Source organism: Sorex fumeus, unplaced genomic scaffold (genome assembly GCF_029834395.1).
Source record: "Sorex fumeus unplaced genomic scaffold, SorFum_2.1 ptg000034l, whole genome shotgun sequence".
In the NCBI taxonomy this organism is placed as follows: domain Eukaryota; kingdom Metazoa; phylum Chordata; class Mammalia; order Eulipotyphla; family Soricidae; genus Sorex; species Sorex fumeus.
The window spans coordinates 33,831,186-33,946,751 of record NW_026606091.1 but is presented as its reverse complement, the minus strand read 5'-3'; the positions used below and the strand labels follow the sequence as shown (position 1 = coordinate 33,946,751).

The 115,566-nt window shown below is 54.5% G+C and overlaps 1 protein-coding gene and 1 pseudogene across 1 annotated transcript; one reads left to right on the top strand and one right to left on the bottom strand.

The window, feature by feature from the left end:
• Nucleotides 1-43,759: 43,759 nt before the first annotated feature.
• Nucleotides 43,760-114,788, bottom strand: LOC130026637 (polypeptide N-acetylgalactosaminyltransferase 12-like). The gene is made up of 17 exons (XM_056117468.1): nt 114,734-114,788; nt 114,578-114,606; nt 112,031-112,051; nt 111,871-111,976; nt 108,064-108,234; nt 107,889-107,965; nt 95,148-95,194; nt 76,771-76,940; nt 75,526-75,715; nt 73,766-73,951; nt 70,849-70,966; nt 68,503-68,679; nt 67,217-67,348; nt 65,541-65,654; nt 63,865-64,004; nt 63,290-63,305; nt 43,760-43,813 (listed from the first exon to the last, which is right to left on the bottom strand). Exons 1-17 carry the CDS (start codon nt 114,786-114,788, stop codon nt 43,760-43,762), a joined length of 1,803 nt encoding a protein of 600 aa, XP_055973443.1.
• Nucleotides 101,888-101,968, top strand: LOC130026663 (uncharacterized; annotated as a pseudogene).
• Nucleotides 114,789-115,566: the final 778 nt, after the last annotated feature.

The window sequence follows — 115,566 nt, the reverse complement described above, 5'->3', positions numbered from 1 at the left end:
AATGTTAGTTTTTCTCTCCTTGATGGCCTTGGTATGCTCTTGGGCTCCTGGCAAAGAGACCCTTGCACAGACACTGCTTGATGCTTGATGCAGGAGTCACAGGTGGGTCCTGATCTCATCCTGGACATTCATCTTACTAAAGCTTCAGTTTCCCAGTGATTGTCCATGATTCAAATATTCTCAAATGTGCATCGCGTGGAGGGCCTTGGATGGACCTCGGACAGGCGCCAGGTGACCCTTATTTGGACAAGGGAAGGCCGAAGTTTCAACATGTGATATGGTCCAGAGTACAGCATGGGACAGTCTCTGGCCAAAAGAATGGTCAAGGACCCCTTGGGTCTGGGATAGGCAAAATAAAACTGGCCCCAGGACTGGAGTCTGGGGAGTAGGAGCAGATGACATGGGCCAGGAAAAGCCAACAGATCTGACCTTTCATGCCTGACTTTACGTTGAGCTAAATTTGAAGCGACAGATTAAAGGAATCTGTAATTCTCTTACTGAGCTTACGCAAGATGACAGGCAACATTGATGAGAAGCAAATTTCACCATTGCTGTAAACGTTTAACTTAAAGAGGTGAGGAAACAGAAACATCTGCATCGGCAACTTGTTACCGTGTCCAACTGTTGAACCGTGGGTCTTCTGGCAGGGAGAGCTGGAGGCATGCTGGGTGTGAGCAGGGCAGGAAACGCTCGGGCACTGAGGGTCTGCCCCAACGGCACTGCTGCCAGTACCTAGACTAGCCCTGGTCTCTTTGGTCACAAATACTAACAATAATAGAAATGGGGAGTTGTGCTGAGCCCGCAGGGTCGACTCTCTGGTGCACTGAGCAAACACCATGGATTGCCTGAGGCTGCCAAAGCAGATGCAAACTCTGCAGGTGCCCACAGAGACCAGGCAGGGGAAGGAGATAGAGTCTGGGTGGGTGGCGGGATGCAGGGCAGGAATCCTGACAAAGGTGATCAGGAAGTGCTGACCTGGGCGCTAGTTTCATCTTGATTGACAGTGACCCTTGATGAGTATGGTGTCATTGAGAATATACCCTGGATGGTGGGATCCTGATGAGGGTGGGGGGGGGGGGCAGGGGGGATATACCTGCTAACTGTGCTTTGCTCATTTACCTGAGCAGCCCAGAGGTGAAAACACATCACCCCACCCCCACGGCTGATTCTGGTCTCCTCACTACTCTGTGTGCGCCAGAGGCCAGATGGGGGCTGTGGTGACTGGGAACAGGCAGAGGGTCTCTAACTCAAGTAGCAACCCAGGTGGAAAAACTCCTTAAGGTCCAGAATGCCATGGGCAGTAAGGGTCCAGAACGAAACTGACTCCCTGGCTGCAGTTGTCTTTTCAATCAATGGGCCCTGGGCCTGCTCAGTGTCCAGTAGGGAGGAAAAGGTGTTTTCTTCAATGACTGAACACTGCTCTACTCAAACCAGTCAGGAGGGGGAGGGGGCTTTGAGCCAGTTGAAAGAATGAACTCGAGAAGGGCCAGTGAGCTGGAGGCTGGTCAGGCCAAGCCGTGGTCAGGTTTGGCCACTCCTGAGGGCCTCACTGTAGAATGGACATCTCTCAGAGTCAGGAGAGAAATGGGAAACAATCCCAGACAAACTCATCACTGAGCATCGCCAGAAGATTAACCTGCAGGTGATAGTTTGTCAGGATCAGCCGCAGCGGGGTGAGCTAAGGGGGGCTCGCAAATGATTCTGTCTGCCAAGCCTAAGGGGAGGGAACCAAGGAGGCAACAAGAGGCAGAAGCGAAAAACTAGGCAGGACCTCTGAGAGACCCGCTCTAGGAGGTGGACAAGATGGATGGGTCAGGAATCACCAAATTTGACAAGAATCAAATGTGAGGTTTGCTCTGACAAAATGGTGACCAGAACCAAATGGCAACCGGCTGAGTGGACAGCAACATTCCTGGAGTCATAGATCACCTTGTCCCAGGTGAGGAAGACAAGACTTAATGCCCACTTGGTGACAGGAAGCCACCAGGCTTCATTCCATGTTCCTTAACATTGACCCACGAACAGATGACTAGGACCAGACCAAGACAACTTCATAGCCCCCTTAGTCTAACCCAGGGCGCGGGTGTACCATTGCCTCACCTGAGGTTCGGAGAGTCCGCCCGGGAGCGCCCCCAGTAAGCTACTCCTATTTCCTTAACTTTATTTATATATCTCTGTCCTTCTGTCTGACCCGGATGGGGTTCCCAAATCTCTCACCGAGCAAGAGACTAAGGGGAAGCAGGTTACCCGAGCAGGGATGGAAGGGGCTCACAGGAACGCTCGAACACTGAGCGTAGAAACGGGAATCACCACTGTGGGAGCACCTGAGAGCACTAGGCACCACTGCATGTTAGATGAAAGTTGTTACCGCAGAATCAAGGTAGCCTGTAAACAACCTACATAATCAGGCTGTGACCTGCTACTGCCCGTTTGGGGGATAGCTGGGTAGAGCCTGCACACATGGAATACACTAGGATGCTTCCAGCAAATTCTTGGGTGCCACCTGTCTTGGTGATACTCTGTATGATCCTAAAAGGAAAAACTCCAAAGACAGTCGTTCAATGGGAGAACAGCTCTCACCACTGGCAAGGGGTGAGAGGGCTCAAGCCCCTGATCCCCACAGTCTCCCAGCTCCCCAAACCTCTAGGAAAACCTGGACTTGGTGTTTCCAGAGCCCAGGGGCCCAGAGGCAGGACACAGAGAACTAAGCCCAGAGCCCCAGTAGAAGCTTCGAGAGGGTGTGCAGGATATGTGTGAGGTGTGAAGATCCATGAGAGTGAACGGGCGGCCCCAGGCCCATGGTGCAGTTAGAGGGGAAGGGCTATGAACTGGGCACCAAGGGGTAAACCGGGACCAGCCTGTGCCTGCCCTGAACAGCCCTACCAGGCTGATCCCTGGTGTCTCCCCGAACCCTGGTTCCAATCCAAGTAGGAATGTGACAGGCAGGAAGGGGCATGGCTGACCAAATTCCTGGAAATGACTGGAACAGGATGGCTCTGCCTTCTGAGGCTTTGTCATCTGGTCTGATACATGAATCTGGACACACTTCTTGTCACCAGTAGAGTGTCACTCAGCCAAGGCTGTCCCAACAGGTCCAGGTGTGCAGGAGCAAAGAGGAGTCGGGGCCTGGTTCTCTATTACATGGGGTCTGACCGTGCTGTGATGGTGGCAGTGGGACTTGTATTAGGGAATCTGATGGTCCACAAAGAAGTGGGGCGCTATTATCAGGGATCAGCTCCGTACAGACTCGGGGACACTAGAAACAAGTTCCATCCACGGCCCCATCCTGCTCCACTGAAAACACACTGTCTTCCTGCTAGGGTGGGTGCCATCCAGGGGGAGCCTGGCTGAGGGGACAGCACCTTGGACCCACCTGCTGCAGGAGCACTTTCAAGTGCTCATCCTGAGAAACCTGATGTGGCCACTAGGGGGCAAAGTGGGGTCTGTCCCTGGTGCACTGCAGAGGGGAATGGGGAAACAGGCTCCAGGGGCAGGGGAGGCCATGGAGGTGCTGCAGTGGAAGGCAGGGCTCTGGGTGCTGCATCCTGCCCTCCCTCCTGGGGACGCATCCGTGATTGAGACCTTCAACCCTTGGGGTGGACTCTCCTGGGGTCATTGACAGGCTTCACACAGGGGCAGGCAGGTGACGCGTCTTGGCATGGTGACATGGCCGAGGCTTCCCACAATCTAGAAGCAATTGTCAACTACTGGCCAGACCTGCCCCGCCCAGTGACACACACACCCACACAGGCCTGGGATAGATCCATTTATTGCAACAATCGTGAAAATCAGACAGTGGCGGTCAGGGAGAAAGCCCGCCTTCCTCCTTCCCTCTTCTCAGCCAGCAATACAAAGTCCCCAAACAGCCCCAAAGAGTGTGTAGAATCCGGTGACTGGATGGTACCAGCGGCCGAGCTTCAGGGCTGTCATGCGCAGAAACAGGACCCCACAATGGGGAGGGGAGAGCTGAGTTGTAACTTCTGACCTCCAAATCATTGTTTGCTAGTGCTGGGGGGATATATCTGCCATCCTGATCCCTTGGACCTTGTGGAGGGGGATATCTCGGCCCTTCTGATCCCTCGGACCTTGCGGAGGGGGACATTTCGGCACCCCGATCCCTGGCGTCTAGTGGTGGTGGGGGCATCTCTGGCTTCCCCGATCAATCCGGTCAAGTGGTGGGGGGGGCATTTCTGGCCCCCCCATCCCTGGCGTCTAGTAATTGGGGGGCATCTCTGGCCCCCCCAATCCATGGCTTCTATTGGTGGGGGGGCATCTCTGGCCGCCCCCGATCCCTGGCGTCTAGTGGTTGGGGGGTATCTCTGGCCAACCCAATAACTGGCGTCTAGTGGTTGGGGGGGCATCTCTGGCCCCCCCATCCCTGGCGTCTAGTGGGGGGGCATATATGGCCCCCCCATCCCTGGCGTCTAGTGGTGGGGGGGCATCTATGCCCCCCCGTTAATCCTTGCCATCTAGTGTGGGGGAATCTCTGGCCCCCCCCAATCCCTGGCGTCTAGTGGGGGGGCATCTCTGGCCCCCCCTTGATCCTTGCCCTCTAGTGGGGGGGAATCTCTGCCCACCCCGATCCCTGGCGTGTAGTGGGGGGGGCATGTCTGCCCCTCTGTTAATCCTTGCCATCTAGTGGGGGGGGAATCTCTGGCCCCCCCCAATCCCTGCCGTCTAGTGGTGGGGGGGCATGTCTGGGCCCCCCTTGATCCTTGCCCTCTAGTGGGGTGGAATCTCTGGCTCTCCCGATCCCTGGCGTGTAGTGGTGGGGAAGCATCTCTGCCCCCCGTTAACCCTTGCCATCTAGAGGGGGGGGAATCTCTGGCCCCCCCTTGATCCTTGCCCTCTACTGGGGGGGGAATCTCTGGCCCCCCCCCGATCCCTGGCGTTTAGTGGTGGGGGGGCATCTCTGTCCCCCCGTTAATCCTTGCCATCTAGTGGGGGGGAATCTCTGGCCCCCCCTTGATCCTTGCCCTCTAGTGGGGGGGGAATCTCTGGCCCCCCCTTGATCCTTCCCATCTAGAGGGGGGGTAATCTCTGGCCCCCCCTTGATCCTTCCCATCTAGTGGGGGGGGGAATCTCTGGCCCCCCCTTGATCCTTGCCCTCTAGTGGGGGGGGAATCTCTGGCCCCCCCTGATCCCTGGAGTCTAGTGGGGGGGGCATCTCTGCCCCCCCTTAATACTTGCCCTCTAGTGGGGGGGGAATCTCTGGCCCCCCCCGATCCCTGGCGTCTAGTGGGGGGAGCATCTCTGCCCCCCCTTAATCCTTGCCCTCTAGTGGGGGGGAATCTCTGCCCCCCCCGATCCCTGGCGTATAGAGGTGGGGAGGCATCTCTGCCCCCCCCGAATCATGGCGTCTAGTGGGGGGGCATCTCTGGCACCCCCATTTCCTGGGGTCTATTGGAGGGGGAAACTGTGCCCCCTGATCCCTGGGGTGTCTAGGGGTGGGGACATTTCTTACCCCACATCTCGGGGTCTAGTGGATGGAGACTTTACTGTCCCCCTGATTTCCCGTTTCTAGAGATGGAGAATAGTTGTGGTTTTGCCCTGATCCCTGGTCTTGCAGTAAGGGATATCCCTGGTTCTAGTGGAGGGAGAAGAGCAAAGGGCAGAGGAAGAAGGCAGAACTCGGGTGGCGTGGGGAGGACGGGGCTGGGCTAGATCAATTGGGTGAGAGCGGCAGGGTGCGTCGGTGCAGTAAAATCGAGGTGGCAGCTGGGTGTCAGGCTGCCAGTGGAGCTCTTGCTGACCAGCTGCGTTTTCTGGATTTTCGGCGGGTCATTACAGGACCTGGGTCCGATGACGGTGGACTCCTCTTCCTTAAGGACAGCAACAGGAGCGTCTCTGGATCTCACACAGGCCATGGTCCCTGCCCCCTGGGACTTGACTGACTCCTCCAGCTCCTGGACTCTGGCACTCCTCCTGCCTGGCCCCCTGTGCCTCCTCCTTCTCTGTGGCCTCCAGCTCCTCACGTTTTGTGTCCAGGAGCACCTGTGTGTTGTTCGTCTCCACGCCAATCCCTTTGGAGTGGATGGGATGTGGGGCAGCATAAGGGTCTCAACCAAGGAAGGGAGGTGGGGGGCTGGGGGTGGGGCCGCCTGGCTCCCCTCCCCAGTAGCCCCGCCCTCTGACCCACAGGGGCTTCTCCCTGTCACTCACCCTTTTCCGGGACTCCTCTTCACTTTACCAGGTTCTGCAGCTGCTGTTTCTGCTGCTGAGTCCCACAGAAGAGCACCTGGGGTGAAGGCACTAGCTGAGGAGGCAGGTCTAGGGCCTTCCTGCCCCAGAGCCCGTGGCCCCTCTCTCACCTGGTCTCCCTCAGCTCCCTGATGGCGGCCTCCAGCAGGGCCTGCTGCCTTGGTGGCACCTGCAGCAGCTGGTCTATGGGCTGCTTCTGCCGCAGCATCTGCTGGTTCAGCGGCTCCTCCTTGGAGCTCAGGTGACAGCGGGCATCCAGGTGCTCTTGTCGGCAGCTATGTGCATTTCCAGGTACCAGCAGAATCGGCCCCAGGGAGGCCACTGGCACTGCACCTATTCGTCCTGCCCTGGCATCTGTGGGAGGTAGGACAGTGTCTGTGAGGACAGGCAGGAGGGCCGAATACATCCCAGCCAGGAGATGCAGGGCTCAGACCCTCAGCCACAGGCCCCCATGGCGTCTTTGTCCCAGAGCCTAGGAGTTGGGTCTCCCTCTGCCTCGGACCCTGACTCCTACCTGGCAACTGCCAACTCCAGACCCCTCTGTGTAGTGTGGGCCAGTCAGTGCCACCACAGCCCTCAGCGCATTCTGACCTGTCCTTCCTGCCATCACCCAAGGCAGGCTCTTGGCCTCACAGGGGGTCTCACCAGCCCATTTCACAGAGCAGGAAAGTCACAGCCCAGAAGACTGAATGGTTATGCCCCAAGAATACCCCAGGGTGGAGGGAAGCTGATGGCCAGCAAACCCCTGCACCCTCTCTCAAAACTCTTCGAGTACGGCAACTTTTCGTGGGCTCGCAGTGAAGACATGTTGGAATGATAGGTGATAATTGGAGATGGTAGGAGACTCGCTCAGCTCCAAGACTGCGGAATGTTACCCAGACCCCTTCCACTGTTACAGAGACACAACTGGAGCCTGGCCGGGCTCCCGGCCGGCCACCCCACAGCCCTCAGACTCCAGGCGGCGCTGCGCCCGCTTCTCTCACCCCAGCTCAGTCCCCTCGGCCCCCACTCTCATCCGCAGTTGTTCTCCGGGTTCACCCGTTGTTCCTGGAACCTCCTGCCTCCACCTGTCCTTCGAAATGTTTTCAACGATGTGGCTGTTTCGGGGGCACCCAGAGGCCGGTAAACCTGAGAGGAAGCAGACAGTCAAGGACCCCAGACCTTCAACCCCACCCAAACTTCATGGTCCACAGCCCCGACTCTTGGTTCCTCCTGCTCATCTCGGGGGCTGCTCATTTCTCACCGCCATCTGTTGCTCTGGGCCCCTTACAAATTGGATTCTTTCCTGGTTTGGACCCACTGGAGCCCTCCTGGCAGTGCTGGCAGGGACACGAGGGACAACTAGAAACAAGCGTTCTATGTCCCGGCCCTAGACCTCTCTGCATTTTCATGGTCGTAACTTTCTGGGGAGTGGACAGCTGACCCCATTTCCTCTGGCTGCCCGCAGAGCAGGACACAGGTGCGGAGGGACAGGGAGACTCGCCCAGCTCCTGCTCCCAGCCTGTCTCCCCTGTCACAGTGCCCCATTCACAGGGCCCCTCCCTGGAAACTCGAAGTCGCTCCTCCCCGCCTTGCCCTCCTCAGACATCACAGGCTTCAAGCTCCTGGTGCTGTGCACCAGCCCATATCACTCTCCCCTAAAGGATGACGCTCTGCCAAGCAATCTCCCGCCTTTATAAGATACACTTGATGTTTTAAAATTCTGTTCTTTCAGCTCTTTCTGTCCCAAACAAGAGGGGAGGGGTGTTTTCGCACAGTTAGACCCACTGCCAGGAGGGTCTGTGGTGAGGTTTCTGGGAGTCGGGGACCCTGCTTTGACTCCCCAGCTCCTCAGTGCTGCCCTGAGCTCCCACCCCCATTGTTTCCTGAGTTGGGTGGGCCAGTGTCCAGCCACCCAGGTCTTTGGTCAGCGGGAGCCCAGGAGATCCTATTCTGGTGGCAGGAGGAAACAGGGCTGGGAGAGAGGGCCTCTGGGGACTCCCATCCCAGAGTCCCGGGAGACCCTGGCGAGGACAGAAGTTGCTGGAGGACAAGACTGCCTGAAAACGTGGCTTTCAATGGGCGGATTTTTTATCCTGGGCCTCCTGGCCACACACTGACCAGTGCAGAGCCAGCGCATGGCCCAGTGTTGGCGGGTTAGCACCGACCTAGCACTTTTTCTTCCCATCTTTTCATGCTCTGCCAATTTCCAATGATCCCCTAGGGAAAGGGTCAACATGCAGAAGGTGCATTGGGGCCACTTCTCCCTTAAGCCTCCTTGAGAGAGGGTGTCCCGAGGGGCGGGGCCACGAGCATTTCTATAGGCAGGGATGTGGCCGTGGCCTCAGGACACTCTGGGTGATTCCTCCCTGCCTTGCCCTCCTCAGACATCACAGGCTTCAAACTCCTGGTGCCAAGCACCAGCCCAAATCATTCACCCCTAACGGATGAGGCGCTGCCATGTGACTCTCCGCCTTTACAAGATATATCTGATGTTTTAAAATTCTGTTCTTCCATCTCTTTCTGTCCTAAATTAGACGGGAAAGGTGTGGTCGCACGGTAAGAGGTTTTTGGCAGGAGGATTTGTGGTGAGGGGTCTGCGCACCCGGCGACCCTGCTTTGACTCCCCAGCGCCACTGAGGCAGCTCCTCAGCATTTCCCTGAGCTCCCACCCCCATTGTTTCCTGAGCTGGGGAGCCAGTGTCCAGCCACCCAGGTCTTTGGACAGCAGGAGCCCAGGAGGTCCTATTCTCGGGACAGGAACGGACAGGTCCTGGAGAGGGGCTCTCTGGGGACTCCCATCCCAGAGTCCCGGGAGACCCGGACGAGGACAGAGGCTGCTGGGGACAAAACTGCCGGAAGACTTGCTGGAAATGGGCCCGGACTTGATCCTGTGGCCTCGGGGCCATACACTGACCAGTGCAGGGCCAACGCAGGGCCTTTTCTTACCGTTCGTTGCGCTCTGGGAATTTCCAACGATCTCCTAGAGATGACACCTAGAGGTGACCCGTAGATGACCCGTGGAAGGGTCACCATCTGGAGGTGACCCCTAGATGACCCCTCGAAGGGTCAACAGGGGGAAGGTGTGATGGGGCCACTTCTCCCTCAAGCATCCTTGAGAGAGGGTCCCCGAGGGGCGGGGCCACGAGCTTTTTTTATAGGCAGGGAAGGGGGCGTGGCCTCGGGGCTGCAACCCCATTGGCCAGGGAGAAATCTAGAGCTCCCAGGGGTAACCTCACAATGAAGGCTGCACCAGCCTCTGCCCTGGTGGGCCTGACGGGCCTCCCCACCCCCACCCGGACCCTCGGGCACTGCCCCCTACCGACGATGGTGGCTTGGAACTCTGTGGGCCTCACGGTGGGCCAGGAGCACTGACGCTTTCGGTCTCCCGTAGCTCAGTCCACGACTTTCTCATTCCCAGAGATCACGTCCCCCCATGCCCAGGCTGGGGTGCAGCTGCCAGGATTCGCCCCTGAGCACCCCTAGGTCTGGCATGGCGGCTGCTGTGGGAGCCCAGCGAGCCTGGCAGAGGGGCTGTCCTGGTCGCTGTCCCAACTGCCCCTCACTCCAGTCCCTCTCCTTTATCTTCTTGGAGCCCCTGCCCCCTGCCCTGCCCCTCTCCTCTCCTGAAGCCCGCAGAGTTCTTGCTCCCACCTTATCCTGTGTCCACGTTCTCTCTGTCCTCTCACTGCTTCCTCCCAGATGGGCAGCAGCCAGTTTGTGGGGCCACGAGCCTCCAGACCCAGTCAGTCCCTGACCAATTCCCCCTGTTGCTCAGAGACTTCCCTTTCTGAGTCCTGGAGGGCTCGTAATGACCCCATAGAACCTCCCCACCCCAGCTCTGCCCCTTTCTCTGAGACTCAGTCTATGCTACTGGGAGCTGGACACCAGACTTGGCCTTGGGGAACCTTGATGCTTCTCTGGTGTTGATCCCGGCCTGCTCTGGAAATCCCTCTCAATACACACACTCCCAACTAGGGCCACTAAGCCTGGCCACACTGCCCTCACGAGTCCTGCAGCCTGAAAGCAACCCCAACTCCCCCATATCGCCCGTGCCCACTATGGCATCCACGAATGCACCTGTCCTCCCTGCCCTGAGCACATTCAGGCCCCAGTGGTCTCCGGCTGTCTCCTGTAGCTCTGACATCTCCCCCTCTCACTTTCGCTGGGCTGAGAATCAAATTTATCTCTGATGGTGGGGCACAGGGTCACTGTGGGCTTGTGCTGTCTGGGGAGCCTGTGGGCAGTGAAGGGTTCCACACTGGGGTGAGGCTCTGGGCAGAGAAATTCCATCCAGTCCTTGAGAGGTTTGGGAAATACCTGGAGGTTTGCAGGTCCTTTACCTGAGACATGATCTGGCCACTAGGGGGCCTGGCACCCACGAAGCATTGGGGGCAAGGTGGGGGCTCTTCCCGGTGGGCACTACAGAGGAGGTGTAGACGGAACAGGCACCATGGGCATGGGCATGTCATGTCAGGTTCTGATCCATGGGGAGACCCCCACAGGACAGCTCATGCTTCATCAAGAAGCATGAGCCGTTCCCTGGCAGGACCCACCCACCCAATGCCACACACCCACACAGGCTGGGATGCATCCATTTGTAGAAACAATCTTGGAAACAGGACAGTGGCTGTCAGGGAGACTGATTCAGCCCTCTCCCCTCTCTCTCCTCTGCCACCAATTCATGATCCCCTAAACTGTCCCAGGTAGTGCCTAGAACTCAGTTGCTGACTGTTCCAGCCTCCATCCTTTTCAGGACTTCCTTTCCCAGAATAGAAACAGTGTACTGGAGGAGGGGAAGCTCTCGGCTCAGACTTTTGCTTGGCCTGTAGCCCATGAACCGAATGTTTGAGTGTTGCCTCATTTTCCCTCGGCCAAGGAAGGGGAGATGGTTGTAGCCAAGTGCCGTTTTGAAAATCGGATGCTCTGAATTAGTGTTTCCTCTAAGCACTGAGATCCTTCCAAGTACTGCTTCATTGACCCTCATGCCCTGTGTACATACCTGAGAGGTTTGGGGTTTGTGGGGATCTCTATTTGCTCCAGCCTTTGTGATCAGGTGACCCTGTGGTGCCAGGGAACGTTCTTGACCTCATGCATCCCAAGCCTGTACTGAGTCTCCTGAGACTTCTCTCTGGCCTTCTGGACAGAATTTTTACTCAAAAAGTGGAAAATGCCCTGGACCATGCAAGGAAAACCCACAAACCGGAAATATCTCAACATTTAGGTCGGAAAGCAGGGGTGAGGAGTCATTCTCCACTCCTGTCTCCTGGGATATAGTCTAAGGTTGGGGGGTGGGGAGGTGGTCATTTATTATTGCTACTCTTTGAACTATTTCTATGGGGGTGAGTATTTCTCCTCCTGGGACTCCTTATTGTGTAGTGTTGGAGGACATGTCTCCTATCTGAGCTCTGTTCTCTGTTGTGGGATATTTCCTACCCCAGAGCTCTTGTGTCTAGTTTGGAAAACAATTTTCCCCAACATCCCTGGTGTGTTTTTTTTGGAGGAAATTTCAGCTTTGCTCATACCTGCTGCCAAGTTATTGTGAACATTTCTGTTCCCGGAACCCTGCTGTCTATTGTTACGGGAAACCTCTGCACCCCATGTCACTGGTGCCTACTGCTTGGGGCCTGTTTTTGCCTCCCAGACCACTAGTGTCTATTACTAGGGGACATTTCTGCCCCCCACATCCCCATTGCCCAGTGTTGGGGGACATTTCTGCCTCCAGATGCACAGTCTTCCCCACACCGCCAGCTTGTCCTTCTTGACTGTTACCACCTCCAGCTCCTCAGGCTTTATGATCTCCACTGTGTTCGCCTCCACTTCAGTGCCCTTGGATTGACTGAAACTCGATAGACTGCGGGACAGCCCCAGGCTCTCAGCCAACCAAGGGAGGTGGAGGGCTCGGGAGCAGGGTCCGCCTGGTTCTGCCCCCCCGGGTGTCCTGCCTCTTGACCCCCACTGTGGGCTTCTTCCTCCTGAGGACTCTGACACACATTTTCAGGACACTTTTCTGTCAAAGCAGCAGCCAAGTCCTGCCCTGAGTCAGGCCACTATGGACTGTCCAAGTGGACTGTCACTGCTCAGGCAGAGTCACGACTGGAGACCCAGTGCTGTCACCTCCTTCCCCTCCCGCACCCCTACCACCTAACAGGGAAATCCCTCTTATGGCCTCTAAGAATTTGAGCAGTCCTTCCTTAGGGCACTGGGAAAAGGCCGGCTCTGTCTGCTTGCAGCACTTTTCTTTGGGTGTTAGCACCACACCCAGACATGCTCAGGCTTTACCCCTGACTTAGCTCAGGGACCATACCTAGTGGAACTAGGGGGGCCCATTGATCCAACGTCAGCAGTGTGCAAGACGATCACTTTATCTGCTGGACTAATGCCCTGCTCCAAGCGGTATTTTTTTTTCAGCTGCTTCCCACCTAAATCTCCTTCCTGTAGAGTTGGGCTCCCTTAAAGATGCCTCACTCCCCCTTCTGTACGGCACCGTGCCCAGGGAGACAGCCCCGTGGAACCCGAGGCTTCCACTCCCGAGCACTTTCAGACTTTTCAAGAATGGGCCCCAGGGATATTGCAGGGTTTAAGGTGCTTGCCTTGATGCGGCCCAGCCCTGTTCAAGTCCTGATACTAGGATCATCTGAGCCCTGCTGTAGAGGAGAGTGCACCTCTACCCACATTTCTTGCAGGCTAATTTCAGACAGGCTACCCTGGGGAGCAGGATCTGCAATGAGGCACAGGGTCTGGGAGAGACGAGACAGGCACTGAAATCACCCGGGATGGCCCAGAGGTGGTCTGTCACACTGTTCAACATAGAAACCTGGGAAAATCCCCCGAATTTTCCTACGTTATTGATATGCTCCAGATCCTTCTCTGCACCAAGAAAGCTTGGTCATTTCTTGTTCCATACTCTCCTGTCAGCTGCTTGCTAATACCCCGTCGCCCATCAGATCTGCTGTAAAACTGATCTCTCGCCTTGTGCGGTGTTCAGACTTTGGAGCTGTTCATTCCATTAGCACTATTATCTCATCATGTTCTCCCACATTCCAAAATGTGCTTTTTTTCCCTTTACGGGTCACACCCAGCGATGCACAGGGGTTACTCCTGGCTCATGCACTCAGGAATTACTCCTGGTGGTACTCAGGGAACCATATAGGATTCTGGGAATCAAATCCAGGTCAGCCGTGTGCAAGGCAAACACCCTACTCACTGTGCTATCACTCCAGTCCCTGCTGCTTGGTTTTTAGTTAGCTTCAGGCAGAAATTTTGGCAAAGTTCGTATGAGTTCATAGTCGTTGAAAATTCAAAGTTATATTAGTGCTACAATTCTCATTTGTGAAACAACAAAACTCACTACCAAGCAGGGGAGAAAGCAAGACAAGACCAAAAGGAAAAAGAGCAACACCCAAGCAGTGGCACCTGGTGCCCAGGAGGAGTTGGCAGAGATCAGGGCAGCTGGGTGGCACTGCCACTCGTCCAGTGGAGACAGCACTACCCCAGTGAAGTGCTTAAGGCCAGACCCCAGCACCTCCAGTGTGCCCTTGGTCTAGAGGAGGTGAGAACTGGCAGGGCAGACAAGGGGCAGGGAGAAAGAGGGGAGCCAGAGCAGGAGCAGGAGTCAGGGGTGGAGGATGCGGAGGGGCAGAAGGCAGGCCCCAGATCATTGCCCCAGAGGGCCATGACATGCTGCAGGAGAGAACAAAGTGCCAATATGACACCAGACAAGCTGTGACCCTCTGTGAATGGGAGTGGCAGACATTAAATGTTGGGTAGCTTCCAGAAATGTCTACTGACACCAGGACCACTAGGACAGTCTGACAGAGTCACAGGGAGTCCCCAGGCAGGCAGGGAAGGCAGGGTAACTTGGTACCTACACTCCCAAAAAGAGCCTCGTGGAAATGGTCGCCCCATGACCTCAAGACAGGGCAACATAGGAAGCAGAGCTCGATGAAGGTATCGGAGGTGCAGCCCTTCCCGGCTTTTGCTGGGCCTGAGAATCCATGGTCTCAGCAGATGCTGGGGGTTCCATATGGAAAACAAGGCTCTCCCTGTTCCCCACTTTAGTATCTTATTGGCTTTCGATCTCCCGACAGAGCTAGAAGAGCAAATAAATGTCCACCTTGACACTGTGGATTCCCCCTTTGGAAAATACCCTCTCCAGGCGCTCTCTGATGGCAGTATCATGCCCCTCTGCTGGTAAACTCATGCTAGGAGTGAGCCTCCAAAGACAGCCGCAATATCTGGTAGCCCATGAGGTGTGGCTAGGGATAGGGAAAGATACTGCGCAGGTCTGGGAGGCAGGGATAGTGGTGGGATGCAGCTCAACTGGGAGCAACCCATTGGCCTCAGTTGAGAAGTCATGACCAGCGCCGAGTCAGTGTGGTCGCTCCTGCTGGTCACCTTGTGGTACCCAGCCCTTCCACTCTCTTGAGTCTGTTTTCCTCTAGTGCCCAATGATTGACCGGCCTGAACCTCAACAGATGTGTTTCCCCCTTTGCAAATTGTTCCAGGAAGCAGACCCCTGTTTGCGTTTGGGCCAAAGGATCCAGAGACAGGAGGAAACCTCAGTTACTGTGGACCCATTGCCCAAGGATTCAAAAACTCGACCACCTTCTTCAGGAAGACCCTGGCTCTGGACTTAAGAAAATCCTCGTTGGGGCCCTGGAATGGACCATCCTGCACTCTGTAGATGATAAGGTCTTAGTGTCAGAAGCCCAAGAGGACTGAAAGAGAGCCTCAGAGGCTCTGCTCCAGCTCTTGGTTGAGGCTGGGCACCAGACCTCCTGGAAGAATGAGCATTTAGAAGTGAAAAAAAGAAAAATAACCCCAAAAAACCCTTTCTAATCAGCAGTAGGGCCCAGAGGCAAAGAGGTTGATCCTCTTAGTGCCTGAGAAAGGGCACCAGGTTCTAGGTGCCCTGACCCAGGCTAGGGCCATTGGCAGAGGTCTGGGCATACCTGTCTCTGAGGCAGGGGGCTCTGATCTCTCGCTGTGCCACAGAGGTAAACAAACTATCTACCTCCAGGTCCCCATTCAGGGGTGACACTCATGACTAACAAAGGGCCCCAGTGGCTACCAATTGCCCAGATGGCACAGTCCCTGTGATTATGATGTGAAAACCCACATCTAACTTTTGCAACTCTAGATTAATTCCCTAGCCTTTCTGCCTATCGGATGGGACCCCATCCTCTTACTTGCAAGAAGCAGAGGACTAAATCTATAGCTCAGAACCACTGAACAGTTCAGGAACAGTTTCCAACCTGAGTGGCATCTGGGTAAAGACCATAATAAAGAAGCCCTGAATCCCTCTGGAAAGGCTGGGGGGGAGGGGTGCGCTCGGGGAGGGATAGGGACAAGTGCGAAACATGGTGAGACCCCATGATCTCTTAATTTTCATATTAAAAATTGAAATTTATTTCTTTGGATTTTTTACTGGTTCTTTATTTTATGTTTGAGTTTGTTCCTGCACATATGGATGTGTTGGAGGCTGTGTATCTATTTTTTTATTCAAGAATTTTTTTATTAGTGAAACACCATGAGGTACAGTTGTAGACTTATAAATTTTTTGCTTGGGTTTCAGTCACACAATGATCAAGTACCCATCCTCCACCAGCGCCCATCCTCCACCACCACGGGTCCCAGCATCCCTACCACCTCCCTTCCCCCTCCTTTCCCACCCTACCTCTGTGGCAGGGGATTCCCCCTTGTTCTCTTTCTCCTTTTTGGTGCTGTGGTTTGCAAGAGAGGCACTGAGTGGTAGTTATGTTTGGTCTATAGTCTACTTTCAGCATGCTTCTCCCACCCTGGGAGGATCCTCCCAGCACCCTTGATTTGGTGCCCTCTTCTCTAGCTGAGCTTCCTTGGAGACTGTGTAACTTCTTTACTTGCAGGGTACGAGTCTCAATGTTGTTCTGTTTGGGTCATCTCGCCACTCCTAGTACGCAGCATCCCTGCCATGGGGGCACGTCTGAAATTGCTTTGTGTAGCCCCATAGCCTCATAGCCCCATAGTCCCATTCCTCAATGGGAAGGGGCAGAGGAGGGGCGAAGGTAGGGGGCAGGAAGGAGGAGGGGGGAAGAGGGGAAGGGCGGGAAGGAAAAGGGAAGAAAGACAAGGTTGTGTTAGAGGAATATGATTTTGACAGCGTAGGTAAAAGACGGAATTACAGGTGAGTAAGAATTCTGTTTAACCATTTCTGACTCTTAGGGGGAACACATCACTTTCAGGCAGGTCACTTTGTGCCCTGGGCTGGGTGTCTGCAGCCTCTTTACCTCACGGGCATCACAGTCTGTCTGATCTTCTGCCAACACAATTTGTCTTTGACGGGTTGTTGGCTCAGGTCTGTCTTGGATCTGGGTGTGATTTCCACCTCTAGGTGAAAGGGAGGATGGGGTGTGCATGGGGTGTCTTTAGGAAGGACACTGCCTTCTGGTTCACACAGAACACTTGGGGTTCCAAGGCGGGTGTAGCCCGTAGGATGGCGGGGATCAAACCCAGATCAGCCACGTGCAAAGCAACAACCTACCACTGTACTATCGCTCCAGCCCTTGAATTTCTTCTTGGAGGAAGTTTCTGTTCATTATTCCTCTCTGCATTTGTTTGATGGGGTTGGGAGATATTTTTTTTGTAAACTTCTACCAATGTGCTATATAACTTTGATATTAGCCTTTTCTCAGCTAGGTATTGGGTAAATAATTTTTCCCATTTGTGAGCTATCTTTGGAGCTTAGACGGCATTGCCTTTTTTAAAAAAAAAAAAGCATTAGATAGGTGTATCTTTGATTTTTCTGTTCTCTTTTCATGCTTGAGGTTTTGCTGACTTTTTTGAAAATTTTTATTTTGTTTTTATAAAGTTCTTTACAATAATTTATTACATTTAATATTCAAATACCAATTACACCACCATCGTACCTTCCCACCACCATATTTTGAATGTTACCACTCCAAATCTCAGAGGTACTCTCCTGGGGTCATTGACATCGTACTCAGGGGCATGCAGATGACAGGCTCTAGACATGGTGAATCCCATGGCAAGGGCCACCCACAATCTAGAAGCAACTGCCAAATGCTGGCAGGGCACACCTCGCCCAAGACACATACCCACATGGCCTGGGATGGATCCATTTATTGAAACAAGCTTGGAAATAGGACAGTGACTGTCAGAGAGTGACCCAGCATGCCTCCTTCCTCTCTCTTCTCCTCAATTCATTAGTGCCCAACCAGCCCCCAAAGAGTGTCTAGAACTGGTTGCTCTGATGTTTCCAGGTCCCATTAGCTTCAGGGCTGCCATATGGAGAAACGGGACTGTGTACTGGGGAGGGAGAGCTCCCACCTCAAGCCCTTGTTTGGCTTTTGGAGCTATCATGACTGAGGTTGGAGTGTGGCCCAGTTAAAATTTCTGCTCCCAACATGCCTGGTGCCTAGAGGTAGGAGACATTTTTGTCCCACTGATCCCCGCGGTCTAGTGTTGGGGGACCTTTCTGTCCCCTTGATCCCTAGGGTCTAGTGCTGAGGGAAAGTGGAAGAGCGCGGAGGAGGGAGGAAGGAGGAGGGTGGGAAGAACTGGATCAGGGCTAGATTAGTTGGAATTGAAGAACACAGAGTACATCATCAGGGTAGAAAAGGTGGATTAATGGTGAACAAGCTTGCCAGCTGAACTCAAGCGGACGAGCTGGATTCTGGTTATTTGGGGGCAGGTCATTACAGGATCCGGATCTGAGGTCTGCGGCCTCCTGTTCCTCACAGACAGTAACAGGAGGGTCCCTCTGGGTTCTTCACACATTCCATCATCCCGCCCCCCAGGTCTGGACACCAGACCTTAGTCTCAGACCTTAGTCATCCAGATCCTTAGTCTTCTCACACGCCAACAGCCTGTCCTTCATGACCATCATCTCGAGTTCCATAGAGGTCATGGTCTCACAAACCTCCACTATGTTCACCTCCAACTCCGTGTTCTTCGACACTGGATTGACTATGGGGCAAGCCAGGGTCTCAGCCAAGCAAGGAAGGTGGAGGCATCTCAGGGGTCCCGCCTGGCTCCCCCTTCCATAGAGCCCCACCTCCACATCCCCATCAGGAACTTCTCCCTCCGCACCACTCACCTTCTTCAGGGTACCCTTGGAATTCCAGCAAGGCCTGGGGCTCAGTTGCTCCTGATTTCAGGACTGAGGATCCCCTAAAGATGAAGGCACCAGGTGAGTAGGCAGGTCTAGTGCCTGATGCGCCTTCCTGTCCCTGAGCCCCTGCCCACCCCCTCACCTGGGTTTCCCTCAGCTCCCTGAAGTTGGCCTCCAGCAGGGCCTGTTGCTTGGTTAACACCTGCTGCAGCTGGTCCATGAGCTCCTTGTGCCTCAGAACCTGCTCGACCTTGGAGCCCAAGTGAGTGGGACATCCAGGTGTGGGGTTGCAGCTGAGTGCTGCTTTTGATACCAGGAGAAGCATTGCAGGCTGCAGGCACTACACCTTCTGGTCTTGCATGCACATCTCTGTCATGAGACAGGGCCGAAGGCTCTCCAGATCCCACCACAACATTCAGTGCCCAGACACTCACACACAGGCACAAGGAAAACAGCACATTTTGTAACCTGTCCCCTGCACATTCCCTGGGGGTCTTTCTCCAAAGGCCTAAGAGATGGGGCCTACCCCTACCTCGACCCAGCAGCCTCCCCGGTACTAGGACCCTCTCTGTGCAGTGAGGGCCAATTCGCACCCCCAAAACCCCTCTAGCCTCTTCTAGATTTTGATACATTATAGTGGGTGGCTTCCTGGCCTGTCCTTCCTCCCACCACCCCTGGCGGGCTCCTACCCTCACAGTGGGTCTCCCCCGGCACCTTCTGTCATTTCTCCATATCCACCTTGTCCTGATTCACTCCCCTTGCAGCCGATCTGGGGCTGGCTCTGCAGTAGCACCTGCTCCTCCTCCTGCTCATTCTCAGAGACCGATGCTGGTCAGAGGCCACGTCCTACTGCGGGAGGCCGAGAACCTACACCTCTTGCTGCCGCAGACACTCACCTGTTTGTCCTGCAGTCCCACCTGTGGGCGCAAGGCTGGGAGTGAGGACAGGCAGCCAGGGCATCCTGCTCTGGGTCCAGGGATGTGGAGGTCAAGCACCGACTCCCAGGCCCAAGGCTGGCAGCGCCTGGGCAATCTGTCCCCTGCACAGGCCCCCATGGTCTTGCTCCAGGGGCCTAAGAGATGAGACCTCCCTTGACTGGGGTCCCTGTCTCCTGTCCTGTGCTCAGGGATCACCCCTAATGGTGCTCAAGGATCCATACGAGGTGCCAGGAATCAGCCCAGGATAGAAGAATGCAAAGCAGACACCTTACCAGCTGTTCTAGCTTTTGATATATTACATTTCCTTGTTTGTTTGCTTATTTGGTTTTGGAACCACAGCAGGGATTAGTCCCAGCCATGCTCAAGGGACTCTATGGGACGCCAGAGATTGAAGTCAGAAAACCCAAGTGCCCTCCCTGCTCTACTATCTCCCGGCCTCTTTTATCTTTTTCAAAATAAAAATTTTAACTTTCCGTTGATTTTTCTACACTGCATCCCGAAAGGAATACCAGTTTACAATGGTGCGTGTGAAATTCCCAAATGCTCCAGTGAGTCCCACTGCAATCAGAACCACCCCTCTAACTCTCCCCCGCTCTCTTTTTGCTATACTTGGACACATTTGGAGGGACATACCCAGTGTTGCTCAGTCCTTACTCCTGGCTCTGTACTCAGGGACGACTCCTGGTGGGGTTTCAGGGATCATATGCGGTGCCCGGGGTCACATCTGAATTGGCTGGTCCACAAGGCAAATGCCCTTCCCTCTAGACCACCCCTCCAATCCTGCAAGATAGTTTTCTTGAAAAAAACTTACTCAGTAAGATGTGAAGGGAGGACGTGTTCAAAAGAGCATGTGGGCTGAAAGAGCTGACCACTCCCCCTAACTTCTAAAGGCCAGTAACTCCCTGTACCTGTCAATCACAAACTGCCACTCGGGAAGGTCCCTTGGGCCTGTCCCCCACCCCCATCTCTGTACCCCGAGAGGCCTCTGCAGGTCCCCTGCAGCATTTTCCCACTTCCATATCTAATGCAAATGAAATTTGTTTGCCATTTATAAATGCCCATACAGAGTTTCCCCTTAAAGTCAATGAAATAATCATTTGTAAAAAAGAGATTAAGTAATGACATGTTGAATGGTGCTCAAAGCAGGACACATTTGAACCACTGATCTACTCATCATGCACTGTCTCCAAACTCAAGTCCAGCATCACATTTCCACAATTCTATAGAGATCCCAGTGCCTCAGCTGAGCTCTGGATTTCACCTCAGAAATTCATCTCATCTAATCTATAAATCCAAATATAAGCCATTCTCCTATTAAACTTTTTTTTCATTGAATGGATGTGAGATAGACCCTTACAAAGCTGTTCATGATTAGGCTTCAGTCATCATTGTTCACCCATCCCTCCACCAGTGTACATTTCCCACCTCCAATGTTTCCAGTTTCCCTCCCATCACCCGCCCACCCACCTCTCCACCCAGGCCAGCATTTTTTTAAAAATTTTTATTAGTGAAACACCATAAGGTACAGTTATAGACTTACAAATTTTTGTGTTTGGATTTCAGTTATACAATGATCGAGACCCATCCCTCCACCAGTGTCCATTCTCCACCACCACGGATCCCAATATCCCTCCCACCCCCCACTCCCCCCATCCCACTCTGGCTCTGTGGCAGGGCATTCCCTTTTGTTCTCTCTCTCCTTTTGGGTGCTGTGGTTTGCAAAAGAGGCATTGAGTGGCATTCATGTTTGGTCTATAGTCTACTTTCAGCATGCTTCTCCCATCCAGGCAGGACCCTCCCAACATCCTTTACTTGGTGCTCCCTTCCCTATCTGAGCTGCCTTTTCCTCCAGCATGTGTGGCTGACCTCCTAGCCATGGAGCAAACCTCCTGGTACTTATCGAGACTATTCTTGGGTGTTAGTCTCCTATTTTGTTACTTTATATTCTACAGATGAATGCAGTCTTTCTATGTCTGTCCCTCTCTTTCCGACTCATTTCACTTAGCATGGTACTTTCCATGTAGTACCACTTGTATGTAAATTTCATGAATTCATCCTTTCTAACAGCTGCTTAGTATTCCATTGTGTAGATGTACCAAAGTTTCTTTAACTGTTGCCTACTGACCAAGTAAAAGAATGCTTGATTTTTCATTCCCCCTTTGTCCTGCTCAAAGCTGGGCAACTACCCAGGTTTCTGGGCTTTCAGGGATTCCCCACAAAAACCCAAGCAAGGCTGCTATCAATGTGGACAGCCAGGCCATTTCAAAAAGGAATGTCCCAACAACCCCTTGAGGAAGAAGGGGGGATCACCCGGGCTATGTCCCAGATGCAAGAGAGGCAATCACTGGGCAGCTGAGTGTCGCTCCCGACCAAATAACTTAGGCAATCCACTGCCGCAGGGAAACGGCGGGAGGGGCCTGCCTCGGGCCCTGCAAGCCTTCAGGCAGGAGGCCTATCAGACATCCGGTCAAAGTATCAGCCTGCTCCAGATAGCTTCCCTCCCTCTGTCAGGGGCTCCTCAATTCCCAGCTCAGGTCTGGACCTTTATGCCTCTGTCCGGGCGGTACTAACACCATCTATGGGAATTGAAAGTTTGGAGACGGGGGTCTATGGCCCCCTACCGCCCGGAACCACTGGCCTCATTCTAGGGTCAGAAAAGGCTCTCCTGCAAGGATTGCAGATATACCCAGGATCTATCACAGAGAGCTACATAGGACAAATTCATGTCTTGGCAGATTCCCCCCGTGGCATTGTGACGATAGAAAAGGGACAGCTGATTGCACGCCTGCTCCTCCTCCCGACGTGGCAAGGCCCCACCTCGACGCTCTCGGTCCAGGGTCAGACAAACGGAGACTGCTCAGATAATCCAGCCCAAATATTTTGGATTGCCCATATGGCTTCCAGACCACGCTATGCGCTAAGAATCAACTCAAAGGAATTCTCTGGGCTATTAGATACTGGGGCGGATGTCTCAGTCATATCCAGTAAATATTGGCCTGCCAACTGGCCTGCCACAATGGCTACAGCCGTTTTGCAAGGACTTGGCCAAGTCCGACCCAGCCGTAGCGCCCAAGTATTGACCTGGGAGGACGCCGAGGGCCATAAGGGCCAGTTCCAGCCTTATATTGTCCCAGACCTCCCCACCAATCTTTGGGGACAAGATATACTCTCAGCTATGGACACGGTTCTGGTTACATCACCCAGTCGCTCGCAGATATCGCCAGTCTCCTTTAAGACCATAGCCCATATCACTAGTGACTGCCCATCCTCCGGGCAAGAAAATCCCGTGACTTTAATGCCCATTGAGGAACTGGAAGAAACTAGCCCTTTTTAATCGGGGCCACTGTCGAGCGGCCTCCCACCCCAATTACCTGGAAATCAGATGATCCAGTCTGGGTGGAGCAGTGGCCCGTACCTAAAGAGAAATTACAGGCCGCACATGCCCTAGTGCCCGAGCAATTAGAAAAGGGGCACATTACCCCATCCACATCTCCCTGGAATACCCCAATCTTTGTTATAAGGAAAAGGACAGGCGGGTGGAGATTATTGCAAGATCTCAGAGCAGTCAATGCCACCATGCATCCAATGGGGGCCCTGCAGCCAGGGCTCCCCCATCCCTCCACTATACCAAAGTCCTGGCAATTGTTAGTGATAGATCTTAAAGATTGTTTTTACAATATTCCATTAGCTCCTAAAGATTGTCAAAGATTTGCCTTCTCTCTACCTTCCCCCAATTTTCAGGAGCCCTATCAGTGCTAGCAATGGGTAGTCCTTCCCCAGGGCATGACTAATAGTCCCACTATGTGTCAGATATATGTTTCAGCGGTTTTAGCGCCAGTCCGGGCTCGTTTCCCCAGTGCACTTTTGATTCATTATATGGATGGCAGCTTAGCCGCCTGCCCCACCAAAGACCTGTTACTTCAACTCTATGATCATGTCCGGGTCGCCCTGGAATCAGCAGGCCTTGTAATCTCCCCGGACAAGGTACAGCTCTCCCACCCATACAGATATTTAGGATACACCATAAACAAGGTGGGAATAGTGCGTCAAAAAATACAGTTTGCCACCTCTCATTTAAAGACTCTACACCAGTGGCAACAGTTTTTGGGAGAACTCCAATGGCTCCGACCATCCTTCTCCCTGCCCACGGGAGAGCTCAAACCTCTTTTTGAACTATTGAAGGGGGATTCTGACCCCTCCTCACCTTGTCAATTGACCCCAGAGGCACAATTGGCTCTTAGAAAAGCAGAGCATGCCTTAGAAGAAATGCAAATACACCATATTGATTACAATCTACCACTACAATTTATAGTGCTTGCTTCAGAGTTTGCCCCAACTGGAGTTTTCTGGCAGATTGGGTCCACCTCTCAGCTTCCCCCACCCGAACGGTGATTCCCTATCCCACCTTAGTTTCTCAATTACTCTGGAAGGCCAGAACCATAGGGTGTGCACTCTTTGCTAAGGATATGGACATATTGGTCGTTCCCTATTCCAAAGACATGACTAATAATCTGATGCAATATGATGATTCCTGGTGCCTTTTTGTCTGCTCCTTTAAAGGCCAAATTACACAGGCATATCCCAAACATAAACTCCTGCAAAGCTTCAGGATTTGCCCTATTATCTTCCCTCGAATCATAAAGACCACCCCCCTTCCGGGTGCACGGACCCTCTTTACTGATGGCTCTAAGAGCGGTCGAGCCTTAGTGGTTGATGGGCAGGATCTTCACGCCATACAGCTTGCTGAGACCTCGGCACAATTTGCAGAAGTATCTGCTGTATTATTGGCCTTGCAGACATTCCCTAATGAGCCCCTGAATATTTACACTGATAGTGTGTATGTTGCTAATATCTTCCCCCGATTAGAAACAGCACCCCACATAGGTGAGGGCTCGAAAATTTTATCTCAATTACAAACATTGCAACTGTTGATTTGGGCCAGAAAGGACCCCCTCTTTGTGGATCATATTACAGGACACTCTGGCCTCCCGGGACCCCTTGCAGAAGGCAATGTACGAGCAGGTAAAGCTACCCGCTTAATAATGACATCCCTAGAATGTGATAAGGCCATGCAGCTACATAAAAAATTCCACCTTAATGCCCAGTCTCTTCGTTTTCATACGGGTTTTTCCAAAGCTGAGGCTCTCTCCATAACCACTGTCTGTCCCGCTTGCGCTCCTTATATACATTCCCCATCCCTGGGAGTCAATCCTAGAGGACTGAGAGCAAATGATATTTGGCAAATGGATGTGACCCACACTAACTCATTGGGTAACCGGCATTTTCTCCATGTCTCGATAGACACACACTCGGGCATGATTTTTGCCTCACTACATGCCGGGGAAAAAACGAAACATGTTATAGATCACCTTACTGCTGCTTTGTCATATATGGGAAATCCCAGGCAAATTAAAACTGACAATGGACTGGCCTATACAAGCCGCGCTTTTCATTCCTTTTGTGAAACCTGGGATATTACACATACAACAGGCATTCCCTATAACCCCCAAGGACAGGCTATCATAGAGCGAGCGCACTGACATCTCAAAACTTACATTTCTAAAACAAAAGAGGGTGAGATCTACCAAGGCTGTCAAGGGCCACAAGCGCTCCTATCTGCAACCTTATTCATTTTAAATTTTTTGCTCCTCGATGATTCAGGCCGCAGTGCAGCCCAACGTCACTTTGCTACTCCGGCTCCCCTTAAAGCAATGGTGAAATGGAAGGATCTGTCCTCAGGAACCTGGCAACCAACGGCAGCAATCCTTGCCAGAGTCAGAGGCGCAGTCTGTGTATATCCAACTAATACAGAAAAACCCATTTGGGTGCTGGAATGCCTGGTCAGGCCAATACACGAGCCCCCCGATCATTTGTCCCCCACAGCTGGGAAAAATAATGAAACTCACCTCCAGGGTACTTAGCCCTGAGACGAATTTCCTTCTCTTTTTTCCACAGGAACAAAATGACCACAACGACGCTTGTGGCCTGGACCCTCGCTATATTATTAATGAAGGACCCTACCGAAACTCATGCCAATCGACACCAACCATTCAAGCAGACCTGGGTCATAAGGAGTGGAGAGGACTATGAGGTTTGGAGTACCACAAGTGCCCCTCTTTTCTGAGCCATGCTCCATTCTGGTCAAGCCACACTGGGTCCTGCCTGGTTTGGCAGCACCCCTTAATCAGTGCTTCCCTGACTTATATTTTTCCCTGGAAGACGCCTACCCCTTTCAGGATGGTTTTGAAAGGCCCCCGGCCAGAGCCTCTATGAGACGCAATGGCTTTTTCACCTGCCCCGGGTTCCGGACAGGCCAATGGAGGAGAACTTGCGGTGGCCCTGAATCTTACTATTGTGCCAGCTGGTCTTGCGTAGATTCTAATGATGGCTATTGGAAGTGGTCGGTTGACCACGACCTGGTTAATATTTCTTATGCTGTGCCACTGAGATATGGCTCATATTCTGTACAATACCACCCCCAAATGCTTCTGGTCAAAATCTCCTTCACTGATAAGGGAAGGTCGGAGACCCGATGGGTCAACCGCCTGAATTGGGGACTTACGTGGTATAGCAGGCCATGGCATGGGGTTATCCTGCAGATCCTCTTAAAAATCGAACCCGTGCAGCAGGTTCTGCTAGGCCCTAACCAGGCACTTGAGGCTCCAAAACCTCCTCTTAAGCCCACCATTACTACCATGGCTGGCCCTAAGACGACACCACCTCCTGTTACAGCCGGCCTATCCATCCCAAAACCCAGTTTTGGCCCAATCATTAACCCCCTCAGGAGTCTTATCGAAGCCACATATCAGACTCTGAATGCTACTGCCCCAAACCTGACTGAAGCCCCACGCCACCGTTTTATGAGGCTATGGGTATTAACGTCTCATACAATGTTAATTACAGAGCCCCTGGAGAGTGGAAGGCCCACCCCCAGGGACTAACCATGACCCAAATTAGCGGTCAAGGGACATGTGTAGGTACAGTCCCTCAAAACAAGAAGGAGTTGTGTGAAGAGAATGTGGAGTCCCCGGGATGGAGTAACTCCGCCTGGATCTCACCAAAAATGGGAGCTTGGTGGGCCTGTTCACGTTCAGGATTAACTCCCCACTTGGCAGGCACAGTATTTAATGCCTCCCAAGAATTTTGTCTTATGGTTATTGTTGTCCCCAAAATTATATACCACCCTGCTGAGGTACTCCTTGACTATTGGTCCAATTACCCTGATGTCCTGCGTAGGAACCGCAGGGAACCCATATCCGCACTAACCATCGCCACTCTGTTTGGCATAGGCCTGGCAGGTGCCGGCACTGGCATTGCTGCTCTGGTAACCCAACATTCTGGTCTATCTTCTCTAAGAGCAGCTATTGATGAGGACCTGGACCGAATAGAAAAATCTATTAGCAATCTTGAAAACTCCTTGACCTCCCTGTCGGAAGTAGTCTTGCAAAATAGGAGGGGGCTCGACTTGCTCTTCCTTAAAAATGGAGGGCTGTGTGCAGCACTAGGAGAAGAGTGCTGCTTTTACGCCGACCACACGGGGGTAGTCGAGATTCCATGGCTAAGCTGAGAGAAGACCTGGAAAGGCGTAAGAAGGAGAGAGAGGCTCAGGAAGGGTGGTTTGAGTCATGGTTTAATCAATCCCCCTGGTTCACCACCCTGATATTTACTATAGCAGGCCCTCTGATCATACTATTACTGATGCTTACATTTGGGCCCTGCATCCTGAGTCGACTTGTCTCATTTGTCAGAGACCAGATTGGCAGGGTTGATCGGCAAATCACTCAAATTCACTTTATGCAACTGAGAGAAACTAGCAAAGAGCAGCCCTATTCAGAAAGGTATTTCTAATGGGCCTGGGAAGCCTCTTCCTTTATCTGTTGCAGTGACCTGATCCCGTGGCCGGTACCGGAAAACGCAGGAGGAGAAGGAGTGCGGACCGGACCTGTACAGAACCCCCCCCCCCCCCCGATCACTGAACGAAGAGATCCCCATCACCCCTCTACCCTACCCCTGCCCCTCTTTTCTGAGCCATGCTCCATTCTGGTCAAGCCACACTGGGTCCTGCCTGGTTTGGTAGAAATGTCATCAATCCTCCCCTGTGCCTCCTCGTGGTTAAGGAAGTATGCCCTTGCCCAGGATACCCAATGACGGGCAACTTCTGTCACAGCCGCGCACACCTAAGACAGGGGCTAAAGCATTCTCCCCAATGACGGGTACCACGGCGGGGCGATGGACGACCTAAGACAGGGGTCCTGGCGTGCCATAATTGGAAAAAGGGGTGAGATGTTGCCTACTGACCAAGTAAAAGAATGCTTGATTTTTCATTCCCCCTTTGTCCTGCTCAAAGCTGGGCAACTTCCCAGTATAGGAGGTTTCAGTTTGGGGGACAAAGCTGGGCAGCTTCCCAGTACATGACGTTTCAGTTTGGGGAAAATGCACCCTCGTAAATGATTTGTAAATGATGTACGAGGAACAGCAGTCTCTATGGATATGTCAAAACTGCAACAAAGCAGGCCGCTCCGACCGGTAGCGTTAGGTCGAAAGGGTCACCAGGTGGCTGACCAACGGTGCATGGCTCTGCCCACTGTGACTGACCAACGGTGCATGGCTCTATTCATCGTCCCATCCACTTTCCCACATCCCATCCCCTTTCCTTTCTTTTGGGTGGGTTGTGGAAACATACTTAAGTCTGTGCCTGTGCTCTGAATAAACGCACGCATTCATGCCATCTCCTGAAAGACGGAACCCTGTGTGACTCGAGTGCTGATTTCACCCTGACGGCCCACCCTGGCTCGGCCCCCCAGCGCCGGACGTGACATTTAACCAGTCATCCGTTCTCAGGCACTTGGGTTTTTTCCAGATATTCAGGTCAGCCTTTTTGGAAGATGTTTTTATTATCTATCTTTCTCTCTGTTTGTTTCTGTCTCTGTCTGTCCCTGTCTCTGCCTTTTCTCCCTCTCTCTCTTTTTCTCTGTCTCTGTCTCTCTCTCTTTGTCTCCCATTTTGTGGTTTACAATATAGATACTGAAAGGGTATCAGGAATATCCCTTTACCTACTTTTAACACTCAAGGATTTCAAATTTGGACAAAAAATAGAATTGTTGTTTCAGGCACGTTGGCCAAAGGGAGAACTGGAAATGGTCTCTGCTATGGATAACCAGGGAACTGCAGATCTGTAATGACTGACCACAGCCTGGGCCCTGCTCTCAGGGTCCAGACAAGTCCTGAAGACCAGGAGGTCTCCCAACCTCAGATAGGGATGGGATGGACACATGCCTGCCAGGACACTCCTACAGAAGATGAAGGTCCGAGGCCAACTGGGAACACTAAGCTGGCCTGGTTTCTCATCTTCACAATGGCCAGGCCTGGGTAACCATTACATGACATGACAGGTAAAATACTCATAGTATTATATGTGTGTCTCCTTGGTGGCTCACCACAGTCTTAGAAGAACAGAGTGGGGGTCTGGTGTTCTTTGGGAGGTCAGGAACTGTGCTCAAGGGCCGCTACTTTTTCTAAGCTGCCGAGGTCAGAGCTGGCACATATCCAGCACTCCCCTCACCCAGCCACCTTTATGCCCTAAGAGGAGACTTCCACTTACCCCGTGACTTTCAGGAAGTGCAAGATGACATATATTTCCTAGCCCATGGGGAAGTACCTTGTGACCCTGTGGGCTCAGGCACCAAATTTCCAACTGTGGGCTAGTGTTGGGTGAGGACTGGAAGGAGGAAGCCCTCCAAGTGCCCCCTCCCCGCCCCAGGAACGGACCCTTTTGCAAGGTCCCTGAACCCCACGGCTCTCACAGCGGCAGGTATCATGCCCTAGACTCACCACACTCAGGAAGACACAGGGGTCCCAGAGAGTGTTGTCAGAAGAGGGGACCTGCTTGGTATCACACTGAGCAGTCAGCCTTGCCCTGGCCGTGTCCCAGGAGCTGCCTGTCAATGCAGTGCGGAGTATGAGGATCCCATGCGGGCCTCATCGGGTCTCTGCTGTTTCCTAGCCTGTGACTATTTCTCTCTTGCATCTACAATGTGGGGTCCCCGCCAAACTGACTCTGGAATTTTTATGTGGGGTTGAGGGCATTGATTGGTCTAGGATGTTGACTCCCAAGTTCCAGGTAAAGCCCATATGTTTCCTTTGGTATTTGGCATGTGATTCAGTGAGGATGTTGGGAATTTTCTACTGTGAAACTATGTAGACAAAAGAGCATCATTTCCCAGACCAGAATACCAGTGAAATGTTAGTTTTTCTCTCCTAGATGGCCTTGGTATTCTCTTGGGCTCCTGGCAAAGAGACCCCCACACAGACACTGCTTGATGCTTGATGCAGTCACAGGTGGGTCCTGATCTCATCCTGGACATTCATCTTACTAAAGCTTCAGTTTCCCAGTGATTGTCCTTGATTCAAACATTCTCAAATGTGCATCACGTGGAGGGCCTTGGATGGACCTCGGACAGGCGCCAGGTGATCCTGATTTGGACAAGGGAAGGCCTAAGTTCCCACATGTGATATGGTCCAGAGTACAGCCTGGGACAGTCTCTGGCCAAAAGAATTGTCAAGGAACCCTTGAGTCTGGGATAGACAAAATAAAACTGGCCCCAGTTTTGGAGTCTGGGGAGTAGGAGCAGATGACATGGGCCAGGAAAAGCCAACAGATCTGACCATTCATGCCTGATTTTACATTGAACTAAATTTGAAGCAGCAGATTAAAGGAATCTGTAATTCTCTTACTGAGCTTATGCAAGATGACAGGCAACATTGATGAGAAGCAAATTTCACTATTGTTGTAAACGTTTAACTTAAACAGGCGAGGAAACATAAATATCTGCTTCAGCAACTTGTTACCGTGTCCAAGTGTAGAACCGTGGGTCTTCTGGCAGGGAGAGCTGGAGGCAGGCTGGCTGTGAGCAGGGCAAGAAACGCTCGGGCACTGAGGGTCTGCCCCAACGGCACTGCTGCCAGCACCTAGACTAGCCCTGGTCTCCTTGGTCACAAATACTAACAGTAATAGAAATGGGGAGTTGTGCTGAGTCCCCAGGGTCGACTCTCTGGTGCACTGAGCTAACACCATGGATTGCCTGAGGCTGCCAAAGCAGATGCAAACTCTGCAGGTTCCCACAGAGACCAGGCAGGGGAAGGAGACAGAGTCTGGGTGGGTGGCGGTGTGCGGGGCAGGAATCCTGACAAAGGTCACCAGCAAGTGCAGACCAGGGTGCTAGTTTCATCTTGATTGACAGTTGACCCTTGATGACCATGGAGTCATTGAGAATATACCCTGGATGGTAGGATCATGACGAGGGGGGCGGGGGCAGGGGGAGGATGTGCCTGCTAACTGTGCTCTGCTCCTTTGCCTGAGCAGCCCAGAGGTGAAAAAACATCACCCCATCCCCAGGGCTGATTCTGGTCTCCTCACTGCTCTGTGTGACCCAGAGGCCAGATGGGGGCTGCGGTGATTGGGAACAGGAAGAGAGTCTCTGACTCAACTGGACACCCAGGTAGTAAAACACCTTACAGGTCCAGAATGCCATGGGCAGTAAGGGTCCAGAACCAAACAGACTCCCTGGCTGCAGTTGTCTCTTCAATCAATGGGCCCTGGGCCTGCTCAGTGCCTAGCAGGGAGGAAAAGGTGTTTTCTCCAATGAAGACTGAACGCTGCTCTACTCAAACCAGTCAGGAGGTGGAGGGGGCTTTGAGCCAGTTGAAAGAATGAACTCGAGAAGGGCCAGGGAGCTGGAGGCTGGTCAGGCCCAGCCGTGGTCAGGTTTGGCCACTCCTGAGGGCCTCAGTGTAGAATGGACATCTCTCAGAGTCAGGCCAGAAATGAGAAAAAATCCCAGAGAGTCACTCATCACTAAGCATCGCCAGAAGATTAACCTGCAGGTGCTAGTTAGTCAGGATCAGCCGCAGCGGGGTGAGCTAAGGGGGGCTGGCAAATGATTCTGTCTGCCAAGCCTCAAGCAAGAGAACCAAGCAGGCAACAAGAGGCAGAAGCGAAAAACTAGGCAGGACCTCTGAGAGACCCACTCTAGGAGGTGGAGAAGATGAATGAGTCAGGAATCACCAAATTTGACAAGAATCAAATGTGAGGTTTGCTCTGAAAAAATGGTGACCAGAACCAAATGGCAACCGGCTGAGTGGACAGCAACATTCCTGGAGTCAGAGATCACCTTGTCCCAGGTGAGGAAGACAAGACTTATCGCCCACCCGGTGACAGCAAGCCACCAGGCTTTATTCCAGGTTCCTTACCATTGACCCACGAACAGATGAGTAGGACCAGACCAAGACAACTTAAAAGCCCCCTGAGTCTAACCCAGGGCGCGGGTGTACCACTGCCTCACCTGAGGTTCAGAGAGTCCCCCGGGAGCGCCCCCATTAAGCTACTCCTATTTCCTTAACTTTATTTATATGTCTCTGTCCTTCTGTCTGACCCGGATGGGGTTCCCAAATCTCTCACCTAGCAAGTGACTAAGGGAGAGCAGGTTACCCGAGTAGGATGGAAGGGGCTCACAGGAACGCTCGAACACTGAGCGTAGAAACGGGAATCACCACTGTGGGAGCACCTGAGAGCACTAGGCACCACTGCATGTTAGATGAAAGTTGTTACCACAGAATCAAGGTAGCCTGTAAACAACCTACATAATTATGCTGTGACCTGCTACTGCCCGTTTGGGGGATAGCTGGGTAGAGCCTGCACACATGGAATACACTAGGATGCTTCCAGCAAATTCTTAGGTGCCACCTGTCTTGGTGAGACTCTGTATGATCCTAAAAGGAAAAACTCCAAAGACAGTCGTTCAATGGGAGAACAGCTCTCACCACTGGCAAGGGGTGAGAGGGCTCAATCCGCTGATCCTCACAATCTCCCAGCACCCCAAACCTCAAGGCAAACCTGGACTTGGTGTTTCCAGAGCCCAGGGGCCCAGAGGCAGGACACAGAGAACTAAGCCCAGAGCCCAAGTAGAAGCTTCGAGAGGGTGTGCAGGATATGTGTGAGGTGTGAAGATCCATGAGAGTGAACGGCTGGCCCCAGGCCCATGTTGCAGTTAGAGGGGAAGGGCTATGAACTGGGCACCGAGGGGTAAACCGGGACCAGCCTGTGCCTGCCCTGAACAGCCCTACCAGGCTGATCCCTGGTGCCTCCCCGAACCCTGGTTCCAATCCAAGTAGGAATGTGACAGGCAGGAAGGGGCATGGCTGACCAAATTCCTGGAAATTACTGGAACAGGATGGCTCTGCCTTCTGAGGCTTTGCCATCTGGTCTGATACATGAATCTGGACACACTTCTTGTCACCAGTAGAGTGTCACTCAGCCAAGGCTGTCCCAACAGGTCCAGGTGTGCAGGAGAAAAGAGGAGTCGGGCCTGGTTCTCTATTACATGGGGTCTGACTGTGCTGTGATGGTGGCAGTGGGACTTGTATTAGGGAATCTGATGGTCCACAAAGAAGTGTGGCGCTATTATCAGGGATCAGCTCCGTACAGACTCGGGGACACTAGAAACATGTTCCATTCACAACCCCATCCTGCTCCACTGATAACACACTGTCTTCCTGCTAGGGTGGGTGCCATCCAGGGGGAGCCTGGCTGAGGGGACAGCACCTTGGACCCACCTGCTGCAGGAGCACTTTCAAGTGCTCATCCTGAGAAACCTGATGTGGCCACTAGGGGGCAAAGTGGGGTCTGTCCCTGGTGCACTGCAGAGGGGAATGGGGAAACAGGCACCAGGGGCAGGGGAGGCCATGGAGGTGCTGCAGTGGAAGGCAGGGCTCTGGGTGCTGCATCCTGCCCTCCCTCCTGGGGACGCATCCGTGATTGAGACCTTCAACCCTTGGGGTGGACTCTCCTGGGGTCATTGACAGGCTTCACACAGGGGCAGGCAGGTGACGCGTCTTGGCATGGTGACATGGCCGAGGCTTCCCACAATCTAGAAGCAATTGTCAACTACTGGCCAGACCTGCCCCGCCAGTGACACACACACCCACACAGGCCTGGGATAGATCCATTTATTGCAACAATCGTGAAAATCAGACAGTGGCAGTCAGGGAGAAAGCCCGCCTTCCTCCTTCCCCTCTTCTCAGCCAGCAATACAAAGTCCCCAAACAGCCCCAAAGAGTGTGTAGAATCCGGTCACTGTATGGTACCAGCGGCCAAGCTTCAGGGCTGTCATGCGCAGAAACAGGACCCCACAATGGGGAGGGGAGAGCTGAGTTGTGACTTCTGACCTCCAAATCATTGTTTGCTAGTGCTTGGGGGATATATCTGCCATCCTGATCCCTTGGACCTTGTGGAGGGGGACATTTCTTCCCTCCGATCCCTCGGACCTTGTGGAGGGGGACATCTCGGCCCCTCTGATCCCTCGGACCTTGCGGAGGGGGACATCTCGGCACCCCGATCCCTGGCGTCTAGTGGTGGGGGGGGCATCTCTGGCTTCCCCGATCAATCGCGTCAAGTGGTGGGGGGGGCATTACTGGCCCCCCCCATCCCTGGCGTCTAGTAATTGGGGGGCATATCTGGCCCCCCCAATCCATGGCTTCTATTGGTGGGGGGCCATCTCTGGTCCCCCCATCCCTGGCGTCTAGTGGGGGGGCATATATGGCCCCCCCATCCCTGGCGTCTAGTGGTGGGGGGGCATCTCTGCCGCCCCGTTAATCCTTGCCATATAGTGGGGGGGAATCTCTGGCCCCCCCAATCCCTGGCGTCTTGTGGGGGGGCATCTCTGGCCCCCCCTTGATCCTTGCCCTCTAGTGGGGGGGAATCTCTGCCCCCCCCCGATCCCTGGCGTGTAGTGGGGGGGGCATCTCTACCCTCCTGTTAATCCTTGCCATCTAGTGGGGGGGGAATCTCTGGCCCCCCCCAATCCCTGCCGTCTAGTGGTGGGGGGGCATCTCTGGCCCCCCCTTGATGCTTGCCCTCTAGTGGGGGGGAATCTCTGGCCCCCCCGATCCCTGGCGTGTAGTGGTGGGGAGGCATCTCTCCCCCCCGTTAACCCTTGCCATCTAGAGGGGGGGGAATCTCTGGCCCCCCCTTGATCCTTGCCCTCTACTGGGGGGGGGAATCTCTGGCCCCCCCCCGATCCCTGGCGTTTAGTGGTGAGGGGGCATCTCTGCCCCCCTGTTAATCCTTGCCATCTAGTGGGGGGGAATCTCTGGCCCCCCCTTGATCCTTGCCCTCTAGTGGGGGGGGAATCTCTGGCCCCCCCTTGATCCTTCCCATCTAGTGAGGGGGAATCTCTGGCCCCCCCTTGATCCTTGCCCTCTAGTGGGGGGGGAATCTCTGGCCCCCCTGATCCCTGGCGTCTAGTGGTGGGGGGGCATCTCTGCCCCCCCTTAATACTTGCCCTCTAGTGGGAGGGAATCTCTGGCCCCCCCGATCCCTGGCGTCTAGTGGGGGGAGCATCTATGCCCCCCCTTAATCCTTGCCCTCTAGTGGGGGGGAATCTCTGCCCCCCCCGATCCCTGGCGTCTAGTGGTGGGGAGGCATCTCTGCCCCCCCCGAATCCTGGCGTCTAGTGGGGGGGGCATCTCTGGCACCCCCATTTCCTGGAGTCTATTGGAGGGGGAAACTGTGCCCCCTGATCCCTGGGGTGTCTAGGGGTGGGGACATTTCTTACCCCACATCTCGGGGTCTAGTGGATGGAGACTTTACTGTCCCCCTGATTTCCCGTTTCTTGAGATGGAGAATAGTTGTGGCTTTGCCCTGATCCCTGGTCTTGCAGTGAGGGATATCCCTGGTTCTAGTGGAGGGAGAAGAGCAAAGGGCAGAGGAAGAAGGCAGAACTCGGGTGGCGTGGGGAGGACGGGGCTGGGCTAGATCAATTGGGTGAGAGCGGCAGGGTGCGTCGGTGCAGTAAAATCGAGGTGGCAGCTGGGTGTCAGGCTGCCAGTGGAGCTCTTGCTGACCAGCTGCGTTTTCTGGATTTTCGGCGGGTCATTACAGGACCTGGGTCCGATGACGGTGTACTCCTCTTCCTTAAGGACAGCAACAGGAGCGTCTCTGGATCTCACACAGGCCATGGTCCCTGCCCCCTGGGACTTGACTGACTCCTCCAGCTCCTGGACTCTGGCACTCCTCCTGCCTGGCCTCCTGTGCCTCCTCCTTGTCTGTGGCCTCCAGCTCCTCACGTTTTGTGTCCAGGAGCACCTGTGTGTTGTTCGTCTCCACGCCAATCCCTTTGGAGTGGATGGGATGTGGGGCAGCATAAGGGTCTCAACCAAGCAAGGGAGGTGGGGTGCTGGGGGTGGGGCCGCCTGGCTCCCCTCCCCAGTAGTCCCGCCCTCTGACCCACAGGGGCTTCTCCCTGTCACTCACCCTTTTCCGGGACTCCTTTTCACTTTACCAGGTTCTGCAGCTGCTGTTTCTGCTGCTGAGTCCCACAGAAGAGCACCTGGGGTGAAGGCACTAGCTGAGGAGGCAGGTCTAGGGCCTTCCTGCCCCAGAGCCCGTGGCCCCTCTCTCACCTGGTCTCCCTCAGCTCCCTGATGGCGGCCTCCAGCAGGGCCTGCTGCCTTGGTGGCACCTGCAGCAGCTGGTCTATGGGCTGCTTCTGCCGCAGCATCCGCTGGTTCAGCTGCTCCTCCTTGGAGCCCAGGTGACAGCGGGCATCCAGGTGCTCTTGTCGGCAGCTATGTGCATTTCCAGGTACCAGCAGAATCGGCCCCAGGGAGGCCACTGGCACTGCACCTTTTCGTCCTGCCCTGGCATCTGTAGGAGGTAGGACAGTGTCTGTGAGGACAGGCAGGAGGACCGACTACATCCCAGCCAGGAGATGCAGGGCTCAGACCCTCAGCCACAGGCCCCCATGGCGTCTTTGTCCCAGAGCCTAGGAGTTGGGTCTCCCTCTGCCTCGGACCCTGACTCCTACCTGGCAACTGCCAACTCCAGACCCCTCTGTGTAGTGTGGGCCAGTCAGTGCCACCACAGCCCTCAGGGCATTCTGACCTGTCCTTCCTGCCATCACCCAAGGCAGGCTCTTGGCCTCACAGGGGGTCTCACCAGCCCATTTCACAGACCAGGAAAGTCACAGCCCAGAAGACTGAATGGTTATGCCCCAAGAATACCCCAGGGTGGAGGGGAGCTGATGGCCAGCAAACCCCTGCCCCCTCTCTCAAAACTCTTCGAGTACGGCAACTTTTCGTGGGCTCGCAGTGAAGACATGTTGGAATGATAGGTGATAATTGGAGATGGTAGGAGACTCGTTCAGCTCCAAGACTGCGGAATGTTACCCAGAAACTTTCCACTGTTACAGAGACACAACTCGAGCCTGGCCGGGCTCCCGCCCGGCCACCCAACAGCCCTCAGACTCCAGGCGGCGCTGCGCCCGCTTCTCTCACCCCAGCTCAGTCCCCTCGGCCCCCACTCGCATCCGCAGTTGTTCTCTGGGTTCACCCGTTGTTCCTGGAACCTCCTGCCTCCACCTGTCCTTCGAAATGTTTTCAACGATGTGGCTGTTTCGGGGGCACCCAGAGGCCGGTAAACCTGAGAGGAAGCAGACAGTCAAGGACCCCAGACCTTCAACCCCACCCAAACTTCATGGTCCACAGCCCCGACTCTTGGTTCCTCCTGCTCATCTCGGGGGCTGCTCATTTCTCACCACCATCTGATGCTCCGGGCACCTTACTAAGTAGATTCTTTCCTGCTTTGGACCCACTGGAGCCCTCCTGGCAGTGCTGGCAGGGACACGAGGGACAACTAGAAACAAGCGTTGTATGTCCCGGCCCTAGAGCTCTCTGCATTTTCAGGGTCGAACATTCTGGGGAGTGGACAGCTGACCCCATTTCCTCTGGCTGCCCGCAGAGCAGGACACAGGTGTGGAGGGACAGGGAGACTCGCCCAGCTCCTGCTCCCAGCCGGTCTCCCGTGTCACAATGCCCCATTCACAGGACCCCTCCCTGGAAACTCGAAGTCAGTCCTCCCCGACTTACCCTCCTCGGACATCACAGACTTCAAGCTCCTGGTGCTGTGCACCAGCCCAAATCACTCAACCCTTAAGGATGACGCTCTGCATTGCAAACTTCTGCCTTTATCAGATACACTTGATGTTTTAAAATTCTGTTCTTTCAGCTCTTTCTGTCCCAAGCAAGAGGGGAAGGGTGTTTTTGCACAGTTAAACCCACTGCCAGGAGGGTCTGTGGTGAGGTTTCTGGGAGTCAGGGACCCTGCTTTGACTCCCCAGCTCCTCAGTGATGCCCTGAGCTCCCACCCCCATTGTTTCCTGAGTTGGGTGGGCCAGTGTCCAGCCACCCAGGTCTTTGGTCAGCGGGAGCCCAGGAGATCCTATTCTGGTGGCAGGAGGAAACAGGGCCTGGAGAGAGTGTCTCTGGGGACTCCCATCCCAGAGTCCCGGGAGACCCTGGCGAGGACAGAAGTTGCTGGAGGACAAGACTGCCTGAAAACGTGGCTGTCAATGGGCGGAGGCTTTATCCTGGGCCTCCTGGCCACACACTGACCAGTGCAGAACCAGCGCATGGCCCAGTGTTGGCGGGTTAGCACCGACCTAGCACTTTGTCTTCCCATCTTTTCATGCTCTGCCAATTTCCAATGATCCCCTAGGGAAAGGGTCAACATGCAGAAGGTGCATTGGGGCCACTTCTCCCTTAAGCCTCCTTGAGAGAGGATGTCCCGAGGGGCGGGGCCACGAGCATTTCTATAGGCAGGGATGTGGCCGTGGCCTCAGGACGCTCTGGGTGATTCCTCCCTGCCTTGCCCTCCTCAGACATCACAGGCTTCAAACTCCTGGTGCCAAGCACCAGCCCAAATCATTCACCCCTAACGGATGCGGTGCTGCCATGTGACTCTCCGCCTTTACAAGATATATCTGATGTTTTAAAATTCTGTTCTTCCATCTCTTTCTGTCCTAAATTAGACGGGAAGGGTGTGGTCGCACGCTAAGAGGTTTTTGGCAGGAGGGTCTGTGGTGAGGGGTCTGCGCACCCGGGGACCCTGCTTTGACTCCGCAGCGCCACTGAGGCAGCTCCTCAGCATTTCCCTGAGCTCCCACCCCCATTGTTTCCTGAGCTGGGGAGCCAGTGTCCAGCCACCCAGGTCTTTGGACAGCAGGAGCCCAGGAGGTCCTATTCTGGGGACAGGAACGGACAGGTCCTGGAGAGGGCTCTCTGGGGACTCCCATCCCAGAGTCCCGGGAGACCCTGACGAGGACAGAGGCTGCTGGGGACAAAACTGCCGGAAGACTTGCTGGAAATGGGCCCGGGCTTGATCCTGTGGCCTCGGGGCCATACACTGACCAGTTCAGGGCCAACGCAGGGCCTTTTCTTACCGTCCGTTGCGCTCTGCGAATTTCCAACGATCTCCTAGAGATGACACCTAGAGGTGACCATTAGATGACCCGTGGAAGGGTCACCATCTGGAGGTGACCCCTAGATGACCCCTCGAAGGGTCAACAGGGGGAAGGTGTGATGGGGCCACTTCTCCCTCAAGCATCCTTGAGAGAGGGTCCCCCGAGGGGCGGGGCCACGAGCTTTTTTTATAGGCAGGGAAGGGGGCGTGGCCTCGGGGCTGCAACCCCATTGGCCAGGGAGAAATCTAGAGCTCCCAGGGGTAACCTCACAATGAAGGCTGCACCAGCCTCTGCCCTGGTGGGCCTGACGGGCCTCCCCACCCCCACCCGGACCCTCGGGCACTGCCCCCTACCGACGATGGTGGCTTGGAACTCTGTGGGCCTCACGGTGGGCCAGGAGCACTGACCCATTCGGTCTCCCGTAGCTCAGTCCACGACTTTCTCATTCCCAGAGATCACGTCCCCCCATGCCCAGGCTGGGCTTCAGCTGCCAGGATTCGCCCCTGAGCACCCCTAGGTCTGGCCTGGCTGCTGCTGTGGGAGCCCAGCGAGCCTGGCAGAGGGGCTGTCCTGGTCGCTGTCCCAACTGCCCCTCACTCCAGCCCCTCTCCTTTATCTTCTTGGAGCCCCTGCCCCCTGCCCTGCCCCTCTCCTCTCCTGAAGCCCGCAGAGTTCTTGCTCCCACCTTATCCTGTGTCCACGTTCTCTCTGTCCTCTCACTGCTTCCTCCCAGACTGGCAGCAGCCAGTTTGTGGGGCCATGAGCCTCCAGGCCCAGTCAGTCCCTGACCAATTCCCCCTGTTGCTCAGAGACTTCCCTTTCTGAGTCCTGGAGGGCTCGTAATGACCCCATAGAACCTCCCCACCCCAGCTCTGCCCCTTTCTCTGAGACTCAGTCTATGCTACTGGGAGCTGGACACCAGACTTGGCCTTGGGGAACCTTGATGCTTCTCTGGTGTTGATCCCGTCCTGCTCTGGAAATCCCTCTCAATACACACACTCCCAACTAGGGCCACTAAGCCTGGCCACGCTGCCCTCACGAGTCCTGCAGCCTGAAAGCAACCCCAACTCCCCCATATCGCCCGTGCCCACTATGGCATCCACGAATGCACCTGTCCTCCCTGCCCTGAGCACATTCAGGCCCCAGTGGTCTCCGGCTGTCTCCTGTAGCTCTGACATCTCCCCCTCTCACTTTCGCTGGGCTGAGAATCAAATTTATCTCTGATGGTGGGGCACAGGGTCACTGTGGGCTTGTGCTGTCTGGGGAGCCTGTGGGCAGTGAAGGGTTCCACACTGGGGTGAGGCTCTGGGCAGAGAAATTCCATCCAGTCCTTGAGAGGTTTGGGAAATACCTGGAGGTTTGCAGGTCCTTTACCTGAGACATGATCTGGCCACTAGGGAGCCTGGCACCCACGAAGCATTGGGGGCAAGTTGGGGGCTCTTCCTGGTGGGCACTACAGAGGAGGTGTAGACGGAACAGGCACCATGGGCATGGGCATGTCATGTCAGGTTCTGATCCATGGGGAGACCCCCACAGGACAGCTCATGCTTCATCAAGAAGCATGAGCCGTTCCCTGGCAGGACCCACCCACCCAATGCCACACACCCACACAGGCTGGGATGCATCCATTTGTAGAAACAATCTTGGAAACAGGACAGTGGCTGTCAGGGAGACTGATTCAGCCCTCTCCCCTCTCTCTCCTCTGCCACCAATTCATGATCCCCTAAACTGTCCCAGGTAGTGCCTAGAACTCAGTTGCTGACTGTTCCAGCCTCCATCCTTTTCAGGAGTTCCTTTCCCAGAATAGAAACAGTGCACTGGAGGAGGGGGAGCTCTCGGCTCAGACTTTTGCTTGGTCTGTAGCCCATGAACTGAAGGTTTGAGTGTTGCCTCGTTTTCCGTGGGCCAGGACGGGTAGATGGTTGTAGCCAAGTGCCGTTTTGAAAATCGGATGCTCTGAATGAGTGTTTCCTCTAAGCACTGAGATCCTTCCAAGTACTGCTTCATTGACCCTCATGCCCTGTGTACATACCTGAGAGGTTTGGGGTTTGTGGGGATCTCTATTTGCTCCAGCCTTTGTGATCAGGAGACCCTGTGGTGCCAGGGTACGTTCTTGACCTCATGCATCCCAAGCCTGTACTGAGTCTCCTGAGACTTCTCTCTGGCCTTCTGGACAGAATTTTTACTCAAAAAGTGTAAAATGCCCTGGACCGTGCAAGGACAGCCCACAAACCGGAAATATCTCAACATTTAGGTGGGAAAGCAGGGGTGAGGAATCATTCTCCACTCCTCTCTCCTGGGATATAGTCTAAGGTGGGGGGTGGGGAGGTGGTCATTTATTATTGCTACTCTTTGAACTATTTCTATGGGGGTGAGTATTTCTGCTCCTGGGACTCCTTATTGTGTAGTGTTGGAGGACATGTCTCCTATCTGAGCTCTGTTCTCTGTTGTGGGATATTTCTTACCCCAGAGCTCTTGTGTCTAGTTTGGAAAACAATTTTCCCCAACATCCCTGGTGTGTTTTTTTTGGAGGAAATTTCAGCTTTGCTCATTCCTGGTGTCGAGTAATTGTGAACATTTCTGTCCTCGGAACCCTGCTGTCTATTGTTAGGGGAAACCTCTGCACCCCATGTCACTGGTGCCTACTGCTTGTGGCCTGTTCTTGCCTCCCAGACCACTAGTGTCTATTACTAGGGGACATTTCTGCCCCCCACATCCCCATTGCCCAGTGTTGGGGGACATTTCTGCCTCCAGATTCACGGTCTTCCCCACACCACCAGCTTGTCCTTCTTGACTGTTACCACCTCCAGCTCCTCAGGCTTTATGATCTCCACTGTGTTCGCCTCCACTTCAGTGCCCTTGGATTGACTGAAACTGGATAGACTGCGGGGCAGCCCCAGGCTCTCAGCCAACCAAGGGAGGTGGAGGGCTCGGGAGCAGGGTCCGCCTGGTTCTACCACCCCGGGTGTCCTGCCTCTTGACCCCCACTGTGGGCTTCTTCCTCCTGAGGACTCTGACACACATTTTCAGGACACTTTTCTGTCAAAGCAGCAGCCAAGTCCTGCCCTGAGTCAGGCCACTATGGACTGTCCAAGTGGACTGTCACTGCTCAGGCAGAGTCACGACTGGAGACCCAGTGCTGTCACCTCCTTCCCCTCCCTCACCCCTACCACCTAACAGGGAAATCCCTCTTATGGCCTCTAAGAATTTGAGCAGTCCTTCCTTAGGGCACTGGGAAAAGGCCGGCCCTGTCTGCTTGCAGCACTTTTCTTTGGGTGTTAGCACCACACCCAGACATGCTCAGGCTTTACCCCTGACTTAGCTCAGGGACCATACCTAGTGGAACTAGGGGGGCCCATTGATCCAACGTCAGCAGTGTGCAAGACGATCACTTTATCTGCTGGACTAATGCCCTGCTCCAAGCAGTATTTTTTTTTTCAGCTGCTTCCCACCTAAGTCTCCTTCCTGTAGAGTTGGGCTCCCTTAAAGATGCCTCACTCCCCCTTCTGTATGGCACCGTGCCCAGGGAGACAGCCCCGTGGAACCCGAGGCTTCCACTCCCGAGCACTTTCAGAGTTTTCAAGAATGGGCCCCAGGGATATTGCAGGGTTTAAGGTGCTTGCCTTGATGCGGCCCAGCCCTGTTCAAGTCCTGATACTAGGATCTCCTGAGCCCTGCTGTAGAGGAGAGTGCACCTCTACCCACATTTCTCGCAGGCTAATTTCAGACAGGCTACCCTGGGGAGCAGGATCTGCAATGAGGCACAGGGTCTGGGAGAGACGAGACAGGCACTGAAATCACCCGGGATGGCCCAGAGGTGGTCTGTCACACTGTTCAACATAGAAACCTGGGAAAATCCCCCGAATTTTCCTACGTTATTGATATGCTCCAGATCCTTCTCTGCACCAAGAAAGCTTGGTCATTTCTTGTTCCATACTCTCCTGTCAGCTGCTTGCTAATACCCCGTCGCCCATCAGATCTGCTGTAAAACTGATCTCTCGCCTTGTGCGGTGTTCAGACTTTGGAGCTGTTCATTCCATTAGCACTATTATCTCATCATGTTCTCCCACATTCCAAAATGTGCTTTTTTTTCCTTTACGCGTCACACCCAGCGATGCACAGGGGTTACTCTTGGCTCATGCACTCAGGAATTACTCCTGGTGGTACTCAGGGAACCATATAGGATTCTGCGAATCAAATCCAGGTCAGCCGTGTGCAAGGCAAACACCCTACTCACTGTGCTATCACTCCAGTCCCTGCTGCTTGGTTTTTAGTTAGCTTCAGGCAGAAATTTTGGCAAAGTTCGTATGAGTTCATAGTCGTTGAAAATTCAAAGTTATATTAGTGCTACAATTCTCATTTGTGAAACAACAAAACTCACTACCAAGCAGGGGAGAAAGCAAGACAAGACCAAAAGGAAAAAGAGCAACACCCAAGCAGTGGCACCTGGTGCCCAGGAGGAGTTGGCAGAGATCAGGGCAGCTGGGTGGCACTGCCACTCGTCCAGTGGAGACAGCACTACCCCAGTGAAGTGCTTAAGGCCAGACCCCAGCACCTCCAGTGTGCCCTTGGTCTAGAGGAGGTGAGAACTGGCAGGGCAGACAAGGGGCAGGGAGAAAGAGGGGAGCCAGAGCAGGAGCAGGAGTCAGGGGTGGAGGATGCGGAGGGGCAGAAGGCAGGCCCCAGATCATTGCCCCAGAGGGCCATGACATGCTGCAGGAGAGAACAAAGTGCCAATATGACACCAGACAAGCTGTGACCCTCTGTGAATGGGAGTGGCAGACATTAAATGTTGGGTAGCTTCCAGAAATGTCTACTGACACCAGGACCACTAGGACAGTCTGACAGAGTCACAAGGAGTCCCCAGGCAGGCAGGGAAGGCAGGGTAACTTGGTACCTACACTCCCAAAAAGAGCCTCGTGGAAACGGTCGCCCCATGACCTCAAGACAGGGCAACATAGGAAGCAGAGCTCGATGAAGGTATCGGAGGTGCAGTCCTTCCCGGCTTTTGCTGGGCCTGAGAATCCATGGTCTCAGCAGATGCTGGGGGTTCCATATGGAAAACAAGGCTCTCCCTGTTCCCCACTTTAGTATCTTATTGGCGTTCGATCTCCCGACAGAGCTAGAAGAGCAAATAAATGTCCACCTTGACACTGTGGATTCCCCCTTTGGAAAATACCCTCTCCAGGCGCTCTCTAATGGCAGTATCATGCCCCTCTGCTGGTAAACTCATGCTAGGAGTGAGCCTCCAAAGACAGCCGCAATATCTGGTAGCCCATGAGGTGTGGCTAGGGATAGGGAAAGATACTGCGCAGGTCTGGGAGGCAGGAATAGTGGTGGGATGCAGCTCAACTGGGAGCAACCCATTGGCCTCAGTTGAGAAGTCATGACCAGCGCCGAGTCAGTGTGGTCGCTCCTGCTGGTCACCTTGTGGTACCCAGCCCTTCCACTCTCTTGAGTCTGTTTTCCTCTAGTGCCCAATGATTGACCGGCCTGAACCTCAAAAGATGTGTTTCCCCCTTTGCAAATTGTTCCAGGAAGCAGACCCCTGTTTGCGTTTGGGCCAAAGGATCCAGAGACAGGAGGAAACCTCAGTTACTGTGGACCCATTGCCCAAGGATTCAAAAACTCGACCACCTTTTTCAGGAAGACCCTGGCTCTGGACTTAAGAAAATCCTCGTTGGGGCCCTGGAATGGACCATCCTGCAATCTGTAGATGATAAGGTCTTAGTGTCAGAAGCCCAAGAGGACTGAAAGAGAGCCTCAGAGGCACTGCTCCAGCTCTTGGTTGAGGCTGGGCACCAGACCTCCTGGAAGAATGAGCATTCAGAAGTGAAAAAAAGAAAAATAACCCCAAAAAACCCTTTCTAATCAGCAGTAGGGCCCAGAGGCAAAGAGGTTGATCCTCTTAGTGCCTGAGAAAGGCCACCAGGTTCTAGGTGCCCTGACCCAGGGTAGGGCCATTGGCAGAGGTCTGGGCATACCTGTCTCGGAGGCAGGGGGCTCTGATCTCTCGCTGTGCCATAGAGGTAAACAAACTATCTACCTCCAGGTCCCCATTCAGGGGTGACACTCATGACTAACAAAGGGCCCCAGTGGCTACCAATTGCCCAGATGGCACAGTCCCTGGGATTATGATGTGAAAACCCACATCTAACTTTTGCAACTCTAGATTAATCCCCTAGCCTTTCTGCCTGTCGGATGGGACCCCATCCTCTGACTTGCAAGAAGCAGTGGATTACATCTCTTGCTCAGAACCACTGAACAGTTCAGGAACAGTTTCCAACCTGAGTGGCATCTGGGTAAAGACCATAATAAAGAAGCCCTGAATCCCTCTGGAAAGGCTGGGGGGGGGAGGGGTGCGCTCGGGGAGGGATAGGGACAAGCGCGAAACATGGTGAGACCCCATGATCTCTTAATTTTCATATTAAAAATTGAAATTTATTTCTTTGGATTTTTTACTGGTTCTTTATTTTATGTTTGAGTTTGTTCCTGCAGATATGGATGTGTTGGAGGCTGTGTAACTATTTTTTTATTCAATAATTTTTTTATTATTTTTTTATTAGTGAAACACCATGAGGTACAGTTGTAGACATAAATTTTTTGCTTGGGTTTCAGTCACACAATGATCAAGTACCCATCCTCCACCACCACGGGTCCCAGCATCCCTCCCACCTCCCTTCCCCCTCCTTTCCCACCCTACCTCTGTGGCAGGGGATTCCCCCTTGTTCTCTCTCTCCTTTTGGGTGCTGTGGTTTGCAAGAGAGGAACTGAGTGGTAGTCATGTTTGGTCTATAGTCTACTTTCAGCATGCTTCTCCCACCCTGGGAGGATCCTCCCAGCACCCTTTATTTGGTGCCCTCTTCTCTAGCTGAGCTTCCTTGGAGACTGTGTAACTTCTTTAATTGCAGAGTACGAGTCTCAATGTTGTTCTGTTTGGGTCATCTCGCCACTCCTAGTACGCAGCATCCCTGCCATGGGGGCACGTCTGCAATTGCTTTGTGTAGCCGCATAGCCTCATAGTCCCATAGCCCCATTCCTCAATGGGAAGGGGCAGAGGAGGGGAGAAGGGAGGGGGCAGGAAGGAGGAGTGGGAGAGGAGCAGGGCGGGAAGGAAGAGGGAAGAAAGACAAGGTTGGGGTAAATGAATATGATTTTGACAGGGTAGGTAAAAGACGGAATTACAGGTGAGTAAGAATTCTGTTGAACCATTTCTGACTCTTGGGGGGAACACATCACTTTCAGGCAGGTCACTTTGTGCCCTGGGATGGGTGTCTGCAGCCTCCTTACCTCACGGGCATCACAGTCTGTCTGATCTTCTGCCAACACAATTTGTCTTTGACGGGTTGTTGGCTCAGGTCTGTCTTGGATCTGGGTGTGATTTCCACCTCTAGGTGAAAGGGAGGATGGGGTGTGCATGGGGTGTCTTTAGGAAGGACACTGCCTTCTGGTTCACACAGAACACTTGGGGTTCCAAGGCGGGTGTAGCCCGTAGGATGGCGGGGATCAAACCCAGATCAGCCACGTGCAAAGCAACAACCTACCACTGTACTATCGCTCCAGCCCTTGAATTTCTTCTTGGAGGAAGTTTCTGTTCATTATTCCTCTCTGCATTTGTTTGATGGGGTTGGGAGATATTTTTTTGGTAAAGTTCTACCAATGTGCTATATAACTTGGATATTAGCCTTTCATCAGATAGGTATTGGGTAAATAATTTTTCCCATTCTGTGGGCTATCTTAGTAGCTTAGACGCCATTGCTTTTTTTTTTAAATAAAAGTTTTATATTGGTGTATCTTTGATTTTTCTGTTCTCTTTTCATGCTTTATATTTTGCTGACTTTTTTGCAAATTTTTATTTTGTTTTTATAAAGTTGTTTACAATAATTTATTGCATTTAATATTCAAACACCAATTCCACCACCATCGTACCTTCCCACCACAGTATTTTGAATGTTACCACTCCAAATCTTAGAGGTACTCTCCTGGGGTCATTGACATCGTACTCAGGGGCATGTAGATGACAGGCTCTAGACATGGTGAATCCCATGGCAAGGGCCACCCACAATCTAGAAGCAACTGCCAACTTCTGGCAGGACACACCTCGCCCGAGACACATACCCACACGGCCTGGGATGGATCCATGTATTGAAACAAGCTTGGAAATAGGACAGTGACTGTCAGAGAGTGACCCAGCATGCCTCCTTCCTCTCTCTTCTCCTCAATTCATTAGTGCCCAACCAGCCCCCAAAGAGTGTCTAGAACTGGTTGCTCTGATGTTTCCAGCCCCCATTAGCTTCAGGGCTGCCATATGGAGAAACGGGACTGTGTACTGGGGAGGGAGAGCTCCCACCTCAAGCCCTTGTTTGGCTTTTGGAGCTATCATGACTGAAGTTTGAGTGTGGCCCAGTTTAAATTTCTGCTCCCAACATCCCTGGTGCCTAGAGGTAGGAGACATTTTTGTCCCACTGATCCCTGCGGTCGAGTGTTGGGGGACCATTCTGCCCCCTTGATCCCTAGGGTCTAGTGCTGAGGGAAAGTGGAAGAGTGGGGAGGAGGGAAGAAGGAGGAGGGTGGGAAGAACTGGATCAGGACTAGATTAGTTGGAATTGAAGAACACAGAGTACATCATCAGGGTAGAAAAAGTGGATTAATGGTGAACAAGCTTGCCAGCTGAACTCAAGTGGACGAGCTGGATTCTGGTTATTTGTGGGCAGGTCATTACAGGATCCGGATCTGAGGTCTGCGGCCTCCTGTTCCTCACAGACAGGAACAGGAGGGTCTCTCTGGGTTCTTCACACAATCCATCATCCCGCTCCCCAGGTCTGGACACCAGACCTTAGTCTCAGACCTTAGTCATCCAGATCCTTAGTCTTCTCACACGCCACCAGCCTGTCCTTCATGACCATCACCTCGAGTTCCATAGAGGTCATGGTCTCACAAACCTCCACTATGTTCACCTCCAACTCCGTGTTCTTTGACACTGGATTGACTATGGGGCACTCCAGGGTCTCAGCCAAGCAAGGAAGGTGGAGGCATCTCAGGGGTCCCGCATGGCTCCACCTCCCATATAGCACCACCTCCAGATCCCCATCAGGAACTTCTCCCTCCTGGAGACCCACCGCACCACTCACCCTCTTCAGGGTACCCTTGGAATTCCAGCAAGGCCTGGGGCTCAGTTGCTCCTGATTTCAGGACTGAGGACCCCTAAAGATGAAGGCACCAGGTGAGTAGGCAGGTCTAGGGCCTGATGCGCCTTCCTGTCCCTGAGCCCCTGCCCATCCCCTCACCTGGGTTTCCCTCAGCTCCCTGAAGGTGGCCTCCAGCAGGGCCTGCTGCCTTGTTAGCACCTGCTGCAGCTGGTCCATGAGCTCCTTGTGCCTCAGCACCTGCTCAACCTTGGAGCCCATGTGAGTGGGCCATTCAGGTGTGGGGTTGCAGCTGTGTGCTGCTTTTGGTACCAGCAGAAGCATTCCAGGCTGCAGGCACTGCACCTTCTCGTCTTGCATGCACATCTCTGTCATGAGACAGGGTCGAAGGCTGTCCAGATCCCACCACAACATTCAGGGCCCAGACACACACACACAGGCCCAAGGAAAACAGCACATGGGGTTACCTGTCCCCTGCACATTCCGCTGGGGGTCTTTCTCCCAAGACCTAAGAGAGGGGGCCTCCCTATACCTCGACCCCGCAGCCTCCCTGCTACTAGGACCCTCTCTGTTCAGTGAGGGCCAATCCACACCCCCACAACCCCTCTAGCCTTTTCTAGATTTTGATATATTATAGTGGGTGGCGTCCTGGCCTGTCCTTCCTCCCACCAACCCAGGCGGGCTCCTACCCTCACAGTGGGTCTCCCCCGGCACCTTCTGTCATTTCTCCATATCCACCTTGTCCTGATTCACTCCCCTTGCAGCTGATCCGGAGCTGACTCTGCAGTAGCACCTGCTCCTCCTCCTGCTTATTCTCAGAGACCGACACTGGTCAGAGGCCACGTCCTACTGCGGGAGGCCGAGATCCCAGTCTTGTTGCTGCCGCAGACACTCACCTGTTTGTCCTGCAGTCCCACCTGTGGGCACAAGGCTGGGAGTGAGGACAGGCAGCCAGGGCATCCTGCTCTGGGTCTAGGGATGTGGAGGTCAAGCACCGACTCCCAGGCCCAAGGCTGGCAGCACCTGGGCAATCTGTGCCCTGCACAGGCCCCCATGGTCTTGCTCCAGGGGCCTAAGAGATGAGACCTCCCTTGACTGGGGACCCTGTCTCTTGTCCTGTGCTCAGGGATCACCCCTAACGGTGCTCAAGGATCCATACGAGGTGCCAGGAATCAGCCCAGGATAGAAGTATGCAAAGCAGACACCTCACCACCTGTTCTAGCTTTTGATATATTACATTTCCTTGTTTGTTTGCTTCTTTGGTTTTGGAACCACAGCAGGGATCAGTCCCAGCCATGCTCAAGGGCCTCTATGGGACGCCAGAGATTGAAGTCAGATAGACTGAAGTCCCACTTCCATATCTAATGCAAATATAATTTGTTTGCCATTTATAAGTGCCCATATAGAGTTTCCCCTTAAAGTAAATGAAATAATTATTTTTAAAAAAGAAATTAAGTAATGACATGTTGAATGGTGCTCAAAGCAGGACACATTTGAACCACTGATCTACTCATCATGGAATGTCTCTAAAGTCAAGTTCAGCATCACACTTCCCCAATTCTATAATGATCGCAGCGACTCAGCTGAGCTCTAGATTTTACCTCAGAAAATGTACTACACGTCTAATTCTATAAATCCAAATATAATCCATTCTCCTCTTAAAAATTTTTTATTGAATCGATGTAAGATAGACCCTTACAAAGCTGTTCATGATTAGGCTTCAGTCATCGTTGTTCACCCATCCCTCCACCAGTGTACATTTCCCACCTCCAATGTTTCCAGTTTCCCTCCCAACACCCTCCACCTCTCCACCTAGGCCAGCCTTTTTTTAAAAAAATTTATTAGTGAAACACCATAAGGTACAGTTATAGACTTACAAATTTTTGTGTTTGGATTTCAGTTATACAATGATCGAGTACCCATCCCTCCACCAGTGCCCATTCTCCACCACCACGGATCCCAGTATCCTTCCCACCCCCCTTCCCCTCATCTCACCCTGCCTCTGTGGCAGGGCATTCCCTTTTGTTCTCTCTCTCCTTTTGGGTGCTGAAGTTTGCAAAAGAGGCATTGAGTGGCAATCAAGTTTGGTCTATAGTTTATTTCCAGCATGCATCTCCCATCCTGGGAGGATCTTCCCAATACCCTTTACTTGGTGCTCCCTTCCCTATCTGAGCTGCCTTTTCCCCCACCATGTGTGGCTGGCCTCCAAGCCATGGAGCAAACCTCCTGGTACTTATCGTGACTATTCTTGGGTGTTAGTCTCCTATTTTGTTACTTGATATTCTACAGATGAATGCAGTCTTTCTATGTCTGTCCCTCTCTTTCTGACTCATTTCACTTAGCATGGTACTTTCCATGTAGTATCACTTGTATGCAAATTTCATGAATTCATCCTTTCTAATAGCTGCATTGTATTCCATTGTGTAGATATACCAAAGTTTTTTAACCAGTCATCCGTTCTCAGGCACTTGGGTTTTTTTCCAGATATTCAGTTCAGCCTTTTTGGAAGATGTTTTTATTATCTATCTTTCTCTCTGTTCCTGTCTTTGTCTGTCTCTGTCTCTGCCCTCTCTCTCTCTCTCTCTCTCTCTCTCTCTCTCTCTCTCTCTCTCTCTCTGTCTTCCTTTTTGTGGTTTACAATATAGATACTGAAAGGGTATCGGGATTATCCCTTTACCTACTTTTAACATTCAAGGATTTCAAATTTGGACAAAAAATAAAATTGTTGTTTCAGGCACGTTGGCCAAGGGAGAACTGGAAATGTCTCTGCTATGGACAACCAGGGATCTGCAGATCTGCAATGACTGACCACACCCTGGGCCCTGCTCTCAGTGTCCAGACAAGTCCTGAAGTCCGGGAGGTCTCCCTACCCCAGATCGGAATGGGATGGACACCTGCCTGCCAGGACACTCCTACAGAGGATGAAGTCCTCAGGCCACCTGGGCTCACTAAACTGGCCTGGATTCTCATCTTCACAATAGCCCGGCCTGGGTAACCGTGACATGACATGACAGGTAAAATACTCATAGTATTATACGTGTATCTCCAGGGTGGCTCACCACAGTCTTGGAAGAACAGAGTGGGGGTCTGGTGTTCTTTGGGAGGTCAGGAACTGTGCTCAAGGGCCGCTACTTTTTCTTAGCTGCCGGACGTCAGGGCTGGCACATGTCCAGCACCCCCCTCACCCTGCCACCTTTCTGCCCTAAGAGGAGCCTTCCACCTACCCCGTGACTTTCAGGAAGTGCAAGATGACATGTATTTCCTAGCCCTGGGGAAATACCATGTGACCTTCGGGGCTCAGGCACAAAATTTCCAACTGTGGGCTAGTGTTGGATGAGGACTGGAAGGATGAAGCCCTCCACGTGCCCCCTCACCTGCCCCAGGAACGGACCCTTTTGCAAGGTCCCTGAACCCCACGGCTCTCACAGCGGCAGGTATCATGCCCTAGACTCACCACACTCAGGAAGACACAGGGGTCCAGAGAGTGTTGGCAGAAGAGGGGACCTGCTTGGTATCCCACTGAGAAGTCAGCCTTGCCCTGGCCGTGTCCCAGGAGCTGCCTGTCAGCGTAGTGCGGAGTGTGAGGATCCAACACGGGCCTCCTCGGGTCTCTGCTGTTTCCTAGCCTGTGACAATTTCTCTCTTGCATCTACAATGTGGGGTCCCCGCCAAACTGACTCTGGAATTGATCTTTTAATGTGGGGTTGAGGGCATTGTTTGGTCTAGGATGTTGACTCCCAAATTCCAGGTAAAGCCCATAAGTTTCCTTTGGTTTTCAGCATGCGGCTCAGTGAGGATGTTGGGAATTTTCTGGTGTGAAACTATGTAGAACGAAGGGCGTTATTTCCCAGACCAGACTATCAGGGAAATGTTAGTTTTTCTCTCCTTGATGGCCTTGGTATGCTCTTGGGCTCCTGGCAAAGAGACCCCTACACGGACACTGCTTGATGCTTGATGCAGGAGTCACAGGTGGGTCCTGATCTCATCCTGGACATTCATCTTACTAAAGCTTCAGTTTCCCAGTGATTGTCCATGATTCAAACATTCTCAAATGTGCATCGCGTGGAGGGCCTTGGATGGACCTCGGACAGGCGCCAGGTGACCCTTATTTGGACAAGGGAAGGCCGAAGATCCAACATGTGATATGGTCCAGAGTACAGCATGGGACAGTCTCTGGCCAAAAGAATGGTCAAGGACCCCTTGGGTCTGGGATAGGCAAAATAAAACTGGCCCCAGGACTGGAGTCTGGGGAGTAGGAGCAGATGACATGGGCCAGGAAAAGCCAACAGATCTGACCTTTCATGCCTGACTTTACGTTGAGCTAAATTTGAAGCGACAGATTAAAGGAATCTGTAATTCTCTTACTGAGCTTACGCAAGATGACAGGCAACATTGATGAGAAGCAAATTTCACCATTGCTGTAAACGTTTAACTTAAAGAGGTGAGGAAACAGAAACATCTGCATCGGCAACTTGTTACCGTGTCCAACTGTTGAACCGTGGGTCTTCTGGCAGGGAGAGCTGGAGGCATGCTGGGTGTGAGCAGGGCAGGAAACGCTCGGGCACTGAGGGTCTGCCCCAACGGCACTGCTGCCAGTACCTAGACTAGCCCTGGTCTCTTTGGTCACAAATACTAACAATAATAGAAATGGGGAGTTGTGCTGAGCCCGCAGGGTCGACTCTCTGGTGCACTGAGCAAACACCATGGATTGCCTGAGGCTGCCAAAGCAGATGCAAACTCTGCAGGTGCCCACAGAGACCAGGCAGGGGAAGGAGACAGAGTCTGGGTGGGTGGCGGGATGCAGGGCAGGAATCCTGACAAAGGTGATCAGGAAGTGCTGACCTGGGCGCTAGTTTCATCTTGATTGACAGTGACCCTTGATGAGTATGGTGTCATTGAGAATATACCCTGGATGGTGGGATCCTGACGAGGGTGGGGGGGGCCAGGGGGGATATACCTGCTAACTGTGCTTTGCTCATTTACCTGAGCAGCCCAGAGGTGAAAACACATCACCCCACCCCCAGGGCTGATTCTGGTCTCCTCACTACTCTGTGTGCCCCAGAGGCCAGATGGGGGCTGTGGTGACTGGGACCAGGCAGAGGGTCTCTAACTCAAGTAGCAACCCAGGTGGAAAAACTCCTTAAGGTCCAGAATGCCATGGGCAGTAAGGGTCCAGAACGAAACTGACTCCCTGGCTGCAGTTGTCTTTTCAATCAATGGGCCCTGGGCCTGCTCAGTGTCCAGTAGGGAGGAAAAGGTGTTTTCTTCAATGACTGAACACTGCTCTACTCAAACCAGTCAGGAGGGGGAGGGGGCTTTGAGCCAGTTGAAAGAATGAACTCGAGAAGGGCCAGTGAGCTGGAGGCTGGTCTGGCCCGGCCGTGGTCAGGTTTGGCCACTCCTGAGGGCCTCACTGTAGAATGGACATCTCTCAGAGTCAGGAGAGAAATGGGAAACAATCCCAGACAAACTCATCACTGAGCATCGCCAGAAGATTAACCTGCAGGTGATAGTTTGTCAGGATCAGCCGCAGCGGGGTGAGCTAAGGGGGGCTCGCAAATGATTCTGTCTGCCAAGCCTCAGGGGAGGGAACCAAGGAGGCAACAAGAGGCAGAAGCGAAAAACTAGGCAGGACCTCTGAGAGACCTACTCTAGGAGGAGGCCAAGATGGATGGCTCAGGAATCACCAAATTTGACAAGAATCCAATGTGAGGTTTGCTCTGACAAAATGGTGACCAGAACCAAATGGCAACCGGCTGAGTGGACAGCAACATTCCTGGAGTCAGAGATCACCTTGTCCCAGGTGAGGAAGACAAGACTTAATGCCCACTTGGTGACAGGAAGCCACCAGGCTTCATTCCATGTTCCTTAACATTGACCCACGAACAGATGACTAGGACCAGACCAAGACAACTTCATAGCCCCCTTAGTCTAACCCAGGGCGCGGGTGTACCATTGCCTCACCTGAGGTTCGGAGAGTCCGCCCGGGAGCGCCCCCAGTAAGCTACTCCTATTTCCTTAACTTTATTTATATATCTCTGTCCTTCTGTCTGACCCGGATGGGGTTCCCAAATCTCTCACCGAGCAAGAGACTAAGGGAAAGCAGGTTACCCGAGCAGGGATGGAAGGGGCTCACAGGAATGCTCGAACACTGAGCGTAGAAACGGGAATCACTACTGTGGGAGCACCTGAGAGCACTAGGCACCACTGCATGTTAGATGAAAGTTGTTACCGCAGAATCAAGGTAGCCTGTAAACAACCTACATAATTATGCTGTGACCTGCTACTGCCCCTTTGGGGGATAGCTGGGTAGAGCCTGCACACATGGAATACACTAGGATGCTTCCAGCAAATTCTTGGGTGCCACCTGTCTTGGTGATACTCTGTATGATCCTAAAAGGAAAAACTCCAAAGACAGTCGTTCAATGGGAGAACAGCTCTCACCACTGGCAAGGGGTGAGAGGGCTCAAGCCCCTGATCCCCACAGTCTCCCAGCTCCCCAAACCTCTAGGAAAACCTGGACTTGGTGTTTCCAGAGCCCAGGGGCCCAGAGGCAGGACACGACACAGAGAACTAAGCCCAGAGCCCCAGTAGAAGCTTCGAGAGGGTGTGCTGGATACGTGTGAGGTGTGAAGATCCATGAGAGTGAACGGCCGGCCCCAGGCCCATGGTGCAGTTAGAGGGGAAGGGCTATGAACTGGGCACCGAGGGGTAAACCGGGACCTGCCTGTGCCTGCCCTGAACAGCCCTACCAGGCTGATCCCTGGTGCCTCCCCGATCCCTGGTTCCTATCCAAGTAGGAATGTGATAGGCAAGAAGGAGCATGGCTGACCAATTTCCTGGAAATTACTGGAACAGGATGGCTCTGCCTTCTGAGACTTTGCCATCTGGTCTGATACATGAATCTAGACACACTTCTTGTCACCAGTAGAGTGTCACTCAGCCAAGGCTGTCCCAACAGGTCCAGGTGTGCAGGAGCAAAGAGGAGTCAGGGCCTGGTTCTCTATTACATGGGGTCTGACCGTGCTGTGATGTTGGCAGTGGGACTTGTATTAGGGAAACTGATGGTCCACAAAGAAGTGGGGCGCTATTATCAGGGATCAGCTCCGTACAGACTCGGGGACACTAGAAACATGTTCCATTCACGGCCCCATCCTGCTCCACTGATAACACACTGTCTTCCTGCTGGGGTGGGTGCCATTCCGGGGGAGCCTGGCTGAGGGGACAGCACCTTGGACCCACCTGCTGCAGGAGCACTTTCAAGTCCTCATCCTGAGAAACCTGATGTGGCCACTAGGGGGCAAAGTGGGGTCTGTCCCTGTTGCACTGCAGAGGGGAATGGGGAAACAGGCACCAGGGGCAGGGGAGGCCATGGAGGTGCTGCAGTGGAAGGCAGGGCTCTGGGTGCTGCATCCTGCCCTCCCTCCTGGGGACGCATCCGTGATTGAGACCTTCAACCCTTGGAGTGGACTCTCCTGGGGTCATTGACAGGCTTCACACAGGGGCAGGCAGGTGACTCGTCTTGGCATGGTGACATGGCTAAGGCTTCCCACAATCTAGAAGCAATTGTCAACTACTGGCCAGACCTGCCCCGCCCAGTGACACACACACCCACACAGGCCTGGGATAGGTCCATTTATTGCAACAATCGTGAAAATCAGACAGTGGCGGTCAGGGAGAAAGTCCGCCTTCCTCCTTCCCTCTTCTCAGCCAGCAATACAAAGTCCCCAAACAGCCCCAAAGAGTGTGTAGAATCCGGTGACTGGATGGTACCAGCGGCCAAGCTTCAGGGCTGTCATGCGCAGAAACAGGACCCCACAATGGGGAGGGGAGAGCTGAGTTGTGACTTCTGACCTCCAAATCATTGTTTGCTAGTGCTGGGGGGATATATCTGCCATCCTGATCCCTCGGATCTTGTGGAGGGGGACATTTCTTCCCCACTGTTTCCTGGGGCCTAGTGTGGAGGGGGACATCTCGGCCCTTCCGGTCCCTGGGGCCTAGTGGGGGGGACATCTCGGCCCCCCCGATCCCTGGCTTCCAGTGGTGGGGGGGCCTCTCTCTCTGGCCCCCACGATCCCTGGTGTCCACTCATGGGGGGGCCTCTCTCTGTGGCCCCCCCCCGGATCTCAGGCGTCCACTGGTGGGGGGGGCTCTCTCTCTGGCCCCTCCGATCCCTGGCGTCCAGTGGTGGGGGGGCCTCTCTCTCTGGCCCCCCGATCCCTGGCGCCCAGTGGGGGGGACCTCTCTCTCAGTTCCCCCGATCCCTGGCGTCCAGTGGGGGGCCTCTCTCTCTGCCCCCCCCATCCCTGGCGTCCAGTGGTCGTGGGGGGGGAGTCTCTATCTGTCTCCTCCCAATAACTGGCGTCCAGTGGTGGGGGGTCCTCTCTCTGGCGTCCCCCGATCTCTGGCGTCCAGTGGGGGGGGGGGCCTCTCTTAATGGCACCCCCCGATCCCTGGCGTCCAGTGGTGGGGGTGCCTCTCTCTCTGGCTCCCCCGATCCCTGGCGTCCAGTGGTGGGGGGGCCTCTCTCTGCCCCCCCGATCCCTGGCGTCCATTGGGGGGGGAGTCTCTATCTGTATCCTCCCAATCCCTGGCGTCCAGTGGTGGGGGGGTCCTCTCTCTGGCGTCCCCCGATCCCTGGGGTCCAGTGGTGGGGGGCCTCTCTTAATGGCACCCCTCCGATCCCTGGCGTCCAGTGGTGGGGGGCCTCTCTCTCTGCCCCCCCCGATCCCTGGCGTCCAGTGGGGGGGTGCCTCTCTCTCTGCCCCCCCGATCCCTGGCGTCCAGTGGTGGGGGTGCCTCTCTCTCTGGCCCCCCAGATCCCTGGCGTCCAGTGTGGGGGCCTCTCTCGCTGGATCCCCCAGATCCCTGGCGTTCAGTGGGGGGGTGCCTCTCTCTCTGCCCCCCCGATCCCTGGCATCTAGTGGGGGGTCCTCTCTCTCTAGCCCTCCCCAATCCCTGGCGTAGAGTGGGGGGGTCTCTCTCTCTGGCCCCCCTGATCCCTGGCGTCCAGTTTGGTGGGGGCCTTTCTGGCCCCCACCCCGATCCCTGGCGTCCCGTGCTGGGGGTGCCTCTCTGCGCCCCCGATCCCTGGCGTCCAGTGGTGGGGGAACCTCTCTGGCCCCCCCCGACCCCTGGCGTCCAGTGGTGGGGGGACATCTCTGGCCCCCCCGTTCCCTGGCGTCCAGTTTTGGGGGAGACATCTCTGGCCCCCCATCCCTGGTGTCTAGTGAGGGGGGGTCTCTGGCCCCCCTGATCCCTGGGGTCTAGTGGGGGGAACATCTCTAGCCCCCGATCCCTGGGGTCTAGGGGGTGAGACATTTCTGTCCCCCTGCTCCCGGGGTCTAGTGGAGGGGAAACTGTGGCCCCTGATCCCTGGGGGACCCAGGGGTGGGGACATTTTTTCCCCGACATCTCTGGGTCTAGTGGAAGGAGATTTTACTGTCCCCCTGATCTCCCGTTTCTTGAGATGGAGAATAGTTGTGGCTTTGCCCTGATCCCTGGTCTTGCAGTGAGGGATATCCCTGGTTCTAGTGGAGGGAGAAGAGCAAGGGGCCAAGGCGGAAGGCAGAACTCGGGTGGCGTGGGGAGGACGGGGCTGGGCGAGATCAATTGGGTGAGAGAGGCAGGGTGCTTAGGTGCAGTAAAATCGAGCTGGGTGTCAGGCTGCCAGTGGGGCTCTTGCTGACCAGCTGCGTTTTCTGGATTTTAGGCGGGTCATTACGGTACCTGGGTCCGATGTCAGTGGACTCCTCTTCCTTAAGGACAGCAACAGGAGCGTCTCCGTATCTCACACAGGTCATGGTCCCTGCCCCCTGGGACTGGACTGTCTCCTCCAGCTCCTGGACTCTGGCACTCCTCCTGCCTGGCCCCGTGCGCCTCCTCCTTCTCTGTGGCCTCCAGCTCCTCACGTTTTGTGTCCAGGAGCACCTGTGTGTTGTTCGTCTCCACGCCAATCCCTTTGGAGTGGATGGGATATGGGGCAGCATTAGGGTCTCAGCCAAGGAAGGGAGGTGGGGGGCTGGGGGTGGGGCCGCCTGGCTCCCCTCTCCAGTAGCCCCGCCCTCTGACCCACAGGGGCTTCTCCCTGTTACTCACCCTTTTCCGGGTCTCCTTTCCCTTTCACCAGGTTCTGCAGCTGCTGTTTCTCCTGCTGAGTCCCCACAGAAGAGCACCTGGGGTGAAGGCACTAGCTGAGGAGGCAGGTCTAGGGCCTTCCTGCCCCAGAGCCCGTGGCCCCTCTCTCACCTGGTCTCCCTCAGCTCCCTGATGGCGGCCTCCAGCAGGACCTGCTGCCTTGGTGGCACCTGCAGCAGCTGGTCTATGGGCTGCTTCTGCCGCAGCATCCGCTGGTTCAGCTGCTCCTCCTTGGAGCCCAGGTGACTGCGGGCATCCAGGTGCTCTTGTCGGCAGCTATGTGCATGTCCAGGTACCAGCAGATCGGCCCCAGGGAAGCCACTGGCACTGCACCTATTCGTCCTGCCCTGGCATCTGGGGGAGGTAGGACAGTGTCTGTGAGGACAGGCAGGAGGGCCGACTAGATCCCAGCCAGGAGATGCAGGGCTCAGACCCTCAGCCACAGGCCCCCATGGCATCTTTGTCCCAGAGCCTAGGAGTTGGGTCTCCCTATGCCTCGGACCCTGACTCCTACCTGGCAACTGCCAACTCCAGACCCCTCTGTGTAGTGTGGGCCAGTCAGTGCCACCACAGCCCTCAGTTAGGGCATTCTCACCTGTCCTTCCTCCCATCACCCAAGGCAGGCTCTTGGCCTCACAGGGGGTCTCACCAGCCCATTTCACAGACCAGGAAAGTCACAGCCCAGAAGGCTGAATGGTTATGCCCCAAGAATACCCCAGGGTGGAGGGGAGCTGATGGCCGGCAAACCCTGCACCCTCTCACAAAACTCTTGGTGTACAGCAACTTTTCGTCGGCTCGCAGTGAAGACATGTTGGAATGATCCGTGATAATTGGAGATGATAGGAGACTCGCCCAGCTCCAAGACTGGGAAATGTTACCCAGACCCAATCCACTGTTGCTGAGACACAACTCAATCCTGGCCGGGCTCCCGGTTGGCCACCCCTCAGCCCTCAGACTCCAGGCGGTGCTGCGCCTGCTTCTCTCACCCTCGGCCCCCACTCGCATCCGCAGTTGTTCTCTGGGTTCACCCGTTGTTCCTGGAACCTCCTGCCTCCACCTGTCCTTCGAAATGTTGTCAACGATGTGACTGTTTCGGGGGCACCCAGAGGCCGGTAAACCTGAGAGGAAGCAGACAGTCAAGGACCCCAGACCTTCAACCCCACCCAAACTTCATGTTCCACAGCCCCGACTCTTGGTTCCTCCTGCTCATCTCGGGGGCTGCTCATTTCTCACCGCCATCTGTTGCTCTGGGCCCCTTACAAATTGGATTCTTTCCTGGTTTGGACCCACTGGAGCCCTCCTGGCAGTGCTGGCAGGGACACGAGGGACAACTAGAAACAAGCGTTCTATGTCCCGGCCCTAGAGCTCTCTGCATTTTCAGGGTCGTAACATTCTGGGGAGTGGACAGCTGACCCCATCTCCTCTGGCTGCCCGCAGGGCAGGACACAGGTGCGGAGGGACAGGGAGACTCGCCCAGCTCCTGCTCCCAGCCTGTCTCCCCTGTCACAGTGCCCCATTCACAGGGCCCCTCCCTCAACACTCGAAGTCACTCCTCCCCGCCTTGCCCTCCTCAGACATCACAGGCTTCAAGCTCCTGGTGCTGTGCACCAGCCCAAATCACTCTCCCCTAAAGGATGACGCTCTGCCAAGCAATCTTCCGCCTTTATAAGATATACTTGATGTTTTAAATTATGTTCTTTCAGCTCTTTCTGTCCCAAACAAGAGGGTAGGGGTGTTTTCGCACAGTTAGACCCACTGCCAGGAGGGTCTGTGGTGAGGTTTCTGGGAGTCAGGGACCCTGCTTTGACTCCCCAGCTCCTCAGTGCTGCCCTGAGCTCCCACCCCCATTGTTTCCTGAGCTGGGTGGGCCAGTGTCCAGCCACCCAGTTCTTTGATCAGTGGGAACCCAGGAGATCCTATTCTGGTGGCAGGAGGAAACTGGGCCTGGAGAGAGGGTCTCTGGGGACTCCCATCCCAGAGTCCCGAGAGACCCTGTCGAGGGCAGAAGTTGCTGGAGGACAAGAATGCCTGAAAACTTGGCTGGAAATGGCCGGGGGCTTTATCCTGGGCCTCCTGGCCACACACTGACCAGTGCAGAACCAGCGCATGGCCCAGTGTTGGCGGGTTAGCACCGACCTAGCACTTTTTCTTCCCATCTTTTCATGCTCTGCCGATTTCCAATGATCCCCTAGGGTAAGGGTCAACATGCAGAAGGTGCATTGGGGCCACTTCTCCCTTAAGCCTCCTTGAGAGAGGGTGTCCCGAGGGGCGGGGCCACGAGCATTTCTATAGGCAGGGATGTGGCCGTGGCCTCAGGACACTCTGGGTGATTCCTCCCTGCCTTGCCCTCCTCAGACATCACAGGCTTCAAACTCCTGGTGCCAAGCACCAGCCCAAATCATTCACCCCTAACAGATGACGCGGTGTCATGTGACTCTCCGCCTTTACAAGATATATCTGATGTTTTAAAATTCTGTTCTTCCATCTCTTTCAGTCCTAACTTAGGGGGAAGAGTGTGGTCGCACGCTAAGAGGTTTTTGGCAGGAGGGTCTGTGGTGAGGGGTCTGCGCACCCGGGGACCCTACTTTGACTCCCCAGCGCCACTGAGGCAGCTCCTCAGCATTCCCCTGAGCTCCCACCCCCATTGTTTCCTGAGCTGGGGAGCCAGTGTTCAGCCACAGAGGTCTTTGGACAGCAGAAGCCCAGGAGGTCCTCTTCTGGGGACAGGAACGGACAGGTCCTGGAGAGGGGCTCTCTGGAGACTCCCATCCCAGAGTCCCGGGAGACCCTGACGAGGACAGAGGCTGCTGGGGACAAAACTGCCGGAAGAGTTGCTGGAAATGGGCCCGGGCTTGATCCTGTGGCCTCGGGGCCATACACTGACCAGTGCAGGGCCAACGCAGGGCCTTTTCTTACCGTCCGTTGTGCTCTGCCAATTTCCAAAGATCCCCTAGAGATGACCCCTAGAGGTGACCCGTAGATGACCCGTAGAAGGGTCACCATCTGGAGGTGACCCCTAGATGACCCCTCGAAGGGTCAACAGGGGGAAGGTGTGATGGGGCCACTTCTCCCTCAAGCATCCTTGAGAGAGGGTCCCCCGAGGGGCGGGGCCACGAGCTTTTTTTATAGGTAGGGATGGGGGCGTGGCCTCGGGGCAGCAACCCCATTGGCCAGGGGGAAACCTAGAGCTCCCGGGGCAACCTCAGGATGAAGGCTGCACCAGCCTCTGCCCTGGTGGGCCTGACGGGCCTCCCCACCCCCACCCGGACCCTCGGGCACTGCCCCCTACCGACGATGGTGGCTTGGAACTCTGTGGGCCCCATGGTGGGCCAGGAGCACTGACCCTTTCGGTCTCCCGTAGCTCAGTCCACGACTTTCTCATTCCCAGAGATCACGTACCCCCGTGCCCAGGCTGAGCTGCAGCTGCCAGGATTCGCCCCTGAGCACCCCTAGGTCTGCCCTGGCTGCTGCTGTGGGAGCCCAGCGAGCCTGGCAGAGGGGCTGTCCTGGTCGCTGTCCCCACGGCCCCTCTCTCCCCAGGCCCCTCTACTTTCTCTCCTTGGAGCCCCTGCCCTCCCTGCCCTTCCTCTCTCCTCTCCTCAGGCCCGCAGAGTTCTTGCTCCTGCCTTATCCGGTGTCCACGTTCTCTCTGTCCTGTCTCTGCTTCGTCCCAGACTCGCAGCAGCCACTTTGTGGGACTTTTGAGCCCGCAGACCCAGTCAGTCCCTGACCAGTTCCCCATGTTGCACAGAGACTTCCCTTTCTGAGCCCTGGAGGGCTCTTAATGACCCCACAGAACCTCCCTATCCAAGCTCTGCCCCTTTCTCTGAGACTCAGTCCATCCTATTGGGAGCTGGACATCAGACTCGGCCTTGGGGAAGCTGGACGCTTCTCTCATGTTGCTCCCGGCCTGTTCTGGAAATCCCTCTCAATACACACACTCCCAACTAGGGCCACTCAGCCTGGCCACGCTGCCCTCACGAGTCCTGCAGCCTGAAAGGAACCCCAACTCCCCCATATCGCCCGTGCCCACTATGGCACCCCAGAGTGCCCCTGTCCTCCCTGCCCTGAGCACTTTCAGGCCCCAGTGGTCTGCGGCTGTCTCCTGTAGCTCTGAGATCTCCCCCTCTCACTTTCGCTGGGCTGAGAATCAAATCCATCTCTGATGGTGGGGCACAGGGTCACTGTGGGCTTGTGCTGTCTGGGGAGCTTGTGGGCAGTGAAGGGTTCCACACTGGGGTGAGGCTCTGGGCAGAAAAGGTCCATCCAGTCCTTGAGAGGCTTAGAAAATACCTGGAGGTTTGTAGGTCCTTATCCTGAAACATCGACTGGCCACTAGGGGTGGGAACTCACATAGCATTGGGGCAAGGTGGGGGGCTCTTCCTGGGGGGCACTGCAGAGGGGGTATAGATGGGATAGGCACCATGGGTGGGCAGTGACAGGCTCTGGACATGGTGAGACCCCATGGCACGGATTCCTCATCATCCAGAAGCACGAGCCATTCCTGGCAGGACCCGCCCCGCCCAATGGCACACACCCACACAGACTATGATGGATCCACTTATTGAAATAGTCGTGGTAACAGGATGGTGGTTGTCAGGGAGAGTGGCCCAGTCCTCCTCCTCTCTCTCCTCTGCCACCAATTTATGATTTCCTAAACTTCCCCAAGACATGCCTACCACTCAGTTGCTCTGACTTCTACTGTCTGATGCTACAGTAACTTATTAGTCCTTGTTTCTGGCAATTTTTCAGGTTTTACTGTTATTATTCAATCTCTATTATGTATAATAAAGTTTCTCTTTCTCCTCCTTCTTCCTCTCCCACTCTTTCTCTCTCTCTCTCTCTGTCTCTCTCTCTCTCTCTCTCTCTCTCTCTCTCTCTCTCTCTCTCTCTCTGAGCTTCTTAAAGTTTTCCATTAGCAACCTCTTTTTGTTAGGAAATTTTTTCCGTGGTCCCTGATTTTGAGGTATGTAAAATAAGGATACAAATATTTATTTGATAAATCATAAATAAATTTATTTGATTTTTTCTTTCTTTTTGGGTCACATCCAGCGATGCACAGGGGTTACTCCTGGCTCTGCACTTAGGAATTACTCCTGGCAATGCTCGAGGGACCATATGGGATGCTGGGAATTGAACCTGGGTTGGCCGCCTGAAAGGCAAACACCCTACCTGCTGTGCTATCGCTCCAGACCCCTACGTCATAAATAAATTTAAAGTAAAACAAGTATCTTTTAAGTTATGCAAACCCCGTGTGTAGTCTTGATCTACAGTTTAAGAAGCCAGGCCTGGTGCTCACACAAAGTGCTACCCTTATTTCTACACATATGTGAACAAAAGTGTGCACACATACATGCATACACATAGTCCATCTTCACTTTTACATACACGTGCACACACATAAAAATGCACACTTTTACACATGCACATACAGTACAATCCACACATCTATACACATGCATACACACACCATGTACATACAGTGCCATCCTCACGTCTACACACGAACATAAAAGTCAGACGTATGTTCTCACTGGTGCTGGGGGCCACCAGGGCCATCCCAGTGATGCTTGGGACCTCCAGGGCTGTAAATGGTGAAGTTCAGGAGGGGCCACGTGGGATAAATCCAGGGCTGGGTGTGTGCTTTGGTGACCCCTGTGACCATCTCCCCTTCTGCTCCCCCTGATTCCAGAGCTGGGGAAAATGGGGGTGAGGTTTACAGAAGTAAAACAGTTTCCCCACCACCCCAACCCTCCCCCCGCAGGATCTGCCCTCACATCTGCTTTAAGGAGACCCCATTCCAGCAGCAGCAGCAGCAGCCCCCAGGCCTGTCCCAAGCCCCGCCCAGCCCCCAGCAACTCCAAGTGAACAAGACAGGCCAAGCATTAGGGATCCTGCAAGACAAAGGCCCCAACAGTTCCCCATCCCACCCCACCCCCATTCCCAGCATGTCCCTTATCACAGCATGCCTGGGGCCTGCTCCTCCCTGAGACTCCCGGGGTCTACTTCAGCCCCAAGATTGACAGCACAGATGACACTGCCCACTCACCGGGCGCAGGAGGAAGTAGTGGTTCTCGGGGACCGGGTTCTGGCAGAGCTCTATGACCAGGCTTTCCCCGCCCGCCTCCACCGCCAAGCACCCCTCGGGCTGGTGGGTGTTGTAGCGGATCTCCTTCCGGGATGTATACTCGAAGAACTGCAAAGGAGCCGTCCGTGGGCAACGGTTACTGTCGGCCATGGAGGAATGGACAGACACCAGGCGGGATCAGAGCGCAGGGGCCAGGCAGAGAGCCTGAGTGTCCAGTTTTGAGGGTCTGTGAGTGTCTGGCCAGAGTTCCCCAAGGCCCCCTTCTCATGCTCTGCTTCTTCCCTGAGTGTTTGAGACCCCACGCTGTCCCTACCCTTGAGCTGGCCAGAAAATGGACGGTCTCAGTAGCCGAGTGGGCAACTCTGAGGCCTGAGCTGCCCTTTCTCTTCTCTGGGATTTTCTGCCTCTTCCCGGCAAACTCGAGGGAGTTTGATCCAAAGCAATGGCACTGTGGAATCACTAAAATGTCCTGTGCAGGCAGGAACTGCACTGCCAGGGAGAGGGCAGGCCTGGGTCACACAGGGAGACAGGGTGCTGGAATCCAGCTTCTCCGGCCAAGTAGGTGCCCTCCTGAGCCGACCCAGATCTGCAGGGTTTTCCTTTTTCTTCCTCTAACTGTAGGTATTGGTGCACGGTTAGTCATAACTGCACAAACGGGTTTCTCTGGGTCCTATTGGGCACTGCTTGCTCCGTTTTCTATTTCCCAGATGTTCTACAATGAGTCTGTATTACCTTTGCAGGCAGAGAATCAGTTCATCTCACCGCTCCAGAATTACATGGTGCAGGGCCAGAGGGATAATACAGTGGAGAGGGTGTTAGCCTTGCTGACCTGAGTTCAATCCCTGGCATCCCATATGGTCCCCTGAGCACTGCCAGGAGTGATTCCTGAGTGCAGAGCCGTTAGTAACCCCTGAGTAACCCCAGGCGTGACTCAAAAACAAACAAAGAACTACATGATGTGAACCACCAAGAGGCCAAAAGGCACAATATTCCCAAAAAAGACATCGGAGCATGCATGGATCATGCAAGAGGAAATCATCAAATATAAACCATAAACATTCAATGATGACAACTAGTTAAAACACAGAAGCCAGAGTCTGCATAGGAGAAAGAGGGACAAGAAACTCATCTTCATCCGAAGGCGGTTTCTCCAGGTCCTCTCGGGCACATTTGCTTCACTTTCTATTTCTCAAATATTTTACAATGAGTCTCTATTACCTTTATAAATTGAAGAGGTCAAATATTCACTTTTTAAAAAACACACATTGATGTGCTGAAAGTAGATAAAGGACCAAACATAATGGCCTCTCAGTATCTGTACTGCAAACCATAATGCCCAAAAGCAGAGAGAGAGTAAGAAGGGAATTGTCTGCCATAGAGGCAGGGGATGGGGGTGGCGGGAGGGATACTGGGAACATTGGTGGTGGAAAATGAGCACTGGCAGAGGGATGGGTGTTTGATCATTGTATGACTGAAACTCAATCATGAAAGCCCTGTAACTGTGTACCACAGTGATTCAATAAAAAAAAAAATTAAAAAGCAACAACACACATAGATTTTCCCCAATTTCCCTCTTTAAGAGGCTCCCAAGACCTTGAATCCAGGGCCCCCTGCTTCCTTTTTCCAGAGAGAAGCGTCACCTACCTGGTTCTGGCCCAGGCCGTGATAGGTGTACAGAATAACCTGGTGCCCTACAATCTGGTTTTCATCAGGAGGATTATAGTCAAAGCAAAGTCCTTGCAGTCCTTTATTGTGGAGCTACCAAGAAACATAAGGGGAGTTTCCAGTTCAGGTTTACACACAACTGAGTCAACCCAGGATGCTGCGGGAGGAGAAACAGCAAGTGAGGAGGGCCCGGGACAAGAACTAGGCCCAAAAGTAAGAGCTTCTGGGACCTGAGCGATAGTACAGAAGGTCAGATGGCTGACCTTGCACATGGACAAACCCCGGCACCCCACAAGACCTCCTGAGCACCGCCAAGAGTGATCCCTGAGCGCAGAGCCTGGAGTAAATCCCTGAGCACTGCCAGGCATGGCCCCCAAACCAAAAATAAACAAATAAATAAGAGCTTCTGATATTTTTACCTATTATTAATTTATTCATTTTGGATTTTTTTTTGGGGGGGAAAGGAGGGGAGCATCACATCTAGCAATGCTCAGGGCTTACTTCTGGCTCTGTGCTCAGAGATCACACCTGGTGGTGCTTGGTGGGGAATCCTATGGGGTGCTGGGGATAGTGCCCAGTTTGGTCACGTGCAAAGGCCTGAAGAGCATCATGCCCCATCATCCCCTCCAGGGCTGCGCTTGGACAAAAGAGAAATGCAGTGGGACGGGGTGGGGTGGGGATGCAGGAGACAGAGGCAGGGCGAGCAAGAGTGACACACTCCCTGGGGCAGGCAGCCCACGACGGCCTCCTGATCCTCTCGGCACCTCGGGAGACCTGGACACTTCACAGTGGCCAAGGATTTGAACGTGTTCAGAGCCCGCTGGGCGCTGACAAAGGGCTTCCAGAATGGGGGAAGCAGCGTCGCCAAGCCGTGCAGCCCAGGAGAGGGGAGTCTCTACCTTGGCGTGATTTCTCTCAAGAGTGAATGGCGCACTGGGGCCGGAGAGGGTCTGGGGGGTGAGGGCACTTGCCAGGCAGGCAACCAAGCCTCAGTCTGGCGCCAACAACATCATGAGTGACCCCTGAGCACCACCGGGTGAAGCCCAACCCCAACCCCCACAGCCCAAATACTTCCCATTTGTGTGCAAGGGTTTGGAGGTGGGGCGGAACGGGTGTTTAGGCCATACTTCGAGGTACTCAAGGGCCACTCCTGACGGTGTTCAGGGGACCACGTCTGGTAAAGGGGATCAAACTAGGGTTGGCCATACAGAGGGCAAAGCTTAACCTTAACCCCGGGACTATCTCTCTGCCCCCCCCCAAAGAATTCTTTTCTCTTTCTTTTGGTGAACAACAGAAGTGACTCTCCTTTTCCTGCCCCATCCTCCTGTACCCCCCCACTGGTCCCCAAGGACCCCTGCGGTGGGAATGACTAACTGGCCCAGACACTGAGACTCGGGTGTGAAGTGATGTGATGGGTAGAGGTGGTGTGGAGAGTCCAGGCAAGCCTCAGTCTCCTCATGCACAAAATCACAGGCAGAACCTGAGTCTCGTTCACATGCTCCCACGTGAGCGAGCTGAGAGCCAAACCCAGCCGGGGGAGGGGAAGAGCCGGGGAGAGGGCCGGGGCTGGGGAGCCCAAGGGACCCCATCGAGGACCTGCCTCATGCAGGGCGTGGGGACCCTGCCGGCAGCCCCCCCGGGCGCAGCCCTCTCACCATCCCGAAGCAGCCGGGCCGGTCCTCGGGCACGTGCAGCTCAGGATACACGTTCTCCAGGAACCACTTGAAGTCCATACACTTGAGCTTCTCACGGAGCTGCTGCCTCTCGGTCACGTCTCCAAAGGACTCCTAAGGGGGGTCCATGCGGTCAGCCTGAAGGCCCTCCACAGTCCCCCACTCCACCCCACCCCAGTCCTGGGGCGTGATGATACCCCCAAGCCCTAGCTGTGCAGGTGTGGGTGGGTGCCTAGGGAGAGAGCTGTGGCAGCCGGGGTACCACCCCCCCCACACACACACATGCGCGCGCACACACACACAGGGTTCCCCGTTGCCCAGCTCCAGCCTGGGGAGACCCAGTGCACCTCGATGGTCATGAAGCGCCTAGGACATGATGGGAGCCCCAAACCCCAGCCCTGTGGGCATCCCTGGACACACAGCACTTCTTCAATGGGACAGATTGAGGAAGGCTGGCTGAGGTAGACACGCATGCAAAGCCAAGAGACGGGGCTGGGATGAGATGAGATAGCGCACATATGCATGACCCATCCCCGGCACCACACACACACACACACACACACAAACACTCACACACACACACTCACACACACATACATACTCTGTGTTGAAGAGATAGCTCAATGGTCAAGAGCACATACAGGAGGCCCAGGTCCGAGTCCCGGCACGGCAGGGAACCCCCAGCACTGAGTCAAGGGTAGAACCCAAGCACCTCCAGGTGGGGGTCATAAGTAAACAGGAACCAGAGAGCTCGTGCAAAGGGCAGGGCGCTTGCCTGGCAGGTAGCCACCCTGCCCTGGTCCCTGCCACCTCATTTGGTTCCCAGAAAAAAAATCACCAGGCATGATCCCTGAGTGCAGAGCCTGGAAGAGGCCCTGGCGACCATGGCATGGGGCCTGACCTCCCCTCCACGACAGAAATACCCACGATCTGAAGAACATGCAGTGGCTGGAGGTAGCCGAAACCCAGCCCTGATTTTCCTAGAAGCAACAAGCTCAGGGTCCCCCAACCTGGGGTGGGCAGCATGAGCTGCTGGGTGTGATTCTCAAGGCCGGGTGGGCATCAAGAGACATCAGCAGAGGGTCATCACAACCATGGAGGAATCAAGCAGTCCCCCACTGGCCTCACCAAGGCCCACCGCAGCTTCTGCCTCCGGAAGTGGATGTGCGGGCATGGAGGGTGGAGGGAGGAGGGAGCAGGAAGGCGGGGGTTGGTTCTGAGGAGGCCTGCAGGGGTGAAGGCAGACGGGGCGGGCGGGAGGAGCTCACCAGGCGTGCGTGGGGGTTGCAGTGGTAGAAGAGCTCCTTGAACTCATCCAGCCACACTTCGGCAGCGCGGACACTGTTGGCCAGAGCCTTTTTGCGTGAGTAGGGAGCTTGCTTGGGGAAGACGTGGCCGACGTGTGAGCAGGGGTGTGTCTCCAGGGTCCCACCGCACTGCCAGATCTGCAGGGCAGCGGAGTGGCTGGGTGAGGGGAGCGGGTCCATCGGCACGGCTGTCCCTTGAGGACAGAGGCCGGGCACCAAGCATCACCCAAAGAGACACTGCCGAGAGTGCACCCTCCAGGGCATGAAACAGGCGACCCCCCCCCCCACCCCACTCCTCACCCCACCGCCCATCCCCGCCTCACCCACCCCCATGCACACGCGGGCTCCAGAACGCAGCCAAAGAACAAGGGAGCGGCCCCAAGGTCTAGCCACCAGAACCAAGACCACAAGCCCATGCACTGCTTGCTCATGCGCGGGGCTCACAGGGCCCAGAGTGGGCCCGGCCAGGAGCCCGTGGGTGGGTGACAGTCCACACGGGCGGATTACCTGATCTCCTAGCCAGAGAAGAGAGGAAAGCAGCTAGGAAGGAGAGAAGTTGGGAAGGGGGAAAGAGGAACTGCCAGACACAGGAAGAGCAGCCTGGCACCTGGAGGAGAGGCAGAAAGACCATTAAAAGCGCACCTCAAAACCCAACGAGGTAGACTCATGCAAGGGCAGAGGGGTGTGAACCACCACACCCCACCACTGGCCCCCAGGATGAACCATCCAGAAAAGCAGCTGAAGCGCTGGAGACAGAGTACAATGGGGTTGGGCACCTGCCTTGCATGTACCTGACCCAGGTTCAGTTTCTGGCAGCTCCGACCATCCCCTGAGCACCGCCAGGAGTGAGCCCTGAGTTTGGGTTTCAACCAAATTCAAAAAGAAAATTTTTTTTGAAAAATAAGACCCAAAAGGACAGTACCTTACGATGGGAGAAGGAAAGCCCTGCGTGGAAGATAAAATTTCTATTTGGTTCACTCTTTATGCAAAGCTGGGATGTTCTATTACTTTTCCCTCCCGTTGATCGTCGATTTGCTCGAGCGGGCCCAGTAACGTCTCCATTGGAGACTTTGTTGTTACTGTGTCTGGCATATCGAATACTCTCGGTCGCTTGCCGGGCTCTCCGAGAGGGGCGGAGGAATCGAACTCGGGTCGGCCATGTTGGCCGCGTGTAAGGCGAACGCCCTACCCGCTGTGCTATCGCTCCAAATTCCAGGGGCCAGAACACTAGTACAGCGAGTAGAGCACACTGCCTGGCATGGGGCCAACCCAGGTTCAATCCGCGGCATCCCATATGGTCCCCCGAGCACAGATAAGAGTCATCTCTGAGGGTAGAGCCCGGTGTAACCCCTGAGCACCACTGTGTGTGGCCCCAAAACAAAACAAGCAAGCAGAAAAGATGAAAAAATTTCTCACAAAAATTAAACAGAGGGGCTGGAGCGATAGCACAGTGGGTAGGGCGTTTGCCTTGCACGCGGCTGACCCAAGTTTGATTCCCAGCATCCCATATGGTCCCCCAAGCACCGCCAGGAGTAATTTCTGAGCACAGAGCCAGGAGGAACTCCTGAGCATCGCAGGGTGTGACCCAAAAAGCCAAAAAAAAAAAAATTAAACAGAAATTTTTAACATCATCAAAAAGCACGACCAATGGCATATGGTCTTGAAATGTAATATGCCAGACACAAGTTCATTGGGAATCCCACGGAAATGGCGGGGGTTCTCACAGAACTGTCACTCGGGGATTCTGAGGGCAGAGGGCGGACTCAGGGGGTCACTCGTTTAGAATGTGACTCTTGCTCCGGCCTGCACGTCCAGCCACTGAACCTGACCCCTTTAACAAGCTCTCCCGAGAATCCTTCTCGGTGTCAGACTCTGAAAGTCACCCTGCTACATACATACTGAGGCGACTTCCTAAAGAGCTCAGCAAGCCTGGCGACCAAAGGTGGACCAGGAGGCAGGATGCTGTGTCTGGGGCCAACCTCGGCCCAGGGCAGCAGAGGGAAAGAAAAGAATCAGGGGACCTAGGAGGTTCCTTCCCTGCCTCCTGCTTTTCTAGTTAAAAGCACGTTCTGTGAGAAGGTCAGATGAGAGAAGCACATATATAGGCTGTCCACGTGTCCACTCTCAGGACACTGGACAAAAGGCCAAGGCGGGGGAAAGCCCAACAGGTTTTCATGAAATCCAGAGAGACAGAGGCATGGAGAGAGAGAGAGAGAGAAAGAGAGAGAGAGAGAGAGAGAGAGAGAGAGAGAGAGAGAGAGAGAGACTGACAGACAGACAAGCACGGCTACAGAAAGAGAGACAGACCCGAAAGGAGAATTCGAGGTTTTCTCCGCCCCAAACTTCCATTCCTGTATCATAAGACCCCAGATACTGAAAATATTTCTTACTCACAGCAAACAGCCCACCAGCCATTGTCGGGGACCTGGAAGAGTTGCAACACCTGCGTCTCAGTGCCGGCCGCAGGAACCCTTACCCAGGCCTGATCTGCCTTCATCAGTCTGGGAGCACTGGTGGTGGGGGGGCTCTGCTGGGAGTCCTAGCTGGGGAAGCTCCCAGACCCCTCCAAATAATCACAGAACTGCGTGTGATGCATGTGATCACGAGGGGTCAAGGGCAGGGACAGCTGTTCCAGGGCGGAGAGGGTACAGGCCCGGGGCGTGTCCAGTACAGAGGAATGAACGGTGCTGGGAAGGCCTCAGCATGGGCAAAGTCTAAGCATGAGAGGACCCCGGCAGCTGCAGATGGACCCGGAGAGAGGGCGGAGACAGCACATGGCTGGGAGGGTGGCGGGGTGGGCGGTGGTGGTGGTCTCACAGCAGAGCCCAGGCACTCACAGATGCAGCTGGGGGCTGCTGGAGGCCATGAAAGATGATTCTAGCACATTTTCCTGAAGCCCTCGATTCCCTCAACCCCACTGAGCAGGCATGGCATCTTCCCCGGCCCCCAGAGGTGGCTCAGGTCGAAAGCTGGAAGGGAAGCACCCCAGAGTGCAGATGTGGGTGTGGGAAACTGGTGGCAGCCGGGTCCCTGTGGTGTCACTGGGGGGTCCTCCCAGCACTGCTGGCTCAGAGTACACGGGAAAAGGCCAGTGGGACTCCTTGGTGGGGGATGGAAGAACAGGAGGGAGGGAAGACCAAGGAAGGGAGAGAAGAGAGGGAAAAGGGAGGGAGAGAAGGAGGGAGGGAGAGACGGAGGGAGGGAGAGAGAGACGGAGGAAGGAAGGAAGGAAGGAAGGAAGGAAGGAAGGAAGGAAGGAAGGGAGGGAGGGAGGGACAGAAGGAGGGAGGGAAAGAAGGAAGGAAGGAAGGAAGGAAGGAAGGAAGGAAGGAAGGAAGGAAGGAGGGAGGGAGGGAGGGAGGGAGGCAAAGAAAAAAGGGAGGGAGTGAGGGAGGGAGGGAAGGAAGGAAGGAAGGAAGGAAGGAAGGAAGGAAGGAAGGAAGGAATGGGGGAGGGAAGGAGGGAAAAGGGAGGGAGGGAGGGAGGGGGGGAGGGAGGGAGGGGTGCCAGCATGAGAGCAATTTCACATGGCTTTAGGGTATAAGTCTAGGGAACAGGGTGACTGAAACACGCAAGAAAGCTGAGATGATGTGTGGAGTTCATGCACAATTCAATCAGCTAATCAGTGGCTGAATAAATAGCAGTACTCCTACATTAAAAAAAACTGAGATGAGACTGTGGGAGGGGCAGGCAACTGACCATGAAGCTGCTGCATTTGTCCATGTGTGTGGGTTTGTGCACATGTCTTCATATGTGTGCACTGGGGGAGGGGGTTGGGGGGGGAGGGAGTATGTCTCCACATCACAGGCTGCATCTGTGACCTGACACATGATCCCTCCTCCTCTGCCTCAGTCTCTAAATCTGCTGTGTGAGGAGCAATGCCAGCGGACCCCCAGTGGCCACTCCAGCAATCCGGGTGTCACCCTCAATCCGTCCTTTTTCCCAGATGTCAATCAGCTTCTCCAAATCCCCCCACAGCCCCGGAGGTCCCCCCACCCCCCAGTCTCAGCCTCCGTCTTCTCCTGCGCCCGCATTTCTGATGGGGAAGTCTGCAGAGCCTCCTAACACATGCCTGGTCCCTGCACCCCATCCTGTGCCCACCAGCTCCCTCACCACGAGGCACCAGGAGTAATTCCTGAGTGCAGAGCCAGGAGTAACCCCGAGCGTCACCAAGTGTGGCCCGAAAACTAAGCCAAACAAATGAAACAGAACGCGAGCAGCCGGGCTCAGACCCAGGCTCACCCACTGACCAACGCTGGCTCTCGGCCGCCCTCACCCTGCGCCCTCACCCATCCCCTAACTGGCTTCAGTCCCACAGAGGCCTGCCACTAAGTGCTCAGAGTCGTCACCATGGAGTCGCCACCTGACCCAGAACCCCACGCCCACTTGGACAGCCGGAAGTGGCAGCCAGCCACCTCGGGCCCTGGAGACTGGCACCAGTCCAGGGGGCAGGGCACCTGTGATATCAGTCCTCCCCGGGGCATGGCACACAACTCCTGGACGGCGGACACACCCACCGGAGGTGAAGGGGCCAACAAAACCGGCCACGTTGACACAAGGCAGAATTATGGGTTCCCAAGGCAAACATCTCGGGACCGGCAAGAAGGCAAACGCGAAGGGACAAAGTGTGGTGGCCTCATTCGCGTGAGGCGTCTGGAAGGGGGAAAGTTTTTGTGGGGGTGTGTTAGAGGCCATTAGGGGCTGGGGTTGACACACACCGCCTGACGGTTGGAGAGATTCTGCGAGGTCGAGGGAAAAGCGCGCTTGAGTCTCCCAAGTTATATATTTAAGAACGGTCAGAGCAGTACATTTTAGGATACATACTTCACCCTATTTTTATTTATCTTGTTTTGGCTTTGGCTTTGGGATCACACCCGGCAATGCTCGGGGGCAACTTCTGGCTCTGCACTCAGGAATCACTCCTGGCGGTGCTCGGGAAACCATAACAGGGTGCCTGGGGGATCGAACCCAGGGCAAACTCCTGCAAGGCAAGCGCCCTACCCACTGAACTCTCTCTCCAGCCCCCTCACCTTTGTTTTTAAATAAACAAAATAGGCCAATGAATATGAACCCCACACTTAGAGCGGGGTGGGTGTAGAGTAAAAAAATAATCAGCAGATGCTTTAGAACAAAACCAGGTGGGGCCCCAGCAAAGCATCCCTGCCCTCCCGCGGGGTGTCTGCTGCAGTTGGGGGGGGGTGTTACGCTCCCAGCCAGTCCTGACCTGATGACATCGATGGGGGACTGCATCCGCTTCCGCTCCCGCTCAGGGACCACGTGCCACGTGAACACCAGCCACCAGTCAAAGCCACCGATCTGAGGCTCTCCGGAGTTGCCCAGGTACTCAAAAGTGTTCCAGTCAATCATGTCGATCACGGGGCACACCACCGCCGTCTCCTCCTCCCCGATCCTGCAGTGACCACACACACACACACACACACACACACAAACACACACACACACTCACACACCACCCAGATATGGCCAGGACCGGAGTGACCGGGAACGCCCGCGCCCCTTCCAAGCCGTGCTCGCTCCCACTGAGGCCCAGTGTGTGCCCTCAGGTCCCCTGCTTCTGGACCCTGCATGGCATCGGTCCCCAATGCCACCCTCCAGCCTGGGATTCAGAGGGAGAGCGAGACACGACGATGGCTCTGCTCTCAGCCCCTGGCACTGGCTTCGGCCCCTGGGAGTCCAGCTGCTGGGACCCTCTTTGAAGCTGGGGAAGAGAAAGAAGCCATGAAGGGAGCCAGAGTGGGTGAGGACAGGGATGGGGAGGGCAGAGAGCAGCAGGGTGAGGCTGGGGGCCGGATGATGGACACCCACACCTGGGAGAGGAGACAGTGGGTGTGTGTGCTTCCAGAGGCCAGCTGCGCAGACCCTGAACCCCCCCGCATCCTTGTCCACGCCACATGGGGGCACAGCCCACCTGGAGAAGTCTGGGGGTGGCCGACAACAGTGATGCAGCATCAGGAGGGAGGAAGTGGAGGGAGTAAGGTGGGTCTGGGGGAAGGGCAGCCTGGAGTGGTTCCCCTCCCCCCTGCATTTAAAACCCTTTCAAAGAATGATACTTAAAAGCGTAGTTGAAGACTACAGGGGTAAGAAGATAAAAAATAACCCAGGCGAGGGCCATCTGCTTCCTGTCCATGATTCTGCTCATGGTTTCCTAGTGACGCTAAGGAAGGTGGGGGCCAGAGACACAGGACCCCAGGGAAGGTGCCTGCCCGACAGGTGGCTGCCCTGGTTCAATCCCCGGCACCCCATGTGGTCCCCTGAACACCACCAGGAGTGATCCCTGAGCAGAGCCAAGAGTAAGCCCTGAGCACTCACGGGTAAGCCCCTTCACACACACAACTCCCCCCCAAAAAAATACAGGGGCTGGAGCCATAACACAGTGGGTAGGGCTTTTGCCTTCCACGCGGCTGACCCGGGTTTGATTCCCAGCATCCCATAGAATCCCCTGAACACCACCAGGAATAATTCCTGAGTACATGAGCCAGGAGTGACCCCTGTGCATTGCCGGGTGCGACCCATAAAAGCAAAAAATAAATATTAAATAAATACATAAGAGAAATTACTGTGAATCACCATTTCTGTGGGTCCCTTCAGACTTGACGAGCCCCAGGCAACACAGGTACTGGATGACCTGGGAAAGTCAGCCCAGCATGAAGGAAAGACGACCAAAATGTGCTGCCTAGGGCTGTGATCTGATAAGATCCACACCATCCTGTTCTTGGCCTCTCTGCCCACGGCAGCACTTTTCGATTCAGGCACCTGACCAGCGGCAGTAAAAGCAACTCCCCTGTACCAGCAAGCCGTGGGTACAGCAGCGCCTGATGCCCTCGAAGGCTCCCAGACCAGGGTCCCTGATCATGTGACCAGGGATGGAGCCGTGGACTGAGACTGGGGGACGGGGCAGCCAGGCCGAACCCGAGGCCCACGGACCTGGGTCTCCCGTGTTCCCACTGGGCACCGCCCCAGCACCTCTGCAGCAGCGGCTCCAGCCAGCCCTCGTGGCACTCGCAGTGGCAGTCCAGGAAGGTGAGGACATCGGCCTTGGCCCCCGAAGCCCCGAGCAACCGGGCGCGCACCAGGCCCTCCCTCTTGGTGGCACGGATGAGGCGCACCTTGGGCAGGTGGGCCAGCTCGGCTTCCAGGCGCTCCTTCAGGTGCTCTGGGGAGGAGAATGGGGCATCCGGCTCACTCCCGCCCTGCCCGGGCAAGGGAAGGCTGGGATGGAGAACTCTAGAACCACCAGCAACGTTCCCACGTGCCCCCCTTGGACCCAGACTCCCAGGTCTCAGGACTGTCAGGACTTGGTGCCCAGCTGGTTCTATCGGCATCGCCTCACGCTCACCTGCCCTGCACTCTGTCATGGGCAACGCTGTCATGGGCAACGCTAAATGACCCCGAATACTCTTCCCACGATTTCCAGCCAAGCACATGGCCACCACCCCAAAGACATCAGTCACCCAGGTTAAGATGTGTGATCCCCAACGCCCCACCTGGTCCTCTGAGCACACCAGGAGTGAGCCCTGAGCACAGTGCCAGGAGCAAGCCCGGAGAACGGCCCAGCGGGCCCCAGAACAAACAAGCGAGACTACAGTCCTGAGCGTCCCCTGCAGCCAGGTGTGGCCAGGTGACTGTTCTTCTGCAGGGTGGGAGGTGAGACCCCCTACTAGGTGCTGCCCAAGTCCCCTGGACACCCTTCAGTACAGGTGGGAGTGAGAGAGAGAGGGGAGGGGCAAGGCTGGGGCATCCCAGGGAGCACAGCACCCCAAAGAAGGCGAGTGTTCACCCCTGTCCCCACCCCTGGCCCCCACACCTGCCCTCACACCCTCCCTCACAGTTGGCCCCCAACACCTCTCCCCCACCTCTGTCCCCAAGACCTCTCTCTCACACCCACCCCCCAACACCTGCCCTCTACACCTGTTCCCCCATGCCTATAGCCCATACCTATCCCCAACACCTGTCCCCCACACCTGCTCCCACACCTGCCCTCTACAGCCATACCCCAACTGCACGGAGACGTTCCCTGTTATCTCCTGTAAATCACTGTTATCTAGAGCCTCCCAGAGAACAGCCCAGCACAGCTTTCAATTAGAACCCGTCTACAGTGAGAACCAGACAGAGCTCAGAGGCAAGAGCAGGGGAGGGGAGGATGGGCGTCAAGGGAGGGCGGGGTGGGGGGAGCGGAGGCCAGGGCAGGGTAGAGGGGAGGCCAGGCACCTCTATCGCTGTAATCATCCACCAGGATGACCTCCTCCAGCAGGATGTCTGGGGACGTCTCGAGGACACTGTAAACGGTGCGAAGGAGGGTTGACCAAGCTTCGTTATAAAACACGATGATCACGGACGTCGTTGGCAGACTTTCATAATTGTACTTCTGCTCTCTGCACCTGCAGAAGCAACACAGCCTCAGGGACGGGGAACACCCTGCACCGGGGCATCCCAGGCCTGGCACGGTGCTTCGAAGGACCTCTGAAGGGAACGTCAATCATGGTTGAGACCTGCCATAGAATTTGGTCGCATCTTCTAGAAATGCTTTGCCCTGGAGCCTCCTGGAAGCCTCGGTAGCTCCCAAGAAAGGTTGTACAATGACACCCAAAAAGCCTGAAGTCACTCTGGTAAGGGCAGGCTGGGTCTCCCTATAAGTCGTACTGTTGACATGGCCTCCAGGGCCAGATTGCCCAATGATGAACCTGGCTCAGATCCAATGCTACAGGGCCATCCCTGGGCCGGGATGGGATCCCCCAGAGCCAAACTTGATGGTGCCCAGGAGGCAGGCAGTGTCCAAGGAGGCACTTGGGTCTTTTCACACGGTCCCCTGACCCTGAGCTCTCTCCCTGCTCTGAGGTTGTGTATTTAAGCTGGGCAGCAACGCTCACAGTTGTGCCACCCAAAACCTAGGCAGGCTCCAAAGACAGGAAGACGGTTCCATCCTCAGGCTGTGCAGGTTTCACCTCTGTCCACTCCCACTTCAACCCCACTGCCCAGCTTCTACTCAGCTCTCTCCTCCTCTGCCTGGCACCCTCACTGCCCTCCTTCCAGAACCACCTGGAAAAAGCCCTGTGTGGAGAACACCTGTGTGGGGTGGCCGCTCCCTCCGGCCGTCGCCCGTTCCTGCATACCACAAACTCATGTACCCTCCACTCATCCCCTCCTCCCATGCCCCAAGTCTCCTCACAGACATGTTTGACTCATGTGAGGCTTGGGGCTGGGGCACAGGAATGCTAGGGACTCTGGTGGACACCACGGGGCAGCCTTGTGGGGAGAGGAGGTTCGGGAACACGTATATCTGGCCGAGAATCAAATCCATCTCTGATGGTGCGGCACAGGGTCACTGTGGGCTTGTGCTGTATGGGGAGCCTGTGGGCAGTGAAGGGTTCCACACTGGGGTGAGGCTCTGGGCAGAGAAATTCCATCCAGTCCTTGAGAGGTTTGGGAAATACCTGGAGGTTTGCAGGTCCTTTACCTGAGGCATGATCTGGCCACTAGGGGGCCTGGCACCCAGGAAGAATTGGGGGCAAGGTGGGGGCTCTTCCTGGTGGGCACTGCAGCGGGGGTGTAGACACAACAGGCACCATGGGCATGTCATGTCAGGTTCTGATCCATGGTGAGACCCCCACAGGACAGCTCATGCTTCATCAAGAAGCATGAGCCGTTCCCTGGCAGGACCCGCCCCACCCAATGCCACACGCCCACACAGGCTGGGATGCATCCATTTGGAGAAACAATCTTGGAAACAGGACAGTGGCTGTCAGGGAGAGTGATTCAGCCCTCTCCCCTCTCTCTCCTCTGCCACCAATTCATGATCCCCTAAACTGTCCCAGGTAGTGCCTAGAACTCAGTTGCTGACTGTTCCAGCCTCCATCCTTTTCAGGACGTCCTTTCCCAGAATAGAAAAAGTGCACTGGAGGAGGGGGAGCTCTCGGCTCAGACTTTTGCTTGGTCTGTAGCCTATGATTCTGTCTGCCAAGCCTAAGGGGAGGGAACCAAGCAGGCAACAAGAGGCAGAAGCGAAAAACTAGGCAGGACCTCTGAGAGACCCACTCTAGGAGGAGGCCAAGATGGATGGGTCAGTAATCACCAAATTTGACAAGAATCAAATGTGAGGTTTGCTCTGACAAAATGCTGAGCAAAACCAAATGGCAACCGGCTGAGTGGACAGCAACATTCCTGGAGTCAGAGATCACCTTGTCCCAGGTGAGGAAGACAAGACTTATCGCCCACCTGGTGACAGGAAGCCACCAGGCTTCATTCCAGGTTCCTTACCATTGACCCACGAACAGATGACTAGGAGCAGACCAAGACAACCCCAAAGGCCCCTTCATCTAACCCAGGGCGCGGGTGTACCGTTGCCTCACCTGAGGTTCGGAGAGTCCACCCGGGAGCGCCCCCAGTAAGATACTCCTATTTCCTTAACTTTATTTCTATGTCTCTGTCCCTCTGTATGACCCGGACGGCGTTCCCAACTCTCTCACCGAGGAAGAGAGTGAGAGCAGTTTGCCCGAGCAGGAATGGAAGAGGCTCACGGGAACGCTCAAACAATGGAGCTTAGAAACTGGAGTCACTACTGTGGGAGCACCTGAGAGCAGTAGGCACCACTGTTTGTTAGATGAAAGTTGTTACCGCAGAATCGAGGTAGCCTGTAAACAACTTACATAATTATGCTCTGACCTGCTAATGCCCGTTTGGGGGTAGCTGGATAGAGCCTGCACATGTGGAATACACTGGGATGCTTCTGGCAAACTCTTGGGTGCCACATGTGTCTTGGTGAGACTCTGTATGATCCTAAAAGGAAAAACTCCAAAGACAGTCGTTCAATGGGAGAACAGCTCTCCCCACCGGCAAGGGGTGAGAGGGGTCAAGCTGCTGATCCCCACAGTCTCCCAGCTCCCCAAACCTCAAGGCAAACCTGGACTTGGTGTTTCCAGAGCCCAGGGACCCAGAGGCCAGACACGGGGAGCTAAGCCCAGAGCCCCGTAGAGGCTGCGAGAGGGTGTGCAGGACAGGGTGAGTTGTGCAGAACCGTGAGAGTGAATGGGCGACCCCAGGCCCATGGTGCAGGTAGAGGGGCAGGGCTATGAACTGGGCACCGAGGGGTAAACCAGGAGCTGCCTGTGACTGCCCTGGGCTGCCTTACCAGGAGTGTGACTCCCAGTAGAAATGTGACTGGCAGGAAGGGGCATGGCTGACCAAATTCCTGGAAATGACTGGAACAGGATGGCTCTTCTTTCTGAGGCTTTTCCATCTGGTCTGACACATGGATCTGGACACAATTCTTGTCACCAGTAGAGTGTCACTCAGCCAAGGCTGTCCCATCAGGTCCAGGCGTGCAGGAACAAAGAGGAGTCAGGGCCTGGTTCTCTATTTCATGGGGTCTGACCGTGCTGTGATGGTGGCGGTGGGACTTGTATTAGGGAACCCGATGGTCCACACAGAAGTGGGGCGCTATTCTCAGGGATCAGCTCTGTACAGACTCGGGGACACTAGAAACATGTTCCATCTACAGCCCCATCCTGCTCCACTGATAACACAATGTCTTCCTGCCAGGGCAGGTGCCATGGAGAGGGGCCCTGGCTGAGGGGACAGCACCTTGGACCCACCTGCTGCAGGAGCACTTTCAAGTTCTCATCCTGAGAAACCTGATGTGGCCACTAGGGGGCAAAGTGGGGTCTGTCCCTGGTGCCACTGCAGAGTGGAATGGGGAAACGGGCACCAGGGGCAGGGGAGGCCATGGAGGTGCTGCAGTGGAAGGCAGGGCTCTGGGTGCTGCATCCTGCCCTCCCTCCTGGGGACGCATTGGTGATTGAGACCTTCAACCCTTGGGGTGGACTCTCCTGGGGTCATTGACAGGCTTCACACAGGGGCAGGCAGGTGACGCGTCTTGGCATGGTGACATGGCCGAGGCTTCCCACAATCTAGAAGCAATTGTCAACTACTGGCCAGACCTGCCCCGCCCAGTGACACACACACCCACACAGGCCTGGGATAGATCCATTTATTGCAACAATCGTGAAAATCAGACAGTGGCGGTCAGGGAGAAAGCCCGCCTTCCTCCTTCCCTCTTCTCAGCCAGCAATACAAAGTCCCCAAACAGCCCCAAAGAGTGTGTAGAATCCGGTCACTGTATGGTACCAGCGGCCGAGCTTCAGGGCTGTCATGCGCAGAAACAGGACCCCACAATGGGGAGGGGAGAGCTGAGTTGTAACTTCTGACCTCCAAATCATTGTTTGCTAGTGCTGGCGCGATATAACTGCCATCCTGATCCCTCTGACCTTGTGGAGGGGGACATCTCGGCCCCTCCAATACCTGGGGTCTAGTGTGAGGGGACACATCGGCACCCCCCGATCCTGGCATCTAGTGGTGGGGGGCATCTCTGGCCCCCCTCGATCAATGGCGTCTACTGGTAGGGGGAGGCATCTCTGCTCCCCCATCCTTGGCGTCTAGTGATTGGGGGGGCATCTCTGGCCCCACCGATCCCTGGCGTCTAGTGGTGGGGGCCATATCTGCCCCCCTGATAAATGGCGTCTAGTGGTGGGGGGGCATGTCTGGCCCCCCCTCGATCAATGGCGTCTAGTGGTGGGGGGAGGCATCTCTGGCCCCCCCGATCCCTGGCGTCTAGTGGTTGGGGGGGCAACTCTGGCCCCCCCAATCCCTCGTGTCTAGTGGTGGGGGGGCATCTCTGACCCCCCATCCCTGGCATCTAGTGGTGTGGAGCCATCACTGGCCCCCCCGATCCCTGTTGTCTAGTGGTGGGGGGGCATCTCTGGCCCCCCGATCCCTGGCGTCTAGTGGTGGGGATGCATCACTGGACCCCCCATCCCTGGCGTCTAGTGGTGGGGGGGCATCTCTGGACCCCCGATCCCTGGTGTCTAGTGGTGGGGAGGCATCACTGGCCCCCCCGATCCCTGTTGTCTAGTGGTGGGGGGGCATCTCTGGCCCCCCCGATCCCTGGCGTCTAGTGGTGGGGAGGCATCACTGGCCCCCCCATCCCTGGCATCTAGTGGTGGGGGGGCATTTGTGGCCCCCCCGATTCCTGGTGTCTAGTGGTGGGGGGGGCATCACTGGCCCCCCCATCCCTGGCGTTTAGTGGTGGGGGGGCATTTGTGGCCCCCCCGATCCCTGGTGTCTAGTGGTGGGGGGGCATCACTGGCCCCCTGATCCCTGGTGTCTAGTGGTGGGGGGGCATCTCTGGCTCCCCCTTGATCCTTGCCCTCTAGTGGGGGGGGGGAATCTCTGCCTCCCCTGATCCCTGGCGTCTAGTGATGGGGGGGCATATTTGCCCCCCCTTGATCCTTGCCCTCTAGTGGGGGGGGGAATCTCTGGCCCCCCCCGATCCCTGGTGTCTAGTGGGGGGGCATCTCTGGCCCCCCCTTGATCCTTGCCCTCTAGTGGGGGGGGAATCTCTGGCCCCCCCAATCCCTGGAGTCTAGTGGGGGGGGCATCTCTGGCCCCCCTTGATCCTTGCCCTCTAGTGGGGGGGGAAATCTCTAGCCCCGCCCGATCCCTGGCGTCTAGTGGTGGGGGGGCATCTCTGGCCCCCCCTTGATCCTTGCTCTCTAGTGGGGGCGGAATCTCTGCCCCCCCACCCGATCCCTGGCGTCTAGTGCTGGGGGGGATCTCTGGCCCCCCCTTGATCATTGCCCTCTAGTGGGGGGGGAATCTCTGGCCCCCCCAATCCCTGGCGTCTAGTGGTGGGGGGGCATCTCTGGCCCCCCCTTGATCCTTGCCCTCTAGTGGGGAGGGGAATCTGTGGCCCCCCCCGATCCCTGGCGTCTAGTGGGGGGGGGCATCTCTGGCCCCCCCTTGATCCTTGCCCTCTAGTGGGGGGGGAATCTCTGGCCCCCCGATCCCTGGCGTCTAGTGGTGGGGGGGCATCTCTGGCCCCCCTTTGATCCTTTCCCTCTAGTGGGGGGGGAATCTCTGGCCCCCCCCGTTCCCTGGCGTCTAGTGGGGGGGCATCTCTGGCACCCCCATTTCCTGGGGTCTAGTGGAGGGGGAAACTGTGCCCCTTGATCCCTGGGGTGCCTTGGGGTGGGGACATTTCTTACCCCACATCTCGGGGTCCAGTGGATGGAGACTTTACTGTCCCCCTGATCTCCCGTTTCTTGAGATGGGTAATAGTTGTGCCTTTGCCCTGATCCCTGGTCTTGCAGTGAGGGATATCCCTGGTTCTAGTGGAGGGAGAAGAGCAAAGGGCAGATGAAGAAGGCAGAACTCGGGTGGCGTGGGGAGGACGGGGCTGGGCTAGATCAATTGGGTGAGAGCAGCAGCGTGCGTCGGAGCAGTAAAATCGAGGTGTCAGCGGGGTGTCAGGCTGCCAGTGCAGTTCTTGCTGACCAGCTGCGTTTTCTGGATTTTCGGCGGGTCATTACGGGACCTGGGTCCGATGTGGGTGGACTCCTCTTCCTTAAGGACAGCAACAGGAGCGTCTCTGGATCTCACACAGGCCATGGTCCCTGCCCCCTGGGACTTGACTGACTCCTCCAGCTCCTGGACTCTGGCACTCCTCCTGCCTGGCCTCCTGTGCCTCCTCCTTGTCTGTGGCCTCCAGCTCCTCACGTTTTGTGTCCAGGAGCACCTGTGTGTTGTTCGTCTCCACGCCAATCCCTTTGGAGTGGATGGGATGTGGGGCAGCATAAGGGTCTCAGCCAAGCAGGGGAGGTGGGGGGCTGGGGGTGGGGCCGCCTGTCTCCCCTCCCCAGTAGCACCACCCTCTGACCCAAAGGGGCTTCTCCCTGTCACTCACCCTTTTCCGGGACTCCTTTCCACTTTACCAGGTTCTGCAGCTGCTGTTTCTGCTGCTGAGTCCCACAGAAGAGCACCTGGGGTGAAGGCACTAGGTGAGGAGGCAGGTCTAGGGCCTTCCTGCCCCAGAGCCCGTGGCCCCTCTCTCACCTGGTCTCCCTCAGCTCCCTGATGGCGGCCTCCTCAGGGCCTGCTGCCTTGGTGGCACCTGCAGCAGCTGGTCTATGGGCTGCTTCTGCCGCAGCATCCGCTGGTACAGCTGTTCCTCCTTGGAGCCCAGGTGACTGCGGGCATCCAGGTGCTCTTGTCGGCAGCTATGTGCATTTCCAGGTACCAGCAGAAAATTCCCCCGGGAAGCCACTGGCACTGCACCTTTTCGTCGTGCACCGGCATCTGTGGGAGGTAGGACAATGTCTGTGAGGACAGGCAGCAGGGCCGACTACTTCCCAGCCAGGAGATGCAGGGCTCAGAACCTCAGCCACAGGACCCCATGGCGTCTTTGTCCCAGAGCCTAGGAGTTGGGTCTCCCTCTGACTCGGACCCTGACTCCTACCTGGCAACTGCCAACTCCAGAACCCTCTGTGTAGTGTGGGCCAGTCAGTGCCACCACAGCCCTCAGGGCATTCTGACCTGTCCTTCCTGCCATCACCCAAGGCAGGCTCTTGGCCTCACAGGGGGTCTCACCAGCCCATTTCACAGACCAGGAAAGTCACAGCCCAGAAGACTGAATTGTTATGCCCCAAGAATACCCCAGGGTGGAGGGGAGCTGATGGCCAGCAAACCCCTGCACCCTCTCTCAAAACTCTTCGTGTTCGGCAACTTTTCGTGGGCTCACAGTGAAGACATGTTGGAATGATAGGTGATAATTGGAGATGATAGGAGACTCGCTCAGCTCCAAGACTGGGGAATGTTACCCAGACCCCTTCCACTGTTACAGAGACACAACTCGAGCCTGGCCGGGCTCCCGGCCGGCCACCCCACAGCCCTCAGACTCCAGGCGGCACTGTGCCCGCTTCTCTCACCCCAGCTCAGTCCCCTCAGCCCCCACTCGCATCCGCAGTTGTTCTACGGGTTCACCCGTTGTTCCTGGAACCTCCTGCCTCCACCTGTCCTTGGAAATGTTGTCAACGATGTGGCTGTTTTGGGGGCACCCAGAGGCTAGTAAACCTGAGAGGAAGCAGACAGTCAAGGACCCCAGAACTTCAACCGCACCCAAACTTCATGGTCCACAGCCCCGACTCTTGGTTCATCCTGCTCATCTCGGGGGCTGCTCATTTCTCACCCCCGTCTGCTGCTCCGGGCCCCTTTCTAAGTAGATTCTTTCCTGCTTTGGACCCACTGGAGCCCTCCTGGCAGTGCTGGCAGGGACACGAGGGACAACGAGAAACAAGCGTTCTATGTCCCGGCCCTAGAGCTCTCTGCATTTTTATGGTCGTAACATTCTGGGGAGTGGACAGCAGACCCCTTCTCCTCTGGCTGCCCGCAGAGCAGGACACAGGTGCGGAGGGACAGGGAGACTCACCCAGCTCCTGCTCCCAGCCTGTCTCCCCTGTAACAGTGCCCCATTCACAGGGCCCCTCCCTCAACACTCCGAAGTCACTCCTCCCCGCCTTGCCCTCCTCAGACATCACATGCTTCAAGCTCCTGGTGCTGTGCACCATCCCAAATCACTCTCCCCTAAAGGATGACGCTCTGCCAAGCAATCTTCCGCCTTTATAAGATTCACTTGATGTTTTAAAATTATGTTCTTTCAGCTCTTTCTGTCCCAAACAAGAGGGGAGGGGTGTTTTCGCACAGTTAGACCCACTGCCAGGAGGGTCTGTGATGAGGGGTTGGGAGTCGGGGACCCTGCTTTGACTCCCCAGCTCCTCAGTGCTGCCCTGAGCTCCCACCCCCATTGTTTCCTGAGCTGGGCGGACCAGTGTCCAGCCACTCAGGTCTTTGGACAGCAGGAGCCCAGGTGGTCCTATTCTGGGGACAGGAACGGACAGGTCCTGGAGAGGGGCTCTCTGGGGACTCCCATCCCAGAGTCCCGGGAGACCCTGACGAGGACAGAGACTGCTGGGGACAAAACTGCCGGAAGACTTGCTGGAAATGGGCCCGGGCTTGATCCTGTGCCCTCGGGGCCATACACTGACCAGTGCAGGACCAACGCAGGGCCTTTTCTTACCGTCCGTTGCGCTCTGCCAATTTCCAACGTTCCCCTAGAAATGACCCCTAGAGGTGACCCGTAGATGACCCGTAGAAGGGTCAACATCCGGACGTGAGCCCTAGATGACCCCTCGAAGGGTCAACAGGGGGAAGGTGTGTTGGGGCCACTTCTCCCTCAAGCATCCTTGAGAAAGGGTGCCCCGAGGGTCGGGGCCACGAGCTTTTTTATAGGCAGGGAAGGGGGTGTGGCCTCGGGGCTGCAACCCCATTGGCCAGGGAGAAATCTAGAGCTCCCAGGGGTAACCTCACAATGAAGGCTGCACCAGCCTCTGCCCTGGTGGGCCTGACGGGCCTCCCCGCCCCCACCCGGACCCTCGGGCACTGCCCCCTACCGACGATGGTGGCTTGGAACTCTGTGGGCCCCACGGTGGGCCAGGAGCACTGACCCTTTCGGTCTCCCGTAGCTCAGTCCACGACGTTCTCATTCCCAGAGATCACGTCCCCCCATGCCCAGGCTGGGCTGCAGCTGCCAGGATTAGCCCCTGAGCACCCCTAGGTCTGGCCTGGCTGCTGCTGTGGGAGCCCAGCGAGCCTGGCAGAGGGGCTGTCCTGGTCGCTGTCCCCACCGCCCGTCACTCCCCAGGCCCCTCTCCTTTCTCTCCTTGGAGACCCTGCCCTCCCTGCCCTTCCTCTATCCTCTCCTCAGGTCCGCAGAGTTCTTGCTCCCGCCTTATCCGGTGTCCACGTTCTCTCTGTCCTCTCACTGCTTCCTCCCAGACTGGCAGCAGCCAGTTTGTGGGGCCATGAGCCCCCAGACCCAGTCAGTCCCTGACCAATTCCCCCTGTTGCTCAGAGACTTCCCTTCTTAAGTCCTGGAGGGCTCTTAATGACCCCATAGAACCTCCCAACCCCAGCTCTGCCCCTTTCTCTGAGGCTCAGTCCATCCTACTGGGAGCTGGACACCAGACTTGGCCTTGGGGAAGCTGGACACTTCTCTGGTGTTGCTCCCAGCCTGTTCTGGAAATCCCTCTCAATACACACACTCCCAACTTGGGCCACTCAGCCTGGCCACGCTGCCCTCACGAGTCCTGCAGCCTGAAAGGAACCCCAACTCCCCCATATCGCCCGTGCCCACTATGGCATCCATGAATGCACCTGTCCTACCTGCCCTGAGCACATTCAGGCCCCAGTGTTCTCCGGCTGTCTACTGTAGCTCTGACATCTCCCCCTCTCACTTTCGCTGGGCTGAGAATCAAATCCATCTCTGATGGTGGGGCATAGGGTCACTGTGGGCTTGTGCTGTCTGGGGACCCTGTGGGCAGTGAAGGGTTCCACACTGGGGTGAGGCTCTGGGCAGAGAAAGTCCATCCAGTCCTTGAGAGGTTTGGGAAATACCTGGAGGTTTGCAGGTCCTTTACCAGAGGCATGATCTGGCCACTAGGGGGCCTGGCACCCATGAAGCATTGGGGGCAAGGTGGGGGCTCTTCCCGGTGGGCACTGCAGAGGGGGTGTAGATGCAACAGGCACCATGGGTATGGGCATGTCATGTCAGGTTCTGATCCATGGGGAGACCCCCACAGGACGGCTCATTCTTCATCAAGAACCATGAGCCGTTCCCTGGCAGGACCCACCCACCCAATGCCACACACCCACACAGGCTGGGATGCATCCATTTGTAGAAACAATCTTGGAAACAGGACAGTGGCTGTCAGGGAGACTGATTCAGCCCTCTCCCCTCTCTCTCCTCTGCCACCAATTCATGATCCCCGAAACTGTCCCAGGTAGTGCCTAGAACTCAGTTGCTGACTGTTCCAGCCTCCATCCTTTTCAGGACTTCCTTTCCCAGAATAGAAACAGTGCACTGGAGGAGGGGGAGCTCTCGGCTCAGACTTTTGCTTGGTCTGTAGCCCATGAACCGAAGGTTTGAGTGTTGCCTCGTTTTCCCTGGGCCAAGGAGGGGTAGATGGTTGTACCCAAGTGCCGTTTGAAAATCGGATGCTCTAAATGAGTGTTTCCTCTAAGCACTGAGATCCTTCCAAGTACTGCTTCATTGACCCTCATGGCCTGTGTACATACCTGAGAGGTTTGGGGTTTGTGGGGATCTCTATTTGCTCCAGCCTTTGTGATCAGCAGACCCTGTGGTGCCAGGGAACGTTCTTGACCTCAAGCATCCCAAGCCTGTACTGAGTCTCTTGAGACTTCTTTCTGGCCTTCTGGACCGAATTTTAACTCAAAAAGTGGAAAATGCCCTGGACCATGCAAGGACAGTCCACAAACCGGAAATATCTCAACATTTAGGTACTAAAGCAGGGGTGAGAGGCATTCTCCACTCCTCTCTCCTGGGGTATCGTCTAAGGTGGGGTGTGGGGAGGTGGTCATTTCTTATTGCTACTCTTTGGACTATTTCTATGGGGGTCAGTATTTCTGCTCTGGGGACTTCTAATTGTGAAGTGTTGGAGGACATGTCTCCTACCTGATCTCTGTTCTCTGTTGTGGGACATTTCACCCCCCAGAGCTCTTGTGTCTAGTATTGGAAAACAATTTCCCCAAAATCCCTAGTTTTTTTTTCTGGAGGAAATTTCAGCTCTGCTCATACCTGGTGCCAAGTTATTGTGAACATTTCTGTCCCTGGAACCCTGCTGTCTATTGTTACGGGAAACCTCTGCACCCCATGTTACTGGTGCCTACTGCTTAGGGCCTTTATTTGCCTCCCAGACCACTAGTGTCTATTAGTAGGGGACATATCTGCCCCCCACATCCCCGGTGCCCAGTGTTGGGGGACATTTCTGCCTCCAGATGCACAGTCCTCCCCACACCGCCAGCTTGTCCTTCTTGACTGTTACCACCTCCAGCTCCTCGGGCTTTATGATCTCCACTGTGTTTGCCTCCACTTCAGTGCCCTTAGATTGACTGAAACTGGATAGACTGAGGGGCAGCCCCAGGCTCTCAGCCAACCAAGGGAGGTGGAGGGCTCGGGGGCAGAGTCAGCCTGATTCTGTCCTCCCCCCCCCCCCCCCGGGTATCCTGCCTCCTGACCCTCATTGGGGGCTTCTCCCTCCTAAGGACACTGACATTCACAATTTCAGGACACCTTTGTGTCAAAGCAGCAGCCAAGTCCTGTAAACAACCTACATAATCATGCTGTGACCTGCTAATGCCTCTTTGGGGGATAGCTGGGTAGAGCCGGCACACATGGAATACACTGGGATGCTTCCGGCAAACTCTTGGGTGCCACCTGTGTCTTGGCGAGACTCTGCAAGATCCTAAGAGGAAAAACTCCAAGACAGTCTTTCAATGTCCAGGGAGAACAGCTCTCCCCACCGGCAAGGGTGAATAGGGGAGAGCCTCTGATCCCCACAGTCTCTCAGCTCCCCAAACCTGGACTTGGTGTTTCCCGATCCCAGGAACCCAGAGGCAGGACACGGGGAGCTAAGCCTAGAGCCCCAGTAGAGGCTGCGAGAGGGTATGAAGGACATGTGTGAGGTGTGTAGAACCGTGTGAGTGAACTGGCGACCCCAGGCCCATGGTGCAGGTAGAGGGGCAGGGCTATGAACTGGGCACCGAAGGGTAAACCAGGAGCTGCCCTTGCCTGCCCTGGGCAGCCTTACCAGGAGTGTGAGTCTCAGTAGGAATGTGACAGGCAGGAAGGGGCATGGCTGACCAAATTCCTGGAACTTACTGGAACAGGATGGTTCTTCCTTCTGAGGCGCTGCCATCTGCTCTGACCCATAGATCTGGACACACTTCTTCTCACCAGTAGTGTCTCATTCAGCCAAGGCTGTACAACAGGTCTGGGTGTGCAGGAGCAAAGAGGAGTCAGGGCCTGATGCTTTCTTACATGGGGTCTGGCCGGACTGCTGACAGGTGACAGTGGGACTTGTATTAGGGAATCTGATGGTCCACAAAGAAGTGGGGCGCTATTATCAGGGATCAGCTCCATACAGACTCGGGGACACTAGAAACATGTTCCATCCACGGCCCCATCCTGCTCCACTGATAACACACTGTCTTCCTGCCGGGACGGGTGCCATGGAGAGGGACCCTGGCTAAGGGGACAGCACCTTGGACCCACCTGCTGTAGGAACACTTTCAAGTCCTCATCATGAGAAACCTGATGTGGCCACTAGGGGGCAAAGTGGGGTCTGTCCCTGGTGCACTGCAGAGGGGAATGGGGAAACAGGCACCAGGGGCAGGGGAGGCCATGGAGGTGCTGCAGTGGAAGGCAGGGCTCTGGGTGCTGCATCCTGCCCTCCGTCCTGGGGACGCATCTGTGATTGAGACCTTCAACCCTTGGGGTGGACTCTCCTGGGGTCATTGACAGGCTTCACACAGGGGCAGGCAGGTGAAGCGTCTTGGCATGGTGACATGGCCAAGGCTTCCCACAATCTAGAAGCAATTGTCAACTACTGGCCAGACCTGCCCCGCCCAGTGACACACACACCCACACAGGCCTGGGATAGATCCATTTATTGCAACAATCGTGAAAATCAGACAGTGGCAGTCAGGGAGAAAGCCCGCCTTCCTCCTTCCCCTCTTCTCAGCCAGCAATACAAAGTCCCCAAACAGCCCCAAAGAGTGTGTAGAATCCGGTCACTGTATGGTACCAGCGGCCAAGCTTCAGGGCTGTCATGCGCAGAAACAGGACCCCACAATGGGGAGGGGAGAGCTGAGTTGTAACTTCTGACCTCCAAATCATTGTTTGCTAGTGCTGGCGGGATATATCTGCCATCCTGATCCCTCGGATCTTGTGGAGAGGGACATTTCTTCCCCACTGTTTCCTGGGGACTAGTGTGGGGGGGGGGGTAACATCTCGGCCCTTCTGATCCCTCGGACCTTGTGGAGGGGGACATCTCGGCCCCCCCGATCCCTGGCGTCTAGTGGTGGGGGGGACATCTCGTCACCCCCCAATCCTGGCATCTAGTGGTGGGGGGGCATCTCTGGCCCCCCCGATCAATCGCGTCAAGTGTTGGGGGGCATCTCTGGCCCCCCCATCCCTGGCATCTAGTGGTTGGGGGAGCATCTCTGGCCCCACCGATCCCTGGCGGCTAGTGGTGGGGGGCATCTCTGCCCCCCCCGATCAATGGCGTCTAGTGGTGGGGGGGCATTTCTGGCCCCCCCTCGATAAATGGCGTCTAGTGGGGGGGGGCAACTCTGGCCCCCCCAATCCCTGGTGTCTAGTGGTTGCGGGGCATCTCTGGCCCCCCCATCCCTGGCATCTCGTGGTTGGGGGGGGCATCTCTGGCCCCCCCGATCCCTGGCGTCTAGTGGTGGGGAGGCATCACTGGCCCCCCCGATCCCTGGCGTCTAGTGGTGGGGGAGCATCTCTGACCCCCCCGATCCCTGGTGTCTAGTGGTAGGGGGCATCTCTGCCCCCCCTTGATGCTTGCCGTCTTGTGGGGGGGGAATCTCTGCCCCCCCCGATCCCTGGCGTCTAGTGTTGGGGGGGCATTTCTGGCCCCCCGTCGATAAATGGCGTCTAGTGGTGGGGCGGCAACTCTGGCCCCCCCGATCCCTGGCGTCTAGTGGTGGGGATGCATCACTGGCCCCCATGATCCCTGGCGTCTAGTGGTGGGGGGGCATCTCTGACCCCCCCCGATCTCTGGTGTCTAGTGGTGGGGGGCATCTCTGCCCCCCCTTGATCCTTGCCGTATTGTGGGGGGGAATCTCTGCCCCCCCGATCCCTGGCGTCTAGTGGGGGGGCATCTCTGGCCCCCCCATCCCTGGCGTCTAGTGGTGGGGGGGATCTATGGCCCCCCCGATCCCTGGTGTCTAGTGGTGGGGGGCATCTCTGCCCCCCTTGATCCTTGCCGTCTTGTGGGGGGGAATCTCTGCCCCCCCGATCCCTGGTTTCTAGTGATGGGGGGGCATCTCTGGCCCCCCCATCCCTGGCGTCTAGTGGTGGGGGGGCATCTTTGCCCCCCCCGATCCGTGGGGTCTAGTGGGGTAGACATTTCTGCCCCCCTGATCCCACGGTCTAGTGCAGGGGGAAACTGTGCCCCCTGATACCTGAGGGGTCCAGGGGTGGGGACATTTCTTCCCCCACATCTCTGGGTCTAGTGGAAGGAGACTTTACTGTCCCCCTGATATCCTGTGTATTGAGATGGAGAATAGTTGTGGCTTTGCCCTGATCCCTGGTCTTGCAGTGAGGGATCTCCCTGGTTCTAGTAGAGGAAGAAGAGCAAAGGGCCAAGGCGGAAGGCAGAACTCGGGTGGCATGGGGAGGACGGGGCTGGGCTAGATCAATTGGGTGAGAGCAGCAGGGTGCGTAGGTGCCGTAAAATCGAGGTGTCAGCTGGGTGTCAGGCTGCCAGTGGAGCTCTTGCTGACCAGCTGCGTTTTCTGGATTTTCGGCGGGTCATTACAGGACCTGGGTCCGATGTGGGTGGACTCCTCTTCCTTAAGGACAGCAACAGGAGCGTCTCTGGATCTCACACAGGCCATGGTCCCTGCCCCCTGGCACTTGACTGACTCCTCCAGCTCCTGGACTCTGGCACTCCTCCTGCCTGGCCTCTTGTGCCTCCTCCTTCTCTGTGGCCTCCAGCTCCTCACGTTTTGTGTCCAGGAGCACCTGTGTGTTGTTCGTCTCCACGCCAATCCCTTTGGAGTGGATGGGATGTGGGGCAGCATTAGGGTCTCAGCCAAGCAGGGGAGGTGGGGGGCTGGGGGTGGGGCCGCCTGGCTCCCCTCCCCAGTAGCCCCGCCCTCTGACCCACAGGGGCTTCTCCCTGTCACTCACCCTTTTCCGGGACTCCTTTCCACTTTACCAGGTTCTGCAGCTGCTGTTTCTGCTGCTGAGTCCCACAGAAGAGCACCTGGGGTGAAGGCACTAGGTGAGGAGGCAGGTCTAGGGCCTTCCTGCCCCAGAGCCCGTGGCCCCTCTCTCACCTGGTCTCCCTCAGCTCCCTGATGGCGGCCTCCAGCAGGGCCTGCTGCCTTGGTGGCACCTGCAGCAGCTGGTCTATGGGCTGTTTTTGCCGCAGCATCCGCTGGTACAGCTGCTCCTCCTTGGAGCCCAGGTGACTGCGGGCGTCCAGGTGCTCTTGTCGGCAGCTATGTGCATTTCCAGGTACCAGCAGAATCGGCCCCAGGGAGGCCACTAGCACGGCACCTTTTAGTCCTGCCCTGGCATCTGTGGGAGGTAGGACAGTGTCTGTGAGGACAGGCAGGAGGACCGACTACATCCCAGCCAGGAGATGCAGGGCTCAGACTCTCAGCCACAGGCCCCCATGGCGTCTTTGTCCCAGAGCCTAGGAGTTGGGTCTCCCTCTGCCTCGGACCCTGACTCCTACCTGGCAACTGCCAACTCCAGACCCCTCTGTGTAGTGTGGGCCAGTCAGTGCCACCACAGCACTCAGGGCATTCTGACCTGTCCTTCCTGCCATCACACAAGGCAGGCTCTTGGCCTCACAGGGGGTCTCAACGGCCCATTTCACAGACTAGGAAAGTCACAGCCCAGAAGACTGAATTGTTATGCCCCAAGAATACCCCAGGGTGGAGGGGAGCTGATGGCCGGCAAACCCTGTACCCTCTCACAAATCTCTTGGTGTACAGCAACTTTTCGTGGGCTTGCAGTGAAGACATGTTGGAATGATAGGTGATAATTGGAGATGATAGGAGACTCGCTCAGCTCCAAGACTGGGGAATGTTACCCAGAACCCTTCCACTGTTACAGAGACACAACTCGAGCCTGGCCGGGCTCCCGCCCGGCCACCCCACAGCCCTCAGACTCCAGGCGTCACTGCGCCCGCTTCTCTCACCCCAGCTCAGTCCCCTCGGCCCACACTCGCATCCGCAGTTGTTCTCCGGGTTCGCCCGTTGTTCCTGGAACCTCCTGCCTCCACCTGTCCTTCGAAATGTTTTCAACGATGTGGCTGTTTCAGGGGCACCCAGAGGCCGGTAAATCTGAGAGGAAGCAGACAGTCAAGGACCCCAGACCTTCAACCCCACCCAAATTTCATGGTCCACAGCCCGGACTCTTGGTTCCTCCTGCTCATCTCGGGGGCTGCTCATTTCTCACCGCCATCTGCTGCTCCGGGCCCCTTAAAAAGTGGATTCTTTCCTGCTTTGGACCCACTGGAGCCCTCCTGGCAGTGCTGGCAGGGACACGAGGGACAACTAGAAACAAGCGTTCTATGTCCCGGCCCTAGAGCTCTCTGCATTTTCAGGGTCGTAACATTCCGGGGAGTGGACAGCTGACCCCATTTCCTCTGGCTGCCCGCAGAGCAGGACACAGGTGTGGAGTGACAGGGAGACTCGCCCAGCTCCTGCTCCCAGCCTGTCTCCCGTGTCACAATGCCCCATTCACAGGGCCCCTCCCTGGAAACTCGAAGTCAGTCCTCCCCGACTTGCCCTCCTCAGACATCACAGACTTCAAGCTCCTGGTGCTGTGCACCAGCCCAAATCACTCAACTCTTAAGGATGACGCTCTAAATTGCAAACTTCTGCCTTTATCAGATACACTTGATGTTTTAAAATTCTGTTCCTTCAGCTCTTTCTGTCCCAAACAATAGGGGAAGGGTGTTTTTGCACAGTTAAACCCACTGCCAGGAGGGTCTGTGGTGAGGTTTCTGGGAGTCGGGACCCTGCTTTGACTCCCCAGCTCCTCAGTGATGCCCTGAGCTCCCACCCCCATTGTTTCCTGAGCTGGGTGGGCCAGTGTCCAGCCACCCAGCTCTTTGGTCAGTGCGAGCCCAGGAGATCCTATTCTGGTGGCAGGAGGAAACAGGGCCTGGAGAGAGGGTCTCTGGGGACTCCCATCCCAGAGTCCCGGGAGACCCTGGCGAGGACAGAAGTTGCTGGAGGACAAGACTGCCTGAAAACGTGGCTGTCAATGGGCGGAGGCTTTATCCTGGGCCTCCTGGCCACACACTGACCAGTGCAGAACCAGCGCATGGCCCAGGGTTGGCGGGTTAGCACCGACCTAGCACTTTTTCTTCCCATCTTTTCATGCTCTGCCAATTTCCAATGATCCCTTAGGGAAAGGGTCAACATGCAGAAGGTGCAATGGGGCCACTTCTCCCTTAAGCCTCCTTGAGAGAGGGTGTCCCGAGGGGCGGGGCCACGAGCATTTCTATTGGCAGGGATGTGGCCGTGGCCTCAGGACACTCTGAGTGATTCCTCCCTGCCTTGCCCTCCTCAGACATCACAGGCTTCAAACTCCTGGTGCCAAGCACCAGCCCAAATCATTCACCCCTAACGGAGGAGGCGCTGCCATGTGACTCTCCGCCTTTACAAGATATATCTGATGTTTTAAAATTCTGTTCTTCCATCTCTTTCTGTCCTAAATTAGACGGGAAGGGTGTGGTCGTACAGTAGGAGGTTTTTGGCAGGAGGGTCTGTGGTGAGGGGTCTGTGTACCCAGGGACCCTGCTTTGATTCCGCAGCACCACTGAGGCAGCTCCTCAGCATTGCCCTGAGCTCCCAACCCCATTGTTTCCTGAGCTGGGGAGCCAGTGTCCAGCCACCCAGGTCTTTGGACAGCAGAAGCCCAGGAGGTCCTATTCTGGGGACAGGAACGGACAGGTCCTGGAGAGGGGCTCTCTGGGGACTCCGATCCCAGAGTCCCGGGAGACCCTGACGAGGACAGAGGCTGCTGGGGACAAAACTGCCGGAAGTCTTGCTGGAAATGGGCCCGGGCTTGATCCTGTGCCCTCGGGGCCATACACTGACCAGTGCAGGACCAACGCAGGGCCTTTTCTTACCGTCCGTTGCGCTCTTCCAATTTCGAACGATCCGCTAGAGATGACACCTAGAGGTGACCCGTAGATGACCCGTGGAAGGGTCACCGTCTGGAGGTGACCCCTGGATGACCCCTCGAAGGGTCAACAGGGGGAAGGTGTGATGGGGCCACTTCTCCCTCAAGCATCCTTGAGAGAGGGTCCCCGAGGGGCGGGGCCACGAGCTTTTTTTATAGGCAGGGAAGGGGGCGTGGCCTCGGGGCTGCAACCCCATTGGCCAGGGAGAAATCTAGAGCTCCCATGGGTAACCTCACAATGAAGGCTGCACCAGCCTCTGCCCTGGTGGGCCTGACGGGCCTCCCCGCCCCCACCCGGACCCTCGGGCACTGCCCCCTACCGACGATGGTGGCTTGGAACTCTGTGGGCCCCACGGTGGGCCAGGAGCACTGACCCTTTCGGTCTCCCGTAGCTCAGTCCACGACTTTCTCATTCCCAGAGATCATGTCCCCCCATGACCAGGCTGGGGTGCAGATGCCAGGATTAGCCCCTGAGCACCCCTATGTCTGGCCTGGCTGCTGCTGTGGGAGCCCAGCGAGCCTGGCAGAGGGGCTGTCCTGGACGCTGTCCCCACCGCCCCTCACTCCCTGCCCCTCTCCTTTGTCTCCTTGGAGCCCCTGTCCCCCTGCCCTGCCCCTCTCCTTTCCTGAAGCCCGCAGAATTCTTGCTCCCGCCTTATACGGTGTCCACATTCTCTCTGTCCTTCTGTCTCTGCTTCCTCCCAGACTGTCAGCAGCCAGTTTGTGGGGCCTTTGAGCCCCCAGACCCAGTCAGTCCCTGACCAATTCCCCCTGTTGCTCAGAGACTTCCCTTTCTGAGTCCTGGAGGGCTCTTAATGACCCCATAGAACCTCCCCACCCAGCTCTGCCCCTTTCTATGAGACTCAGTCTATGCTACTGGGAGCTGGACACCAGACTTGGCCTTGGGGAACCTTGATGCTTCTCTGGTGTTGATCCCGGCCTGCTCTGGAAATCCCTCTCAATACACACACTCCCAGCTAGGGCCACTCAGCCTGGCCACGCTGCCCTCACGAGTCCTGCAGCCTGAAAGCAACCCCAACTCCCCCATATCGCCTGTGCCCATTATGGCATCCACGAATGCACCTGTCCTCCCTGCCCTGAGCACATTCAGGCCCCAGTGGTCTCCGTCTGTCTCCTGTAGCTCTGACATCTCCCCCCTCTCACTTTCGCTGTGCTGAGAATCAAATTTATCTCTGATGGTGGGGCACAGGGTCACTGTGGGCTTGTGCTGTCTGGGGAGCCTGTGGGCAGTGAAGGGTTCCACACTGGGGTGAGGCTCTGGGCAGAGAAAGTCCATCCAGTCCTTGAGAGGTTTGGGAAATACCAGGAGGTTTGCAGGTCCTTTACATGAGACATGATCTGGCCACTAGGGGGCATGGCACCCAGGAAGCATTGGGGGCAAGGTGGGGGCTCTTCCCGGTGGGCACTACAGAGGAGGTGTAGACGGAACAGGCACCATGGGCATGGGCATGTCATGTCAGGTTCTGATCCATGGGGAGACCCCCACAGGACAGCTCATGCTTCATCAAGAAGCATAAGCCGTTCCCTGGCAGGACCCACCCACCCAATGCCACACATCCACACAGGCTGGGATGCATCCATTTGTAGAAACAATCTTGGAAACAAGACAGTGGCTGTCAGGGAGAGTGATTCAGCCCTCTCCCCTCTCTCTCCTCTGCCACCAATTCATGATCCCCTAAACTGTCCCAGGTAGTGCCTAGAACTCAGTTGCTGACTGTTCCAGCCTCCATCCTTTTCAGGACTTCCTTTCCCAGAATAGAAAAAGTGCACTGGAGGAAGGGGAGCTCTCGGCTCAGACTTTTGCTTGGTCTGTAGCCCATGAACCGAAGGTTTGAGTGTTGCCTCGTTTTCCCTGGGCCAGGACGGGTAGATGGTTGTAGCCAAGTGCCATTTTGAAAATCGGATGCTCTGAATGAGTGTTTCCTCTAAGCACTGAGATCCTTCCAAGTACTGCTTCATTGACCCTCATGGCCTGTGTACATACCTGAGAGGTTTGGGGTTTGTGGGGATCTCTATTTGCTCCAGGCTTTGTGATCAGGAGACCCTGTGTTGCCAGGGAATGTTCTTGACCTATTGCATCCCAAGCCTTTACTGAGTCTCCTGAGACTTCTCTCTGGCCTTCTGGACCGAATTTTAACTCAAAATGTGGAAAATGCCATGGACCATGCAAGGACAGCCCACAAACCGGAAATATCTCCACATTTAGGTAGGAAAGCGGGGGTGAGCAGTCATTCTCCACTCCTCTCTCCTGGGGTATAGTCTAAGGTGGAGGGTGGGGAGGTGGTCATTTTTTATTGCTACTCTTTGGACTATTTCTATGGGCGTGAGTATTTCTGCTCCTGGGACTCCTTATTGTGTAGTGTTGGAGGACATGTCTCCTATCTGAGCTCTGTTCTCTGTTGTGGGACATTTCTCCCCCCAGAGCTCTTGTATTGGAAAACAATTTTCCCCAAAATCCCTAGTGTTTTTTTCTGGAGGAAATTTCAGCTTTGCTCATACCTGGTGCCAAGTTATTGTGAACATTTCTGTCCCTGGATCCCTGCTGTCTATTGTTACGGGAAACCTCTGCACCCCATGTTACTGGTGCCTACTGCTTAGGGCCTTTATTTGCCTCCCAGACCACTAGGGTCTATTAGTAGGGGACATTTCTGCCCCCCACATCCCCGGTACCCAATGTAGGGGGAAATTTCTGCCTCCAGATGCACAGTCTTCCCCACACCACCAGCTTGTCCTTCTTGACTGTTACCACCTCCAGCTCCTCGGGCTTTATGATCTCCACTGTGTTTGCCTCCACTTCAGTGCCCTTAGATTGACTAAAACTGGATAGACTGAGGGGCAGCCCCAGGCTCTCAGCCAACCAAGGGAGGTGGAGGGCTCAGGGGCAGAGTCAGCCTGGTTTTGCCCCCCGCCCCGGGTATCCTGCCTCCTGACCCTCATTGGGGGCTTCTCCCTCCTAAGGACACTGACATTCACAATTTCAGGACACCTTGTGTCAAAGCAGCAGCCAAATTCTGGCCTGAGTCAGGCCACTCTGGACTGTCCAAGTGGACTGTCACTGCTCAGGCAGAGTCACAAGTGGAGGGCCAGTACTGTCACCCCCTTCCCCTCCCTCACCCCTTCCACCTAACAGGGAAATCTCTCTTATGCCCTCTAAGAATTTGAGGAATTCTTCTTAGGGCACTGGGAAAAGGTCGGCCCTGTCTGCTTGCAGCACTTTTCTTTGGGTGTTGGCCCCACACCCAGACATGCTCAGGCTTTACTCCTGACTTAGCTCAGGGACCATACCTAGTGGAACTAGGGGTGCCCATTGATCCAACGTCAGCAGTGTGCAGAAGATCACTTTATCTGCTGGACTAATGACCTGCTGCAAGCAGTACTTTTCTTTCAGCTGCTTCCCACCTAACTCTCCTTCCTGTAGAGTTGGGCTCCCTTAAAGATGCCTCACTCCGCCTTCTGTACGGCACAGTGCCCAGGGAGACAGCCCCGTGGAACCCGAGGCTTCCACTCCCGAGCACTTTCAGACTTTTCAAGTATGAGCCCCAGGGATATTGCTGGGGTGAAGGTGCTTGCCTTGATGGGCCCAGCCCTGTTCAAGTCCTGATACTAGGATCTCCATAGCCCTGCGGAAGAGGAGAGGGGACCTCTGCCCACATTTCCCGCAGGCTAACTTCAGACAGGCTACCCTGGAGAGCAGGAGCTGCCATGAGGCACAGGGTCTGGGAAAGACGAAGACAGGCACGGAAGTCACCCGGGATGGCCCAGAGGTGATCTGTCACTCTGTTCAACGTAGAAACCAGGGAAAATCTCCCAAATTTTCCTACGTTATTGATATGCTCCAGATCCTTCTCTGCACCAAGAAACCTTGGTCATTTCTTATTCCATACTCTCCTGTCAGCTGCTTGCTAATACCCCGACGCCCATCAGATCTGCTGTAAAACTGATCTCTCGCCTGTGCGGTGTTCAGACTTTGGAACTATTCATTCCAATAGCACTATTATCTCATCATGTTCTCCCACTTGCCAAAATGTGCCTTTTTTTCCTTTATGGGTCACACCCAGCGATACACAGGTGTTACTCCTGGCTCATGCACTCAGGAATTACTCCTGGTGGTACTCAGGAAACCATATGGGATTCTGGGAATCAAATCCAGGTCAGTCGTATGCAAGGTAAACACCCTACTCACTGTGCTATCACTCCAGTCCCAGCTTCTTGGTTTTTAGTTAGCTTTAGGCAGAAATTTTGGCAAAGTACTTATGTGTTCATAGTCGTTCAAAACTCAAAGTTATATTAGTGCTGCAATTCTCATTTGTGAAACAATAAAACTCTCTACCAAGCAGGGGATAAAGCAAGACAAGACCAAAAGGAAAAAGAGCAACACCCAAGCAGTGGCACCTGGTGCACTGGAGGAGTTGGCAGAGAGCATGGCAGCTGGATGGCACTGCCACTCATCCAGTAGAGACAGCACTACCCCAGTGGAGTGGTTAAGGCCAGGCCCCAGCACCTCCAGTGGAGACAGCACTACCCCAGTGGAGTGGTTAAGGCCAGACCCCAGCACCGCCAGTGTGCCCTTGGTCTAGAGGAGGTGCGAACTGGCAGGGCAGACAAGGGGCGGGGAATAAGAGGGGAGTCAGAGCAGGAGCAGGAGTCAGGGGTGGAGGATGCGGAGGGGCAGAAGGCAGGCCCCAGATCATTGCCCCAGAGGGCCATGACATGCTGCAGGAGAGAACAAAGTGCCAATATGACACCAGGCAAGTTGTGACCCTCTATGAATGGGAGTGGCAGACATTCAAAGTTGGGTACACAGGGAGTCCCCAGGCAGGCAGGGAAGGCAGGGTAACTTGGTACCTACACTCCCAAGAAAAGCCTCGTGGAAACAGTGGGCCCCATGACCCCCAAGACAGGGCAACATAGGAAGCAGAGCTCGTTGAAGGTACCGGAGGTGCAGCCCTTCCCTGCTTTTGCTGGACACGAGAATCCATGATCTCAGCAGATGCTGGGGGTTCCATATGGAAAACAAGGTTCTCTCTGTTCCTCACTTTAGTATCTTATTGGCATTAGATCTCCAGACAGAGCTAGAAGCGCAAATAAATGTCCACTTTGACACTGTGTATTCCCACTTTGGAAAATACCCTCTCCAGGCGCTCTCTAATGGCAGTATCATGCCCCTCTGCTGGTAAACTCATGCTAGGAGTGAGCCTCCAGAGACAGCCTCAATGTCAGGTAACTCGTGAGGTGTGGCTAGGGATAGGGAAAGATACTGCGCAGGTCTGGGAGGAAGGAATAGTGGTGGGATGCAGCTCAACTGGGAGCAACCCATTGGCCTCAGTTGAGAAGTCATGACCTGCGCCGAGTCAGTGTGGTCGCTCCTGCTGGTCACCTTGTGGTACCCAGCCCTTCCACTCTCTTGAGTCTGTTTTCCTCTAGTGCCCAATGATTGACTGGCCTGAACCTCAAAAGATATGCTTCCCCCTTTACAAATTGTTCCAGGAAGCAGACCCTTTTGCCTTTGGGCCAAAGGATCCAGAGACAGGAGGAAACCTCAGTCACTGTGTACCCGTTGCCCAAGGATTCAAAAACTCGGCCACCTTCTTCAGGAAGACCCTGGCTCTGGACTTAAGAAAATCCTTGTTGTAGCCCTGGAATGGACCATGCTGCAGTCTGTAGATGATAAGTTCCTAGTGTCAGAAGCCTAAAAGGACTGAAAGAGTGCCTCAGAGGCTCTGCTCCAGCTCTTGGTTGAGGCTGGGCACCAGACCTCCTGGAAGAATGAGCATTTAGAAGTGAAAAAACGAAAAACAAATAACCTAAAAAAATCAGCAGTAGGGCTCCGGAGGCATAGAGGTTGATCCTCTTAGTGCCTGAGAAAGTGCACCAGGCTCTAGGTGCCCTGACCCAGGGTAGGGCCATTGGCAGAGGTCTGGGCATACCTGTCTCTGAGGCAGGGGGCTCTGATCTCTCGCTGTGCCACAGAGGTAAACAAACTATCTACCTCCAGGTCCCCATTCAGGGGTGACACTGATGACTAACAAAGGGCCCCAGTGGCTACCAATTGCCCAGATGGCACAGTCCCTGGGATTATGATGTGAAAACCCACATCTAACTTTTGCGACTCTAGATTTTGATGTGAAAAACCACTCTAACTTTCGCAACCCCAGCCTTTCTGCTTATCAGATGGGACCCCATCCTCTGACTTGCAAGAAGCAGTGTACTAAATCTCTTGCTCAGAACCACTGAACAGTTCAGGAGCAGTTTCCAACGTGAGTGGCATCCGGATAAAGACCATAAGAATGAAGCCCTGAATCCCTCTGGAAAGACTGGGTAGGGGCGGGTGCGCTCGGGGAGGGATAGGGACAAGCACGAAACATGGTGAGACCCCACGATCTCTTAATTTTCATATTAAAAGGTAAAGGTAAAAGGTAAAGGCACTCCCGTTGATCGTCGATTTGCTCAAGCGGGTCCAGTAACGTCTCTATTGGAGACTTTGTTGTTACTGTGTCTGGCATATCAAATACGTCACGGGGAGCTTGCCAGGCTCTGCCGTGCGGGCGAGTCACTCTCGGTAGCTTGCCGGGCTCTCCCAGAGGGGTGGAGGAATCGAACTCAGGTCGGCCATGTTGGCCGCTTGTAAGGCGACCGCCCTATGACTGTGCTATCACTCCATCCCCCGGAGTTTCTCGGCCTTTTGGCTAAGATCAAGTGTAGTATCTGTTCATATTAAAAATTGAAATTTATTTATTCGGATTTATTTTTTAATTGGGTTATTATTTTATGTTTTGAGTTTGCTCCTGCACATATGGATGTGCTGGAGGCTGTGTACCTTTTTTTTTAATCCAAAAATTTTCTTTTTATTATTTTTTTATTAGTGAAACCCCATGAGGTACAATTGTAGACTTATAATTTTTTGTGCTTGGGTTTCAGTCACACAATGATCAAGTACCCATTCCTGTACCAGCACCCATCCTGCAATACCACGGGTCCCAGCATCCCTCCTACCCCCCCAACCCCCTTTCCCACCCTGCCTCTTTGGCAGTGCATTCCCCCTTGTTCTCTCTCTCCCCATTTGGGTGCTGTGGTTTGCAATAGAGGCACTGAGTGGTAGTCATGTTTGGTCTATAGTCTACTTTCAGCATGCATCTCCCACCCTGGGAGGATCCTCCCAGCACCCTTGATTTGGTGCCCTCTTCTCTAGCTGAGCTTCCTTGGAGACTGTGTAACTTCTTTACTTGCAGAGTACGAGTCTCAATGTTGTTCTGTTTGGGTCATCTCGCCACTCCTAGTACGCAGCATCCCTGCCATGGGGGCACGTCTGCAATTGCTTTGTGTAGCCCCATAGCCTCATAGCCCCATAGCCCATTCCTCAATGGGAAGGGGCAGAGGAGGGGAGAAGGGAGGGGGCAGGAAGGAGGAGGGGGGAAGAGGGGAAGGGCGGGAAGGAAGAGGGAAGAAAGACAAGGTTGGGGTAAATGAATATGATTTTGACAGGGTAGGTAAAAGACGGAATTACAGTTGAGTAAGAATTCTGTTTAACCATTTCTGACTCTTGGGGGGAACACATCACTTTCAGGCAGGTCACTTCGTGCCCTGGGATGGGTGTCTGCAGCCTCCTTACCTCACGGGCATCACAGTCTGTCTGATCTTCTGCCAACACAATTTGTCTTTGACGGGTTGTTGGCTCAGGTCTGTCTTGGATCTGGGTGTGATTTCCACCTCTAGGTGAAAGGGAGGATGGGGTGTGCATGGGGTGTCTTTAGGAAGGACACTGCCTTCTGGTTCTCACAGAACACTTGGGGTTCCAAGGCGGGTGTAGCCCGTAGGATGGCGGGGATCAAACCCAGATCAGCCACGTGCAAAGCAACAACCTACCACTGTACTATCACTCCAGCCCTTGAATTTCTTCTTTGACGAAGTTTCTGTTCATTATTCCTCTCTGCATTTGTTTGATGGGGTTGGGAGATATTTTTTTTTGTAAAGTTCTACCAATGTGCTATATAACTTGGATATTAGCCTTTCATCAGCTAGGTATTGGGTAAATAATTTTTCCCATTCTGTGGGCTATCTTAGTAGCTTAGACGCCATTGCTTTTTTTTTTTTATTAAAAACGCATTAGAACTGCTTTGTCACCTCTTGATAGATCAACCAGACTCAAGCTTAGCAAGGACATACTTCATTTGAGGGAAACAATGTAAGAAAGGGACTTAGTAGATATATACAGGACACTTCATCCACAAAAAGCTGAATACACATTCTTCTCAAGCGTACATGGAACATTCTCCAAGATAGACCACATGCTGAGCCACAAAACATGCCTCCATAAAATTAAGAAGGTAGAGATTGTATCAACAATCTTCTCAGACCATAATGCGCTGAAATTAGAAGTAAATCACACACAAAAACAGAAAACTAAATCAAACACCTGGAAATTAAACAATGCACTATTGAACAACGAGTGGATTAGACAGGAAATCAAAGAGGAAATCAAAAGATTCCTAGAAACGAATGAAAATGAGAACACGAGTTACCAAAACTTATGGGACACAGCAAAGGCTGTGTTAAGAGGAAAGTTTATAGCTCTACAAGCATTCCTCAGGAAGGAGGAGCGAGCACACATAAGTAACCTAACCTCACAGCTTAAGAGCTTGGAGAAGGACCAAAAAAAGGAGCACAACCCGAACAGGAGAAAGGAAATAATAAAACTCAGAGCAGAGATTAACGAGATGGAAACACAAAAAACAATCTGAAAGATCAATGAAACCAAAAGCTGGTTCTTTGAGAAAATTAACAAGATCGATAAGCCTCTAGCAAAACTCACAAAGAAAGGGAGAGAGAAAACCCTAATAAACCGAATCAGAAATGAAAAGGGGGTCATTACAACAGAAACCACAGAAATTCAGAGGATCCTCAGGGAGTACTTTGAGAAGTTTTATGCCACGGAACATCAAAACCTCGAGGAAATGGATAAATTCCTAGACTCCTACAGACTCCCAAGGCTGAACCAAGCAGACCTGGAATACCTGAACAGACCTATCACCATCAAGGAAATTGAAATGGTAATAAAAAGTCTCCCCAAGCACAAAAGTCCTGGCCCGGATGGATTCACTAGTGAATTCTTCCAAATCTTTAAAGAGGACTTACTCCCAATCCTCTTTAAGCTTTTCCACGATATTGAAATATCAAAAACACTTCCAAACAGTTTCTACGAAGCAAATATCACACTGATAGAAAAAGCAGGCAGAGATACCACAAACAAAGAGAATTACAGGCCGATATCCCTGATGAACACAGATGCAAAGATCCTCAACAAACTACTAGCAAATAGAATCCAACTACTCATCAAAAAGATCATACACCATGACCAAGTAGGATTCATCCCAGGGATGCAAGGATGGTTTAACATTCGAAAATCAATCAACATAATCCACCATATCAACAAAAGAAAAGATAAAAAGCATATGATCATATCAATAGATGCAGAGAAAACATTTGATAAGATCCAGCACCCCTTTATGATGAAAACCCTAGCCAAAATGGGCATAGAGGGGACCTTCCTCAACATAATTAAAGCCATCTACCACAAGCCTACAACAAGCATCATCCTCAATGGGGAAAAACTGAGAGCCTTCCCTCTAAGATCAGGGACGAGACAGGGATGCCCACTCTCTCCACTGCTGTTCAATATAGTACTGGAAGTACTTGCAATAGCGATTAGGCAGGAAAAAGATATTAAGGGCATTCAGGTAGGAAAGGAAGAAATCAAGCTCTCACTATTCGCAGATGATATGATACTCTACTTAGAGAACCCAATAACCTCCACCAAAAAACTCCTAGAAACAATAGACTTGTATAGTAAAGTTGCAGGTTATAAAATCAATACCCAAAAGTCCATGGCTTTCCTATACGCAAACAGTGAGAGAGAAGAAAGCAACATGAAAAAAACAATCCCGTTCACAATTGTGCCCCAGAAAATCAAGTACCTAGGAATCAGCTTAACTAAGGAAGTAAAGGACCTGTACAAAGAAACTACAAAACGCTACTTCAGGAAATAAAAGAGGACATGAGGAAATGGAAAGATATCCCCTGCTCATGGGTCGGGAGACTTAACATTGTCAAAATGGCAATACTACCGAAAGCATTGTATAAATTCAATGCAATCCCTATAATGATACCCATGACATTCTTCAAAGAAATGGAGCAAACACTCCTGAAATTTATATGGAACAATAAGCCCCCACGAATAGCTAAAGCAATTCTTGGGAAAAAGAAAATGGGAGGAATCAACCTCCCGAACTTCAAACTGTACTACAAAGCAGTAATAATTAAAACAGCATGGTACTGGAACAAAGGCAGAACTGCAGACCAATGGAACAGGGTTGAATACACTGACATCTCCCCTCAATCATATGATCATCTAATCTTTGATAAAGGTGCAAGTAATGTGAAGTGGAGTAAGGAAAGCCTGTTTAATAAATTGTGTTGGCATCACTGGACGGCTACATGCAAAAAAATAGGCTCAGAACTCTGCCTAACACCATCTACAAAAGTAAGATCAAAATGGATTAAAGACCTCAACATCAGACCAGAAACCATAAGGTGCATTGATGATAAAGTTGGCAAAACCCTCCATGACATTGAAGCTAATGGTATCTTCAAAGATGCCACGCCACTGGCCGAGCAAGTGAAAACAGAGATAGATAAATGGGACTATCTTAAACTAAGAAGCTTCTGCACCTCCAAAGAAACAGTGACCAAAATACAAAGAGAGTCTACAGAATGGGAAAGGATATTCGCCGAATACACATCTGACAAGGGGTTGATATCCAGGATATACAAAATACTGGTTAAACTCCACAAGAAGAAAACATCCAACCCCATCCAAAAATGGGGCAATGAAATGAACAGAAACTTTCTCAAAGAAGAAATCGGAATGGCAAAAAAGCACATGAGAAAATGCTCTACATCATTAATCATCAGGGAGATGCAGATCAAAACCACAATGAGATACCATCTCACACCTCAGAGACTGGCCCACATTCAAAAGAACAAAAGCAACCGATGCCGGCGTGGATGTGGCGAGAAAGGGACACTCCTTCACTGTTGGTGGGAATGTCCACTGGTTCAGCCCTTCTGGAAAACAGTATGGATGATTCTCAAAAAATTAGAAATTGAGCTCCCATTTGACCCAGCAATATCACTCCTGGGAATATATCCCAGAGAGGCAAAAATGTATCGTTGAAGTGACATCTGCACTTGTTTGTTCATTGCAGCACTCTTTACAATAGTCAGAAACTGGAAGAAACCTGAATGCCCACGAACAGATGACTGGTTAAAGAAACTTTGGTACATCTACACAATGGAGTACTATGTAGCTGTTAGAAAAGATGAAGTCATGAAATTTACGTACAAGTGGTACAACATAGAAAGTATCATGCTAAGCGAAATGAGTCAGAAAGAGAGGGATAGACATAGAAAGATTGCATTCATCTGGGGGATATAAAGTAACAAAATATGAGATTAATACCCAAGAATAGCTGAGATCAGCACCAGGAGGATTACTCCATAGCTTAGTGGCCAGTCGGGCATTCTAGAGGAAAGGGCAGCTCAGACAGAGAAGGGAACACCAAATAAAGGGTGTTTGGAGGACCCTCCCAGGAGGGGAGATGCATGTCGAAAGTGGACTATGGACTGAACATGTTTGCCACTCAATGCCTCTTTTGCAGACCACAACACCCAAAAGGAGAGAGAGAACACAGGGGATTGCCCTTCCACAGAGGCAGGGGGGCATGGGGGATGGGGGTGGGGGGGATATTATCCATGTTGGTGGAAAATTGGCACTGGTGGAGGGATGGGTATCTGATCATTGTATAATCTAACCCAAGCACAAAAAATTGTAAATCTACAACTGTACCTCATGGTGTTTCACTAATAAAAAAAAATTAAAAAAAAAAAAGAATCCCAGGTTAACCATTGCTGATGCTAGTGGACAACATGATTTCCTGGCAGGTCACTTGGGGCCCTGGGCCGGGTTTCTGTGGGCTCCTTATCTCATGGGCATCACAGTCTGATTGATCTTCTGCCTACACAGGTTTTCTTTGTATTGGCTCACATTGCCCTTTGATCTAGGTGTGATTTCCATCTCTGGGTAACAGGGAGTATGGGGTGTGCATGAGGGTGTCTTTAGGAAGTCCCTTCTGACTGTCACAGGACACTTGGGGTTCCAAGGAAGGTGTGGCTGTCCGTTGGTTCCCGAGCAGGATGTTGGGGGTTGAGAGAACGCTGAGGAGGGAGACCAAGCGTTAGGAGGGGCAGTCACAGGGGTCTCCGAGCAGGTGTCATGCTTACCATGGCCTCTTGGGTGATCTGTTTGCATGCCAGACTCAGGGTTTTTACTTTTTGTTCCTTTGACTCGGTGCTCCCTTTCTCTTCCTTCACCATTGCACCAGCCTCCTTATCTCATGGGCAGCACAATCTGATTGATCTTCCTCAGTCTTCATGGTCTATTTCCCATGATTGACATCCTGGTTCTGTTGGGCTGTGGAGCAGCCCTGTGGTCTTAGCCAACCAAGGGGAGGTGAAGTGGCATGGGGCAGGGCCCACCTGGCTCCACCTCCCCCGTAGCCCTGCCTCCTGACCCCCGTAGGTGGCTTCTCCCTCCTGGGACCCTGCTACTCACCCTTTTCAGGGTCTCTGCCATTTCAGGGGTGGAGAACTGCCGCTTCCAGTTCTCCTGCAGGGCTGACTGAGCAACCCCTGAAGGTGAAGAGAGTAGGTGAGGAGCAGGAGGAGCCGGCTGCCGCCTTCCTGCCCAGAGCCCACGGCCCTTCTCACCCGCATCCCCATCAGCCCACGCCTTGTTGTCTCTAAATCTTCCTTTTCTTCATCTTTCTTGTGAGGCAGCTGCTCCTTCCCAGAGCCCAGGTGCTGTTGGGCGGTGGCCCAGTGCTGCAGGAAGGAGCTGTCGCTGCAGGTGCACTGCGCCTGCACCTGTGACAACCCTGGGAGTGCCTGTCGCCCAATCCCTGCCAGGAGAGGCAGGCTCAGACTCCCAGGCCCAGGCAGGCAGCACCTGGTGCAACCAGCCCTGATGTTCTTGCTCCCGGGGCCTAAGACATGGGGCCTCCCCGGGCAACTAGCCCTTGTCTCTTTCCCTGCTGCCACCCACATCCTCAGAACCATTTGGAGCAGGATGGGCCAGTCAACATCACTGGGAGGCCTCCTGCCCTGTCCTTTCCCCCTGCCCCATAATCCAAGTAGGTCTCTTGTCCTCCCAGGGGAACTTCTGGACAGGAAAGTCCAGACCCAAACATCAGAAGCCTCTCACGCCAAGAAAGGCTTCGGGCGGAGGGTAGCAGGCTTTCCAGAAGGGCCGTGCCCCAGTCTCAACAATCTGCCCCAGAGCTCAGCCAGCTGCTGGAGGGCTCATGGGGTGGGCAAAGGGCGTGGGAACGGTTCCCGACTCATGTTCCATTCCGTCTAAGATGCAGCTCTGAACCTAGCCCTGCTCACCCCACACCACAGCCCCCTCCGGGGATGCTGCCCCTGCTCCTGTAGACTCAGGGCAGCGTCCTCGTACCTCAGACGAACCTGCATCTTGCCTGGATCTGGTGGAAACTTCCTGACCTCCATTGTAGCTGTTCTTTCATATTCCGTAGCCCAGACGGAAGAGTTGGGGGCACCACGGGGCTAATGCACCTGAGAGAGGGTAGACAGTCAAGGCCCCCAGAGCCTTCACCCCACCACCAACTTCCTGGGCCCCCATCCTCGGACTTGGGGTTCCTCCTGCTCACCTTGGGGGGCTGCTCATCTCTCACAGCCTTCTGCTGCTTTGGGTTCATCACAAAATCAATTCTTTTCTTGTTTGGAACCATTTGTGCCCGCCTGGCACTGCTGGAAGGGGGCACCAGGACAGGGCAGAAAGGAGGGTTCCAGACCCGGGCCCTACTTTTCTCTTCACGTTCATGCTCATGACATTCTGGAGGAGTGGATCCCCACCTGCTGCCCCACGCAGGGGGACACCGAGGTGCAGAGGGTCAGGGAGACTCGCCCAGCTCCTGCTCCCATCCTGTCTCCCCATTCACAATGCCCCGTTCACAGGGCCTCTCCCTGGACACTCTAAGCCACCCCTCTGCCTTGCCCGCCCTCTACGTCACAGACTTGAAAGCTCTGATCCCGTGACTCCAGCCCCCACACTCACTCATCCAATCATACATGAAGCTCTGCAATGTGGGCTTCCATATTTTTAAAAATAGGTTTTATGTTGTTTCAATTCCTGTCTCCAGCTTGTTTCTCTGAGACTGGCCTGTTGAAATGGTAGGACAGCTGGAGAGTGGTTTAGGCATTCAGGGACCCTGCTTTGATTTCCCAGCACCACAAGGGAAGCCCTAAGCACTTGCCGGGCCTCACTCCTGAGTACAGAGCCAGGAAAAGCTCCTGAGCACAGGAGCTCTGGCTCAACGCCCTGCCCCCCAATAAAAGAACACCATGGGATTGGACACGTTGCGTGGGCATGGCCATGGCACCATGCCCCCTGCACAATCCCTGAATCTGGAGGTGGGGCACATTCGGGGGTGGGGGGGACAGGTTCCCCCAAGGAACCTCCTGGAAGGAATACCTCACTCTTTCCTTCCACCTATCAGTTTGAACATCCACCTGCTTCTTAGAATTGTCTGTCTCAGCCTGCGCCTGTCTCGACTATTGTTGAGCTCAGAGAATTGGGTCTCTCGCATCCCTCACTTCCCACAGGAGTGCTTCTGGTATCCCCATCTCTCCCTCTCCCACACCTCATGTTTCTCAATTCTTCTTTTGCACGCAGCTTTTCAGCAGCCTGGGGGTCGCTGCCATGTTGCCCTGTTGGGTCTGTGAACTAGAGGGTAGGAGAGGAGGCTGTTACATGGAGGAAGGTAGAGTCAGGCCACAGGGAGTTCCCCCCTACCCCCCCAAAAAAGTTATTAGGACTGAATCATTAGAAATCATTAGGACTGGGATTTGAGTTGGCCCAGTTTTCATTTCTGCATCCCCTCTCCACACATTCCAGGTTTCTAGTAGTGGAAGATATTTGTCCCCCTAATCCTTGGGATCCAGTAGTGGGGGACACCTCTGTTCCACTGATCCCTGGGTTCTAGTGGTGGGGGACATTTCTGTCCCCCACAACTCAAGTCTAGTGGTGTGGGATAATTCTGTCCCCCTAATCCATGGGGTCTAGTGATGGGGGAGTTTCTGCCTCCCTGATCTCTTGTGTCTTTAGGTGGGGGTCATTTCTGCCCACCTAATAATACCTTGTGTCTTTAGGGGGTCTGCACCGCCCACACCCTGGTGTCTAGTACTGAGTGCAGTGGGGGGGGGGGGTGGAAGGAGAAGGGAGGAGGGAAAAGGGTGGGAAGGAGCAGGTCGGGAAGGACGGATGGGGCTGAATTAGTTGGATTCGGAGAGGGTAGAGTTCATGTGTGCAGCAAAATAAGGGGATTAATGGTGAATAAGGTTGTCAGCTGAACTTGTGATTACGAGCTGGATTTGTTTGATTTTGCTGGTAGTCGGGTCACTCTGGGTCCCGGGTCAGGGGTCTGTGGCCTCCTGTTCCTCAGACAGAAATAGAGTCTCTTGGGATCCTCACACACTCTACTGTCCGGCAAGCCTAGATATGGACCGCAGCCTCCAGCTCCAAAGTCTTCTCACACTCCTCCAGCCGGTCTCCTCATACGTAGCCTCCAGCTAAACAGACTTCAGGGTCTCACAAACCTCCACTATGTTCGAAGGCCAAAGGGCTCCTCCTCCATGCTTCTGGCACAGGACGTATTTTGGAAGCATGTGTCCAAAGTCTCAGACAGCCAAGGGAGGTCAACAGGCCTGACTGCAGCCCCGCTTCCTGACCTCCATGGCGGGGGGTGGTCTCCCACCTAAGGAACCTGTCACTCACTTTTCTCGGGGTATCCTTATGATTCCAGAGGGCCTGGAGCTGCTTTTCTCCTGTTATGTCTGACTGAGGAACCCTTGAAGGTGAAGGTACTAGGTGAGCCGGCAGGGTGGGAGCCAGCTGCCCCCTTTTTGTCTGGGAGCCTGTGACCCCTATCTCACTTGGATCTCCCTCGGCCTCCTGAAGGCTGCCTCCAGCAGGGCCTGCTGCCTTGTTAGCACCTGCTGCAGCTCGTTCATGAACTGCTTCTGCTAAAGCACCAGCTTGTGCAGCTGCTCCACCTTGGAACACAGGTGATTGCTGGCATCCAGGTGCTCTTGGATTGCAGTTTGTGATGCTCTAGGTAGCAGCAGAAGCTAAGCAATAAGGCAGCGGGCATTGCACCGTCTCGTCCTGCACCTGCATCTGTGGGTAGGACCTTGGCTGTGAGGACAGGCAGGAGGGCCGACAAGATCCCAGCCAGAAGATGCAGGAATCCGACAACCCCCCCCCCCCCCACAGACCCCCATGGGGTCTTTCTCCCAGGGCCTAAGAGATAGGGCCTCCCTCTGCCTTGAGCCCTTAATCCTACCTGGCAGGCTCCCCTCTACGAGGACCCTCTCTGTACAGTAAGGGCCAGTTCACACCCCCTCCCACCCCCGCAGTGGGTGGCGCCCTGCCCTGTCCTTCCTCCCCTCACCCAAGGTGGGCTCTTGGCCTCACAGTGGGTCTTTCACAGCTCCTCCTATCATTTCTCCTTATTCACCTTGTCCTGATTCATTCTCGCTGCAGTTGATCCAGGAGCTGATTTTGCAGTAGCACCTGCTGGTCAAGTCGCTCATTCTCAGAGACTGATACTGGTCAGAGGCCACCTACCATTGCAGGAAATAGGGGATAGTTGTCCCGTTGCTCCCGCTAACACTCACCTGTTTGTCCTGCAATCTCACCTGTGGGCACAATGGTGAAAGTGAGGACAGGCAGCCGGGGCGTCCTGCTCTGGGCCCAGGGATGTGGAGGTCAGCACTGACTCCCAGGTCCAAGGCTGGCAGCACCTGGGCAATCTGTCCTCTGCACAAGCACCCAGGGTCTTGCTCCCGGGGCCTAAGCGGAAGCCCCTGGGTGTCCCCATCCTGGAGAACCAGGAATCTTGGACCTAGAAGTGGGGTCTAGAGTTCATTCTGCAGCTTCTGGACAACACTCTGTCCATGGTGGCCCATTGGCAGGGCCTTGCGATGGCCAGGGAGCCCCATCCAAGCACTTTGCTCTTATCGTCTTCTCTATTCCTATAGATGTCAAGAGAGGGGTGCGGCAGGGTGATACCATTTCACCAAAACTCTTCAGTGCCACCCTCGAGAACATCATGCGACGACTGGAATGGGAAGGAATGGGAGTGAAGATAGATGTTCGGCAACTACACCACCTCTGCTTTGCTGATGACATTGTTTTAATAACACCAAACATCAGCCAAGCGGCACAAATGCTGGCCGACTTTGACCGTGAGTGTGGAAAGGTAGGACTACAGCTGAATCTTACGAAGACAATGTTTATGAGAAACAGCCTTGTTCCTGACGCCCCATTCGCTCTCAATGGAACGACCATCTCCGAATGCAACAGCTATGTGTACCTAGGTCGAGAGGTCAACATGACAAATGACCTGGCACCCGAGCTGCGCAGGAGGAAGAGAGCGGCTTGGAACGCCTTCAAGAACGTCGAAGAAATAGCTAAGAGGACGAAGAACCTCCGGCTCCGGGCACATCTCTTTGATTCCACTGTTCTTCCTGCATTAACATATGCCTCAGAGACCTGGGCCCTACGCAAACAAGATGAGAACGCCATTCAGGTCTCCCAAAGAAAAATAGAAAGAGCTATGCTTGGAATATCACGTTTCACTCAAATGAGAGAACGAATCCGGAGTTCTGACATCCGTCGGCGATCAAGGATCAGGGACGCTGTCTCATTTGCCAAGGTGTCGAAAATCAGATGGGCTGGTCACGTAATGAGATTTAAAGACGACCGTTGGACTAGAGCTGTTACTGATTGGATTCCAGGGATGTCAAGAGACCGCGTGGCCGCCCACCTACCAGATGGTCAGACTTCTTTGTCAAGGTCATGAACGATCGGTTTGAGGCCCTCCATGTTCCCGGAGCGAAGAGATGCCATTGGGCTACACTAGCACGCGACAGGGACAAATGGAGACGTTACTGGCGCCCGCTCGAGCAAATCGACGACTAACGGGAAGTTAAGTGATTAAGTGATTCCTATAAACTACATTTTCTGTTCATCTTAAAGAGTCCACACCAGGCAGAGGTGTGGACCACATCTTCTGATTGTGGGTGTTCACAAAGATTGTTCCACTCTAAACTGGGTCACACACTGTGGGGGAGGGAGGCATGGGTTGGAGATTATATTCAATCTTCTGCACTGCGTGATCACCCCAGCACCATGGGAGGAGGGCCGCTCAAACAAATAAACCCAGACTGAGTTCCAGTACTAGTGTTAATAGAACTAAAAAATAATAATAAAATAAATGGGGCCAGAGAGGTAGTACAGGCCTTGCAAGTGTCTAACTCCACCTGGATCCCCAAAACCACATGGTCCCCTGAGCTCTATCAGGAGTGACTGAAACCTTCATGGCTGCCTTTAGAAACCTTGAAGGAGATTAAGCTTTGTTTCTGTTTGGGGGAGATTGGAGATGCAGAGTCTGTGTCCACCTGAATCTATTTGTTACTGCCAAACCTTTTTCCATTCCATCTACCTTTATCACATTCCTGCTTTTGCCTTTATTCACTGATTGTCCTGAATAAACTTGTCGATGAACCACCAGTCATTCGCCTGATCCATTGCTTTCCCGTCAATAGTCCGCGTCCGTGTCTATGAACTATCAGCCTTAGACCATGTTCGAATAGTCCATCCCTCCCAGGTACTGTGTCACCATGGGATGGTGACAAAGTGGCACCTGAATAGGGACCTGAATGGTGTTAAGAGCTAATGATCAGGGAAGCCCCCACATTAACATGGTAAGTGGGAAAATGAAACAAAATGAATACAAAGCTAACACCCTTGATTAAGAGGGCAAAGGACAATATATACAAGGTTCTGAAACAGTGGGCATTAGTGAATGCCATGATTAGAGTTCTGTATGAGCCTTTAAGGAAGAGGAAACTAAAATAAAAACTGAGAAGTTTCTCACACCTCAGAGCCTTACATCTACACTCTAAATGACTAACACTTAAGTGCTCTTGAGCTTAAATGACTCCTCCCTCTGATTCTCAAATTTCAAAGATTTCAACCCATTAGACTTGGTCTCCTTAAAAAGGGGCGGATGAACACCCAGAACTCACTATTGATGAATTTTCCTCTATCAAGTTATTTTTAGACAAAGTGCCTGATGATTCTAACCTGCCAGAGGTATTGGCATGGCTGGGGCCTGAAAAAGGGGAGTTTTCTGGCCCCCTCCCTGCTCTCACACTCACCAGGGGCCTCTCCACCTGGGTCCTGCTCCCTGCCAGAAGGAGAGGAGGTTAAGCCAGGCTAAGCCATCAGTTCCATCTCTCTCTCAGGCCTGCTGAAGGGACGCCAGCCAGAAGCCCCATAGGCTGAGAAGCGAATGGGAATTGTCTACCTCAGACCAGGGATGTTGAAAATGGTCATGTCCACTGCCTTGACTTTATAGTAATTGGCCATGATCTAACATGCCAGCAGAACTCTCTATCTGCTTCTCTGAGAGACAGACTAGGAGCAGAGTGTGAGGGGCGGGAAACACTGGGTGGTCTCAACAGCCGAAAGGGTCCAATTCACCCTGCCATATCACGCAACGTGGTGACCTGGGTTGGACCCCTGGCATGCCCTGGTGTCCCCTGAGCCCTCCATGTCTGCAGAGCCATGGGTGCAGAGCTAGGAGTAAGCCGTGAGCACAACTGGCTGTGGCCTCCAAAACAAAGCAAATCAAAGCAAAAATCAAAATCAAACACAAAACCCAAATAACTGAACCACTAGCCATGCTAGGCGTGCACTCTTAGCACTATACCATTTCCCAGCTTCTATGTTAGTTTTGAAGCTCTGTGCTCAGGGATCACCCCTGGTGGTGCTCAAGGGTTCATATGAGGTACCACGAATCACCCCAGATTAGAATAACACAAAGCAGACACCTTACCACCTGTATGCTAGATTTTGATGTATTACATTTCCTTGCTTGCTTGTCTATTTGGTTTGGGGGCCACATCCAGCGGTGCTCAGGGTTCACTCCTGTTTCTGACTCAGGGATCAGCCCTGGCCATGCTCAAGGGGCATTCTATGGGATGCCAGATATCGAACCCAGATAGCGCAAATGCCCTTCCCACTGTACTATCTCTGGGCCGCTCTTATCTTTTTCAAAATTAAATTTTTAACTGACTGTTGTTTTTCTGTACTGCATCCCAAAAGGAATACACGGTTTACAATGGTGCGTATAAAATTCACAAAC

Bases quoted from the DNA above. Each gene is read 5' to 3' on its own strand.
- LOC130026637 (XM_056117468.1), bottom strand. From the start codon at position 114,788: ATGGCCAATTACTATAAAGTCAAGGCAGTGGACATGACCATTTTCAAC. The intron at 95,195-107,888 runs GTGAGTAGCAGG...GGTCACCTCTAG, and splicing joins TGGCAGAGACCCTGAAAAGG to GTGTCATCTCTAGCGGATCG. The intron at 70,967-73,765 runs GTCAGGACTGGC...CAACTCTTCCAG, and splicing joins TCCCCCATCGATGTCATCAG to GTCCCCGACAATGGCTGGTG.